This window comes from Schistocerca americana, chromosome 5 (genome assembly GCF_021461395.2).
Source record: "Schistocerca americana isolate TAMUIC-IGC-003095 chromosome 5, iqSchAmer2.1, whole genome shotgun sequence".
Taxonomy (NCBI): Eukaryota; Metazoa; Arthropoda; class Insecta; order Orthoptera; family Acrididae; genus Schistocerca; species Schistocerca americana.
In genome coordinates this window covers 202464692-202608870 of record NC_060123.1, presented here as the reverse complement: position 1 = coordinate 202608870, position 144179 = coordinate 202464692, and positions in this window count along the sequence as shown.

Sequence of the window (144179 nt, the reverse complement as noted above, 5' to 3'; positions counted from 1 at the left end):
TTCTTAGCTTATGCAAAAACATTGTGAATTAAAGAATTTCTCCACAAGTGTCATAGTGCTATAACTTCCTCCACTTTCTATTACTTAGAGCTAAAATCATTCTTATTCTTGGCTTCTCGTGTACTACATGCACATCGTACATCTTCAAAATTTTTCTTGGAATGTTAATTTACAGATAAATTTAGTTGATAAGCTCATGGCTATCTCCGTAAACATACTGATGCAATTATAACTGAATAAACACCAGACACTATGCTCACAGGTGTTGGTGTCATATCATTTTTTAAATAGTACAAATACTATTTGTGGAAGAAGTGGTAGTAGAAGGTTTAACATTAATAAAATATAATAGAATAGTCAAAGAAGCTAGAAATTGTCCTCAAGAAAACTAAGATAGGAATACCGAAACAATTTAACTCAAATGGCCAGTGGTTGTCAATCCACCAAATTCGCAAGGGGCGCGAACACTCCAGGGTCCTTAAATCTTTTAATCATATATGTATTGTTTAATCCTTTATCTTGCCCTGTATCAAGGTCCATCAGATATACAGCTTTTAAATGTGGTATATTCTGAACTTTAAAAGGCCCAGAGTAATGCTGAAAATTTAGCTTGTCATCTTCTTTAAATTCAAACGATGATGAAAATCACATACTAATATCAAATCATTAAAAGGTCTGACTTTTTTTCCAAAAATTAGGAGGGGTGAACTTCTTCATTCAGATTTTGGAAATTGCTTTGATAAATTCATGTTACTTCCCAGTTGTAACTCCTCTAATAAACTACCCGATAACCCACTGTTATATACATCTACCTTCTTGTGGATTTCCTGCTTAGTGCTCTCAATAGCCTCCCATAGCCTCATAATTGTTTTTTTGTGTTTTTCAGCACCTTCCATAGACAGAGAGTGTTAGTATTGAGTGATTCTACTTTTCTTGTAAGGTAGAATTTACAGATTTGTGTAATCATTCATCCAAATTAGATAACATTTCAGGTGTGTTAACTATTTCTCTAAATTCTTCACATTGTCATATAACAGTTACATGCTCGTTTTCCTCTGGGATTGGCTCTTTAAGCTGGTTGAAGTCACTAACAGCAAATTGATGTACTTTGCTAATTTTACCATCTAAGTCTTTGAACTGCTCTTTTACTTCCTAGTGAACTAAATCAAATGGATTGTTGATCTCATCTTTCAACTCCTGAGGCAACTGGGTCAAAGAATTTGCAGTCTTAGTTAATTTACTTTCTATTTCCTGTTTGACATGTTCTGTTATCTCTAATTTTTATCTTTTGTTTGTTTTTGTTACCATGACAGACAGCTCATTAGTTTTAGAGTATATTTTGTCAGATAAATCCTTCCTAGTGTCTGATAGTTTCTTATTTCTGAATCTGCTTTGTCAGTTAACTTCTTAAAAGTAGAATTCATTTCATCAAGACATTTGGTGTAATAAACTTTTAAACCATTCTGGAACCTCTGTAGCAATGCTTTTAGTAATTACTGGAATACAATGCAAAAATTCTCTATTATTCTAACAAATGGTTAGTGCATAGTTTTTTAAACCTGATAACACTGAAACACTGTGTTACTGTCTAGAGCAGGCTGTTCCAGCTTGTCGGCCCTGTTGTGAGCCGCGGAGCGCTCCCTGCTCCAGGGAGCTGTGTCGCTTGCTGTGGCCATTCAAGTGGGCCGGCACGACGGCACGTGGCATGGCAGGCTGAGACAGGCAGCAAGGCAGGCGTTTTGATGTGCCAGCTTCATCTTACAAGACGAACAACCTCATACTCTTAGCTGCGTGGTGATATGCTACACCAGAAAATACGGTGTTCAGGAAATAAATAAGAAACAACTGTTTCACAAGAAATTGCAAACGAAATTTATTGGATCTCTGTAGCTTGACATTTTCTTTCCACTACAAGATCGGAAATATCAGGCGTCAAAATGTTTGCAGTGTTAATCCCCAGGATGTCCTTCATCGTTGCATCCTGAAGAAACGATCATTCCTTACTTTTTATTCTTTTAATTGCTGAGAAAAGCTGCTCACAACAATACGTAGATCCAAACATGCACATGATCTGAGCGGCATTGTTAAGAAGCTTGGGAAATGTTTTTTGCTGTAATGAACGATACCATCATGACAAATCCAACATGTTGAAGTACCTCTCTTTCAACAAAATTGAATTTTGCAAATCAATAATCTCCAATTGAAGTGACGATGACAAGTCATCGGGGGAAACTGAAAAAGGAGTGTTGAACACCTGAAGTTCCATTTCCAAACTAATTAGGTCTCGGAATCGTGTTTCAAACGACGTGATGAGCTGCTTTAACTTTGCTTGGTAATTGGCAAAAGTAGTACCTTCAGGTAGTTTTAAAGAAGCAGGACAATTGAAGAACGTTAAATGCCCATTACTCATCTGCCTCTCAAATAAATGTAACTTTTCCATGAACGCTTTGATCTGGTCGTGCATGTCAATGATTAGCTGCCTTTTGCCCTGCAATGACAGATTTAAATTATTTAGATGCAGAGTTATGCCAGCTAGGAACGCCAGGTATGATATCTTTCAGACAACGCATTTCTTCCCCTTTCATTTTGAGAAAAAGGGATATTTCCCCACGAATGGCAAAGAAAACATCAAGAACTTTCCCCGACTCAGCCAATGAACTGTACTGTGGTAAGGTATATCCCCATACTCCGCTTCCATATCTTTCAGGAATCCTTCGAATTGGCGGTGAGTCAAACCGTGACGCCGCACAAAATTCACACACTTCACGACATCTTTCATTACGCCACCTAGCTCTACTGTTTCAGCACACAGTGCCTCTTGGTGAATAAAACAATAAAGAGTCAAAATGTCTTTGCCGAATTCGTCCCTGAGTTTATTTTTCAAACGAGAAGCAAAACCTTGGTGACGCCCAATCATTTGTGGTGCACCGTCCGTCGCTACAGAATGGAGCTTATCCCACGGCAAATTCATATTGTCCACTGATTCACAAACAGCTTCAGAAATGTCATGTCCTGTTGCGGTGTAATAGAGTGGTACCACATCCAAGAGTTCTTCAGTTACTTGCAGCTCCATGTTGACACCACGCACGAAGACTGCAAGCTGAGCACAGTCCGATATGTTGGTGCTTTCGTCAAGTGCTAGCGAAAATGCAACAAAGCTCTCCGCCTTTTTCCTGAGCTGTGCCTCTAAATCCACTGCAATGTTCAGGATTCGAAGAGACATTGTTTGCCTCGACAGGCAAACCCCTTCAATTGCCTGCACCTCCCTTGGAAACAAACATTCTGCAACTGCTACCATGCATGATTTTACAAGTGGTTCCACCGAAAACGGCTTGCCACTCATCGCAATGATGTGAGCGACCCTGTAGCTTGCTCGAATTGCAGATTCAGTAGTGTTTTTTCCGTTCTCATTCACCTGAAAATTATAAATGCATTACAGAACATGAACTACGTTGCATGTTTTGATACCCTCCGTATTACGAAACCATTTTTGAACTTACATCTCCTGGTATTTCGTTCTTAAGCCTGGCTACCAGTTCTCTGCGTGCAACGCCTTCTACCTGATCGTAGTGCGCTGCATGAAGACGTGTATAATGTCGTTGTATATTGTACCTCTTTGCAGAATTAAATACTTTATGACATACAAGACATTGTGGATGACCATCCCTCTCAATGAATAGAAAGCTATCATCCAATAGAGGTACAGGGCTCCCGCGGCTAGTCATAGCTGTCATTGTCATTGAACACGGATTATTGCACCAGTTGTGGCTGCATGCGGCCAGGTGGCAGTGAGTTCGCTTTCCCCCTCCACGCGGGCTCCGAGCTGCTGCAGTGAGCGCTCCAGCTCCCTGGCGCTTGGTTGGAGCAGCCTGGTCTAGAGGATAAAAAGTTTTTCACAGTAGATTTCTGTATTTTATAAACAGATCACCCTTTCCGATGAGCTCACCCTTTCCAATGAACTGCACTCTCTTGTCATGTAGCCAGTGCAACCATGTATATGTGATATACCATGATGATTTGCCCCACCTGGCACAGCCTGTGTCTTGAACACAACAAGAGGTGCACTACACTGTGTCATAAAGCAACGTTCCTCAGCTAGTACTGCATCCCTACCAATGTCAGGATACGAAACCTTGTTCTCCAATCCCACCAAAAAATTATTCCACATATTTAAACGTTCCTTAGTTCATGTGTCAAAGTTGTTTACTTGACACATAAATATAATTGTAGTTGCTGTAATACTTGTAACACAATTATATAAATATCGGTTGTCTTCAGGTTTCGTGAACTGTTTGAACTGTTTCAATATTTCCTTTAACTTTCTTCTTAATGAATCATTACTGAGTTTAGACAACACAGTTACTCCATTCACTTATAGTTTCTTTCTTTCTTTCTTTTTTAGCAATGCTATAATTTATCAGTCATTGAATTTCAAGATTACACAAATTTATAGTTCTTCACTTTCTTTCTTTTGCTCCAGTTCTCTGTGCACTGTCACGGTCGCCATATGAGGTATTTTTCTTGTTGGTTTAAGGTTTTATGTAGCTGTCGGCTTGCTCCTTGTAGTTGAAGGTGAGTCAGTACACTTCATGAGATCTGTCACCCGACAATATAGACATCTTGCTAATCACTGCACCTGAAATCCATTGCATAGCTGAGAAAAGGCTTGACTTCTTTATGTTCTGTAGCTGTTACTGGAGCAAAAGAATATAACTTTTACTCTTATCATGAAAAAGCACATCTACTACTTTCCCTTCATTCTTGGAGGATGTGGTTTCTCCTTGATGGTCAAGCCACCATTAAGGAGTGTGAAATGTCATTTACCTAAAAGGCATGTAACACTTAAAACTCATGTATTATCTGTGAACACAATTTCTCCCTAAACATATTAAACTACTCTGCAGCATTCTACTTCCTTGTTGTGACCTGGTTGTTGGAGAGAAAATGCTCCTCTAACTAGTAATATGTACTAGGGCTCTTGTAGATTCCAGTGCCAAATGTGAATCCTTCAGTTACTTTTTCATAAATTATAATTAAATCAGTGATTGCTCACTACCAAGAGCAAATCCTAATATGACAGTAAAGGTTTTCAGTTTTCCATGTTTCATGCTCTAAAACCCACAGTGTGTCATAGCATTGCACATCCACTCTCTCTCATAATCAACCAGTCTTTTATTAAACAGATCTTTTGCAGATCAACTAAAATTCACTGGTTTCCAGCCAGTTCATAAAAAAGGCAAACAAGATGGAATGGGAAACTATACATCTGAAATAACTGTGCGAGATCAGACAGAAAATTATGATTCAGTCAAACTTTTTAATTTATGCAATGAGTATAGTTTCAGGAAAAGCTGCAGCACAAGTCATGCAATAAATTAACTGATCACAAAAATTAGGAGGTGCCTTGATAATAAAATGTGTATGTCAGGTATCTTTGTGACCTCGTGAAAGATTTTAATACTGTTAATCATAATCTGCTTCTTCATAAACCAGCAAGCAATAGTTTGCAAGAGTTAGATGTCATTACAGTTAGTAAGCAGAAAACAAAGAGCACTTGTGTACAACAGTAGCAAGAAATTCTACTCTGCCAGTAAATAAAATTAGGTGTCCCACAGGGTTCAGTATTAGGGCTACCAACCTTTTTTATTATTATTATTATTATTATTATTTTTTATAGCAATGAACCCTCATGCCACAATCAGCAATCAGTAGCAACAAGGACTGAAGACTGAATCTGCTGTAGTGAGAAGACACTTGGGAAACTAGAGACACGAGATACACACACACACACACACACACACACACACACACACACACAGAGGGATTTTTCATTTCACCACAGAACAAAACAGACTGCACAATGTAATGATGAAATATATTCCACAAACCAAAACAAAATAGATGCTGCAAACTGTATCAGATAGATTCTTTGGTGTACTAGTAAATAAAAATATGTTTCGGAGAAATAAAGTAGACAACATATTGGGTTGACTGCAAAGTCTTCTATATGTCATGAATGTCTTATATAGTATCACAGATTCTGCTTTAAAGATGTATATTACACATAGTTTGTTTCAGAAATTAAGTATGGTATAAGTTTCTGGCGGTCTGAGAAACAAACTAAAAAAGATATGGAATGGAAATGAAGTCCCATCATTCTTGACAGAGCGCAGGGAAACTATGCGGGAGACCTGCACTGCCGTACTAGGCAAGGTCCTAATGGAGGAGGTTTGCTGTTGCCTCCCTCTGACCATAATGGGGATGAATGATGATGATGAAGACAACACAACAACACCCAGTCATCTCGGGGCAGGTGAAAATCCCTGACACCGTTGGGAATCGAACCCGGGACCCTGTACTCGGGAAGCGAGAACGCAACCATGAGATCATGAGTGGCGGACAAAAAAAAGATATACACTACACCAAAAAGTTATCAAATCCATGCTGGGAGCTAAAAAGAAACAACACCAAGAAGCTTTATTTCCAAAATCTACAAGTAAAGTCTGTTCCAAGCATACATATACAATATGTTGGTAAATTAGTTATACAAAAGTAACTGTTAATTGTGAAAGAAGTAAATCACTTACAGAAATATTTTATACAGCAGAGGATGCAGTATATCTTCAAGTTTTATTTATTAATGTTCAATGTGGCTACCTCATGTAACATGACAAATATCTCATCTGTCATCAGTTTCCTGCCAAATCTTACAAAGCAACTTTTGATGTATGGTGGCAACTGCTTGTGTTATCAATTATCAAGGCTCACTGATGCCTCCCACTCCATCTTTAATCTAACAACATATACAGAAGTCCATTTGGGTTCAAAGGAGTGCTTGTGGTGGTCAGAAAATTATCCCACCATGTTCAGTCCAAATAGGCAAATTCCTGCGAAGATACCTGACAACTTCCCAGTGATAATGTGGTGGCATGCAATGTTGCTGGAAAATAAATTCTGTGCCCAAATCCTGTTGTAGCTGAGAAATTAGATAATGCTCAAGGATGTCCAGATATGATATGCCAGTTACTGCTGACTTGGCACAAAAGAAAGGACAGTAAATCTTCTTATAGCTTACAGTGCAGCAAACATTTACCTTAGGTGAGTCCCCTATACGTGACATGATTTCTGTTCACCTCACATCTGCACATTATGCCAATTCACTTTACTGCAGGTATGGAAGGTGGCTTCATTACCAAATACAATTTTATTAAGGAAATAATCTACAGTCTCCATTTTATTAGACATTTCTACACAAAACTCAGCTCATTTTTCTTTGCCACTTTCTCTCAAAGCTTGCAACATTTACAATGTGTCAGGTCTGAATGACAGGCATTTCCATAATACTTTTCACACTCTATAACAGTAGGCATATTCAATTCTAAGCTAACTGATTTGCCCTGACTGTGAATGTAAGACTGCCGAACTTGTTCAAATGCTGCATCAGGGACTACTGGCCAACCCTGAAGCAGCATCCTTCATTATAGACAGCCAGTTTCAGTGAAATGGTTGTAACAGTCAACAAGAGTTTGTCTTTGAGGCAGTGGCTTGCACTATTTTGTCCTGCATTGTCTATGAACTGTAGTAGTAGATCCGGAGTCATAAAACCAGAAACAACACTGCACAATATCTGCAGCCTTATACGGCTCCATGGTGACTGTTGGAGTAACTCATTTATGCATGCCACTTAGCAGGAACATTGCAAACTAAGGTGGGAATAACCTGAAGATGTACTACATTCAGCACTGTATCAAAAATTTCTGTAAGGTATTTACCTTTCTCAAGATTAAAGGTTAGTTTTGTATAACTAATCTGTAAATACCCTATATATGAGACATAAAAAATTGGATTTGAGATAATGTAAAAAAAAAAAAAATCTATCTCTGAGTTTGAGTGAGTTATGACAGGTTGAATACTGGTGATGGAAAATAGATGTTTTGAGGTATTGCATTTTGAAGTTTCATTTCTTTCCACAGTTTAAACTGACATAGTTAAGAAACACATTTTTCATTAAGCTTAAAATGTCCTTTATCAAATGGAACAGGCTTTTTTAAATTAACAGTATGTATTAAGTGGTTAACCCCGTCAGACCTTTAGCACACTATGGCGTACAAAAATTTAAAACCAAACAAACTGGCCCAAATTGAGAAAAATTTGCCTTCCTCCTCCATCCTCCCCAAAATATTGATATTTTTCTCTGCATTATGGCATTTTTTGTACCAAATCTTGATTAGGTAGCCATTAATGGGCTCAAACCACATAAAATTTTGAATTCAGGCAATTCCCAAAAACGCATTACTATGATTCCATATTTTATAGTGGTCAAAGAATTTGATTTTCTACTTGTGTCTAAAGGGGTTCAAGAACATTCAGAAACAGCATTTTTGCCACTTATTTGGCTCAGGAATATTTGGCTGGACAGGTTTTTCCTCAAGTTCTTCATTGTGAAGAACAACATTTTTCCACCAGAATGTGTATATTTTTTTCCATTTTCACACTACCACTTTCAGGCATTACCCATTCTCAAGTGTGTCTCTAATAACATATGTGGCTACGTCATAATTTAAAACTCGCATGTCATGCATAATTGTGCAAAGCACATTTGTCAAACATCCTCATATTGCAGTGTTTGCTACAAAATGCACTGTATACACTCACTCAATGAGCTGTCACATTTCCCATGAAAACTACACTTGTCTCAGCTCATTGAGTGAGTGTGTACATTGTGTTTCATAGGAAATATTGTAAGATGAGAACCTTCAATGATTGGGCTTTGCCGAATTAACCATGGTACAAAATTTTTAAATTAATGATGACAATGTAACCACATGTTACTAGAGCCACACTTGAGAAAGGGCAATGCCTGAAACAAGGAGTAGTAGGGGGAAAATAAAACAAAAAGAAATAAAAAAAGAAAAAGGAAAAAAAAAACCGTCTGGTGGGAAAATGTTGTTCTTCAAATTAATTGAAACTGTGCTGCCCATACAGAAGAAAATGATTGATCCTCATTGTCAGTGACTTGAGGTTCTGGTACTACTACAGGGTACAGAATGTCTTTTTATACCTCTTTGCAGTAGATCATGATGCTTTTAAAAACATAAATTTTTCATTGTATTGTCATCCCTGCTGGAATTACTGCACCAGGAAACCCAGTGGATCCAGTTTCTCCAGGAAGGATGCTGTGCACAAATTCATTTCCATAAAAATCCATTTTGCAATGTGCACTAACTTTGTAGCTAACAATGAATTCAAAGTGAATGTACTTAGCTATGTGAGGAACTTTATAAGCATTATTATTCCACAAAATATTTAGCCCATCAAATCAATTCACAGCAACTACACCTTTTTCATTTCAAGCAGCAACAGAAGAGTTAACGTGTGTTCTAGTTGTAGGATTTTGTTGCTACAGTAAAGTCAGCTGGCATTTTAGGTGTGCCAGCTGCAAACTGGAACCATCTGTAGGCATTTATAACACTCATATAAAAAGGAGTCACTTGTGTTGTTTAACATTACTGTATTCACAAAACATTCTTCTTTTATACAACACTATGTGAGCTCCTTAAAATGCCTATAAAATTTAGGAGCTGCTATTTTGTGAAGCACTGCATACACAGTTGTGAGATTTAGAAAAGGGCTTGATGCTGGTCAATCCTATTTAGAAATAGAACAGAATTTAGAATTTCCTCTTAACAAGAGGTCCTCTTTCAGAGGACTGACATCGACTGCTTTAAATGATATTATTGACTCCTGCTGGATTCAAACAACTTTCAAATTGATGCAAGTGTGCAGAACAAAGGAAATTACAGAAGTATACAAAAGCTGAAAATGGATATTTTAGAACACTGAATAAATTTTCAACTGTCACGATCGCCAGTCAGTACCAAGACTAAGTTATCTGTGCACCGTTCGATCTTTCGACCACCTTTGTTGTATGGGAGCGAAAGCTGGGTGGATTCAGGTTACCTTATCAACAAGGTTGAGCTTACGGATATGAAAGTAGCTAGGATGATTGCAGGTACTAGTAGATGGGAACAATGGCAGGAGGGTGTCCACAATGAGGAAATCAAAGAAAAACTGGGAATGAACTCTATAGATGTAGCAGTCAGGGCGAACAGGCTTAGATGGTGGGGTCATGTTACACGCATGGGAGAAGCAAGGTTACCCAAGAGACTCATGGATTCAGCAGTAGAGGGTAGGAGGAGTCGGGGCAGACCGAGGAGAAGGTACCTGGATTCGGTTAAGAATGATTTTGAAGTAATAGGTTTAACATCAGAAGAGGCACCAATGTTAGCACTGAATAGGGGATCATGGAGGAACTGTATAAGGGGGGCTATGCTCCAGACTGAACGCTGAAAGGCATAATCAGTCTTAAATGATGATGATGATGATGATGATGATGATGATGACTGTCACGATCGCAAAAATCATTTATTCACGAACATTACCAGTTTCAGCAGTTCTCTATCGCTATCCTATGGGACCGAAAATGCTGGGATATAGCAGCTAATGCAACAGTACACAGCTATGTACCCACATCATTGTGCCAATTACTAGTTCTCTCATTCATCACCACTTTACAGCTGACAAATCCCTGCAAAAACATTCTTAGTGATACATAACTACACCAGATGGCTCAGCGATAGTGTGAATTGATATTGTCATCTCACATTGGTTTAAGGTGTGGATCTACTATTCCATACAATTAAACATACCTAAATTATTATCATAACATATAAGCCAAGTCAGTATTCTACAGTTTCAAATAAACTATCTGTAAAATCACATGCAACATTCATGAAACACAATTTATACATAAACCTTTTTATAGTATTTTAGAATTAAAAAAAAGTTATAAATATTCTTTACCAATTTTTCTGTATACAAAATCACAAACCATACAACAACTTACAACCACTTAGAAACTCTCTATGTACATCTTATGGTATCATATGTCAGTTTATTTTAATACACCCAGGAACAGCTCAATATCTACAGGCCCAAGGACCTATTTAATGTTTGTGCTTTTGTTATTTTTACAATGTTTATATGAACTCATCCATGACATGTTGTTCAAGGTCTAGGTGAAATCTTGTCAGCTGATGCTGTAGTGATTCAAGAATTTCTGTGTAAATTCTAGAACCACTCAGCCTTCTACTGTACGGATCACACGATATTATAGATACAAGTATGGGATGGTAAAATCCTACCTAATGTGTGTCACATTTCTGTGTATGCAGGTTTAAAATCAGTCGTGGGAAGGAAATAGATGAAGAACCATGCAGTTTTTATGCCATTCTGTGCTTATTGTGTCTCTGACTATTGTTATGTTACAAGAACAGTTGAAAAAGTACTATAGACTACTGATTCGGCCATATTAGAAGCAAGACGTTTTTTTCAGTCTCTTTTTCTGAAAGTCGTGGTGTCTAAGCAGACTTTCTTTCGAATGTAAATCAATTTGTTTCCAACATATGATGTACGAGAGACTTACTGACGTTACATATTATATTGAAAGAGAGAATTTTTATTGTGCTAGAAAGTCAAATACATCGTTGGTTGACAAAAACAAAGTTTGTAAGCTTACTTTCACACTTTAAGTCATCACAAAATGTTAGAATGTGGCGACTGGTGTGAGAGGACCAAAAAAACAGGATTTTCAGTCAAAAACGGGAAAAGAAGCTGTTGTGTGTTGCCACAGTAATCAAACATAATACGACAAGGGATTTACTCTGAGACATTGGAATATGTCCAAGTATCTTATGGAGCAAAATTTGAATGCAAATGGTGAAGACATGAATAATTCACAATCACACAACAGCAAAGAAGTATTCGAAGTATTTCTCTAAGAAGAAATACGCATACAACGCTTCAACCAAGAAGATCCAGTATGGGGAGTATACAGCTCTCACATACGTTGCGGGGGCACAGCCACAGAAACCAATGTATATTCGACACTGTCGGCACCAGCTGATGTTCACCGGTGCTGACCTGCCTCCACATCCACTCACCTACGCTACGAGAATTCTACACCAAAACTTTATTACTGTAGTACAAAGTGGTACAAGATACTGTTGAGTGAACTTTATTTGTGTAGTTATCATATTTAAATTTAGTTTTAAATGCCCACAAGAGCTAAGGCATATAAGAGTATTGAAAATACACAACAGGTTGGAGAAACTCAAGACCCAGCTATGGCCATGAGAGTTAGCAAAGAAGTATTTGACTGGGCTGAGTTGACAAATTTAATTAAAGCTCAGAGTCTGCAATTAAATGCTCAGTTCTTAAGTGCCAAGGTCGACTCTCAAAGTGAAGAATTTAGTAATCTGCATGAAGGCGTGGATGCTTTGAAGACTGAATTCTATGCTATAATTACTAAAGTAGAGAATTTAAAAGCAGATCTAAAGATCCCCCACGAACCATGGACCTTGCCGTTGGTGGGGAGGCTTGCGTGCCTCAGCGATACACATAGCTGTACCGTAGGTGCAATCACAACGGAGGGGTATCTGTTGAGAGACCAGACAAACGTGTGGTTCCTGAAGAGGGGCAGCAGCCTTTCAGTAGTTGCAGGGGCAACAGTCTGGATGATTGACTGATCTGGACTTGTAACACTAACCAAAACGGCCTTGCTGTGCTGGTACTGCGAATGGTTGAAAGCAAGGGGAAACTAGAGCCGTAATTTTTCCCGAGGGCATGCAGCTCTACTGTATGCTTAATGATGATGGCGTCCTCTTGAGTAAAATATTCCGGAGGTAAAATAGTCCCCCATTCAGATCTCCGGGTGGGGACTACTCAAGAGGACGTCATTATCAGGAGAAAGAAAACTGGCGTTCTACGGATCAGAGCATGGAATGTCAGATCCCTTAATCGGGCAGGTAGGTTAGAAAATTTAAAAAGGGAAATGGATAGTTTAAAGTTAGTTATAGTGGGAATTAGTGAAGTTCGGTGGCAGGAGGAACAAGACTTCTGGTCAGGTGAATACAGGGTTATAAATACAAAGTCATATAGGAGTAATGCAGGAGTGGGTTTAATAACGAATAAAAAAAAATAGACATGCGGGTAAGCTACTACAAACAGCATAGTGAACTCATTATTGTGGCCAAGATAGACACGAAGCCCACGAATACTACAGTAGTACAAGTTTATGTGCCAACTAGCTGCGTAGATGATGAAGAAATTGATGAAATGTATGATGAAATAAAAGAAATTATCCAGATAGTGAAGGGAGACGAAAATTTAATAGTTATGGGTGACTGGAATTCGGTAGTAGGAAAAGGGACAGAAGGAAACGTAGTAGGTGAATATGGATTGGGGATAAGAAATGAAAGAGGAAGCCGCCTGGTAGAATTTTGCACAGAGCAAAACTTAATCATAGCTAACACTTGGTTCAAGAATCATAAAAGAAGGTTGTATACATGGAAGAAGCCTGGAGATACTAAAAAGTTTCAGATAGATTATATAAAGGTAAGACAGAGATTTAGGAACCAGGTTTTAAATTGTAAGACATTTCCAGGGGCAGATGTGGACTCTGACCACAATCTATTGGTTATGAACTGTAGATTAAAACTGAAGAAACTGCAAAAAGGTGGGAATTTAAGGAGGTGGGATCTGGATAAACTGACTAAACCAGAGGTTGTACAGATTTTCAGGGACAGCATAAGGGAACAATTGACAGGAATGGGGGAAAGAAATACAGTAGAAGAAGAATGGGTAGCTTTGAGGGATGAAGTAGTGAAGGCAGCAGAGGATCAAGTAGGTAAAAAGACGAGGGCTAATAGAAATCCTTGGGTAACAGAAGAAATATTGAATTTAATTGATGAAAGGAGAAAATATAAAAATGCAGTAAATGAAGCACGCAAAAATGAATACAAACGTCTCAAAAATGTGATTGACAGAAAGTGCAAAACGGCTAAGCAGGGATGGCTAGAGTACAAATGTAAGGATGTAGAGGCTTATCTCACTAGGGGTAAGATAGATACTGGCTACAGGAAAATTAAAGAGACCTTTGGAGAAAAGAGAACAACTTGTATGAATATCAAGAGCTCAGATGGAAACCCAGTTCTAAGCAAAGAAGGGAAAGGAGAAAGGTGGAGTATATAGAGGGTCTATACAATGGCGATGTATTTGAGGACAATATTATGGAAATGGAAAAGGATGTGGATGAAGATGAAATGGGAGTGTACTACTGACAGCCTTGGAAGAGCCAGTCCTGACAAAGCTCTACCGTCTAGTGAGCAAGATGTATGAGACAGGCGAAATACCCTCAGACTTCAAGAAGAATATAATAATTCCAATCCCAAAGAAATCAGGTGTTGACAGATGTGAAAATTACCAAACTATCAGTTCAATAAGTCACGGCTGCAAAATTCTAACGAGAATTCTTTACAGACGAATGGTAATACTAGTAGAAGCCAACCTCGGGGAAGATCAGTTTGAATTTTGTAGAAATATTGGAACACGTGAGGCAATACTGACCCTACGACTTATCTTGGAAGCTAGATTGAGGAAAGGCAAACCTATGTTTCTAGCATTTGTAGCCTTAGAGAAAGCTTTTGACAATGTTGACTGGAATACTCTCTTTCAGATTCTGAAGGTGGTAGGGGTAAAATACAGGGAATGAAAGGCTATTTACAATTTGTACAGAAACCAAATGGCAGTTATAAGAGTTGAGGGGCATGAAAGGGAAGCAGTGGTTGGGAAGGGAGTGAGACAGGGTTGTAGCCTCTCCCCGATGTTATTCAATCTGTATATTGAGCAAGCAGTGAAGGAAACAAAAGAAAAATTCGGAGTAGGTATTAAAATCCATGGAGAAGAAATAAAAACCTTGAGGCTCCCCAATGATATTGTAATTCTGTCAGAGACAGCAAAGGACTTGGAAGAGCAGTGGAACGGAATGGATAGCGTCTTGAAAGGAAGATATAAGGTGAACATCAACAACAGCAAAACGAGGATAATGGAATGTAGTCGAATTAAGTCGGGAGATGCTGAGGGTATTAGATTAGGAAATGAGACACTTAAGTAGTAAAGGAGTTTTGCTATTTGGGGAGCAAAATAACTGAAGATGGTCGAAGTAGAGAGGATATAAAATGTAGACTGGCAATGGCAAGGAAAGTGTTTGTGAAGAAGAGAAATTTGTTAACATCAACTATAGATTTAAGTGTTAGGAAGTCATTTCTGAAAGTATTTGTATGGAGTGTAGCCATGTATGGAAGTGAAACATGGATGATAAATAGTTTGGACAAGAAGAGAATAGAAGCTTTCGAAATGTGGTGCTACAGAAGAATGCTGAAGATTAGATGGGTAGATCACATAACTAATGACGAGGTATTGAATAGAATTGGGGAGAAGAGAAGTTTGTGGCACAACTAAAAGAAGGGATCGATTGGTAGGACATGTTCTGAGGCATCAAGGGATCACGAATTTAGCATCGGAGGGCAGCGTGGAGGGTAAAAATCATAGAGGGAGACCAAGAGATGAATACACTAAACAGATTCAGAAGGATGTAGGTTGCAGTAGGTACTGGGAGATGAAGAAGCTTGCACAGGATGGAGAGCTGCATCAAACCAGTCTCAGGACTGAAGACCACAACAACAACAACAACATCTAAAGAATGAGTTGACAAACTCTTTGACTACTCATACAAATCATATGTTTACCGACCTTAGCCAGAAACAGACTGATACCTTTCAAGATCTGTTAGAACTTAACATTGAGAACAAATGTAATAATGTAGAATCCAAACTTATTGAAAAGCTACACTCATTTGAAAATATGAAGTATAATTATGTAAGACATGGGTTGTATGCTTTGCAAGAGAGTGTAGATAAGCAGAATGAGTTAATGCTGAACATTCAATTGCAAATTACAGGTGTTAGTACACGAGTAGACAATGTAGAAAGGAATTTCAAAGAGAAAATAGCTAATTCTGATATTATAAATGTAATTAGTTTGGAGGAACAATTTGAGGAAATTATAGATCGAAAAGTTGCCAAGAGAATAACATCCGGGAATGTATCGCCTATTCATTCATCTGAACTTAATGATACCAGGAAGGGTGTGGATGACCTGTGCAAAGACATTAAGCTTATCCAAGATAAAGTAGAAAAAAGGGTATTTGCACCTAACGTTGTATTAACTAGTGAAGCTGTGACTGACTTACAATGGGGAGCTAATTCAGGGTTACCTAGACAATTCCCTAAATTTAAGCCAAACAGAGATGTACATCTGACCCATTTCTTAAAAAGGATTAACCAAGCATTACCAAAAAATTGGGAAGATTCCAAGCAAATCGAATTTGGTATGGTGTACGTTCTAGGGAAAGCCTCAGAATGGTGTACAGTAAATACTGTGAATTTTTTCCCCCAGGAATGTTAACATTCTGAGTTAACAGGTGGAGTGATGACCGTCGAATCCCGAGTTGTTTTCGGCGTTTCTTCCAAAACAGTTTCCTGCACTGAATTCCTTTAAGATCTAGAACTATCCTGTAATCTTATTATGAGCACAATATAGAGACCAACTTAAGAGAACCACAGAAAAAAGTGATATCTAGACAAAATAAACTAAATGGAGTATTATATTTGTGGAAAATGTAATATGTTGTGAATAATTGAACAATCGAAGCTATACTGAAGTGTGTAGCTTTTCTATTTTGTATAAGGTATTTTATACCTTTTATGAGATGTGATATAGATAGGAGAGTTTGTATAAATTTAGAAGGGGGTGGGTATTGTAGCTAAAAACATGATTTACAAGAACAGATAAATCACACTAACACAAAACACACATCACACCTTTCAAACAACCCTCACAAACAAGTGTGAGTGATTCTTCTTCATTTGCTGTTTCCATAGAGATTTCCTTTGGTGACCTCAAAGGGTGAAGGTGGGACAAGTCCATTCTGTAGGAGATGATTTAACACCAAACATCCTCCAGCGTCTCACTCAAGTATCTGAGAGGTAGGGATCCTGGGGAATGGGGCTGGGAAGGGTTTCCTGTCTTTGGGGCTATCTTCTTCCTCTTCTTCGATCTTGGCAACGACATCTATTTTTTCCTTTCTCACTTCTCATCTTGAGGACCTGTTTATCTTTTCCCTCTTTCCACTTTCATGAACTTCTATCGCTGAAGTCGTCCGTCCCTGGTAACTGGGTGGTCAGCGTGACAGAATGTCAAACCTAAGGGCCCGGATTCGATTCCCAGCTGGGCCGAAGAGTTCCTCCGCTAAGGGGCTGGGTGTTGCGCTGTTCTAATCATCATTATTTCGTCCCCATCGACACGCAAGTCGCCGAAGTGGCATCAAATCGAAAGACTTGCACCTTTGAACGGTCCATCCAACAGGAGGCCCTAGTCACACGGCATTTATGGCTGGAGTCCTTGCTTATTTCCGTGGTTACTAATAACCTACATCTTATCTTTAGATAAGAAGGCCGAAGAATTGGACTACATGAACACACATCTACATATATACAAATATACACTTATACGCAAACATTAAATTAGATAAGACAAAGCCTGTCATGATGTGAGAACCGCCAGGCGTTGTAGGGGAAAAGTTGTGTACATAGAGAATTAAGTGCACATATATGGGAAGTTATGATGGTTCTACATCGAGTATGCATAAGGAGAGGTGCCCATACAAAACGAGCAACTATAAAATAGTAATGAGTAATGGATAAATAAGAAAAAGAAGTCAGCAATGTTAGTGCAATAAAAACTCTGATGAATTGAAGGATAGGGGGACATAAGTAGTATATATAGACATAATATCTATTGAAAGTATGGAAGTTGATAAGTAGAGGACTCTATGGAGTGATGATATATTAAAGAGTGAATGCAAAGTTTAAAATAGATTTACATCTTTATCAGAAGATACTTAATTACGGTATACATAGAAATGTATATCAGGGTAATTAACCGTGAGGCCTACTCAGAAAGAATAAGGGGGGGTGTTCCCGGCATTCTCTAAGTATAAAGGGCAGACATACCTACATGGAGATAGGGCGATCTGTGGCCTAAAATATAGAGATGTTTTGTAAGGGGCATACCTACCAGACTGGAAAGAGGAAGTGCTCTCATGAGGTCAACTCAAAAGCAAGGAATAGTTGCTGATCCTACGAGAAGGGGACAGTATCATGACAAAAGTCACAAATTTTGTAGGAATTATTCTGGAAAGTGTAAATTCTATGAACAACTAGCATTATTATGTTTTGTGGAGGTAAATGAGTGTCAAAAGAGCACTTTCATTTCGCCCAGAGTTCCTCCAAGCTACAACTAATGAAAATAGTACATACTAGGAAAAGGTTAGTACAAAAAGATAAGAATAGAAAATAGATTACTCATGTGTCATAAACACCTGAAAATTTCGATTGAAAAAAGGAAATAGAGAAAAGAAAACAGTCCTCACAATTCCTAAATATTACTAAAGCTGACTAAAGCCACGAGTAAATGCCCACATCTTAATAACAAAGTAAAATAAGAAAAGAATAGAGAGACAATAAGTGAAAGATTGTTCCAGAGAGGACAGAGAATTGATATGGGAAGGAGAGATATGTATATAAACATATGTAAAAAAATGCATACTGTTAAGATATGAAATGTTGTTATGAGTGATATTACTTGCATAATGATTAAATGATTATGTATAAAATATCAAGTGTTCGATCGGAGGGGGAGGGGGGGGAGGATATGTCGTGATTCGAGAATTTCTGTGTAAATTCTAGAACCACTCAGCCTTCTACCATCTCGAACAGACGATATTATAGATACAAGTGTGGGATGGTAAAATCCTACCTACTGCGCATCAGATGTTTGTGTGTGCAGGTTTAAAATCAGTCACGGGAAGAAAGTAGATGCAGCGATCAAGTACTTGTCGGGCAATCCATAGAGGTTTTAGTGCATGTGTAAGGAAGAAGCATAGAGTTTTTATGCCGCTCTGTGCCTATTGTGTCCTTGACTATTGTTATGTGAAACAAGAACAGTTGAAAAAGTACTCTTATAGACTCTTGACTCGGCCTTGTTAGAGGCAAGACATTTTTTCACTCTCTTTTTCTGAAAGTCATGGTGTCTAAACAGACCCCAATGTAAATCAATTTGTTTCTAACATACAACTGTACGAGACACTTACTGAAGTTGCATATTATGTTGAAAGTGAGAATTTTTATTGTGCTTGAAAGTCAAATACATCGTTGGCTGATGAAAAGTAAAGTACACGTGGCTACTTCTTTCACGAGTAGAAAGAGACTTGAAAGTTCCTGTACCTAGCATTATTCAGCGGAGAAGAAGCCAAGAGAGTTTCCAGCAGCCGGCTATCCAGTAGAGAAGAATGGCTGCAAACCCAAATAAAGTCATCTCGTAAAGAACTGGAATGTTGTTTGGGGAAATAAATCAGTATAACCCACACTCACACTTTAAGTCGTCAAAACATTAGAATGCCTATGTGCAATCTGATCACCTGACATCTAGGAGAACACTTTCCAACATTTAATATAACCAATGTCTGATTATTACACCATATAGTGTATTCCTGTATGTATTAAAATCAACATTCATATGATACTATTAGACACACATGGAGAGCTATCATATTGTTTGTGATTTTGTGTAAAGAAACGTTTGGTAAAGAATTTTTATAACATGATTTTTTTAATTAAATTTTTTTTTTTTTTTAAGCATTAAGTAGAAAGGTTTACAATATAAGCTTTTGGTCAACAATGCCTTAGTCGAAGATAGACAACACACACACACACACACACACACACACACACACACACACGAGTGCGCAAATGCAACGCACACACACATGACTGCAGCCTCTGGACAAGTGTGGCTTCAGCTGCCAGAAGCTGCAGTCATGTGTCAGTTGTGTTTGCATGTGTCTGTGTGAGAGTGTGTGTCTGTTGTCTATTTTTGACAAAGACCCTGTTGACCGAATATAATTGTGCCTATCTGTCACTCAGAATCTCTGCTATATGTTGAGTAGCCACTTTCCTTTTCATAATATTATTATGCTTATAATTAAGGCAAATGTAATTATGTGAAATAGCAGAGCCTTGACTTACCCTAATGTAATATGATAATTTCAATTCGTACTACCTCTGTGCCATCTGATGTACTCATCTATCACTAAGAATGTTTATGCTGTGATCCTTATGTGGTGATGAATGAGAGTAGTTGTAATTGCACAATAACTTGTGTACACACAGCTGTTATTTTAAAACTGACAAGCTGACTTCTAGTAAATCTCACAATACCAACATAGACATACATTGTATAGCATAACTTACTGTACTGAAGGAGATGATTGTCTCATAATGCCTACATGGATACGTTGTTACTACATGTATTGCAAATCCTGGATATAATTATGTGTGTTTATTTTAGTTGCAGTATCCTAGCATCCCATCTTTTGCAGATCTGAAGACAGCAATCGAAAATAACCAAAACTGGTAATCTTTATGAATAAATGATTTTAGAACTTGGCAGTTGAAAGTTTACTCAGTGACCATAATACTACAGATCACCCCCCACAATGATGACATCAGAAGTGTATAAAGATATTTTAGACATTATCGAATGGTTTTGCATGTATTGAAAATTTTACTTCTCTGACAAGATGTCCCTTTTCGCTTTCCATCTCATCTCACAAATATACTAACAATAAATCAGTAAAACTGTCATGTCTGTCTGTTTGAACACATTTCTCAAAACTACTTGACGAATTTTCACAGGGTTTCCACAGGTAATTTGAGCACAGACTGGGACACAGTACAGGAATTGTTTTATCAAAATAACATCACATAAAAAAAAATCATGTGTGTATTGTAACTGAAAGTTTTATCCATACTAATACTATAAATGTGAAAGTAACTTCGTTTGTGATCCAATAGAACACTGTTTCTTTAGAACTACTTTTTCTTTTTCAACCATGGTGGATTTACAAAATTCAGATTATGTTTTTATTCTATTCATGGCAATTGGTACATTGAACAATTAACAACCAACAGTTTCCAATGATCCTAAATATACATATTTCAGTTTGCTTTTGGACTAAGATTTTTCTACACATTTTGTTTGTTCCCTATTTTTAATTCTTCAATTTTTCTATCACATTTTCTCAATGCATTTTTAATAGAAAGTCCTTGATAATAAACACTATACATGACTTCACCATGCAAAAGATATCGAAAATGTGCATTATTTCATGTTATGTTCACATGTCTTACAGGTATATTTCTACAGCTACTTGCCCTCTTGTTTAATCAAGTACCTATCACACAAGAAAACTGTAAGAGGCTCAGTAAAAATGGTACAAATATGAAAACTAAGAACAGTATTACACAGATTTACACTTACCACTAAGAGGAACATGTAATTTTTCCTAAAAACCCAAACAAAACATAATTTCTGTTGATTTCACTGTGGGTACCAGTGTTCTTTTCATTCTAACAAAAGTTCCCATACCTTGAATTGTCACCTGAAGTAGTCATACTAGAAGTACAGATCATCTCTGTCTTCATCATATCTTCAGAGTCATTCTGATCATCTCGTGATGATTTTCCACTGTTACTAGATACTGCCGAAGCTCCAAAATTTGCTAGTGGAAGATTTTGGGCCTCTTCCATAGATGTTAACACATTTGAAATATTTGTGTCTTTTCTTCTGCTGTCCTCATCTGCTTGTACCACTGATACATTAAGAATTTCCTTTTCTGCTTTTAACAAAATGTCATAGCAATGCTGAATATCTAGTAGTCCTTCCTTTGGCAACATTGTAATATATTTGTGATAGGCCAGAACAAGATAAATAGTGACTTCCCTGAATAAATCTGTTTCCATGCGAATAAATCCTCTCTCTTTCTCTGGAAAAAGATCAGCAATGACACATTGTTAATTGCTTCATACAAAATTACTAATTAAATTAAAAATTTGGAAGTGGGCATAAATTAGTATGAAAAAGGCAAATCCAAACACTAAAGAAACTGAATGTATGAAAGCTAGTTTTAGAAGGAAGTTGTGGGCTACAAATTATTTTCAAAATAATTGGAGATACTGTCTTACATAACTTGACACTTTGCTCAAACAATCTTTACTTTTTACACATGGCTATGGAAAGGAGCAAGAAAATAATCAAAGAATTACAGAAAAAAATATTCAGTTTTATAAAACCACTAAACAACACAATTGTAGTAAACTCTACCCAGATAAATTACTCTAAACTAAAAAAATTCACCAATAGCCTGGTTTTTTTCTGTATACAATTACAATTCAATGAAATTGAAATTGCAATATGCATTCCATAGATCAATTTTTGCGTGGTAACGCATGGATATGGAAAGAGTCAAAACATTTAATTCATTATTAGTTGTTCCCATCAGGGCAATAAACAAAGATTAAGAATACAAATTGAAAATAATAACAAAGTAACACAATCAGTAAGTGCTAATTACACTCACAAACAGAGGTTAAGATATAATTTTCAGATTTTATCTGCACAATTTTTTACAGAGTAAAAGTGACCATCTTCTTGATCATCAATTAATCTAATTAAATCAGCAAGATATATTGAATCAGGAACACACAACAATATATGGTAAACAATCTTCACTCTCTCTGCTATAGAATTCTTCTAGAAAACAGAAACCTTTTTCAAGTAAGAACTCCTTTAGCTTACTTTTAAATAGTATATTATTACCTTATAGAAGCTTGGAAGTGCATTAACATTTTTGTGCTTGTGTATTTTACACCTTTTTGCACCAGAGACAAATTTTTCAGGCTGCAATGTTTGTCACATTTCCTTCTTGTTTTATGATGATGGTATGTTTCATTTGTTTTGTGCTGAGAAGGATTGTGAAGCATGAATGTCATGATTGAAAAGTGATATTGTAAAGTAGTGGTTAGTATTCCTATCTGCATAAAAATGTTCCGACATGAGGTTCTGTCCAATGGCCAACTTCACACGTCCATCCACATCAAACCCACCAACAAGCAACAGTACAACATCACTGGGTTTTATGATGATGGTATGTTTCATTTGTTTTGTGCTGAGAAGGATTGTGAAGCATGAATGTCATGATTGAAAAGTGATATTGTAAAGTAGTGGTTAGTATTCCTATCTGCATAAAAATGTTCCGACATGAGGTTCTTGGACAACATCACTGTTAAGTAGCATGAACACACAAATAGGAAAATTTAATGCTATAAATTAATATACATAGTGTTGCTACAAGAAAAGCTAAGCTTTCACATATAATGTTGATCATTTTTGCGCGCGTTACACTTTAAGATACATCACACACTCATGCCAGTAAAATTTTTAATAATGACATAAATGTCTGATCTTGTGGGCTTGAAATTCTTCTAACTGGCTCGTCTTCAAATAGTTGATTTTTAAATGAGAGTCAAACGCTCTTCGATTTAAGAAATTCATCATACATCTTCGCAAATAGATCACCTCGCATAAAAGGAAATCTACTTTGAAAGTACCAGTAACGCTTTTCAAACAACCATTCACAATATTTTCCTGCAACTTGTCAGAAATAGGTTCGCTTCAGACAATGCAGTAGGCCTCTGACTGATATTAAGCTTTTCAGTGTAGTTTTCGGGATGTAAATTTTCTTGGAGTACCACTACTGTATTATCTCATGTTAGGTTCTCTACTATGGCATAATGCCTTACATGCTGAAAGATGAAAATGTACACCTGAAATGCAGCAAATACATGAAACTAGCCATTAGTGTGGAATTAAACACTCAGTTTCAAATAACTTGATCACCTCTGCGAAGAAATTTAATAAAACACAAATTTCTTTAGGAAACCAACAAAAATAACTTCACTGTTCTGTGAGGTAAGTAATGCTTGACTATCAGAAAGGTGGAAATAAAATAAGATCTGAAATTAATAACATATTTTAGCCTTCTGTAATTATGCGAATGTATTTTAACTTGCCTGATAGCTCCCTGAAACAGAAATCCGTTTTGTTTTCATTTGACATGAGAGCAGTAAACAAAGAGAAGACAGCAAAATCATTTAACATAAACACGGATCACATGGAGACTACCCACCTCCCCGCTACAACTCTCAACAGATTGTTCTGTGCGTCAGACCCAGATCTATGGAATTTCCAAAGCAGACAATACTAGATAGTGGCATCCCCTCCCTCGTGTATATATATATATATATATATATATATATATATATATATATATATATATATATGTCTAAAAAGAAAGATGATGAAACTTACCAAACAAAAGCGCTGGCAGGTCGATAGACACACAAACAAACACAAACATACACACAAAATTCTAGCTTTCGCAACCAATGGTTGCCTCGTCAGGAAAGAGGGAAGGAGAAGGAAAGACAAAAGGATATGGGTTTTAAGGGAGAGGGTAAGGAGTCATTCCAATCCCGGGAGCGGAAAGACTTACCTTAGGGGGAAAAAAGGACAGGTATACACTCGCACACACACACATATCCATCCACACATACACAGACACAAGCAGACATTTGTAAAGGCAAAGAGTTTGGGCAGAGATGTCAGTCGGGGCAGATGTACAGAGGCAAAGATGAAGTTGAGAGACAGGTGAGGTATGAGCGGCGGCAAATTGAAATTAGAAATTAGCGGAGATTGAGGCCTGGCGGATAGCGAGAAGAAAGGATATGCTGAAGGGCAAGTTCCCATCTCCGGAGTTCTGACAGGTTGGTGTTAGTGGGAAGTATCCAGATAACCCGGACGGTGTAACACTGTGCCAAGATGTGCTGGCCGTGCACCAAGGCATGTTTAGCCACAGGGTGATCCTCATTACCAACAAACACTGTCTGCCTGTGTCCATTCATGCGAATGGACAGTTTGTTGCTGGTCATTCCCACATAGAACGCTTCACAGTGTAGGCAGGTCAGTTGGTAAATCACGTGGGTGCTTTCACACGTGGCTCTGCCTTTGATCGTGTACACCTTCCGGGTTACAGGACTGGAATAGGTGGTGGTGGGAGGGTGCATGGGACAGGTTTTACACCGGGGGCGGTTACAGGGGTAGGAGCCAGAGGGTAGGGAAGGTGGTTTGGGGATTTCATAGGGATGAACTAAGAGGTTGCGAAGGTTAGGTGGACGGCGGAAAGACACTCTTGGTGGAGTGGGGAGGATTTCATGAAGGATGGATCTCATTTCAGGGCAGGATTTGAGGAAGTCGTATCCCTGCTGGAGAGCCACATTCAGAATCTGATCCAGTCCCGGAAAGTATCCCGTCACAAGTGGGGCACTTTTGGGGTTCTTCTGTGGAAGGTTCCGGGTTTGAGGAGATGAGGATGTGGCTCTGGTTATTTGCTTCTGTACCAGGTCGGGAGGGTAGTTACGGGATGCAAAAGCTGTTTTCAGGTTGTTGGTGTAATGGTTCAAGGATTCCGGACTGGAGCAGATTCGTTTGCCACGAAGACCAAGGCTGTAGGGAAGGGACCGTTTGATGTGGAATGGGTGGCAGCTGTCATAATGGAGGTACTGTTGCTTGTTGGTGGGTTTAATGTGGACGGACGTGTGAAGCTGGCCATTGGACAGGTGGAGGTCAACGTCAAGGAAAGTGGCATGGGATTTGGAGTAGGACCAGGTGAATCTGATGGAACCAAAGGAGTTAAGGTTGGAGAGGAAATTCTGGAGTTCTTCTTCACTGTGAGTCCAGATCACGAAAATGTCATCAATAAATCTGTACCAAACTTCGGGTTGGCAGGCCTGGGTAACCAGGAAGGCTTCCTCTAAGCGACCCATGAATAGGTTGGCATACGAGGGGGCCATCCTGGTACCCATGGCTGTTCCCTTTAATTGTTGGTATGTCTGGCCTTCAAAAGTGAAGAAGTTGTGGGTCAGGATGAAGCTGGCTAAGGTAATGAGGAAAGAGGTTTTAGGTAGGGCGGCAGGTGATCGGCGTGAAAGGAAGTGCTCCATCGCAGCGAGGCCCTGGACATGCGGAATATTTGTGTATAAGGAAGTGGCATCAATGGTTACAAGGATGGTTTCCGGGGGTAACAGACTGGGTAGGGATTCCAGGCGTTTGAGAAAGTGGTTGGTGTCTTTGATGAAGGATGGGAGACTGCATGTAATGGGTTGAAGGTGTTGATCTACGTAGGCAGAGATGCGTTCGGTGGGGGCTTGGTAACCAGCTACAATGGGACGGCCGGGATGATTGGGTTTGTGAATTTTGGGAAGAAGGTAGAAGGTAGGGGTGCGGGGTGTTGGTGGGGTCAGGAGGTTGATGGAGTCGGGTGAAAGGTTTTGTAGGGGGCCTAAGGTTCTGAGGATTCCTTGAAGCTCCGCCTGGACATCAGGAATGGGATTGCCTTGGCAAACTTTGTAAGTAGTGTTGTCTGAAAGCTGACGCAGTCCCTCAGCCACATACTCCCGACGATCAAGTACCACAGTTGTGGAACCCTTGTCCGCCGGAAGAATGACGATGGATCGGTCAGCCTTCAGATCACGGATAGCCTGGGCTTCAGCAGTGGTGATGTTGGGAGTAGGATTAAGGTTTTTTAAGAAGGATTGAGAGGCAAGGCTGGAAGTCAGAAATTCCTGGAAGGTTAGGAGAGGGTGATTTTGAGGAAGAGGAGGTGGGTCCCGCTGTGACGGAGGACGGAACTGTTCCAGGCATGGTTCAATTTGGATAGTGTCTTGGGGAATTGGATCATTAGGAGTAGGATTAGGATCATTTTTCTTCGTGGCAAAGTGATATTTCCAGCAGAGAGTACGGGTGTAGGACAGTAAATCTTTGACGAGGGCTGTTTGGTTAAATCTGGGAGTGGGGCTGAAGGTGAGGCCTTTGGATAGGACAGAGGTTTCGGATTGGGAGAGAGGTTTGGAGGAAAGGTTAACTACTGAATTGGGGTGTTGTGGTTCCAGATTGCGTTGATTGGAATTTTGAGGTTTTGGAGGGAGTGGAGCTGGAAGTGGGAGATTGAGTAGATGGGAGAGACTGGGTTTGTGTGCAATGAGAGGAGGTTGAGGTTTGCTGGAAAGGTTGTGAAGGGTGAGTGAGTTGCCTTTCCGGAGGTGGGAAACCAGGAGATTGGATAGTTTTTTAAGGTGGAGGGTGGCATGCTGTTCTAATTTGCGGTTGGCCTGTAGGAGGATGCTCTGAACAACAGGTAAGGATGTGGGAGAGGAAAGATTGAGGATTTTTATAAAGGATAGGAGTTGATGGGCGTGTTGATTGGCTGAGTGGATGTGTAGGTGAAGGATTAGTTGGGTGAGGGCAATGGATTGTTTGGTTTGGAACTGGTATAGGGACTGATGGAAAGAAGGGTTGCAGCCAGAGATGGGAACTTTAAGTGTGAGGCCTTTGGGGGTGATGCCAAATGTCAGACAAGCCTGAGAAAATAAAATATGGGAGTGTAATCTGGCTAGGGCGAAGGCATGTTTGCGGAGGGAATGTAAATAAAACTTAATGGGGTCGTTGTGAAGGTGTTGTGAGGGTGACATGGTACTAGAAGGTGGAAAGTGGAACACGAGGCTGAAATGAAAATGAAAATAAATATGAAAAAATATATGGGGAGAGATAAAGGTAAAATTAGAAAGCAATCTAATTTTACCTTTATCTCTCCCCATATATTTTTTCATATTTATTTTCATTTTCATTTCAGCCTCGTGTTCCACTTTCCACCTTCTAGTACCATGTCACCCTCACAACACCTTCACAACGACCCCATTAAGTTTTATTTACATTCCCTCCGCAAACATGCCTTCGCCCTAGCCAGATTACACTCCCATATTTTATTTTCTCAGGCTTGTCTGACATTTGGCATCACCCCCAAAGGCCTCACACTTAAAGTTCCCATCTCTGGCTGCAACCCTTCTTTCCATCAGTCCCTATACCAGTTCCAAACCAAACAATCCATTGCCCTCACCCAACTAATCCTTCACCTACACATCCACTCAGCCAATCAACACGCCCATCAACTCCTATCCTTTATAAAAATCCTCAATCTTTCCTCTCCCACATCCTTACCTGTTGTTCAGAGCATCCTCCTACAGGCCAACCGCAAATTAGAACAGCATGCCACCCTCCACCTTAAAAAACTATCCAATCTCCTGGTTTCCCACCTCCGGAAAGGCAACTCACTCACCCTTCACAACCTTTCCAGCAAACCTCAACCTCCTCTCATTGCACACAAACCCAGTCTCTCCCATCTACTCAATCTCCCACTTCCAGCTCCACTCCCTCCAAAACCTCAAAATTCCAATCAACGCAATCTGGAACCACAACACCCCAATTCAGTAGTTAACCTTTCCTCCAAACCTCTCTCCCAATCCGAAACCTCTGTCCTATCCAAAGGCCTCACCTTCAGCCCCACTCCCAGATTTAACCAAACAGCCCTCGTCAAAGATTTACTGTCCTACACCCGTACTCTCTGCTGGAAATATCACTTTGCCACGAAGAAAAATGATCCTAATCCTACTCCTAATGATCCAATTCCCCAAGACACTATCCAAATTGAACCATGCCTGGAACAGTTCCGTCCTCCGTCACAGCGGGACCCACCTCCTCTTCCTCAAAATCACCCTCTCCTAACCTTCCAGGAATTTCTGACTTCCAGCCTTGCCTCTCAATCCTTCTTAAAAAACCTTAATCCTACTCCCAACATCACCACTGCTGAAGCCCAGGCTATCCGTGATCTGAAGGCTGACCGATCCATCGTCATTCTTCCGGCGGACAAGGGTTCCACAACTGTGGTACTTGATCGTCGGGAGTATGTGGCTGAGGGACTGCGTCAGCTTTCAGACAACACTACTTACAAAGTTTGCCAAGGCAATCCCATTCCTGATGTCCAGGCGGAGCTTCAAGGAATCCTCAGAACCTTAGGCCCCCTACAAAACCTTTCACCCGACTCCATCAACCTCCTGACCCCACCAACACCCCGCACCCCTACCTTCTACCTTCTTCCCAAAATTCACAAACCCAATCATCCCGGCCGTCCCATTGTAGCTGGTTACCAAGCCCCCACCGAACGCATCTCTGCCTACGTAGATCAACACCTTCAACCCATTACATGCAGTCTCCCATCCTTCATCAAAGACACCAACCACTTTCTCAAACGCCTGGAATCCCTACCCAGTCTGTTACCCCCGGAAACCATCCTTGTAACCATTGATGCCACTTCCTTATACACAAATATTCCGCATGTCCAGGGCCTCGCTGCGATGGAGCACTTCCTTTCACGCCGATCACCTGCCGCCCTACCTAAAACCTCTTTCCTCATTACCTTAGCCAGCTTCATCCTGACCCACAACTTCTTCACTTTTGAAGGCCAGACATACCAACAATTAAAGGGAACAGCCATGGGTACCAGGATGGCCCCCTCGTATGCCAACCTATTCATGGGTCGCTTAGAGGAAGCCTTCCTGGTTACCCAGGCCTGCCAACCCGAAGTTTGGTACAGATTTATTGATGACATTTTCGTGATCTGGACTCACAGTGAAGAAGAACTCCAGAATTTCCTCTCCAACCTTAACTCCTTTGGTTCCATCAGATTCACCTGGTCCTACTCCAAATCCCATGCCACTTTCCTTGACGTTGACCTCCACCTGTCCAATGGCCAGCTTCACACGTCCGTCCACATTAAACCCACCAACAAGCAACAGTACCTCCATTATGACAGCTGCCACCCATTCCACATCAAACGGTCCCTTCCCTACAGCCTTGGTCTTCGTGGCAAACGAATCTGCTCCAGTCCGGAATCCTTGAACCATTACACCAACAACCTGAAAACAGCTTTTGCATCCCGTAACTACCCTCCCGACCTGGTACAGAAGCAAATAACCAGAGCCACATCCTCATCTCCTCAAACCCGGAACCTTCCACAGAAGAACCCCAAAAGTGCCCCACTTGTGACGGGATACTTTCCGGGACTGGATCAGATTCTGAATGTGGCTCTCCAGCAGGGATACGACTTCCTCAAATCCTGCCCTGAAATGAGATCCATCCTTCATGAAATCCTCCCCACTCCACCAAGAGTGTCTTTCCGCCGTCCACCTAACCTTCGCAACCTCTTAGTTCATCCCTATGAAATCCCCAAACCACCTTCCCTACCCTCTGGCTCCTACCCCTGTAACCGCCCCCGGTGTAAAACCTGTCCCATGCACCCTCCCACCACCACCTATTCCAGTCCTGTAACCCGGAAGGTGTACACGATCAAAGGCAGAGCCACGTGTGAAAGCACCCACGTGATTTACCAACTGACCTGCCTACACTGTGAAGCGTTCTATGTGGGAATGACCAGCAACAAACTGTCCATTCGCATGAATGGACACAGGCAGACAGTGTTTGTTGGTAATGAGGATCACCCTGTGGCTAAACATGCCTTGGTGCACGGCCAGCACATCTTGGCACAGTGTTACACCGTCCGGGTTATCTGGATACTTCCCACTAACACCAACCTGTCAGAACTCCGGAGATGGGAACTTGCCCTTCAGCATATCCTTTCTTCTCGCTATCCGCCAGGCCTCAATCTCCGCTAATTTCTAATTTCAATTTGCCGCCGCTCATACCTCACCTGTCTCTCAACTTCATCTTTGCCTCTGTACATCTGCCCCGACTGACATCTCTGCCCAAACTCTTTGCCTTTACAAATGTCTGCTTGTGTCTGTGTATGTGTGGATGGATATGTGTGTGTGTGCGAGTGTATACCTGTCCTTTTTTCCCCCTAAGGTAAGTCTTTCCGCTCCCGGGATTGGAATGACTCCTTACCCTCTCCCTTAAAACCCATATCCTTTTGTCTTTCCTTCTCCTTCCCTCTTTCCTGACGAGGCAACCATTGGTTGCGAAAGCTAGAATTTTGTGTGTATGTTTGTGTTTGTTTGTGTGTCTATCGACCTGCCAGCGCTTTTGTTTGGTAAGTTTCATCATCTTTCTTTTTAGACATATTTTTCCCACGTGGAATGTTTCCCTCTATTATATTTATATTTATATATATATATATATATATATATATATATATATATATATATATATATATATATATATATATTAAAAAAGACTTTTCAACAATGTTTGTTTTGCAGTGCACATCTTTCAGAAGAATATGATACATAAAACATACATATTCGAGGAAATGTAAGACATGTTATTTGGTCATAAGCATGTCAAAGTGCAATGCCATGCCTTTTCACGCCACATTCTTCTGTCATGAGTCACCGTATTTCACTCTAAGGAATTGAAACATGTATATTTTGCATTGGATGCCATCAAACTATATTCAGGAGAACGGAAATTAAAATGTCCTACGGTGCCTCTCCTGCTCCCAGCTGGCCGGTTTGACATCCTGCCCCTCACATCTCCCAATTAATACTTGGTTCAAATGGCTCTGAGCACTATAGGACTTAACATCTGAGATCATCAGTACCCTAGAACTTAGAACTGCTTAAATATAACTAACCAAAGGACATCACACACATCCATGCCCGAGGCAGAATTCGAACCTGCGACCGTAGCAGACGCGCGGTTCCAGACTGAAGCACCTAGAACCGCTCGGCCACTGCGGCCGGCGCAGTTAATACAGGATGGGATTATTTGTAACCAGGAGAACAAGAATACTTGCACTCTTTACTGCCAGTTTTGTGTGGCATCAAATTAAATATCGGATATGTAAGGCCAGTAAAGGCAAGAGACAAGCAAGACAGTACACATTTCTTCAATACATAGGTCATAGCATTTTTTTTCTCTCTCTAATATTGCTGCGGCTTAATATCACGTCCTTTCCTTTCTGCGAAAGAATCTATTACCTCATCCAAGTCCGTCAAACACTTTGCTACAAGAAAAATCAAAGTGTTGCTGTCTAAAACTGAAAAAGCTGTTAATACAAATAGAACCCAAGACTGGTACGATTTCTTGATCTGATTAAATCAATTTTGTCACTGTCTGCTAGATGAAACAAAATAGTCCTGTCTAATAATGCAGCAATTGTAAAACACACCAAACAAACAAGACTGTTTTGGTACAAAGCACGAATAGCAAATGCCTATTACGCCTACTAAAAGCAAAAAGCTTTATTCATACGCTCCAGCTTCTCAAGCATGAGATCGAAAAGTAGTAGCACAAAATTTTCATATAAATTTGGAATTGTCACATTCTTCCATACTTCGTGCAATGTCCCCGTTTCTTCTCTTTCTTCTTTCTAACAAACAATCTTGTCATAACTAATTTTGTAACTATTCCTGCCAGTGGCAGAACTTATTCTCTGTTTAACTTCACTATCCCTGCCACAATCACCAGTTTAGTTATCCCCCATTTATTCACTGGCTAGCCGTGGACTCCACAACTGGCCCTTACTAGTGTAGCAATCTGCCCAAAAATTTTCTGCCAGAATATAATTTTCTTGGATACACTGAGAAGGTAATATGTAATCTTTCTTATCTGTTATTCCTGTTTGTTGTTTATTTCCACTCTGGTAGTATGAATCTATGGATTTCGCTAGTAATTATAACAAAGCTGATCATTCGCAAACCCAGTCAATCAAATAAACGAACAGTGATTGGCATTCACTCATTCGGCTTTGTTCTTGTTCTGCTCAGCTTCTGTGCCCTGTCCCCTTTTGTCTGCAGGAAGAAAGTTTATTTCTAGACGCGACCAGGATCCTCCTGGCAGTGAGATCATGTACACCATACATGCATTCAAAAATCAACTTATGATTCATTCCGAAATCAACTTAGAATGTATTCAAAAACCAACAGGAATCCATTTCAAAATAATATGAATAATAAATAGGCCTATGTGCGCTGGATGCTAGGCTCTTTGTGAAATAATGGATTTGCCCCCCCCCCCCCCCTCCCCCCGAAATTGCTACTGGGACAGATACCACAGTTTGCCACCACCACCTCCCCTCCAGCCAACATATCTGGGCCTGCTGCGCATGAGTGAACCTAGCAGCTTGGGCGCACGAATAAAATTTTCCTTGGTAGCATCCGGCTGCTTGCTGCAACTGCTTACACAACTAACAGCCACACTTTTGCAGTCATAAGTGGGAGAAGGTACTACTCATACGCAACTCAACTGTGCATACAATAAGCCCGCTCACAACTGCTCGAACAAATCTAATGTCAACAGTTGTGAAGTCATGCTCTTCGGAGGCAATTTGTCATTATGAAGCATTGTATACTCTTCCTAAAGCCTTTGACACACTTTGCTGTTGGCAACCGCTTGTATGAGCACTGTTTTGTTGTTATATGTGGCGCATTTCCTTTGAAACTTAAGTTTTATTTTCGTTTCTTTCTCTTGTTCACGTTTTATTGCTGCAGTATTATTCTGTAGTAGCGGAATACAGTAATATCCTTAGAGTATCAGTTCTTACCTGCCAAAATTACAAAAATTTGACTGGAAACTAAAAAAATAACAAATTCCCAGAATTCTAAAAAAATTCCCGAGTTTTTCCTGGTTTTCTCCCAGATGAAAAACATCTCGGTTTTTTCCCGAACTCCCCCGGTGTCCTGGGCCGTATACACCCTGTTTAAGTAGCCAGAAGCAGGAGAATGTACTCTTCATTTGTGAGTCAACTGCACATGTGCATGAACATGCTGGCATCTGCTCAAATGGACCTAATGGAAACAGTAGAGTCGTCATGCTCATCAGAAGCAGTTCATTGATATGAAATATTGCATAGTCTTTGTCCTAAAGCCTCTAACATGTTTTGCTGTTGTCAGATGCTGCTGTGTACACTGTGCTTTGTTGCTGTTGTTGTAAATGGTGCATTTCCTCTGCAACTTAAACTTTATTTTGTTTTCTTCTCTTGTTTATGTTTTATTGTTGAAGTATTATTTTGCAGTAGCAGGATACAGTAAAAATTAGAGTATCAGTTCTTATCAGTCAAAATTACAAAAATTTTACTGAAAACTAAAACAGTAAAAAATTCCTAGAATTGTAAACAATTCCTTCCCAGATTTCCTGGTTGTTGCAATACTTATACACTCTGTTTAAGTGTCCTGGGAAAGAACGAAAAGGGTTTCAGTCTCAAAAGTGTGTAGGTCAAGGGTATACCTGGGAACAGTTGGTATTATGGTAATCAATTGTCATAGCTATGTCGGGAAAGAACCAGAGCTCCACTGAAGCACAAATCATTACAGCTACTGAAATCCCATATTAAGTTAAGCCAATATTTTTCTTTAGCAGCCTTTTTTAACCATGTGATGACACTTTTGGATGCATCCATCATTGTGACCACAGAAATGACACTTTGACTGGCTTAAAGCTTTGAGTGGGTTCCTGAATTAATTATTAAAATAATTTTCTGAGAAAGCATTTAGTGTGATTTTGGATTATGTTTTATGCCTACCACTGACTGTAAACATGTATTTTTGGCAACATATTAAGGATAAATTGAAGTCACCACCAAGTATAATTGTTTGAGTTGGCTACCTATTTCGAATGAGATCAGATCTTCTTTGAACTGATCAGCAACTGTATCATCTGAGTTGGGAGGTTGGTAAAAGGAACCAATTACACTGCTTTACAATTGCTAAGGAACAGCTGGCACTCGCTAAGGAACAACTGACACTTGCTAATGAACAGCTGCCAATTGCTGTGTATCAACAGCAATTCTTCGGAATACCAAGTCAATGATAGTAAAAGGAAATGCAGAGGGCAGGAGTGTTAACTGCAGCAAAGACTTTGCACGAATACCCTGAATACATTTGGAGTTCATGCAGTACAGTGTTTGACAAAGATGGTTGTGGAACCAATTAGTGTAACATGGCTTGTGATACTGTCACATGGCTGCAAGACAAATTTTGAGTGCTTGTAATTGTGGATGAGCAGTTGAAAGGCTTTAAGCCAGTCAAAGTGTCACTACTGTGGTCACAATGATGGGTGCATCCAAAAGTGTCATCACATGGTTAAAAAAGGCTGCTAAAGCAAGAAGTGCTATAAAAAAGCATGCCACTTGCCATATAGACCACCACACCACTGGAAGGTTGATACTTAGGCCTAGTTTCAAAAAAGAGCAGGCATTTTATTCCTTGGCAGATCGATGTAGACCTTGCAACCATGGCATGTGTCTCTTCCAGAACAATTTTGTGGCCATGAAGTCAGGGTGGTTTGTATGCACGGAAGCCTGTTAAATGCATTCCATGTCAACCACACCACCATTGAGAAACAGTTCATTGGTGTAGGGAGCATCTTGGTTGGGTTAATCAGCAGTAGTCCAGAGTGATGTTCTCCAAAGAATCCTGCTTCACTGTTGCAACTGATTATGGCCACCAATTTAGTGTGGATAGAGGGGAACATGCTACACACCACAGCATATTCATGAATGTCTTTGGTATGGTTTAGGTGTTATGGTGTGGCCAGGCATCATGCACAATGGTCAAACACTGCTGCACATCTTTGCGCTAGGTTACATTACAGCACAGCAGCTTTGCAGGGAGATTATTATGGATCATGTCAGTCTGTTTAGGGGTGCCACTGGTCCTGATTTTCTGTTCACAGATAACAGTGCCCGCCCACACAGGATGTATGTGTTGTCAGATACACTGGGAATTGAAGATACTGATTGTATGAAGTGGCATGCATACTATCCAGACCTAAACCCTAAAGAGAATGCCCAATATGCTCTTGGCAGACAAGTTTCTAAATGGACACCCTCTCTCCGAACCGTGCAAGAACTGAAAACTGCCTTGAGAGAGGAGTGTGAGTGGAACAATATCCCCCAAGGAATTCTCAACAGTTTGGTAGGCAGCAGGCATAACAGATGCAAAATGTGCATTAGTGTCCAAGGAGAGCATATTATTGACTTATAGTCTGATATCAACCTTTATGTTGGAAGTCTGACTTGTGTCAAACATGAACACTATTTATGTCTGTTACCTGCTTTCCCATGTCGCAAAATATGTACCATTTTTTGTTGTAAACTCGCCACACTACCTCTATTATGTATGGACTGTGTTTCGTGTTGTCCCATTGCCTGTGATTATTCCTATCCAACAACGTCTCTGTTCCTTAGCTTTTTTTAAGCAGTGTATTAATTCAATCTGGTTGTCAAGTGTAGCCTTTACCCATAGTAACTCACAGGAAATGTCTACTACAATTATAAGGTAGACTGCTACCAGCAGCAATAAACATGCCATCACCAAATGTATTTAACCCCTCCTCTCTGATGTCAAATTGCAGAAGGATTTTTGACACCATTCCTCACAAGCAGCTTTTAATCAAATTGCACGCCTATGGAATATCGCCTGAGTTGTGCAACTGGATTCGTGAATTCTTGTCAGAAAGTTCACAGTTTGCAGTAATTGATGAAAAGTCATTGAGTAACACAGAAGTGATATCTGGCGTTTCTCAAAGAAATGATATAGGTCCTCTGCTGATTCTAATCTATATAAATTTGGGAGACAATCTGAGCAATCATCTTACATTGTTTTCAGATGAAGCTGTCGTTTACAATCTATTAAAGTCATCAGAAGATCAAAACTAATTGCAAAATCATTTTTATGTGCAGACTGAAGTGACAAATGAAAATTTATACCAATGCCACAATTTAAACCGATGTCTCCTGCTCTCTGGGAGAAGCACTAACAACTGTGTCACCCTTGCACAGTCGTCTTGCACAAATGCACAGACTACCCTACCTAGCATCACAAATATTAAGATTTGCAAGGGTCTCTGGTACCAAAAAGTTTCATTTGATTGAGGTAAGAAATCTGTACAATGTGAAAAGTGGCAATTGGTCGTAAATAGTTAAAAGTGTGAGGTCATCCAATGGGCAGTAAAAGGAATCAGTTAAATTTCAGTTACATGATAAATCACACAAATTTAAAGGCTGTCCATTAAGCTAAATACCAATGAATAATAATTACAAAAAGCTTAAATTGGAACTATCATACAGGCAACGTGATGTGAAAGGCGAACTAAAGGCTGCATTTTATTGATATATCAAAGTGCAACAAATGCCCTAAAGAGAATTTCTACTTTATGCTCATCTGTCTTCAGCTAGAGTATTGGAGTGCAATATTAATCCTTACTAGATAGGATTTATGGATGACATCGAAAAAGTTCAAACAAGGGCAGCTAATTTTATATTATAGTAAAATATTGGAGAGAGCATCACATACACGATACATGAGTTGGGCCTTTTTCGCAGCAGTGACATCTTTCATGAAACTTTCCCCTCCAAATGTGAAAATTTGTCAACACTAACCTCCAAAGTGAGGTATGATCACTGTAACAAAATAAGAGAGATCAGAGTTTAAACAGACAGATTTAAGCTTTGGTTTTTCCCATGCACTATTCAAGAGTGGAAAGTAAATACAACAGAGTGAAAAAGGTTTGATGAACCCTCTGCCAGGTACTTACGTATAAATGGCACAGTAGTCATGCTGTTTTAGTACACGTAGATGAAGAAGAAATTAGATTAGGTAATCATTCACTAAAAGTAGGAGATAAGTTATGCTACTTGGGCAGTAAAATAACCAACAATGACCAAATTAGAGAGGATGTAAAATGAAGACTGGCAATAGCACGGAAAGCATTACTGAATAAGGTAAGTTTGTTAAGATCAAAAATAAATTTAAGTGTTAGGAAGACTTTCCTGAAAGTACTTTTCCGGAGTATAGCATTGTAACAGAAGTGAAAAATGGATGATAAGAAGTTCAGACAAGAGAATAGAAGCTTTTGAAATGAGGTGCTGAAGATTAGATGGGTAGATCATGTAACTAATGAGGAAGTATTGAATAGAACTGAAGAAAAATTAAATTTGTGGCATAACTAGACTAGAAGAATGGATCAGTTGATAAGACATATTCTGAGAAATAATGGAATTATCCAGCGCTAGCTGAGTGCCCGGCATGTATTTATTTCGAACCATTTACTCAGTCTCCTCCTTCAACTCTCCCTGTCTATCTCCTCTGCTTGTCCCCCTCTTTGTCCATCTCCTTCTCCCCATTTCCCATATCCTCCATCCCCTCTTCCTGTCCATCTCCTCCTTCCCCTCTCTCTGTGCTGCACAATGATATAAATTTGTACGTGCATTCAGCGGAATATGTGGTTACTGTCTGCTAAACGTGTTGCAAATAGAGTTAGTACAGAGGAAGTAATAAATTCATATGTCAGGAAGTTTTTCATGCATCTCAGTATTTATGACATCACATCTCCTGAACTATGTTATGTACTATGATATAATTTTGTACTTGTATTCAGTGCTATATATGAACACTGCCTGAAAAATGTGTCGTGACTATTTAGTAGTAAAGAAGTAATACATTAAAATGTCATGCCTGATGTGACAGTTTTACTCCAAGAGTAGGGAAAATAGAGTAAGTGATAAACTTTTTTATTTGCATTATTTTGTGGAAGTTATAAGGGAGAAATATTTTCAGAATGGTTTGAAATTATGTGTAAAGTTTCTTGCAAGTCAAAAAGAGCTCTCATTCTCAATTACCAAATAGTATGCATTGTAGCCACACCCCATTGTGTATATTATCCAACAATAGCATGGAAGTATGGATTAAACACACTGAAGATTGTATAAGCATTGTATTCATTACTTTCAATCACATCATGTAACATGTATCAACCAAGAAAAGCATTTTCACAGATATGATAAAGTTCAGAAGTCACAGAGCAAACAGCTTTTTCAAAGAGTAATTTTTTTCTCCTAATTCACGTCATATTCTTCAAATCAAAAAGTATCTTGTACTGCACATTCTAAGGCAGCCTATGTTCTTCCTCAAGGCTCAAGCTATCTCCTTACCAAATTTCTCTGAAATTGGTACTGCAGGTTAGTAATAATAAATTTAAACATTATCCATGATGTGCAGTTTTTTGCACATCATGTGCAGTTTTTTGCACATCTCAGTGCTTATGACATCATACATCCTGAACAATGTGTCAAACAGTGATATAATTTCACAGGTACAGTCAGCAGTATATGTGAACACTGTCTGAAAACTGCGTCATGAATACATTTGTAGTAACAAAGTAATAAATTAAAGTGTTATGTCTGATGCAAAAATGTGGTAAGTGATAAACTTTTTTCCTTTCATCGTTATGTTCATCCTTATGATGGGGCTGACAGCAAGATAAAGTTTCACAAAGATTTCAAATTATGTGTAATGTTTGTTGCAAGTCACTAAGTACTCAAGTTCTCAATTACCGGATGAAAAAAAATTGGGTATTCACACGTCTTTGCTTATGCTTCTCTTTCACTCCCACCTCCCTTACCACTTTAATAGGATTTTCACCACAGCGATTCTTTCCAGACAGCAAGTAACATGTGCACCAAGTTTGGCTGATATTGATCCAGTGATTTTGGAGGAGATGTGGAACATATGTACCTAACTTTTATAATATATCTAAAAACAAAGACGATGTGACTTACCAAATGAAAGTGCTGGCAGGTCGACAGACACACAAACAAACACAAACATACACACAAAATTCAAGCTTTCGCAACAAACTGTTGCCTCATCAGGAAAGAGGGAAGGAGAGGGAAAGATGAAAGGATGTGGGTTTTAAGGGAGAGGGTAAGGAGTCATTCCAATCCCGGGAGCGGAAAGACTTACCTTAGGGGGAAAAAAGGACGGGTATACATTCGCACACACACACACACACATATCCATCCACACATATACAGACACAAGCAGACATATTTAAAGCACGTTCAAATGGACGTAGGCTGCAGCAGTTATTCAAAAATGAAGAGGTTTACACAGAACAGAGTTGTGTGAAGAGCCACATCAAATCAGTATTTGGACTAAAGATCACAATAACAAAAACACTATTATTCAAAGTTACTTGTGTAAGAAGTCACTTACCACTGCTATGTATCATGATTGGCTGGAATGTGCTCAAGTTATAGTTCTGCTGAAGAAAGGGGATAATGAAACGAACACAATTTCAATTTTTCACATACAGTCATACAGTTACAAGTTAAAGAACACTGCCCTGTAAATGGATTTTATGATCACTGTTATATTTAACCTACCTGTTAAATGTTGAGCTAAATTAATTGGAATTTCACCTCTTGGATGCATCTCTACTTCTTTATCAGGCTTCCAAACAAAAGGACACTGTAAACTTTTCAGACAAGACAAAATGTTTTCAACATTAAGTCCATTATCCATATCCATATCTCTGAGATTTTGAAAGTTTCTTACTGCAGTCTCATCTTCAACATGGGCATCATGTTTGGCTGATACTTCACTATTCCCCAAAACATTATAAGAGCAGTTGTTTCTACTTTCTGCATCTGAAACCATAAGAGTTTAAACATTTTACAATATAGAAATGAGATTGCTGTTACTTCAGAACACTCCCTGAAGTATCCTAGGATGAGTTCACACAATTGAAGTGAAAAGGATTGTACTAAAATTTCTTTCCTTATACAAATTAATTATGCATTGGTGGACTGTCTAGTGTAATGCATCAGAAACACAAGTTATACGTCAATTAGAGTATATGAGAAATGCAGAAGTCTTAACCAGCCTCAATTGCCAAGAAGCTAGCACAAGTATCACTAATCACAAACAGAAGAGGTCCATGACTGATCCAGCAAGACTTCAATATCTGTATGACTCTTATCTGTAAATGATCAGTTTGCCAAGATGTCAGTAAATTCGTGAAAAGGATTGTACTAAAATTTCTTTCCTTATACAAATTAATTATGCATTGGTGGACTGTCTAGTGTAATGCATCAGAAACACAAGTTATATGTCAATTAGAGTATATGAGAAATGCAGAAGTCTTAACCGGCCTCAATTGCCAAGAAGCTAGCGCAAGTATCACTAATCACAAACAGAAGAGGTCCATGACTGATCCAGCAAGACTTCAATATCTGTATGACCCTTATCTGTAAATGATCAGTTTGCCAAGATGTCGGTAAAGTTTTTAAATTAAATTATACACATTCCACACTTTATTAATGACAGGGAACAGTATAAATTTAAATGTAAGGAAAACTTGTATTTATTAACACAGTACTTCTACTGAGAATGCTACCTAAAACTAAACCCTTCATGTTTGAACTGTCAAATGTTTTATTTTGTAATAGTCAATGTCTGTATGAGAAAGAAACACAATGTAACACACCTATCGTGTAGTGGCATAGTCTGTCTGATCCCAGACTGTCACAACTACATCCTTCCATGACCTCTTGACCTCTGAATATTTACACAGCTAATGCCACTACAAGTGGATAGTCAAAAGCTGACTATGACCCAGGAGACATAAATACAAGAAGACAGTCTTAAACACAATAGTGCATTTCAAATTTCTTTTACAAGCACCGAAAATGTGTTGACCTATTGGTTGTGCTACTGTTATTTATTGTAACTAATAGCTGAACGAAGTTTTAGACATGTTGTTGAGTTTCCTAAAGCAAACTGCATTACAACAGCTTGATTTTTATTTATTTTTTTGTCCTTAGTCAACACATGTTGAAAAGCACATTGAAGATTTTACAATTTTTTGGTTTTAGATCACATTTAATAGTTTTTCATCTTATAAATAGAATCTGTCTTTCTTTTTCATCCCATCCAGTAAGCCTCTCTTGACCCACAGTTCGGGATGACTTTCCCAAAATCTACCCCTCTTCCTAAACTTCTCCAGTCCATTTACTTCATCCCTCTTCCTTCCACTTCACCTCTTCTGCTGGAAGAAGGAGCCACTGGCTTGCATAAGTGTAGCCTTCTTTTATGTGTGTGATCTCTTGCCACCACTTGGTGAGTAGGTTTTTAAAAAAAAAAAAATCTATCCAATCACATTATAACTGATTATTATCATTGTTATATGTCAAACTGATATGATGCACCTGGTACTCAAAAAAATGTGTGTGAAATTTTATGGGACTTAACTGCTAAGGTCATCAGTCCCTAAGCTTACACACTACTTAACCTAAATTATCCTAAGGACAAATACACACACCCATGCCCAAGGGAGGACTCTAACCTCTGCCGGGATCAGCCGCACAGTCCATGACTGCAGCACCTTAGACCACTCGGCTAATCCCCCACGGCGCACCTGGTACTAATAAACATGTTTAACTATACACAGTCTATATATCTAAAAACAAAGATGATGTGACTTACCAAATGAAAGTGCTTGCAGGTCGACAGACACACAAACAAACACAAACATACACACAAAATTCAAGCTTTCGCAGCCAACTGTTGCCTCATCACGAAAGAGGGAAGGAGAGGGAAAGACGAAAGGATGTGGGTTTTAACGGAGAGGGTAAGGAGTCATTCCAATCCTGGGAGCAGAAAGACTTACCTTAGGGGGGAAAAAAGGAAAAAAGGACGGGTATACACTCGCACACACACACATATGGATGGGTATACACTCGCACACACACACATATGGATATGTGTGTGTGTGCGAGTGTATACCCGTCCTTTTTTCCTTTTTCCCCCCCTAAGGTAAGTCTTTCCGCTCCCGGGATTGGAATGACTCCTTACCCTCTCCCTTAAAACCCACATCCTTTCGTCTTTCCCTCTCCTTCCCTCTTTCCTGATGAGGCAACAGTTTGTTGTGAAAGCTTGAATTTTGTGTGTATGTTTGTGTTTGTTTGTGTGTCTGTCGACCTGCCAGCACTTTCATTTGGTAAGTCACATCATCTTTGTTTTTAGATACATTTTTCCTACGTGGAATGTTTCCCTTTATTGTAACTATACACAGTCTATATTATACAACACTTAGGTTTTTTTGCTTACACTTTAACAGTTCGAGAAATATACAGAAATGAGGTTTTATGTCTTTCTTATCTTATTTTTTTCCCTAGTTAATAAAGGGTTTGAATAACACATGGTAATGAAGAGAAATTTAGAATTTACTATGTACATTTGAAATCCTTAACATTATAAACATACTGATCAATTCACAGTTTATGAAGAGTTTTACGGCAACATGAGTGGGTAACTCTCTCACTGCTGGTGGTAGTTTCTTATATAATTTCATCCCTGTGTGTTTAAAACAACTTTGAATCATGCACAGTATTGCAAATTCTATGTCAAAGTTACTTTCATGTCTAGATTCATGTCCTTGGGTGGCCTGCCTACCCTAAATCCGAAGGGGGGGAGGCAGGCATGGAAGACAGCTGAAAAGCACATTGACTCAGATGGACAGCTCGCTTACTGGACAGTGGAGGTTCAGCAGTCTCAGCATAAAGGCTTTCCACGGGGCTGATATAAAAAGCTCCAGACGCTAAACGAAATCCAAAAAACTACGCTTCCATAGTCCAATTTCAAGTGCACTAAGGGGCGATACAGGCGGAGAAGGACCACTTGGTTCACTCCCCACCAGGAGGTACGACTCAGAAAACAGAGTGTGTTGAGTGATCGAAGACAGCGAGCCGAAAGATATGAAATGTGGGAAGCCCAGCACAGTTCTCTGTCAAACATAAGTCCCAAGAATTTGGCGATGTCTGCAAATGGAAGGTCAACAGGGCTTTGATGTAGGGAAGGCAGAGGAAACTCCATACAATGCCAAAAATTTACACAGACGGTCTTACTGGGAGAAAAGCAGAAGCTGGTTTCAATGTTCCATGAGTGGAGGCGATCGAGACAACCTTGAAGACGTCGTTCAAGAAGGCTGGTCCATTGAGAGCTGTAGTAGTAGATTACAAAATCATCAACAAAGAGGGAGCCTGAGACAACAGGAAGGAGACAAGCCATAATTGGATATAAGGCAATGGCAAACAGTACAACACTTAGCATGGAGCCCTGGGGCACTCCGTTTTCTTGGGAGAAAGTACGGGAAAGAGTAGTGTTCACCCGCACCTTAAATGTACGCTCTGTCATAAATTCATGAAGAAAATGGGGTAGCCGACCTCGAAAGCCCCAAGAGACCAGTGTGCAGAGCATGCCTGCCCTCCAATAGGTATTGTATGCTCTCTCCAGATCAAAAAATACTGCTCCCATTTGGCGTATCCCGAGAAAATTGTTCATGATGTAAGTGGAAAGAGCAACCTTCTTGGTCAACTGCAGAACGGTGCTTTTGGAAACCGCACTGGGCAGGTGTTAAAAGATTTCAGGACTCCACCCACCAGCCTAAATGGCAATTCACCATATGCTCCAGAACGTTACATACACTACTCGTGAGAGATATGGGGTGATAGAGGGAAGATGTTTATCCTTTCCAGGTTTCGGAACAGGAATGGCAATAGCTTCCTGCCTTCTTTTGCGAAAGGTACTGTTGGTCCAAATTCGATTATAAAGGCAAAGGAGGTAACGCAGATTACGGTATGATAAATGCAGCAACATTTGTATGTGGATGCCATACAGTCCTGGGCAGAAGAGCGAGAGGAAGAGAGTGCATGCTGGAGTTCTCGCATAGAGAAATCAGTATTATGACTTTCACTATTTTCAGAGGAGAAAACATGAGGTTGCACTTTCGCTGCTCGTTTCTTCAGGAGAAAGGCTGGCAGGTAATTTGAAGAGCTCAAAATCTCAGCAAAGTGTTGACCTAATGAGTTAGAAATTGCAATTGGGTCCACTAAGACATCAAGTGCGACAGTGAGCCCAGAGATCAGGGAGAAACTAGACTTGCCAGATAACCATCGAATTCAACTCCAAACTACAGATAAGGGAGTGAAGGTGTTAAAGGAGATGGTAAAGAAGTCCCAGCTTGCCTTCTTGCTATTGCGGATGATGTGACAGCATCGCGCACATAACTGCTTATAGAGGATGCAGTCGGCCAATGTAGGATGGTGGCAGAAAACGCGAAGAGCACATCTCTGCTCACGTATCGCATCACGGCACACCTCGTTCCACTAAGGAACTTGGGGACACTGGGGCAAAGGGGAGGTATGAGGTATTGAACATTCTGCAGTTGTAAGAATAACTTCTGTGACAAGAGTGACCTGATCATGGATGCTAGGAAATTGATGGTCCCGAATGTCGCTGGAAAGGAGAAAAGTGTCCAATCGGCTTGGGAAAACTTCCAGCATCTTGGGCACATAGATGGCAGTCGTGGCGGATATCGAAGGACACATAGAAAATGGTCACTCAAGTGTGTATCAGCAAGAGCAAAACATTCAAAGTGCCGAGCTAGCTGAACAGTACAAGGTCAAAATGAGACAAGTTGGATGTGGAGGCAGACAAAAATGGAGGTTCCCCATTGTTGAGGCAAACAATATCCGCTTGGTGGAAGAGGTCAATCAATAGAGAGCCTTGCGGACAAGGACGCAGAGATCCCCATAGCAGGTAGGGGGCACTGAAGTCCCCAACCAGCAACTAGGCGGGTGGAGGTTGATCAAGGAGATGAAGGAGATCGGCTCTTGCCACTGGTGTGGACGATGGAATGTACATGGTATGAAGAGAAAAGGTGTACCCAGAAAGGTAAAGATGGACAGTGAGAGCTTGGAAGGAACTGTTTAAGGGGATTGGGTGATAATGGACAGTATCATGGAGAAGAATCATAAGTCCCCCGGGTGCAGGAGTGCCATCAACAGAGGGGAGATCAAACCAGACAGATTGGAAAAGAGGGAAAAACAAAGCGATAGTTGGGACGTAGCTTTGTTTCCTGAAGAGAGAAGATGACCAGGGAGTAGGATGGTATGAGGATCAACAATTCATCCCAATTGGCTCGAATTCCACAGAAAAGGGAAGGATCTCACCACGGTTTCAATCAACTCAATGATCGCTGACAGACACCGGCCAACGGCGTGGAACAGCATTCAGCCAAAGGCAGAAGATTCTGATCCATAGGTTGTTCAGGGGCAGCTCCTGCAGCCAGTGACTGGCCAGTTGATCAGTCACCAGCAGTGAGTCTCGGTGACATGGAAGACAGCTGAGGTCGGTTACTGCTGGGTGGCACTGTAGATGAGACATGCCGTGGTGGAGAACGAGAGGAACTTTGTTTCTTATGAGCCTTCGTGGAAGCAGGATGTTGAAATGAGGGAGGAATCAACGGGTGTGAAATCGAAAGTTTCTGGGAATGCAGACTGACCAACAGTTAAACTGGAATGAACATGGTGTGTATCTTACTCAGAAACTAGGTACATGGCCCAGAATGTATTAGAGCTGTGTATTTTGGTTACTTCCAGCCAGTTGCAAGCTACGGCGTAAGTTAAGATTAAAAGAAATTTTTTGTTTTACAGAAAAGAGCTATTCATATAATGATTCATAGCCCACTGCAAACACACTGTAGACCCTTATTTAAACAGCTAAAGATAATAACAATACTAACTATATATATTTTAAAATGCCTGAAAATGATCAGCAAAATCCACTGTCACCTTCAAACCAACTGTAGCTACCAAAATCATAGCACAAGGCATTGTAAGACCTCCACATTCCATATGTATCAAAAACCAGAAACTGGAGCATGAAGCAAAAAATTACCAGATGGATGAATGCTTCTACAGTTTCAATGATCTGTCTCAGACAATAAATTGAAATCTTTATTTGCTTTTAATAATTTAAATAAATTTAAATTTATTTTAAAACTATGAAGTACATAAATAAATTCTGTTAAATGCCCCAATACATCTTGTATATAAGGTGCAGTTAATGCCTTATGTATGTTTGTTATGAGTATGCATTTTTTGTGTACTATGTTTTGTTCTTTATTTGTGTACTGTGCATATCTAATCTGCTTTGCTTGTTTATTATGCTATGCAATGTTATCGTGTGTTACATGTAAACAGTCTAATGAGAAATCCTATATCACATTTGTGATCTTCTGGATGATAAATAAATACAAATATATGCAGAGTATAGATGTAGATGTAGGCTTCCTATGGTGCAGTTACTCCCTTGTTGCTAGGCAGAAGTGGTACCAGAAGCTCCACACACGTGCTACAGTTTCCACCAAATTTGTAAAAAGGAATATCAACTCAACTGTGTCAGTCAAATAAACACAGCCCTCCATTCTATAACCATATTTCGCCACAGTATGATATCTGAAGAATTTACTACTGAGGTCAACAGTCAATAGTGTAGAGCACTAGATCTTAGTTGAGCATGTGTAGAGAAAGACTTTGAAATCACCGGGCTCATATGTGATATAATGAAACTTATCATAGTATGTATCTTTCATTCCCATGACTCAGATGATAAAACTTTTTTAGATAATTTAGACAGTGTACTCTGCTACATAACGAAGTGGAAACAATACGTAACTGTAATTGGGGGAGACTTTAATTCAAGCTTTGATGTAACATGTAACAAACCCAGTGTAAATAAGTTACTGAATATGCTAAGGCAGCACAGCTTCCATCACGTAAATTCAGAACCAACAAGACTAAAAGTGTGCTTGGATAATGCTTTTGTCAATGTGCTCATGATATGTACTCCACCAAGGTAAAGGAATTTGTTTTCTCAGAACACTCCATGTTAACAGTAGATTAAGACATTTTATAAAAGGGGATGAGAGCAAGGCTGCACAAAAGTGAACTAAATCTAATTCCTTAATATTAACAAAACACAATCTCAGAAAACTAACACACCACCTGACCATAGCTAACTGGGACAACTTATTTCAAAACTGTGATTCCAGTGCTGCACGAGATTAGCCGAGCGGTCTAAGGCGCTTGAGTCATAGACTGTGTGGCTGATCCTGGTGGAGGTTCGAGTCCTCCCTCGGGCAAGGGTGTGTGTGTTCGTCCTTAGGGTGATTTAGGTTAAGTAGTGTGTAAGCTTAGGGACTGATGACCTTAGCAGTTAAGTGCCATAAGATTTCACACACTTTTTTTTTTTGTGATTCCAGTGCCCAAACAGTTTACGAAACATTCCACAATTACTTAATATGTACTTTAAAAGCCTTTCTTGTTCAAAAGAAATATCATAAAACAAGAAAGGGTAAATTGTGGTACACCAAATAACTGGAGAACCTAAAAAAATAAGCTACTGCTGTTGAAGCGCCTTGTCAAAGTAAATAATTCTAATGAAATTAAGGATCTTGAAAAAACCACTAAGAAACTGTATAAGAAAGAGTTACAATTGGCGAAACAAATATACAACACAAATCTTATAAAAAAAATAGTAAAAATCAATGCAAAACAGCTTGGTCAGTAATTAATACTGTTAAAGGTGAAGTCAGAAAATTTGACAAGACAGTCCTAATACCAGCAGATACATTCAACAAATACTTTTTAAGCTGTGCTGATGATATCAAAAAGTTGATCAGCACACCCAAAGTAACATATATAGATTATCTTAAGAGTGCAAACCTAAATCATAAAAGGGCCAGATTATCATTGAAACACTCTAAACAGGTATGCCAACATGAAGTTCTTAAAATAATCAAAGAAATGAAAAGTTCATACAGTACAGATATTTTTGATATGTCAAACTATTTATTGAAAGAAATCATACATTACATTGCAGCACCATTAACATACTCTATAAACCTGTGTCTCATAGAAGGGGTTTTTCCTGATACTCTCAAACTATCCAAGCTGACTTCAGTCTTTAAGAAGGGTATCGAATTAGATCCTGCAAACTACAGACCAATTTCACTAATTCCAGTACCAGGAAAGTCTTTGAAGTCGTAATATATCAGTAGATGTATGAGTACCTAGAACTAAATGATATGTTAAGTGCATCACAGTTTGATTACAGAAAAGGAAGGTCAGCTATACATGCCATAGAGTTCTTACTCAAAGACATTTTAGCAGCATTCGAGGACCCTGCTCACACGCAGGTAACCTTATGTGATCTGAGCAAAGTCTTTGACTGTGTTGATCACTCACTTTTGCTCTCTAAACTTGAGCACTATGGAATATGTGATACAAGTTTAAAACTCATCAAATCATACCTCAATAAAAGGAAACAGGTGGTGAGTTCAGAAAGTCATCTGTCAAACACACTGGAGGTTCAACATGGAGTGCCGTAAGGATCTAAATTGGGACCACTTCTCTGCCTTGTACACATTAATGACTTACCAGGAAATATAGATGTAAAGACATATATGTATGCATATGATACAACTTTTCTATCTGTAAACCATGTATTTGATAACCTTGTAAGTTGTATGAAATTGGCAAAAGAAAATGCAACATCACGGTTTAAGACCCACAATATGCGGTTCAGTTTATCAAAGACTACAAAAATTGAAAAGCAAAAGGCAAAGTTTTTAGGCATCATACTTGACAACAGTTTAAGAACTCCCTTGTTCATCACATAGTGGTTAGGTTGTCAAGAGTTATATATTTGTTGAAGAGACTGAAGTGTTGTGTGACATTTGAGTACACAACGACAGCATACTTTGCCTTTTTTCAATCTGATTTAAGGTATGGGTTAATACTCTGGGGAAACAACAGAAAAATAAATGAAATTATGGTGATCCAGAAGAAAGCAATCAGAGTAATGGCTGAGGTAGATAATAGGACATGTAAACCATTGTTCATTAAACATAGAATTTTAAGTTATTAATTTATATATTCTTGACAGCAATAACTACATATTTGCTGAATTACCTAATTTAAGTGTAACAAATCATAGGCATGACTACTATACAAGAACCTGTACTTCTCTGCTGTTGCCACAAAATAGATTAGCTAAAACTAACAATAGTCATAAGTATATGGCCATTAAAATATATAACAAATTGTCTAAGAGTGTGTCAATCAAGTCTGACAAATTATTTAAAGAAAAAGTACCTAATTTCTTGTTAACTACTCCTTTCTACTCATTAGAAGAATTTTTAGAAATTCCCAATATCAACTTAAATATGAAAAAATTTATTTTGTAAAATTAATAGGTTAAGTGAACTGACAAAGAATATTGTATGTAATAATGCTGAATGACCAATAAAGCATCTGAATCTGAAAACCTCTCTATTGAAGTTGTTCACGACAGCACATGTGACATTAGGGCATGTGTTTGCTTGTGGAAAAATAATATCGCTGAAGCCTCCTGAAGGTAAATGTTCATCAGCTGAAGTGTCTCCTTGCAAACATAACAATTTTCCGAGTAATATGTCCTTCTGTTCACAGTATTCTATGCTCAGTCAACAAGTGCAGTAAAATATTGGCTTAGGTTCCTAACTCCAATATTTCATACTGATATCTTATTTGTACACACTTACCTGTTTCCTGGAGATTTGTAAATTTGCTCTCTCTGGAACATGACTTGTTATCCTCTGAGTAATGTGATGGGTTTTCCTCTAACTGTTTCTCTGCTGGCTCAGCATTATTTATGTAATCATCACCTCCATCATTTGCAATTCTATGCCCGAGTTGCTGCACCACTTCATCCACATCTTAAAAGAATAAAAAACTACAGCAATATTAAATTTGATAAAACGTTGACGACATTTTCAGTGATTATACATTGGCAAAAAAGGAGCCATAAAAAATAAGATAACAAATAAATTCTGGACTAGCTGACACACACACACACACACACACACACACACACACACACACACACTTACACACACACTTCCAGTTAGGAAAACAAAATTATGTTATATAGTCACTTACATACTGTCAAAAAGGCACAGACATAATTTTTATGGCACAACTCTCTTTCCTGTACACTAATAACCCACTTGAATTTCAAAAATGTGTTATCCCCTGTGCAGGAATGTGGCACAGCCAGGATAGGGCAGCTTGTATTAATTACATTCCCAAGTCAATAACTTCAAAATGCTGTTTAAAAGGGAACAGACCATAGACTGTGTGAACATACTTAATGAGACAAGTCTAAATATGATGAGGACCACCAAATGTTACCAATTCCTTTGGGTAAATGATAGGATTACAATGCTCACTGACCTTCAAAGTCTCTTGGTAAAAGCTTTAACTCAGCTCAGAACTACAGAGCTACAACAATTTTGGCAAAATGCTGCAGTTTGTGAAGTTCAATTAAATTATGCAAGTTAGATCTGCTTCCCCATATGCTCTGTTAGTCTTTGGAAAGATCCAAGAATGACATACATGGCTAGACAGTATGCATTTTTCCAGTCTACACCACAAACTGCAACTGAATTGACGATGATTCACAGACCACCTACTCTTTTGTGCATGCTCCTCTATGAAATAGGACACACGTACTCTTCCCAACAATGTGACACATTGGCCCAGTTTCATTTTCAATGGTGGACAGCCCCTCATTGATAGGATGATTCTGTGCAGCCCTCTCTGGACCCAGCTTTCCTTGCACAATACTACCTGACCTACCTGTGACTAAACAATGACAGACAACACTAATTGCCTTAGTCTGCAGTTACACTTTAATTTTGTCTGCAGGTTTTGGTACTAATACCACCATCAGGCTATTACCCAGAAACAGTCACTTACCCAAATACATGTCTCATAACCAATAGTGAAGGCAATGAGCAGTGGCAGCTTGTGTATCACGTGGAGAGAGGTCAGTTTCCATTGAAGAGAATAATACTTGAGGAACCTTAGATACTTCTGGTATGTGACTCTGGGTAGTTTACAAACACACTCATTCCCAATCATTTGACAATATTCAGAGTGATTTTCAGCTGCATATCAACAGCAAAAAGCTCCTTCTGCAAGCTGTATTTTTTCTGGTAAAATGTTTTTCAGAAGAGTAAACAAATAACTTTAAATTAACCTCATTAATTCTCTTTTAATTTTGGGATCTATTATGCCAAAGGTAAAGCACAATCACCTTAAGAACTGGAGTTAAGTGGTCAAAAAATGATGATATGTTAAAGAGAGGAAAAAATCCAGTACAAAGGTTACTGTTTTACTGAAGTTAACTTTGTGCTTTTAATCTTCATTTTCTTGAGGCAAACTCTAAAATGGACATGGACAGCAATAAGCAATGATTTTAATGGACAAAGGTAAATGGAACATGATATGATAGCTATAACACTCGCAACACATGGTATTACATCACAGCAGGTGATTTTGGAAGAGTGCAGTCACACCCACAGATGAATGTGCACACAACCTGCAGCTGCAGTTTCCATTTATACACAGAATTTAGCTGACCTTTTTTTGACTCAGATGCTTTTTTGAAGAAGTGACATTTGTTTTGTATTCTAATGTGTTGAGGAGTGTATACTAACTCACCCTAAATTTTTTTTGCAAAAATTTTTGTGCATCTGCATTGTTTGCACATAATTAGCAGTGTAGGGGGGGAAAAAAAGAGCAAATAATGTAACTTAGCACCTTAGATTGCACCTAGCAACTCCTTGCGTTAGTGTTATACTGCTTGTGGTGTAAATGAAAATGGATTAAAGAAGGAAGATGACACCCTTATTTTTAGATGCTCCTTGAGAAAAAGTTTTGTAACATATTGTCTAATCAAAAATACAAACTTATACTGACAGAACGTATCTGCTTAGAAAGTTAACATTACACCTGTTCTATACTTAGATCATATATTCTTGTCTACATTTTGATAGAACAAGGGGTGGTAAAATAAACAAAATGTAATTGTTTACATTAATTATTATGTCTACTGCTTTTTTGTTTACTTAGCCTGTCATCTGTGGAACCATTAATATGAACAATCATCATCATCACCCTAACAGGACAGCTGTGAAAATTATTTTAAACCATCATTGTCTTCCTCCTCAAAGGACTGTTGTCAAACTATATCTTTGTTGTCACAAATATTTGGCAAATTCTTCTGAATATATTGTGATTTCAGAGGTTGTGGTTATGGAGGGACCTGAGAACACGCATAACAGATTTTGCTTCTATGCCATTGTGAGAATGTTACAAAGTCTGTTGTTTCCAAATATATCACCTGCTTGCTGCACACTCCTTGGTCGTGCAGAACCAGCAACAGACATGTTCCCTATTGTTTCCATCATAACTCATGGTGATCATCAACATTACTGCATGAACTACAGAAGTATACCCCTGGCCTCAATATAGACTCCTGCAGAATTGTATACTATTGTTGAGCATTTGTGAAATTTTAAAGTTATTTTGATTCTGAGTAAACACAGATTTAGGCAAATTGTAGATTAAACATAGTAGATGTTCATAAAAAGAAAAAATACACAGTATAGATTCCCATGGTTAGCAACACCACAAAATTTACTGCCCGCTCACCGGTCCCCACCCTGCTGTATTATAGTCCTCAGCCAAACTTGTGTCAATGCCGCCCCCCCCCCCCTTTTCCAACCTCGCTGTAGTGCTGTGCTTGAGCAATAGTGAAGCACAGAGAGCAGTATCTTCTAGAATACAGGCCATATGTAACTACAGCAATTAATACATAAATAAATGATTGCAATTATGATTCAATGCAATTCTGGAACTTTCATTCGTCCTGTGATCTAGTGACATCTGTTGGTACCATCTCCACAATGGATCTTTCCACTGCAATTTATTCTTGCGATAAAAGCTGCAGTCAGTTTAATGTGATTTATTTTGTTTACTTGGTAAACCATTACAGTTTCTCATAAACAAACAGAATATACACTTAAGTTCAAAATCAAGTAATGGTTTTTGAAGGACAAGATTTTCACCTTCGGTTGTTGCCTTTACTTCTGCATCTAGTGATGCCTAAGGGCTGAAGATGACACGGCAGCCTGTTGGTGCCACTGGACTCTCAAGACCTGTTCGGAGGGTTTTTTTTGCCTTTACTTAAAAAGCAGCATAAATGTACAATATGTATATGGTTTCCATACATCTATGAGAACTTTTATTATGAACCTGTTAAAATACAAAAAATGTTTTAAGTTGATGTAATTTAATGTTATTTCCTCCTGTGTTTCACAAATCCATCAATTTTTTAAGCAGAGCCTTAGATTGTTGTAGCAGCTATTTCATAATTTCTCATGTATCCCTTCCACACTGCACTACCACCGTGAGTCAAATGTTACATGATTTTTCAAGCGAGGTTGGTACTTTATTAAACACTTCAGAATATCAGGAAATCTCGAACATATTCAGATGAAAGTATTGTTTGCTAAGCCATACCTTGGGAAAAAGTTGCAAGTTGAAAGTAGGTATTGGCCACACAGCTGTCCCTCTATATCTTAAAGATGATGTCTCTTCTTCACGAACAGTCCGAACAAGTGCTGCGGGTGGGGCTGCTCATTGCTGGAAGCTCCAGCATTAGATGGGTGACAGAGCCTTTTAGGAAAAAAGTGGCAGCTTATGGAGAAGAAGGCCTGTGTCCACTATGCCTGCATGGAGAAGAGGAGAGGGGGGGAGGGGGGGGGAGTTTACGTCGAAAGATGTGGTGGCAACTGAGCACACTGGTACCATACATCCAAGTGAGCAGTAATATAAAATAGACAGCTAGCTAATTGTGAAAATATTTTTGAACTGTGGAAGAAACTGTCCTAGATTATGAGCTGGTAGCATAAATCCACAGAGAGGTAGTTGTCTACAAGATAATTAGTAATTACATGATTGGTTAGGTAGGATCTCAGGCAACTGCGCTGTTTACTGCTTGGAGTGGATCATTGCAGTGGGCTATCGCTTTTACATGGCAACAATCAAACAGTGGAAAATCCAGGATTGAATGTAACAATATTACAAAAAGGAAAGTTCCTACTCACCATATAGCAGATATTCTGAGTTGCACATAGTCACAACAAAAAGGCTAACACAAATAAAGCTTTAGGCCAGTCAGGCCTTTGCCAAAATAGACATCACACACACACACACACACACACACACACACACACACACACACACGAGTGCAGTCTCACGCAGCTGAAGCCACACTGTGAGCAGCAGCACCAGTGCATGATGGGAGTGGCGACTTGGTGGGTGTCAGCAATGTGCAGTCGATAGGTTAGACGGAGGGCAGTCTAGAGGTTAGATGGAGGGCAGGGAAGAGATGGGGGGTGGGGGAGAGTAGGGACGTTATCAGAAAAGAAGAGAAGTAAAAAGACTGGGTGCAATGGTGGAATGAGGACTGTGTAGTGCTGGAATGGGAACAGCGGACGGGCTGGATGTGTGAGGACAATGACTAACCTCTTGTGCTACTGTATTCCTTTCCCCTGTTCTTATAAGTTGTTACCTAATGCTATCAGCGAAACTCTCAACAACCTCTGGTTCTTTCAGTTTACCCAGGTCCCATTTCCTTAAATTCCCGCCTTTTTGCAGGTTCTTCAGTTTTAAACTGTAGTTAATAACCAATAAATTGTGTTCAGAGTCCACATCTGTCCCTGGAAATGACTTACAATTTAATATCTGGCTCCAAAGTCCCTGTCTTACTTTCCGGTTTCTTCACGTCTCTTTCACGTATACAGCCTTCTTTCATGATTCTTAAACCAATTGTTAGTAATCAATAAATTATGCTCTGTGTACGAGTCTACCAGACAGCTTCCGTTTCATTCCTTTCCCCCAGTCCATATTCACCTACTACTTTTTCCTCTCTTCATTTTCCTACTACCTAATTCCAGTCCCCTATGACTATTAAATTTTCATTTCCTTTAACTGTTTGTTATTGCACAAAAAATTACAAAAATGTACAATCAAGGAATAGTTAGTATTTTTAATTCCTTAAATAATTGGAAAAACAAGACTTGTTTTTATGGGCAACAAATGTTTCTAATGATTTTCTTCTGAAAAATTAATAGCCTTGTGCTGTTTGTAGAATTTCCCCAGAAAATTATCCCCTAATGAATAACTGATTCGAAAAAACTACGACAGATGGTCTTTCCTGTGTCCATATCAGTGGGACCAGGTAAAATAAACATTGCAAAAGCCAGGGCATTAAATTCATTTGTCAAGAGGTCTATATGTGTCTTCCATTTAAGACTTTTGTCAAGGTTTAGGCCCAAGGATTTGACACAGCCTTCTTCTGTCATCTATTGACTATTACGAGCAGTTTTTGCAGGGCCTATTGCTGATTACTTAGAGACAAACTGCATTATCTGGGTCTTTGTGACATTCAGTTTTAGCCCTTTTTATGGAACCAGGATTCAAGTTTTCCTAAACTTTTTGCATGCTATCTGGAATTTTTTCAGTGTCTTGCAGTCCTCTACTAGTTTCTTTGTTAGCACAGCATTATTAACATCACAACCACCCTCATTATCTGCAATCCACAGATTGATTACACAATTATGAACCACTTCACCCATATCATAAAGGACCAGCAATATAAAATTTATTTGACTAAATACATACTTCAGTTACAGTGATTATATACAAGCAAAAAAGGATCCTCCAAAAAACAAGATAATAAATTATGGAGTAAATCTTTTGAATTTTAAATGTGTGTCAACAGCTATGTACAAATGTGGACAAGACAGGAGATGACTGTGTATTAGTTTAACTCCCACATCAGAAAGCTCAAAATGCTGCTCTGAAGAATACAGACCACAAACCGTGTGAATAAACTTGATGTGCAACGTGCAAAGCTGATGAGAACCGCCAAATGTTACGAATTTCATTGGGATAATGATAGGATCACAATACACTCCAATGTCAAATTCTCTGGGTGAATTATTACATTCAACTTAGAATCAGTTGGCCACATTGCATAATGGAAACTTCAATGAAATTTGTTGAGATAGGTGTTTCTCCCCCACAAACTCTGACATTCTCTGAAATGACAAGAATGACTATGGAGCCCAGTTGACAGTCATCTTTCCAACACCAATCAGAAATTGCAGCAGCTTGTGCACACTATTCCCTAAACCTTTGAACCCTTCAATTATTTACATGCATACTCTTCCACATGGAACTGACTTACGTTTTAGTTGGCTACAGCACCTCACTGTTAGGAAGATTCGTTGTAGTACTCCGAAATCTCCTGGTCCCTAGTCCCTGCTTCCCGTTGACAGTACCAACTCACCTACCAATGACTTACCACTATCAAAAAATACTTTTTTTGCTATAGTCTACGGGAGACTTTTAAGGGAGATTGTGAACAGAACAAAATATGTCAGCTATAATATGCACAACACACATTATTATACCACAACAAAGTGTTATGTTCAACTTGTAATCATACACTTTCAAACATTGACATAAACAAGTCAATGAAATTGAACTAATCACATACAGTAATGAGGCAGAATGTTATAACAACTGCCTATTGGGCTGAGGCTGAATATTGCCTGGTGGTGCTTCAGGCTCATGATATAGCCAGGAGAGCACATAAGCAGAGCAGAGATGAATAAGGAATCAGTTTAGGACCAATACGGACTGGAGAAATTCCCTTGACATCAACAACTCTGAAACAGGGAATATTGGAATCACTCATAAAATGGGAATTAACATCTCAGAAACTACAAAGCTGATAGGCTGTTGCCTGCAACTTCATGTGTGTCTTGGGAAGTGGTTGAAGGATGGTAAAACCATGAATAAGTGACATGGTGTTTGAAGTTCATGATTCTTTGCAGATATTGGAAGTTGGAGGCTTGCCTGTTCTGTAAAATAGGAAGATTTTGTTTTGTTTGCTGATGATACAAACATAGCAGTGAACAGCAAATCAAGTGTAGTCTTAGAAATATCAGCTAATAAAATATCTGTGGACATTAATCCCTGGTTCCTAAACAATTCTTTGTCACTAAACTTTGAATAAAAAAAGCACACTACATGCAGTTCACAACTTACAAGGAGTCTCCCGTGAGTATATGCCTAACTTATGATAACAAGCAGATAGACGAAGTGGACAGTGTTAAATTCTTGGGATAACAGGTTGATAAAAAATTCAACTGGGAGGAGCACACCACATGTTTGCTGAAACATTGAAACGAATCTCTATTTGCAATACGAGTTCTGTCAGACATAGGAGATATAAAAATGAAAACTCTGGCATACTATGCTTATGTCCACTCCGTAAAGTCATGTGGGATTATTTTTTGGAGTAAATCATCAAGCCATGCTAAAGTTTTCTAAGCTCAAAAACATGCAATAAGAGTTATAAGTGTTTCTATCTGAAGAACGTCCTGCAGAGACCTGTTTAGGGAACTAGGGATACTAACTACTGCTTCCCAATATATAATAGATATAAGAATAATCGTCACAAGGATTTAAAGTCACTTACCCCTGTACAAAAAGGTGTGCACTATTCAGGAACACACATCTTCAATAATTCTCCAGCAGTCATAAAAAGCTTAACAACCAATGAAATTCAGTTTAAGAGAAGCCTAAAGGATTTATTTGTGCTCTCTCTCTCTCTCTCTCTCTCTCTTTAGACACATGCCGCGCGGGATTAGCCAAGCGGTCTAAGGCGCTGCAGTCGTGGACTGTGCGGCTGGTCCCGGCGGGGGTCACAGACACACACAGACAGACTGCACCATTTCAGTGCAGTAATTCTATTATATGATTACTACCTTGTAAAGGAAAAGACATTTTTTTAAATTTTAAATTCTGTGCATTAATAAAATGATACTTTCGTATGGTGGGGGAGGGGAAGATCATTGCACTTGGGACCTTTGGAAGGTGCATTAGCTTATTTCCTTTAGTTGTAAATATTTGTCATAAATTATTGTTTTTCTGACCTCCTGGAGGACCTCCTCACTATGGATCAATTGGAATGAAAGTAAATCTAATCTAATCTAAATTGCATGTGATAAAGTTGGGAGGGGGTTGGCAAGAAGTAGACAAATCAGAAAATGAAAAATATAGAAAACTAAAAAGAAGTGAAGGATGGAACAGTTACTGTGAAGAAATTTCCAAGATCGAAGAGATTAATGTAAATTAAGGCCAGATGGAGGGTGAGAATCAAGGGCATGTTGCAGCTCCAGTCCATCTGGATTCTTCTCTCGGACACCAGTTTCTCAGAACTCCACTGGAGGGAACTAACACTTTTCAGTATTTCTGCACAGTAATTACTCCTTCCTTCATTCACTTTTAGTTTTCCACACCTTTCATTTTATGACCTGTATATTCTTTGACGTCCCCTTTCCACCTCTATGACGTGCAATTTCAGATATTCGCTCATGATGCTTTGGTAGTAATCTCTGTCTTGTGTATACCCTATCTTCCACCTTTAAGTACCGAATCAGTCTTTCCTTCCTATAACTATAACTATCCTGTCTGGTAAGTCTCCCCCGACCCAGGATTCTGCATCAATTTTCTGAACTCTACCATTTTCCTAAGCCTCATCAGTCCTTTTCCTTCATCCCTCTTCCTTCCCTTTCACCCCTTCTGCCAGAAGAAGGAGTCACTAGTTTCAAAAGTTTCAGACTTTAATACCTTTTATATGTGTATTCCCCCATTGCCATTTGGTGAGTAGTTTAAATTTTCAAAAATTGAATATCTTTGTTGATACTTCTCCTAGATTTCATATTGATTTCTTATATGTACATGCTCACCTGTTTTCTGAAGATATGTAAATTCACTCGTTTCACAATCTGACTTTTTGTCCTCTGAATAATGTGATTGATCTTCCTCTATTTGTTTCTCTTCTAACACAGCACTATTAACACTGTCACTGCCATCATCATTAGCAATACTTTGCCTAATTTCACAGTTTTGAACCATGTCTAAAAAGTACAAAAAAGTTCAGCATTATAAAATTTATCTGATTAAATGCTGAATACCATTTCAATGATTATATATGGGAAAAAAGGGACACACCAGAAACTGAGATAATAGATTCTAGAGTAGCTGACAAAAATTATTGTTGTTATATGCAGGTTCATGTAATATTCATGAACTCCTAGCTAGGATAAGGAAAATTATGTAATATAATCATTCTCATCCTACACATAGACATAGACATAGTTTTCATTGAACAAGTCATTTGCTTGCACACTATTAACCCATTTGGATGCCAAAAGAGTGTTATTAACTAAGAAGGAATGAGGCTGACCCAGGAAAGGGCAGAGTGTATTAATTCAACTGCCAAATGAACAAGTTCAAAAAGCAGTTCAAACACATATGAATGACAGGCTATGTAACACACTAGGCTGAGTCTAAATATGTTGAAGGCAACCAAATGTTGTCAGTCCCTTTAGGAAACTGATAGGGTTGCAATGCACACTAACCTGCAGAGCCACATGGTGAAACCTCCTACACAAATCACAATCACAGGGCACAAACAGTTCTGGGGACAATGCTGCAGATGGGAACTTCATTGAAATTCCATGAGTTATGGTTGTCTTCCCCACATTCTCTGTCATTTCTCTCGACTGATCCAAGAATGACCTTGGCATCCAGGTGACAGTTGTTTTTCCAACATGCACAACAAATCACAGTTTTTACGTCCTGTTCCCTCAACATCTAAACAGACCAGATTCACAGACCCCTACCTCTATGTGTATCCTCCCTTCTGGCGCCGGACACACACAGTCTTTCCAACAAGTCAAGTGTGTGGCACTGGCTGAGCATCAGATTCAATGGCAGTGAGCACCTCATCAATACAAAGATTCGGTATACTACTCCAAGTTCTCCCTTGCCCCCACTACCCCTGCATAGGATTACTTAAGATATCAGAGACTCATCACTGATAGAAACTATTATTTGCTTTAGTCTATAGACACACCTTTATTTTGTCTACTAACTATTGGTTTTCGAACCAAATACCATCATCAGACCATTCTCCTAGCAAGCAGTCATCAAGATTGCTTACTTGAAGTATGTGTGTCATCACCAAGAGCCAAGTCAATAAATAGTGAAAGGTTGCATATTACTCCCAGGGAGTCCGCGGCTCGTGGTCTTGCGGTAGCGTTCTCGCTTCCCGCGCATGGGGTCCCGGGTTTGATTCCCGGCAGGGTCAGGGATTTTCTCTGCCTCGAGATGACTGGGTGTTGTGTGTCTTTCATCATCATTTCATCCTCATTCACCCACAAGTCGCCATAGTGGCGTTACAGAACTTTTGGAGCGGCGGCCGAACTGCCCCACGAGGGGTCTCCTGGCCACCATAAGCTCATCGTCACTCCCAGGGAGGTCAGTATCCACTGAAGAGGATAGTGTAAGAAGAATCCTTAGGTATCTGTGGTACATGACTCATCGGAAGTTTGCTCAACACACTCGTTCTCAACAGCTTCCAATCACTAGACAGCATAGAGAGTGATTTCCAGCTTTTTATGAACAGCTCTCTGTGGAGCTGCATTTCATTATGTGACAGGTGTTCAGTCCTAGACAACCACAGTCATAAGGAGAGAGCCAGGCAGAATGTGCTTGAGAGCATCAAGAAAACATTACTGTGGGGCCATCAACTCATGGACACCACTGGCCTCCTGTTCTGTGTATCGATCACCAAAGTGTATCACTGACGGTGAAGATTTGCACTCAGGAGACATGCATCGAAGTCCACCTGGAGTATTCGCTGTTACACAGGAGTCAGCCATCAGCTCTCATTTACATGATAGGAGCCAGCAGCATCGATGTCTGCCTCAGCAATGGGATAAGTAGCAGCAGTGGCCCTCCCTCTCAGAGGCTGATCGGGAACAGAGGCCTGGTCAAGCACATCAAGCCTCCAGCAGGCATGCAGTGTGATGGCAGTCTATGAGTATCATCAGCATTACCTCAGAAATTGGCACTGCAGCTGGCAGGGGCAGAATCCTTCCAGCAGGGCTTTAGGCTCCACAGATGATTGAAGATTACTATGTGTGATGAAGGTCGACTCCCACAGGCTTCCCTCTCACCAGATAGCTGTAACTGTGACAAAGGCTGAGACTACGCACTGGGCAGTTAGCAATCAGCAAATGAAACATATGTTCAGAAGAGTGGGGTATTTATGTTGGTGCATTCTGTGCACTCTAATGTGATGGGGATGGCAATAATGTGTCCTGGTTTTCCCTCGTTGTCAGCTCTCCTGGTGGCTGCAGACTTTCACAACTTCACCCTGCAGAAGTTCTTTCCTGCTGGTTCAGAGTCTGAATATTTATTGTTGCATTCTGCCTAGGCATTCATTGTGTCACTCTGCTTTACCACTACTATCACAGTGTGTCTCAACTACCATGACAAGTTTATGCTTCACTTGCAGACATGAGCGCTTGGTCATTCCATGGAGCTGTATGAGCCTTGCCGCAACTTGCTTACATCACTTCCCCATAACTGCCAGTCTGTTGATCATTGTCACAGATGGTTCACCTTTGGAGAACTGCCACCTTGGACAAACTTTTAGTGTCTGCTAGGAATATTATCCTGGGGTGTGACAGATGTTTTTCAGAAGAGTAAACAAATTAATGTAACCACACTGATTGATGATCAGTAATAAACTCGTTCAGGGATAAGTATAAAGGCCACAATGGCAGGAAAGGTAGAGAAGAAGGGCTTCAGTATGGTGGAGCTTGCAGAAGTGGCAACTTAGACTCTGTACATCTGGAAAGACAACCAGTGTAAGAGAAGAACACTCCAACAGCAAATCATCTAGTTTTCCAGGTTGGGAGTTGAGGCAATGGGTTTGTAGCAAACACTCGTAAAAAACCACAAAACACAAAATTTCTCAACAAAGCCTCAGAAACAGACTGTCAAAAATGTAAACAAAAATTGGAAGGAATATCAACTAAAAACGAGAGGAGTATTTAAATAATTAGAATCCTATGATATGGACATAATATCTCTCACAGAGACCAAAAAAAGAGTGCAAATGTGCGTATGTATAGCAGTGTAGCAGCCTGAGGTGGAATAGTCCTAGCAGTTAAAAAGAAGTACAAACATGTATAAAATCATGGGACCAAATCAATTACAGTCTTTTGCAAATGGATATCAGTGTGAGAACCATTCCTTGGTACACAGCAGCATATGCCCCAATGTATGATGCTGCTACTACTGAAAAAGACAATTTGTTTTTTGATTTGACAAGAAGTTTCAAAAAGGTTGGAAATCTGAATGTGTTTCTAACTGGTGACCTAAATAATAAATTAAATGACCCATTATTTGGAAAATATGGATAATCTATTTGAATAATAACGGCAAAAGACTGATTCATTTATGGGAACAAGAGAAAATAAAAATTTGCTCTGGATGGTTCTTATCCACAAATGTACATGGACACAATCCATACATAACCTAACATTCATCACTTATTATACTATCATCAGACAAAACATTTCACTGAAAAGCCCGACAGTAGAGTCATATGTAGCGAAGGAAGTAGCTCAGTCATTTCTTAGTTGTAGCAAAAATCTATTTTCACTAAACACAAGTTTTACCTTGTAAAACAACAACTGATGAAAATGGGACTTCAACGAATAAGATCAAGTATAATATAGAGAATTTGAGAAATAAATCAAATCAACTAAGGTCTTCTACCAAATGATGAGAAAAAGGAGTCCCTGAAAGTTATGGGGAAGATACCCCATGGTGGACTGAAGAGATAGGAAAGGTTGTAGTTGGGAAGAAAACTGCTGATGATAAATGGTTATCTACACAAAACACTCAAGATAGACAAATTACAATGACAAATGGAGAAGGGTACAGAGAGAAATAGCACAGATTAAGAATAAGTACTGCAGATGGACATGCCAAGATATCAAACTAGAAGCTGGGAACATATAAGTAAATAAAGCATTGTAAAATGGGGTAGAATTCACAGCTGATTATGAAAACCATCCTGCTAACTCAACACCAACCAAACAACAAATACTAGTAGACTTAGCAGATGTAAGAAAGTCTCTCCAAGAAATGAAAAACAGGAAATCTACAGGGCTGGGAGGTGCACCTATGCAACTCCCAATGACAACCCATCATCAATTTCACAAAGCCTGGAAGAAATATTTAATACATCAATTATTGCATCAAGAAGTCCCTGAAAAGAGGCTGCTAGAGGGGAACGACACTTCATTTAACATTTGTTGATCTACAGAAGGCATATGATACACTGCCATAAGTAAGTTACAGATAGCAACGCAAAATTTTGGTACCAGCAATAAGCATATCCAGGCAACAAGGAATATACATGAGAGTTGTAACAATACAGTTACAGTAGATAAAAAATTTTGCAAGAATTCTTCACAAATAAGGGTCTCATATAAGTATGTTCATTAGCATCAATTTTATTTTAAGTATACTTAGAAGAAGTTTTGGAAATTTTTGAAGTATCATGGAATGGGTGTCCTTGTAGGGCAAGAAATGCTGTATAATATTCTCTTCACTGATGACCAGGGCCTATTAAATGTTTAGGAAACTCCACGAAGAATAATCAAAATGGTACCTGACAATAATACACAGAATACATGTATTAGGTGAAAAGCACTGAGAAAGTTTAGATATAGGATTCTGCAAAATTAAAAATGTTTATACAACTAAATACATGGGCATCATTGCTTCAACAAAAGCAAGCACAGAACACAAGATATCACAAAGAAAATTGGGCTAAGAGTAATTGGCGAACTTAACTTCTTGATATGAAGTGACAAAATTACAAATACAATATAGGTCTTTCTGTACATGCAAATAGTAGAAAGCATCACCACATAAGACACTGAAATAAGGGAGATAACGAAAAAGGGGTAAAATAAATTAATGCCCCATGCGACAGATTTTAGCTGGTGCAAAATGTTAAAAGAAATGATGAATTCAGGGGCTTTCAAAAAGAAGACTGGGCAAGTGGGAACATGTGGAAGTTGAGAAGCGGAAAACGATGATGGTTGTAAAAAAACAAAAAGCTGGTTGCATATGACGAATATAATTTTAAATAGTTAAAAAATTTAAAATAAGTTCAAAATAATTTTTAAGAAACATTTTAAATAATTTATACATTATGTGTCTTATCTTCTTTCTTTTTGATGACTGTAGAGGCCGATTTCCCTGCACCAGGCAGCACACAGTGTCACACTGAAGTTTCCTTTGCCGTGTCAAATTTGCCACTACCAGTTCACTGAGGGCTGCTTCCGCTATTACTTGGTAGAGCATCCTAAGGAAGGCTACAGAACATCTTTAAAAATTTCATAAGTCCTGTGCATAAAATCACTTTAATCATTAAGCAATTTTTCTGGGGCTTTCATCTGGCTGGTGTAAATTTCCATTTCCCTAGCACATTCAGATAAAAGCTTTTTGGAGCTCTGTGTTGCACCTCCATTTGTTCACTTATTGTGCAAACCTCATGTTTTATATCTTTTATGTGGATGCCAAAATGCTGTCTGATCACTGCAACAACAATGGTCACTGTATTGGATCTCAAAATTTAGTGCAGTCTGCCCTATTTAATACTTACAAAAGTGAAGGCATTTAATTTTGTGTCCCTGGAGTTACTGTATTAGTTTTTCTTTGTCAAGGCTGATCAATGCCTTACTTGCCTTTAGTTTTGAAATACTACAGTATCATTTTTTGGAAACAATTTAGCAATTCTCTCTGATAGATGCCCTCTGTATGCCAAAATGACATATTTTTTTGTAACTTCAATCTTTTTACTCTCGTCACTTACAGCAGTAAATCTGTTGAAACATACACATGACATCTTCCATCTTATATCCATTAGCTCTAGCTATTTGTTTAATAATGCCTATTCCCTCTGTAATTCGTCTTCCTTGAGTGGCAGCCTAAGGGCTCAGCTAGACATTGTGTAAAAGCATGCTCTTTTATGCTGTGCTGGATGGCATGAGGTCAGTTCCGTAATGCTATCTGAGAATGTTTCCTTCCTAATGATACCAGCCATGGCAAAGTAAAACAAATACAATAAAGTAAAACAAATACAATAAATCGAGGGTGCATAAGATTATATGCTGGGATGCGATAAGTATTAAACATGGAAAATTGGATGAAAGTTTGGAATCTGATACAAGGAATATTGGAGTCGCAGTGATCGGACAGACTTTCGAGCACACGTAAAAGACAGCAAATCTGAAGTCAGTACAAGAGTTAACAAATGGAAGGGCTACACAAGGCGCTGAAAAGTTTTCCTCTGAATGTACAGAAAGAACTGGAAACTTATGCCTACCGGTAGAGAAATCCACAAAACACTTATTAATGAACAGAGTGGTTTTATATACAGGAATTATTACAAAATTTTTAAAGATGTGCTTTAGCCTTACTTTGGGAGGGGATTGGACACACTGTCAAGAACCAAGTGCAGTGGCCCTCAGTATACTGGTGGTCACGAATTGGACTTGACAGAAAAGCTTGAGCATTGTGCTTTGTGCTGCTTGGAACAGATAAAGCTCTCTTTATCATCATTAAATAGAAAGAAGGAAGGCACATTTTTAAAAATATTCCTTAAAAATTTTTTTCATGTTTTACAATTTTTTAACTATAATAAATTATTTCATCTTGAATGCCAATCCATTTTCTGGAGATAGAAGGTACTTCCCAGGACTACAAGAGATGTTCTTATTAGGTTTCTTAAAAATAGTAATATACAGTCTTAGCAAGGTGGTATATGTTTAATTATGATAGGGAATGAGAAGTTTGTATTGACACGTTACTCCATAACCGTAAAAAGTGGTATGTTTGGCGCTGTAACTTATTTATTAGAATTCTGATGTTTTGTAAACATAAGTCTTGAATAAAACTTACTTAATTTTTGTTAAACAGATCTGATGATGGGAAGCTGGCCTGAAACTAGTTATTTGAAGATAAAGAAAAGTGATCTGCAGAATAAAATTGGACATATTTGTGCAAATAAAAGTCACAAACACTCCCTAATGATGAACAAATGTAGCTTTGATTTTGTAAGAGTTATGTTTAATTTGCAATCATAAACTATCAAACACTGACATGAAACCAAGGTCACAAAAAGTAGTGAGCCAGGCCATTATGACCCCTGCCTACTGCGAGATTGAATGCTGCCTGGTGGCGTTGCAGGAACATAATGTGGTGAGGAAAGTACATAAGCAGACAGGAGAAGAATAGGGAATCATTCATGACATACAGGCACACTGGGAAAATCCACTGACATAAGCAACTTTGACATAGGATCAATTGATATGGTGCAGCACCTGGGAATGAGCGTCATGGAAGCTGATCAGCTGACAACATTGAACTATCTGAAGTGTTGAAGAATGGTGAAACCATGAACATGTGACAAGTCATTTGAAATCTACTCCTCATTACAGAATGTGGAGGTTGAAGGTTTGCCTGCCCTGTAAAATGGGACAGGCAGCATTTTACGGAACATTTGACAACAGAGAGCAGGACGTCGTAGTTTTAAAAATGTCCCTTAAAATTGTTTTCAAGGGCTCCATTTTCTAAATTATTTTAAACTATTTCATCATTCCTTATATATGATACTTAAGAACATTTTTTTTGGTGTTTATCCTAGGTTTATTCCCCTCAAACCATCTATTTAGCTATTCTGTACTATTATTAACAGCTGTTTGAAGTTGACTTGTGGTACTTCCTGCAATTAGGAATTGTGTCATCTGCAAAAAAAGGCTTTGTCTGTGACTCAATGTTCAGGTCTAGATAATTTATATACAGGAGAAAGAGTATTGGCCCAAGAATGGATCCCTGAGGGACGCCTTTATTTAGAACTTCTGCATCTGAGAAGCATGTCCTGGTGTTTTCCTTTAGTTCATGTTTTATTTGTATTTTTTGTTTCCCGTTCATCAGGTTTTAAGTGAACCATGTTAGAGCAGTGTCTCCAATGCCATATACTTGGAGACCCTCCAACAGCATGCTGTGGTACAGGATGTCAAAGGCTTTGTTGTTGTTATGGCCTTCAGTCCAGAGATGGTTTGATGCAGCTCTCCATGCTACTCTATCCTGTGCAAGCTTCTTTGTCTCCCAGTACCTGCTGCAACCTACATCCTTCTGAATCTGCTTAGTGTATTCATCTATTGGTCTCCCTCTACGATTTTTTCCCTCCACATTGCCTTCCAATACTTAACTGGTGATCCCTTGACGACTCAGAACATGTCCTAAAAACCGATCCCTTCTTCTAGACACATTGTGCCACAAATTTCTCTTCTCCCCGATTCTATTCAATACCTCCTCATTAGTTATGTGATCTACCTATCTAATCTTCATCATTCTTCTGTAGCACCACATTTTGAAAGTTTCTATTCTCTTCTTCTCTAAACTATTTAGTATCCATGATTCACTTCCATACATGGCTACACTCCATACAAATACTTTCAGAAAAGACTTCATGACACTTAAATCTGTACTCATTGTTAACAAATTTCTCTTCCTCAGAAATGCTTTCCTTGCCATTGCCAGTCTACATTTCATATCCTCTCCACTTCAACCATCATCAGTTATTTTGCTCCTGAAATAGCAAAACTCATTTACTACTGGAAGTGTCTCATTTCCTAATTCAACTCCTTCAGCATCACCTGATTTAATTCGACTACATTCCATTATCCTCGTTTTGCTTTTGTTGATGTTCATCTTATATCTGCCTTTCAATACACTGTCCATTCCGTTCAACTGCTCTTCCAGGTCCTTTGCCATCTCTGACACAATTATAATGTCATCAGCGAACCTCAAAGTTTTTATTTCTTCATCATGGATTTTAATTCCTATTCCAAATTTTTCTTAAGTTTCCTTTACTGCTTGCTCAATATACAGATTGAATAACATCAGGGATACGCTGCAACCCTGTTTCACTCCCTTCCCAACCACTGCTTCCCTTTCACACCCCTCAACTCTAATTCTGCCATCAAGTTTCTTTACAAATTGCAAATAGCCTTTTGCTCCCTGTATTTTACCTCTGCCACCTTCAGAGTTTGAAAGAGAGTATTCCAGTCAACATTGTTACCTCTGGACTATTTTACCCAAGAGGTTGCCATTCATTTAACCGTACTGTACAGCTGCATGGCCTCGGAAAAATTACAACTGTAGTTCCCCCTTGCTTTCAGCCGTTTGCAGTACCAGCGCAACAAGGCCATTTTGGTTAGTGTTACAAGGCCAGAACAGTCATTCATCCTGACTGTTGCCCCTGCAACTACTGAAAAGGCTGCTGCCCCTCTTCGCAAACCACAAGTTTGTCTGGCTTCTCAACAGATAGCCCTCCACACCTACAATACAGCTATCTGTATCGCTGAGGCACGCAAGCCTCCCCACCAATGGACAGGGCCATGGCTCATGGGGGGAGGATCAAAGGCTTCACTTAAGTCTAAAAAAAATGCCTGTGGCTCTTTGTTTTTTGTCTTTTGCTTGTAGGTCATTTTCTATAAAATCATAGATTGCACTAGTAGCTGATTTATTTTTCCTAAATCCATGCTGAGAATCAGTGATAATTTTGTTTTTCTATAAGAATTTCATTAATCTATTATATTTTACTTTTTGTATGATTTTACTAAAGCCTGATAATAACAAAACTGGTCAATAGTTTTCTATATTTGTTTTGTCTTCTTTCTTATGGACAGTGACCACTTAAGCAATTTTTAAACTGCCTCGAAATATGCTCGTCGGAAAAGATTAATTTAATATATCTGCAAGAGGAAGTGAAATGTTTTTAATACGTTAATAAGGAATACCATCAATCCCTGATGACATTTTGCTAAGAGCTGACACAGCAATGATTTCATATGAGGTTGTTCCATCAATGTAGATTGAAGAGGAACAGGAATGCACTTTGTTTTTCTGTTTCTTTCTAGTATCTGTTTTGTCACTGACTATTAAATTATTTGTGACCTCTGCAGAGTAACATTAAAAAAGATTTGCAGTGTTTTGGGGATCAGATATACTCTTGTGAATTTATGCTTTCCCGGCATATACAGCTGGCGAAGAGTTCTCGGGCTTCCAGCCGGGTGGCGGTGTCTTTACACTGCAACGTTTCGACGAGTGACATCTTCTGGCGAAGATGATGAGTATGTCACTCGTCGAAACGTCGCAGTTTGAAGACACCGCCACCCGGCTGGAAGCCCGAGGACTCTTCGCCAGTTATACTCTTGTTCTCATAGTTAATAATGATATTTTCCATTTTATGGGACACTTTATTTGCTTCCTTCTTTATGACTTTCCATACTGCTTTGTTTGCTGATTCTATAATGAACTAATCATTGGCCATTTCTTTTGCCTGTCATATCATTCTTCTGTAGATTTGAATGTATTCCTGTATGTAACTGTTTACAAGAGAAGGTATGTTATTGTTTTTCCTGTATTTGAGTAATTCTCTTTTCCTCACACTTGATATTTTGATCCCTGTTGTTATCCATAGCTTTGCTTTTTTAGTTGTGCCTCTTATTTCTTGTGTTTTGAGAGGGAATGCAATTTCAAGTACTCAACGAAGATGCTAGAGAATTTCTCAAATTTTGTGTTGGTGTCATCTATTTGCAATGCTTCTTCCCACCTTTCTCCTGATAATATGGAGTTGAATGATTCTATATTGTGTGTATTAAACTATCTTTCCGTTATAGTTCTTTTATAGTTCTGGTTGGGCAGTAAGTGGCTTTGGATGGTGACAACCTGAGCTTTGTGATCACTAAGGCTTGTACTTATACATTTTGCAGTACAATTTATATTCACAAATATCTGATCCAAGGCAGTAGCAGTAGTTTTTGTGATTCTTGTTGGGATTGTTATAGTCTGTTTTAAGTTGAAAATATCTGGGAGGTTGAGAAATATATCTTTCTTTTGCTGGTTCCAAGAAAATCAGTGTTGAAGTTCCCAAAAAGCACTACTGATTTTTTGCCTAGATGAAGCCTGATTAGTACATATTGAAGCTTATTTAGAAAAGAGTCAAAATTTCCATTTGGGGAGTGACAAATATATGCTACAACTGTATTTGCCTCACTGACTTCAATGTCTGCCACCTCAATGTCTCTTTCTGCACTGAGATGTTGAAACTTATTGATTGCTTTACGTTTAATATTGACTTTTTTATACATACTCACATGTTTCCTGAAGATCAGTTAATTTTCTCTCTTTGGAGCTTGAACTGTTGTCCTTTGAATAATGTAATGAGTCCTTTTCTGTTTGTTTCTCTGCTACCACAGTATTACTAATGTCATTTGCAATGCTCTGCTTGACTTCACAGCTATAAACCATTCCATTCACATCTACAGAGAATCAAGAAGTTCAGCAGTATTATATTTATTTAATTAAATACAGAATAATAATTCAGTGGTTAAATATAAGGAACGAAAGGAATCATCAAAAACCAAGATAATGAATTCTGGAGCAGCTGAGAAAAATACATCATTATACATAGTGACATGTTTTTCAAGTGAACGGTATATGTGCTTGGGTAAACATTTATGAGCATGTTACTTTTGTATGCTATGCTTTATTTCTCGATCTAACTGTGCAAAGGAACCGTGTCTTCTCTTCATATTCAAAGTGCATCTCCTATGTAACTTCTTCTGTCCTGGAAACTGGGAAATGTTTGCAAATCCAAATTTCTATAAAATGATCAACAAATTTCTGCAGAAGCCCTCTAATATTGATTTTTCATTTACAGTCAGGAAAAACTTCATAACAATATATGCTACTACATCATGCTCTCTGTATGACGTGAATGACAGATCTCTAGAGGGGACTGATGACCTTCGCTGTTTAGTCTCCCTTAAATATCCCAATAACCACCACCACCACCACAGATCTCTAGAACCTTAATGACAGTTCCGCTTCCTCTCTTGTTGATATGATAGATTTCTACTCATCATGTAGAGGAGATGTTTATTTGCAAACAGGCACAACAAAAACGCTGTTATATACTTAAACTGTCAGCTGAAAGGCCTTCTTCTGAAACAGATAACATACACACATTCACACAAAAACAACTCACACACAATGGTCACTGTCTCTGACTGCTCTGGTCGCTTAAATATACAGCAGTCTTTTTGTTGTGCCAGGGTGCGTCTCAACATATCCTCAATATGGTTCTTAGCAGTCTATCTTTTTCATAATGTTCTGTTATTTCACCCTCGACTATCCATTCTTTGATTCCTCTTTTGTTCCTGCAACGCAATACAGATTCTCACAGTACTCGCTGCTCTATGGCATGCAGTGCACCTCGAAACTGGGATGAGACTGTGTGGAATAAACTGCCAAACCAGCAGGTATCACAAAGTGTGATGAAGCTTCTTTCATCATCCCATCTTTCAGAAATGCTGTGTTCTTTGCACCAGATTACATGCAGATGAAACTCCCAAACTGTGTAAAGTCTAAGCTCACAATCAAACTAAAAAATATTTTAATGGTAGCAACCATAATTTATAAGTGTTATAGACACTGTGCAGCAATTTACTCTGGCAAAGTGATGTGTTACACCACATAGCCCTCACCCTAGATGAATGGTGTCATAATTATTGGGCATAAACAAATTAACAATTTTGGTAGTGCTGAATACTCTTTTGGAACTCCCACCTTTTAAAAATTATCAACAATCAGTCCTAATGATCCAACCATCATTTCAACCTTTGGAAACTGTAACTATTCATGCATTACTTTTGGGGTAACCATTATTCTACATAATTTCATTACGAGAAAAGCTTTCATCATATTTCTGACCTTGAATAACTTTATGCAAAGTTTTCAAATCATTTGTACAGAATGACCACATCTTTTAATAAGAACTGAAGTTCTAGAAGTAAGCCATAATTCTCAAATGTTCTGAGCATAGATTTTCTTCATTACTCAATGAACATGGGAGCAACCACCAAGAGATCTGACAATACAGTTACACCTCTATTTTAACTAATGTCTCTTCTGTTACAGCAAATGAATATTCAGCACCCCAATGTGCCCACTGGACATGCTGTGATTATTAATTTTTGTTATACATTTGACATAACTTTTACATTGTCAGGAATTCACTGGTTTGTGCACTACACCTCTGGCAGTCTTTTGAAAACAGGTTCTAACTCATAGACAAGAAAAGGCTTTCAATGATGGAAACTAGATACTATGGAGAGAGGGGAGATAGATGCATTATTCTTGGTGGAGCAGAAAAAAAGGATAAGAAATACTAGGAATGTTAGAACAGAATAAAAAATACAGACCCCCCATCCCAAGGATCCCTCCCCAGGAGGCACTTCATTGGTGGACTGGAGGATGAAGATGTTTACCAATCCTACAGAATGGTCATCACCAGTTTCACTTTCACAGAACCTAAAACCTGCTTCTAACACCCAACTATTGACAGCCTACAGAGAGAGAATCAACACCAACAGTAGCTTTTGTCAGTTAAGAAACTGGCTTGTGTATCATACCTCTTATTTGCCTTATGTTGCATTCTAGTAAGACAGGTAACTAAGCAGATTTAATACCAAATCAAAGCTAACCCAACTTTCTCCTCAAATTCCTGTATTAACCAACAACAAATGTTAAAAAATTACAGAAAAGTCCTAGTTTGATTCTCTTAAACAACCAGGTTTCTACTAATCAATAGCAAAGTATAACAAGCTTGGCAACTTTTGTAAACTTCATCGGAATAATAGCAATCTATGTGAAATAATTTGTTTAAAAATTAAAACAAGTCTTGACAGCATAAAACATTTATTAAAATGGTGACCAGTTTCAGTCTATTTTTAAGATCATCTTCATACTATTCTCCAGCGCTGACAGACCAAGGTGATATAGGGAGCATGTCTGCTGAGACATGAACATCTGAGCAGTTGACAATCATGCCTCAACAGATGCTACGTACTCCACTCACCATCTCCAACTGCCACCACTGGAGAATGGTCTGAGGATGGTCTTAAAAACAGACTGAAATTGGTTGCCATATTAATAAGGTTTTTTCTCTAGTCAAGACTGTTTCAATTTTTTCAAGAATATGTGTATATACTTCGAATTATGCCTACATTCAGTGTCATAGGAAATACACGACAGTATAGTAGATATGTAACATTTTTAACAATATAAGGAACAGATAGACTGCTACTTACCTTAGAGACAACACATTAATTTGCAGACAGGCACAACAAAAAGTTGCTTACATATTATATTTTGGCCAAAGACTTCACCAGAAGAGGAAACACACACACATTTTTCCATACAAGCATGGACACTTGTAGTGCCTCGAGAATTTCATTGTAAATGCTAGAGACACTCGGCCTTCCACCATCTCGAACACCCGATATTTTAAGGATGAGTGTGGACAACGGGAAGCATATCTAAAGCGTCACCTATTTCTGTGTGCAGGTCAGAAGTTTGTTATGAGAAGGCTGTAAGTGTGGCAGTTCAATGACGCTGACAAGTGTTTGCAGCCAGTGCCACAGAAGCTGTGATAAAAAGCACAAGGAATAATTATGTAGTATTCTTTGATGTGTTAGTGAAAGTGATTACTCTAGAAAAATAGAAGCGAACAATTGACTATAGACTTTTAACTTACTTCATGTCCTAGCTCTGAATGAGGCTGGGCGCATTTGACATCTATAAATTATTTGGTTGTTAAAACCAGGCAATTGTGATTACATTTAATAGAATCTAATGGTTAATGACGGACTGACTTTCAAGAGTTTGAGTGTTGATAATTAATTGGAACTCTCAGCTGCCGACAGGTGTTGTTGATATAGCTCGATGGGGACAGCTGAAAATGTGTGCCCCAACCGGGACTTGAACCTGGGATCTCCTGCTTACATGGCAGACGCTCTATCTATCTGGGCCACTGAGGAAACAGATAAATAGCGCGACTGCAGGGACTTGCACGATTCCCATGAGACCCTCATTCCCAACTGTACACAATCTACATACGCAATGTTCCTAATAGATATTTGCCCATCCACTCATTACTCGTGCCAACTAATGTGAGGATTCCCATAAGAGTTCGGGCAACCTGTGCGCATTTGCACAGATGAAGGTCAGTGGCCGGACAGCCTTTAACTACATATGAAGATAGTAACTGTTCTCAAAAGAACAGACGTGCAAGGGGATAAGTCCCTACAGTTGCACTATTCATCTGTGTCCTCGGTGGCCCAAATGGATAGAGCATCTGCCATGCAAGCAGGAGGTCCTGGGTTCGAGACCTGGTTGGGGCACACATTTTCAGCTGTCCCCATCAAGGTATATAAACAACACCTGTCTCCAGCTGATGGTTTCAATTAATTATCATTTATTCTTCAGAAGCTGCACAGTCATCAATGGTATCTGTTCTTTCGAGAACAGTTACTATCTTCATATACAGTTTGAATGTTTATGTGAAACTCGTGGAAATGAAAATATACCAGAACCGAACCCAAAGTACTATGTGAGTACCAAATTATTTCAAGAGAGAGAGAGTGTCTTTTTTAATTCCTCTAACCAGCAATATTTCTTCAGAGAAGATGTTGTGGAGATCAATGCAGCCATGTATACAGAGAACAGGATTGGCTAAATGCTTCAAGTAAGTCAACCGAAGTGAGAAATGTGTGAAGTTCGCAATCTAGTTTGCACTGCTTCTTCTGTTGCCAAAACCATTAGAATGTGGTGACCATGACAGGACACGAAGAAAGAGGAGTTTTGAAGTGAAATCAAGATAAGAAGATATTGTGAGTTGCCATAACAACCAATAGTAACAAGACAGGAAATTGTTTCATGAAGTTAGATTCTGCATGATACTATTCAGACAGAATGATATCTAGACGACATGAAGTGAACATAATCTTTTATGTGTGTATAAAATACAGTATAAACTAAATGACTAAACAACTATTTTATCATAGTGTATAATTTTCTATTTAGTATAGAATATTTTATACTTTTTATGAAATATGATGTAGATGGGAGGGTTTTTATTATTTTTGGAATGGGTGGGTATTATAGATTAAGGCATGATTTACACTAACAAATAAATCATGGCTAACACAGAACAGACACCACATCTTTCAAACAACCATCACAAACAAGTGCAACTGATTCTTCACCATTCGCCGTTCCATAGGGGTTGCTAAGATGTTAAGATTTTCTTCAGGGACTTCAAAGGTGAATGTCCATTCTGTAGGAGACGTTTAACACAATACCTGCTCCGGCTTCTCACTCAAGTACCAGCGAAGTAGGATTCCTAAGGAAGGGAGGTGAGAAGGGTTTCCAGTCTTTGGGGCTATCTTCTTTCATTTCTTCGATCTTAGCAACTGTTTCTACTTTTTCCTTTCTTACTTCTATCTATCTTTCCCTCTTTCCGTATGCATATACTGCTATCACAGAAGTCCTCCTTATTTTCCGTGTTTTATAATAACCTACAACTTACTGTATGGCAAAGAATCAGGATATACAGACACCCTTACACATACACACAAGGGAACATGAAGACACAAACAATGAACGAATGTGTACATCAGGAAAGGATACACACATTCTCGTTACTGTGATAATTCTACATCACACACATGGTTATATAAGGATACTTTAGGGAAACATAATGTATAATGATAAAAATGTAAATTAGCGTGATATGAGATATTTAAGTACATAATGAATATGTATAAGTATCGCGTGTTCAAGCTAAGGGGAGGGATATGTAGTGCCTCAATAATTTTACTGTAAATTCTAGAGATACTTGGTCTTCCACGATCTTGAACACCTGATATTTTAAGTGTGAGTGTGGACGAGGGGAAGCGTGTCTACTGTGCCACCTGTTTCTGTGTGCAGGTCGGAAGTTTATTATGAAAAGGCTGTAAGCTTAGCGGTTCAATGACACCGACAAGTGTTTGCCACCAGCGCCACACAAGCCATGATGAAAAGCACAAGAAATAATTATGTAGTATTCTTTGATGTGTTAGTGAAAGTGATTATCGTAGAAAAAGAGAAGTGAACAATTAACTATAGACTTTTAACTTATTTCATGTCTTAGCTCTGAATGAGGCAAGACGCATGTGACATCTATAAATTATTTGGTTGTTAAAACCAAGCAATTGTGAATACATTTAAACTAATCAAATGGTCAATGATGCAGTTGACTTGCAAGAGTCTTAATGTTTATGTGAAACTCGTAGAAATGAAAATATACCAGAACTGAACCCAAAGTACTATGCAATTACCAAATTATTTCAAGAGAGAGAGTGTCTTTTCAAATTCCTCTAACCAGCATTATTTCTTCAATGAAGAAGTTATGGAGATCGACACAGCCACGTATCTGGAGAAGAGGATCAGCTACACGCTTCAAGTAAGTCAACTGAAGTGGGAGAAGTGTGAAGTTCGTAATCCAGTTTTGCAAGATTTCTCCTGTTGCCAAAACCGTTAGATGCTTCAAGCACACACGACCACTATCTCTGGCAGCATGGACCAGAATGTATGTGTGGATGAATGTGTATGTGTTTCCTTTTTTTGATGAAGCCTTTGCCTGAAAGCTAATGTGTATTTTTTTAGCATGCCTGTTTGCACTTAATGTGTCATCTTTACGGTAAGCAGCAATTATATTGTGAGTATTCCAACCTGGAGTTACCATTATGCAATTTTTTTTTCTCTGTGGCAGTGTCGTACTACTCTGTTGCAGTTATTTTTGAATACGAACAGCAACTTTCTGATGTCTTTCCTACTATAACAACTTACTTTTTACTAGCTACGTTGTGAACAGCACACATAGCTCAGATACTTGTGTCCTTATCATTCATTGATTAAATCAGTATATGAATTAGACTACTACAGCTCAGATAGATTGCTTTTCTTGCAACTTTGGAGTAAGGTAAAACAAAGAGTATTCTAACTCTGTAGAAATCAAACACATAAACACAAACAGTTGAAAGTACAGGATATTAGAAACAAAAAAGCCACAGCAAACATTTTTGAAATTATTGCAGCTTTGTGGTTCCAGCCACCACTAACTTGATTCTGTGTGAACTTCATTCCACTTAGAAAGAAGTACCAAATTTGTATAAAGGAATTTCAACTTAACTGTGTCAGTCAAATAAACCTAGCCCCCCACACTAACCATATTTAGCCACAGTATGATTCTGAAGAATTTACTGCTGAGGTCAACAGTCAAACTCCTCTCTACTGAAGTTGTTCAGGACAGCACATGTGACATCTGGTCATGTGTTTGCATATGGAAAAATAATATTGCTGAAGCTTCCTGAAGGTAAATGTTCATCTGAAGTGTTTCCTTGCAAATTTAACAATTCTCTGAGTAATATGTTCTTCTGTTCGCAGTATTCTATGCTCAGCCAACAAGTGCAATAAAATATTGCCTTAGGTTCCTATCTCCAACATTTAATCTTGCTATCATATTTGTAAATGCTCACCTGTTTCCTGAAGATTTGTAAATTTGCTCTCTTTGGAGCATGACTCGTTATCCTCTGAGTAAAGTGATGGATCTTCCTCTAACTGTATCTCTGCTAGCACAGCGTTATTTATGTCATAATCATCTTCATTTGCAATCCTTTGCCTGAGTTTCTCCACCACTTCATCCATATCTTAAAAGAATAAAAAAGTTCAGCAGCAAAAAAGGAGCCATCAAAAAATAAGATAACAAATAAATTCTAGACTAGCTGACACACACACACACACACACACACACACACACACACACACACACACACACACACACACTTCCAGTTAGGAAAACAAAATTACGTTATATAGTCACTTACATACTGTCAAAAAGGCACAGACATAATTTTTATGGCACAACTCTCTTGCCTGTACACTAATAACCCACTTGAATTTCAAAAATGTGTTATCCCCTGTGCAGGAATGTGGCACAGCCAGGGTAGGACAGCTTGTATTAATTACATTCCCAAGTCAATAACTTCAAAATGCTGTTCAAAAGGGAACATACCACAGACTGTGTGAACATACTTAATGAGACAAGTCCAAATATGATGAGGACCACCAAATGTTACCAATTTCTTTGGATAAATGATAGGATTACAATGCTCACTGACCTTCAAAGTCTCTGGGTGAAAGCTTTTACTCAGCTCAGAACTACAGAGCCACAACCATTCTGGCAAAATGCTGGAGTTTGTGAACTTCAGTGAAATTATGCGAGTTAGATCTGCTTACCCATATGCTAAGTTAGTCTTTGGAAAGATACACGAATGACATACATTCCTAGATGGTATGTATTTTTCCAATCTACACCACAAACTGCAACTTGTGCATGATACTCCCTCAAACTCTGAGCTGACGATGATTCACAGGCCTCCTTCTCTTTTGTGCATTTTCCTCTATGAAATGGAACACACGTACTCTTCCTGGCAATGTGTCACATTAGCCCAGTTTCATTTTCAATGGTGGAAAGCACCTCATTGATAGGAGGATTCTGTGCAGCCCTCCCTGGACCCAGCTTTCCCTGCACATTACTACCTGACCTTCTAGTGACGAAACAATGACAGAAAACATTTGCTTTAGTCTACAGTTACACTTTAATTTCATCTACTGATTTTGGTACAAATACCACCATCAGGCTATTACCCAGCAAATAGTCATTAAGCTCACTTACCCAAATACACGTATCATTGAGAAGGCTATCTACACTTACCGTGAAAATGTGCTTAATTCATTAGACAAACAATTGCAGGCAACTAGTATATTTTGTGATCTGTCAAAGGCATTTGACTGTGTAAATCACAATATCCTTTTAAGTAAACTAGAATATTATAGTGTAACAGGAAATGCTGCAAAATGGTTCAAATCTTATATCTCTGGCAGAAAACAAAGGGTGTTATTAGGAAAGAGACATGTATCAAGCTATCAGGCATCATCCAACTGGGAACTAATTACATGTGGGGCCCCACAAGGTTCCATTTTGGGGCCCTCACTTTTTCTTGTGTATATCAATGACCTTTTATCAGTAACATTACCAGATGCCAAGTTTGTTTTGCTTGCCAATGATACAAATAGCAAATAGCAAATAAAGTGTAGTCTTTGAAAGATCAGCCAATAAAATATTTGTGGACATTAATCACTGGTTCCTAGCCAATTCTTTATCACTAAACTTTGAAAAAACACACTACATGCAGTTCAGAACTTGTAAGGGGTGTCCCAAAAGTATATGTCTAACATACGATGACAAGAAGATAGAAGTGGACAGTGTTAAATTCTTGGGATTACAGCTTGATAATAAATTCAACTGGGAGGAGCACACCGCAGAACTGCTGAAGCGTCTTAACAAATCTCTGTTTGCAATGGGAATTTTGTCAGACATAGGGGATATAAAAATGAAAAAGCTGGCATACTATGCTTACTTTCATTCCATAATGTCATATGGGATTATTTTTTGGGGTAATTCATCAAGCCAAGCTAAAGTTTTCCGGGCACAAAAATGTGCAGTAAGAGTTATATGTGGTGTGAACTCAAGAACATCCTGCAGAAGCCTGTTTAGGGAACTAGGGATACTAACTACTGCTTCCCAATATATATATTCCTTAATGAAATTTGTCATTAAAAATATATCACTTTTTCAAACCAACAGCTCAATTCATGGAATCAATACTAGAAATAAGAATAATCTTCACAAGGATTTAAAGTCACTTAGTCTTGTACAAAAAGGTGTGCATTATACAGGAACACACATTTTCAATAACTTGCCAGCAGCCATAAAAAGCTTAACAACCAATGAAATTCAGTTTCAGAGAAGCCTAAAGGATTTATTGGTGGCCAACTCCTTCTACTCCATTGATGAATTTCTTAGTAAAACCAACTGATTTGTATATAAGTACAACATAACTTCTGCACAATTTCAGTGCAGTAATGTGTTCATTGAAAATTTGTGTGTCTCTGTGTGCGTGTGTGTGTGTGTGTGTGTGTGTAAGTATAATCTAACTTCTGCACCATTTCAGTGCAGTAATGTGTTCATTGTAAATAAGTATTACAGTAGTTGTATTACGTGTTTATTACCTTATAAATAAATAAAAAACTTTTTTATTTTAAATTCAGTGCATTAGTATTTGTAAAATGAATCTTAGTGTTCATTAAAAAATGACGATCATTCCACTTGGGACCTGTGGAATGGTACATTAGCTTATTTGTTTTAGTTGTAAATATTTGTCATGTATTGTTGTTTTTCTGACATGTTCCACATCCTGGAGGACCTCCTCACTACGGATCAATTGGAATGAAAGTAAATCTAATCTAATCTAATCATTACCAACAGAGAAGTCAATGAGCAGTGACACCTGTGTATCACCTGGAGAGAGGTCAGTTTCCATTTAAGAGAATGAAATTTGAGGAACCTTAGGTATCTCTGGTATGTGATTCTGGGTAGTTTAGCAAACACACTCATTCCCAGTCATTTGACAATATTCAGAGTAAAAAAAATGTAAATGAGCATATGACATTGGTGGCGGGAGACCCCTTACTGGGCAGTTCGACTGCCTATCCACAAGTTCTTTAACGCCAATACGGCGACTTGCGAGTCAATGAGGATGAAATCATGATGAAAGACACACAACACTCAGTCATCTCGAGGCAGAGAAAATCCCTGACCCCGCCGGAAATCGAACCTGGGACTCCGTGTGCGGGAAGTGAGAATGCTACCTCAAGATCACGAGCTGCGGACAATATTCAGAGTGATTTTCAGCTGCTTATCAACAGCAAAAAACTCCTTCTGTGGAGCTGCATTTTGTCTGGTAAAACATTTTTCAGAAGAGTAAACAAATAACTTTAAATTAAGTTCACTAATACTCTTTTAATTTTGGGATCCATTATGCTAAAGCCAAAGTACAATCCCTTTAATAACTGGAGTTAAGTGTTTGAGGCAAACTCAAAAAATGACATGGACAGCAATAAGCAATGACTTTAATGGACAGGGTTGTAGCCTCTCCCCGATGTTGTTCAATCTGTATATTGAGCAAGCAGTAAAGGAAACTAAAGAAAAATTCGGAGTAGGTATTAAAATTCATGGAGAAGAAATAAAAACTTTGAGGTTCGCCGATGACATTGTAATTCTGTCAGAGACAGCAAAGGACTTGGAAGAGCAGTTGAATGGAATGGACAGTGTCTTGAAAGGAGGATATAAGATAAACATCAACAAAAGCAAAACAAGGATAATGGAATGTAGTCTAATTAAGTCGGGTGATGCTGAGGGAATTAGATTAGGAAATGAGGCACTTAAAGTAGTAAAGGAGTTTTGCTATTTGGGGAGCAAAATAACTGATGATGGTCGAAGTAGAGAGGATATAAAATGTAGGCTGGCAATGGCAAGGAAAGCGTTTCTGAAGAAGAGAAATTTGTTGTTGTTGTGGTCTTCAGTCCTGAGACTGGTTTGATGCAGCTCTCCATGCTACTCTATCCTGTGCAAGCTTTTTCATCTCCCAGTACCTACTGCAACCTACATCCTTCTGAATCTGCTTAGTGTATTCATCTCTTGGTCTCCCTCTACGATTTTTACCCTCCACGCTGCCCTCCAATACTAAATTGGTGATCCCTTGATGCCTCAGAACATGTCCTACCAACCGATCCCTTCTTCTGGTCAAGTTGTGCCACAAACTTCTCTTCTCCCCAATCCTATTCAATACTTCCTCATTAGTTATGTGATCTACCCATCTAATCTTCAGCATTCTTCTGTAGCACCACATTTCGAAAGCTTCTATTCTCTTCTTGTCCAAACTATTTATCGTCCATGTTTCACTTCCATACATGGCTACACTCCATACGAATACTTTCAGAAATGACTTCCTGACACTTAAATCAATACTGGATGTTAACAAATTTCTCTTCTTCAGAAACGCTTTCCTTGCCATTGCCAGCCTACATTTTATATCCTCTCTACTTCGACCATCATCAGTTATTTTGCTCCCCAAATAGCAAAACTCCTTTACTACTTTAAGTGCCTCATTTCCTAATCTAATTCCCTCAGCATCACCCGACTTAATTAGAGTACATTCCATTATCCTTGTTTTGCTTTTGTTGATGTTCATCTTATATCCTCCTTTCAAGACACTGTCCATTCCATTCAACTGCTCTTCCAAGTCCTTTGCTGTCTCTGACAGAATTACAATGTCATCGGCGAACCTCAAAGTTTTTATTTCTTCTCCATGAATTTTAATACCTACTCCGAATTTTTCTTTTGTTTCCTTTACTGCTTGCTCAATATACAGATTGAACAACATCGGGGAGAGGCTACAACCCTGTCTTACTCCCTTCCCAACCACTGCTTCCCTTTCATGTCCCTCGACTCTTATAACTGCCATCTGGTTTCTGTACAAATTGTAAATAGCCTTTCGCTCCCTGTATTTTACCCCTGCCACCTTTAGAATTTGAAAGAGACTATTCCAGTCAACATTGTCAAAAGCTTTCTCTAAGTCTACAAATGCTAGAAACGTAGGTTTGCCTTTCCTTAATCTTTCTTCTAAGATAAGTCGTAAGGTCAGTATTGCCTCACGTGTTCCAGTGTTTCTACGGAATCCAAACTGATCTTCCCCGAGGTTGGCTTCTACTAGTTTTTCCATTCGTCTGTAAAGAATTCGTGTTAGTATTTTGCAGCTGTGACTTATTAAGCTGATAGTTCGGTAATTTTCACATCTGTCAACACCTGCTTTCTTTGGGATTGGAATTATTATATTCTTCTTGAAGTCTGAGGGTATTTCGCCTGTTTCATACATCTTGCTCACCAGATGGTAGAGTTTTGTCAGGACTGGCTCTCCCACGGCCGTCAGTAGTTCCAATGGAATATTGTCTACTCCGGGGGCCTTGTTTCGACTCAGGTCTTTCAGTGCTCTGTCAAACTCTTCACGCAATATCATATCTCCCATTTCATCTTCATCTACATCCTCTTCCATATCCATAATATTGTCCTCAAGTACATCGCCCATGTATAGACCCTCTATATACTCCTTCCACCTTTCTGCTTTCCCTTCTTTGCTTAGAATTGGGTTTCCATCTGAGCTCTTGATATTCATACAAGTCGTTCTCTTATCTCCAAAGGTCTCTTTAATTTTCCTGTAGGCGGTATCTATCTTACCCCTAGTGAGATAGGCCTCTACATCCTTACATTTGTCCTCTAGCCATCCCTGCTTAGCCATTTTGCACTTCCTGTCGATCTCATTTTTGAGACGTTTGTATTCCTTTTTGCCTGTTTCACTTACTGCATTTTGAAGTAGAGAGGATATAAAATGTAGGCTGGCAATGGCAAGGAAAGCGTTTCTGAAGAAGAGAAATTTGTTAACATCCAGTATTGATTTAAGTGTCAGGAAGTCATTTCTGAAAGTATTCGTATGGAGTGTAGCCATGTATGGAAGTGAAACATGGACAATAAATAGTTTGGACAAGAAGAGAATAGAAGCTTTCGAAATGTGGTGCTACAGAAGAATGCTGAAGATTAGATGGGTAGATCACATAACTAATGAGGAAGTATTGAATAGGATTGGTGAGAAGAGAAGTTTGTGGCACAACTTGACCAGAAGAAGGGATCGGTTGGTAGGACATGTTCTGAGGCATCAAGGGATCACCAATTTAGTATTGGAGGGCAGCGTGGAGGGTAAAAATCGTAGAGGGAGACCAAGAGATGAATACACTAAGCAGATTCAGAAGGATGTAGGTTGCAGTAGGTACTGGGAGATGAAAAAGCTTGCACAGGATAGAGTAGCATGGAGAGCTGCATCAAACCAGTCTCAGGACTGAAGACCACAACAACAACAACATATTATGATTTCAGAGGTTGTGGTTATGGTGGGACATGAGAACATGCATAACAGATTTTGCTTCTATGTTATCACGAGAATGTTACGAAGTCTGTTGTTTCCAAACATATGACCTGCTTGCTGCTCTCACATTGGCTATGTAGAACAAGCAACTGACACGTTCCCTATTGTTTCCATCATAACCCATGGTGATCACCAAAAACATTGCTGCATGAACTACGGAAGTATGCCACTGGCCTCAATCTACACTCCTCCACGATTGTAGGCTATTGTTGAGTATTTGTGAAATATTAAAATTATTTCGATTCTGAGTAAACACAGATTTAGGCAAATTGCAGTTTAAACATAGTAGATGTTTCCAGCTAAGCCATGTCTCCGCAATATCCTTTCTTTCAGGAGTGCTAGTTCTGCAAGGTTCGCAAGAGAGCTTTTGTAAAGTTTGGAAGGTAGGAGACGAGATACTGGCAGAAGTAAAGCTGTGAGTACCGGACATGAGTCGTGCTTCGGTAGCTCAGTTGGTAGAGCACTTGCCCGCGAAAGGCAAAGGTCCCGAGTTCGAGTCTCGGTCGGGCACACAGTTTTAATCTGCCAGGAAGTTTCAAGTTTCATAGTAGATGTTCATAAAAGGCAAACGTACGCAGTATAGATTCCCATGGGTAGCAACATCACAAAATTTACTGCCCACTCACCACTCCTCACCATGCTGTATCGTAGTCCTCAGCCAAACCTGTGTCACCCCCCACCCCTCCGCCTTTCCAACCTCTCAGTAGTGCTGTGCTTGAGCAATAGTGAAGCACAAACAGCAGTATCTTCTAGAATACAGGCCATAGTAACTACAGCAATTAACACATAAATAAATTATTGCAATTATGATTCAGTGCAATTCTGGAACTTTCACTCATCCTGTGATCTAGTGACATCTGTTGGTACCATCTCCATAATGGATCTTTCCACTGTGATTTATTCTTGCGATAACAGCTGCAGTCAGTTTAATGTGATTTATTTTGTCTGTTAGAGATTTAATTCTCTGTTAATTTTCTGTCTTGTTCCATCTTCATGCCACTATCTTTCTTTATGGCTAACCAAACTCTGCTGCAATTTTTCCCCGTTACTCTAATATGCGAACAGCAACAGATTTTTCGTTTTCTACCCAATTGGTAAATCATTATAGTACCTCATAAATAAACAGAATACTGACTTAAGTTCAAAATCATGTAATGGTTTTTGAAGGACACTAGTTGTTACCTTTACTTCTGCATCTGGTGATGCCTAAGGGCTGAGGATGACATTGGACACACAAGACCTGTTCAGATGGTGTTTTTTGTCTTTACTTAAAAAGCAGTATAAATGTACAATATGTATACAGTTTCCATACATGTATGAGAACTTTTATTGCAAACCTGTTCAAATACAACAAAAGTTTTAAGTTGATACAATTTAATGTTATTTCCTCCTGTGATACACAAATCCATCAATTTTTAAGCTGAGCATTAGGTTGCTGATGTGGACAGTTTGTAATTTCTATTGTATCCCTTCCAAACTGCACTACTGCCACGAGTCAAATGTCACATGACTTTTCATCGAGTTTGATACTTTATTGAACACTTCAGCATATAGGGAAATCACAAGCACAGTCAGCTGAAAGTATATTTTGCTAAGCCCTACCCTTCAGAAGTCTTCAAAATAAATTTGTACAAAATGTCAACAGCCAAAGTTTCATCTATAAATGTTAAGACAACCCTGATATTTATCTAGTCAAGAACATAAAAGCAGACGCCTGCTTGTGTCATTCCAATCCCGGGAGCAGAAAGACATACCTTAGGGGGAAAAAAGGACAGGTATACACTTGCACACACACACACACACACACACACACACACACACACACACACACATCCATCCGCACGTACACAGACACAAGCAGACGCCTGCTTGTGTCTGTGTACGTGCGGATGGATATGTGTGTGTGTGTGTGTGTGTGTGTGTGTGTGTGTGTGTGTGTGTGTGTGTGTGTGTGTGTGCGTGTGCGAGTGTATACCTGTCCTTTTTTTCCCCCTAAGGTGAGTCTTTCCGCTCCCGGGATTGGAATGACTCCTTACCCTCTCCCTTAAAACCCACATCCTTTCGTCTTTTCCTTTCCTTCCCTCTTTCCTGATGAAGCAACCGTTGGCTGCGAAAGCTTGAATTTTGTGTGTATGTTTGTTTGTGTGTCTATCAACGTGCCAGCGCTTTTGTTTGGTGAGTTGCAAGAACATAAAAATGTTGACACGAGCAGCAACAGTCTAATCTGTGAATATAAGATGACACTTTTTTTTAATGACAAATTTGGGAAAAACCTTGTCTTATAATTGGGTAAATAGGGTAGCAAATCTCTGGCTAGAAAATTGAAAGTAGGTATTGGCCACATGGCTGTCCCTCTTTATCTTAAAGACGTCTCTTCTTCTGGGACTGGTGCAGTCTTCATGAATGGTCGAACAAGCGGTGTGGGTGAGACTGGTCATCACTGGAAGCTCCAGTGTTAGATGGGTCACAGGGCTCTTTAGGAAAATAGTGGCAGCTCAGGGAGAAGAAGTTCTGTGTCCACTATGCTTGCAGTGGGGTGGTGGTGGTGGTGGTGGGGGGAGGGGGGGGGGGGGGGGGGGGGGGGGGGGGGGGGGAGCTCACGTCCCAAGATGTGGCAGCAACTGAGCACACTGTGGTGCCATACATCCAAGTGAGCAGTAATATAAAATAGACAGCTAGCTAAGTGTGAAAAAATGTATGAACTTTGGAAGAAAATGTCCTACGTTACAAGCTAGCAGCACAATTCCTCAAAGAGGTAGTTGTCTACAAGATAATTAGTAATCACATGAGTGGTTGGCTGGGATCTCATGCAGCTGTGCTGTTTAATGCTTGAGTGGGTCATTACAGTGGGATAATGCTTTTACATGGCAACAATCAAACAATGGATAATCAGAATGGAATGTAACAATATTATGAAAAGAAAAGCTGCTACTCACCATATAGCAGAGGTGCAGATAGTCACAACAAAAAGACTGGCTCAAATAAAGCTTTAGGCCAGCCAGGCCTTTGTCAAAAATAGACATCAAACACACACGCGCACACACACACACACACACACACACACACACACACACACACACGACTGCAGTCTCACGCAACTGAAGCCACACTGCGAGCAGCAGCACCAGTGCATGATGAGACTGGCGACTGGGTGGGCATAAGGAGAAGGCTGGGGCGAAAAGGGGGAGAGATAGTATGGTACAGGTGGTGGACAGTGAACTGCTAGGTGGCATGCAGGGACAAGGTGGGGAGAGGGCAGGGCAGCAATGTACAGATGAGAGGTTAGACGGAGGGCAGGGGAGAGGTTGGGGGGAGGAGCAGGGAGGTTATCAGAAAAGGAGAGAAGTAAATAGACTAGGTGAGATGGTGAAATGAGCACTGTGTAGTGCTGGAATGGGAACAGGGAACTGGCTGGATCGATGAGTGCAATGACTAACCTCTTTTGCTACTGTATTCCTTTTCCCTGTTCTTGTAAATTGTTACCTAAAGCTCCCTCTGAAACTGTCTAGAATATCTGGTTCTTTCAGTTTATCCAGGTCTCATTTCCTTGAATTCCCACCTTCTTGCAGTTTCTTCGGTTTTAATCTGCAGTTCATAACCAATAAATTGTGGTCAGAGTCCACATCTGCCCCTGGAAATGTCTTACAATTATACAATCAATCTGAAACCTTCCAGTTTCTTCAGGTCTCTTCCACATCTTTCATGATTCTTAAACCAAGTCTTAGCAATGATCAAATTATGCTCTGTGTAAGATTCTACCAGACAGCTTCCTCTTTCATTCCTTTCCCCCAATCAATTTTCACCTACTACTTTTTCCTCTCTTCTTTTTCCTACTATCTAATTCCAGTTCCGTATGACTACTAAATTTTCATATCCCTTAACTATTGGTTATTGTGTAGAAAAATAAAAGTTTCAAAAATGTACAAGAAGTAATAGTCAGTATTTTTAATTTCTTAAATAATTGTCAACATGACTTGTTTTTATTGGCAGCACATGTTTCTAATGATCTTCTTCTGAAAAATTAATAGCCTTGTGCTGTTTGTAGAATTTCTCCAGAAAATTATCCCATAATGAATAACTTATTTGAAATAACTACAACAGATGGTATTTCCTGTGTCTATACCAGTGACACCAGATAAAATAAACATTGCAAAAGCTAGGGTATTTAATTTACTTGTCAAGAGGTTTATGTGTGTCTTCCAGTTAAGAATTTTGTCAGGTGCAGACCCAAGGTTTTCACACAGCCTTCTTCTGTCATCAATTGATTATTACGAGCTGTTTTTACAGCTTTTTTTGCTGATGATTTAGAGACAAACTGAATTATCTGGATCTTTGTGACATTCAGTTGCAGCCCTTTTTATGGACCCAGGTACCAAGTCTTCTTAAACATTTTTATGCTATCTGGAATTTTTTCATTGTCTTACACTCCTCTACAAGCTCTTTGCTAACACAACATTATTACCATCACAACCACCATCATTATCTGCAATCCTCAGACTGAATATACAGCTATGAGCCACTTCACCCATATCTTAAAGGATCAGCAATATAAAATTTATTTGACTAAACACACACTTCAGTTTCAGTGATTGTAATAGGCGAAAAGGGAGTCATCAAAAATCAAGATAATAAATTATGGATTATATCATTTGAATTTTAAATGTGAGTCAACAGCAATGTACAAATGCGGCCAAGACAGGAGAGAACAGAGTGTATTAATTCAACTCCCACATCAGAAAGCTCAAAATGCTGCTCTGAAGAATTCAGACCATAGACCGTGTGAATAAACTCGATGTGCGAAGTGCAAAGATGATGAGAACCACCAAATGTTACCAAATTCATTGGATAATTTTAGGATCACAATACACTCCAATCTCAAATTCTCTGGGTGAAATATCCCAGTCATCTTAGAGTCAGGTGGCCACACTGCATTATGAGAACATCAATGAAATTTGTTGAGATAGTGAATTTCTCCCCCACAAACTCTGAGATTCTCTGAAATGACAAGAATGACTATGGAGCCCAGTTAACAGTCATCTTTCCAACAACAATCAGAAACTGCAGCAGCTTGTGCTCTAAACCTTTGAATCCTCCAATAATTTACAGGCATCCTCTTACCAATGGGACACATACAGTCTTCCTAACAATGTGTCACACTGACTCAGTTTCAGTCGGCTACAGCATCTCACTGTTAGGAAGATTTGTTGTAGTACTCTGAAATCTCCCTAGTCCCTGCTTCCCTTTGACAGTACCAACTCACCTACCAATGACTTATCACTATCAGAAAACATTTTTGCTTGAATCTATAGTCATGCTATAATTCTTTCAACTGACTGCAGATTATTGTGCCAAGTACCATCTCCAGGCCATTCCCTATCAAGCAGTTGTCAAGCTGACTTACCAAAGTGTATGTGTCAGCACCAACAGCCAAGTCAATGAGTAGTGATAGCTTGAGTATTACCTAGAGAGAGGAAAGGATGGCATTTGAGAACCATAGGACCTCTGGTATGTGAGTCTTCATTGTTTGCCCAACACTCTAGTTCTCAACATCTTCCAGTCTTTGGTAATAGTCTGGGTGATTTACAGCTGCTTATGAACAGCAACAAATTCATTCTGTGGGAGCTATATTTTGGTAGGTAGTACGTTTTTAGAAGATAAAACGAATAACTATAAACTGACCTCATAGATTCTCTTTTAATTTTGGGTAGTGTTAAGCAAAAAGCACAGCACAATCCCTTTACATGATATGCCAGCTATAATCTAATCACATACAGTAATGAGGAGCAATGTTATAACAACTGCCTATTGGGCTGAGACTGAATACTGCCTGGTGGTGCTGCAGGCTCATGATATGGCCAGGAGAGCACATAAGCAGAGCAGAGATGAATAAGGAGTCAGTTTAGCAACAATAAGGGCTGCATATGGGGAAATTCTCTGACTTAAACAACTCTGAAACAGGGAACACTGAAATACTCTCATAAAATGGTAATTAGCATCTCCGAAACTACAAAGCTGATAGGCTGTTGCCTGCAACTTCCTGCATGTCTCGAGAAGTAGTTGAAGGATGGTAAAACCATGAATGAGTGACATGGTGTTTGAAGTCCATGATTCTTTGCAGATATTGGAAGTTGGAGCCTTGCCTGTTCTGTAAAATAGGAAGATGGTGATCTGTGACAGATCTGAATACAAAGTACAATGCTCATGTAGGCACAAGTGTTACAGAGCACACCGTTCAGCACACGTTGTTGAATATGAGGTGGTGCATTATTGATCCTACTTGTTCCCATCTTGACACAATGACATTTCTGTTACAATAGCAGTAGGCACAAGATAATCAAGACTGAACTGGAGATCATTAGAAATGTATCATCTGGTGGATGAAACCTGTTATTTGTTACACCAGGTCAATGATATTGTCTATAGGGAGGACAGTGACAGGTTACATATTATTAAGTATAAAAATTATGTCATGGAGGCCTAGTCAAAATACATATTGGTCAGTCAAAGTATATATCCACTAAAAGTTTTGCTTAAGGTCCCCATATCTAACATTTATATGAAATTGGGTACATAAAAAGTCTACTCACCAAGCAGAGGCCGTCACCCAAAACCCAGGGAAGAGAAAATTTTCTGGATAGGGTGAGAAGGAAAGACTGATCGTTGGGGCTGTGCCTGATGAGGTCTGAAAGCCTGAGGGCCTAAAGGTGAAAGGTAGGGTAATAAGCAAGACAGAGATTACTGCCAAAATATCGTGAGCAAAAAGCTGTTTTGTTTGCTGATGATACAAATATAGCAGTGAATAGTAAATTAAGGTGAAGTCTTAGAAAGACCGGCTAATAAAACATCTGTGGTCATTAATCACTGGTTCCTAAACAATTCATTGTCGCTAAACTTTGAAAAAACACACTACATGCACTTCACAACTTATAAGGAGTCCCCATGAGTATATGCTTAACATATGATGACAAGCAGATAGAAGATTCTTGGGATTACAGGTTGATAATAAATTCAACTTGGAGGAGCACACCACATAATTGCTGAAGCACCTGAACAAGTCTCTATCTGCTATGCGAATTCTGTCAGACATAGGGGATATAAAACTGAAAAAGCTGGCATACTATGATTACTTTCACTCCATAGTGTCATACGGGATTTTTTTTTTGGGGGGGGGGGGGGGGGTAATTCATCAAGCCAAGCTAAAGTTTTCTGGGTTCAAAAACATGTAATAAGAGTTATATGTGGTGTGAACCGAAGAACATCCTGCAGAGGCCTCTTTAGGGAACTAGGGATGCTAACTACTGCTTCCCACTAAATTTTTTGCTTAATGAAATTTATCATTAAAAATATATCACTTTTTCAAACCAAAGCTCAGTTTATGGACTCAATATGAGGTATAAGAATAATCTTCACAAGGATTTAAAGTCACTTACCATTGCACAAAAAGATGTGCACTATTCGGGAACACACCTCTTCAGTAACTTGCTAGCAGCCATAAAAAGCTTAACAATCAATGAAATTCAGTTTGAAACAAGCCTGAAGGATTTATTGGTGGCCAACTCCTTCTACTCCATTGATGAATTTCTCAGTAGAACCAACTGATTGTGTGTGTGTGTGTGTGTGTGTGTGTGTTGTGTGTGTGTGTGTGTGTGTGTGCGTGTGTGTGTGTGTGTGTGTGGGCGCGCGTGCGCCTGCACCATTTCAGTGCAGTAATGTGTTCATTGTAAATAAGTATTGTAGTAGTTCTATTATACGTTTATTACCTTATAAATAAAAAAAAATTAAATTCAGTGCACTAATAAAATGATCCTTTCACATAGTGTCATTAACAAAAAGACAATTATTGCAGTTGGACCTGTGGAAGCTACATTAGCTTATTTGTTTTAGGTGTAAATGTGTGTCATGTACTATTGTTTTTCTGACATGTTTTACATCTGGATAACCTCCTCACTATGGATCAATTGGAATAAAAGTAAATCTAATCTAATCTAAACTGCATGCAATAGAGTTGGCAGGAGAATGGCAAAAAGTAGACAAGTCAGAAAATGAAAGGTGTAGAAAACTAAAAATAAGTGAAGTATGTAATAGTTACTGTGAAGGAATGCAGAGATCAAAGAAATTAATGTAAATTAAGGCCAGGTGGGTGGTGAGAATCAAGGACACATTGTATCTCCAGTCCATCTGGATTCGTCTCTCAGACACCAGTTTCTCAGAACTCCACTGGAGGGAACTAGAGCTATAACATGTCCTCGGTTCTCGTCACCCACCTGTCCTTAATTTATGTTAATTTCATAAGTTTCAACATATCTTCACAATAATTATTTCTTTCTTCCTTTATTTTTAGTTTTCTCTATCCTTCATTTTCTGACCTGCATATTTTTTGCCATCCCCTTTCCACCTCTACCACATGCAATTTCAGATATTCGCTCACAATGCTTTGGCAGTAATCTCTGTCTTCCACCTGTAAGTCTCAAGTTTTCAAATCCCATCCAGTGCAGTCCCCAATCAATCCGTCCTTCCTATAACTATAACTATCCTGTCTGGCAAATCTCCCACAACCCAGAATTCTGCACCAATTTTATGAACTCTATCCTTTTCCTAAGCCTCACCAGTCTTTTACCTTCATCCCTCTTCCTTCCCCTTCAACCTTTCTACCAGAAGGAGCAGCCCCAGGTTCAAAAGCTTGCAGACTTTACCATTTATATGGACATTCTCCTGCTGCCACTTGGTGAGTAGCTTTTTATCTATCCAATTACATTAAATTTTCAAAATCTGAATATCTCTGTTGATACTTCTCCTAGATTTCATATTGATTTCTTACACGTACATGCTCACCTGTTTTCTGAAGACATGTAAATTCACTCTTTTCAGAATCTGACTTCTTGTCCTCTGAATAATGTGATTGGTCTTCCTCTATTTGATTCTCTTCTAACACGGCATTATTAACAGTGTCATCACCATCATCATTAGCAATACTTTGACTAATTTCACAGTTTTGAACCACGTCTGAAAAGTATAAAAAAGTTCAGCATTATAAAATTTATTTCATTAAGTGCGGAATACCATTTCAATGATTATATATGAGAAAAAAGGGACACACCAGAAACTGAGATAACAGATTCTAGAGTAGCTGACAAAATTATTGATGTTATATACAGGTTCATGTAATGTTGATGAACTCCAAGCTGTTGTTGTTATGGTCATCAGTCCTGAGACTGGTTTGATACAGCTCTCCATGCCACTCTATCCTGTGCAAGCTTCTTCATCTCCCAGTACCTACTGCAGCCTACATCCTTCTGAATCTGCTTAGCGTATTCATCTCTTGGTCTCCCTCTACGACTTTTACCCTCCACGCTGCCCTCCAGTACTAAATTGGTGATCCCTTGATGCCTCAGAACATGTCCTACCAGCCGATCCCTTCTAGTCAAGTTGTGCCACAAACTCCTCTTCTCCCCAATTCTATTCAATACCTCCTCATTAGTTATGTGATCTACCCATCTAATCTTCAGCATTCTTCTGTACCACCACATTTCGAAAGCTTCTATTCTCTTCTTGTCTAAACTATTTATCATCCATGTTTCACTTCGATACATGGCTACACTCCATACAAATACTTTCAGAAACGACTTCCTGACACTTAAATCAATATTCAAAGTTAACAAATTTCTCTTCTTTAGAAACGCTTTCCTTGCCATTGCCAGTCTACATTTTATATCCTCTCTACTTCAACCATCATCAGTTATTTTGCTCCCCAAATAGCAAAACTCCTTTACTACTTTAAGTGTCTCATTTCCTAATCTAATTCCTGCAGCATCACCCGACTTAATGCGACTACATTCCATTATCCTCGTTTTGCTTTTGTTGATGTTCATCTTATACATTCCTTTCAAGACACTGCCCATTCCGTTCCACTGCTCTTCTAAGTCCTTTGCTGTCTCGGACAGAATTACAATGTCATCGGCGAACCTCAACGTTTTTATTTCTTCTCCATGGATTTTAATACCGACTCTGAACTTTTCTTTTGTTTCCTTTACTGCTTGCTCAATATACAGATTGAATAGCATCGGGGAGAGGCTACAACTCCCTTCCCAACCACTGCTTCTCTTCATGTCCCTCGACTCTTTATAACTGCATCTGCTTTCTGAACAAATTGTAAATAGCCTTTTGCTCCTTGTATTTTACCCCTGCCACCTTCAGAATTTGAAAGAGAGTATTCCAGTCAACATTGTCAAAAGCTTTCTCTAAGTCTACAAATGCTAGAAACGTAGGTTTGCCTTTCCCTAATCTTCCTTCTAAGATAAGTCGTAGGGTCAGTATTGCCTCATGTGTTCCAACATTTCTACGGAATCCAAACTGATCTTCCCCGAGATTGGCTTCTACCAGTTTTGCCATTCGTCTGTAAAGAATTCGCGTACGTATTTTGCAGCTGTGACTTATTAAACTGATAGTTCGGTAATTTTCACATCTGTCAACACCTGCTTTCTTTGGGATTGGAATTATTATATTCTTCTTGAAGTCTGAGGGAATTTCGCCTGGCTCATACATCTTGCTCACCAGATGGTAGAGTTTTGTCAGGACTGGCTCTCCCAAGGCTGTCAGTAGTTCTAATGGAATGTTGTCTACTCCCTGGGCCTTGTCTTTCAGTGCTCTGTCAAACTCTTCACGCAGTATCATATCTCCCATTTCATCTTCATCTACATCCTCTTCCATTCCATAATATTGTCCTCAAGAACATCGCCTCTGTATAGACCCTCTATATACTCCTTCCACCTTTCTGATTTCCCTTCTTTGCTTAGAACTGGGTTTCCATCTGAGCTCTTGATATTCATGCAAGTGGTTCTCTTTTCTCCAAAGGTCTCTTTAATTTTCCTGTAGGCAGGATCTATCTTACTCCTCATGAGATAAGCCTCTACATCCTTACATTTGTCCTCTAGCCATCCCTGCTTAGCCATTTTGCACTTCCTGTCGATCTCATTTTTGAGACATTTGTATTCCTTTTTGCCTTCTTCACTTGCTGCATTTTTATAGTTTCTCCTTTCATCAATTAAATTCAGTATCTCTTCTGTTACCCAAGGATTTCTACTAGCCCTCGTCCTTTTACCTACTTGATCCTCTGCTGCCTTCGCTATTTCATTCCTCAAAGCTACCCATTCTTCTTCTACTGTATTTCTTTCCCCCATTCCTGTCAATTGTTCCCTTATGCTCTCCCTGAAACTCTGTAAAACCTATGGTTCTTTCAGTTTATCCAGGTCCCAATTCCTTAAATTCCCACCTTTTTGCAGTTTCTTCAGTTTTAATCTACAGTTCATAACCAATGGATTGTGGTCAGAGTCCACATCTGCCCCTGGAAATGTCATACAATTTAAAATCTGGTTCCTAAATCTCTGTCTTACCATTATATAATCTATCTGAAACCAAGCTAGGATAAAGAAAATTATGTAATATAATCATTCTCATCCTAACACATAAGCATAGACACAGTTTTCATTGTACAAGTTATTTGCTTGCACACTATTAACCCATTTGGATGTCAAAAGAGTATTATTAACTAAGAAGGAATGAGGCTGACTCACGAAAAAGCAGAGTGTACCTATTCAACTGCCAAATTAACAAGTTCAAAAACTGTTCAAACATGTATGAATGACAGGCTATGTAACACTCTAGGCTGAGTCTAAATACAATGAAGACCACCAAATGTTGCCAGTCCCTTTAGGAAAATGCACACTGACCTGCGGAGCCACATGGTGAAACCTCCTACACAAATCACAATCACAGGGCACAAACATTTCTGGGGAAAATGCTGCAGATGGGAACCTCATTGAAATTCCACGAGTTAGAGTTGTCTTCCACACATTCTCTCTCAATCTCTTGACTGATTCAAGAATGACCTTGACATCCAGTTAACAAGCATTTTTCCAACATGCACCACAAATTGCAGCATGTACATCCTGTTCCCTCAACATCTGAACATCCTTTTATTCACAGTTACCTACCACTGTGTGTATCCTCCCTTCTGGCATCGGACACACACAGTCTCCCCAAAAAGTCAAGTGGGTGGCACTGGCAGAGTTTCAGATTCAGTGGGACAGAGCATCTCATTGATGCAAACATTTGGTATGGTACTCTGAGTTCTCCCTTGCCCCCACTTCCCCTGCACAGCATTACTTGAGGTACCAGAGACTCATCACTGATAGAAACTATTATTTGATTAGTCTATAGACACACTTTTATTTTGCCTACTAGCTAATCGTTTTCGAGCAAAGTACCATCATCAGACCGTTCCCCAGCAAGCAGTCATCAAGCTTGCTTACTTGAAGTATGTGTCTCATCACCAAGAGCCATGTCAATAAATAGTGAAAAGTTGTGTATTACTCCGAGGGAGGTCAGTATCCACTTAAGAGGATAGTGTTAGAGGATCCTTAGGTATCTATGGTATGTGACTCATAGGACGTTAGCTCAACACACTTATTCTCAACAGCTTCCAATCATTTGACAGCATATAGAGTGATTTCCAGCTTTTTATGAAGAATAAAAATCTCTCTCTCTGGAGGTGCATTTCGTCTGATAAAATGTACAGGTATTCAGTTCTAGAAACTCACAGTCATAAGAAGAGAGCCAGGCAGAATGTGCCTGAGAGCATCAAGAAAACATAACTGACACGTTTGCTAAGCAGTAACATGAGATTGTGAGACGCCGCACCACAGTTGGGGCAGCAGAGCAGCAGCCTTGTCAGCAAAGGATACTGGCATGTGTTTGGCATGCAGTCCCATCAGCGCAGTGAGACAGGGAGATGCCCATTACATCACTGGGTGGCCATCGACTCACGGAAGCCACTGGCCTCCTGCTCTATGTATCGATCACCAAAGAAGATCACTGACAGTGAAGATTTGCACTCAGGAGACACACACCCAAGTCCACCTGTAGTATTCGCAGTCACACAAAGGTCAGCCCTCATTTAGCTGATAGGAGCCAGCAGCATCAACGTCTGCCTCAGCAATGGGATAAGAAGCAGCAGTGGCCCTCCCTCTCGGAGGCTGATGGCGAACAGAGTCTGGGTCAAGCAGATCAAGCCTCCAGCAGGCCTGCAATGTGATGGCAGTCTCTGTGTACCATCAGCATTACCTCAGAAATTTACACTGCAGCTGGCAGGGGCAGAATCCTTCCAGCAAGGCTTTAGGCTCCACAGATGATTGAAGATTACTATGTGTGATGAAGGTCGACTCCCAAAGGCTTCCCTCTCACAGGATGAGCAGTTGTTAGCATTCCACTTAGTAAATGAACTGACTTCATTTACTTCTGGTGCGATGGACATGGAAGAATTCTGTGCAAATTTTAAACACATTGTAAATCACGCATTGGACAAGTATGTCCCGAAAAAGTGGGTTACGGATGGAAAAGACCCACCGTGGTTTAACAGCGCAATCTGGAGAATGCTCAGGAAGCAAAGGCAGTTGCACTCTCCGTACAAGAGAGATCGGGAGAATGAGGACAGGCAAAAGTCAGTAGAGATTCGCGCTGCTGTAGAAAGAGTGATGCCCAAAGCATTCAACCACTACCACCGTCATACCTTAGCAAAAGATCTTGCTGAAAACCCAAGGAAATTCTGGTCTTACTTAAAATCGGTAAATGGGACAAAGGCTTCCATCCAGTCACTCACTGATCAGTCTGGCCTGGCGATCGAAGAGAGCGAAACGAAAGCTGAAATTTTAAATTTAGCATTTGAGAAATCTTTCACACAGGAGGATCGTACAAACATACTGCCGTTTGAGTCTCATACACATTCCCGTATGGAGGACATAGTTATAGACATCACTGGGGTTGTGAAGCAGCTGAATAAGATGAAAATAAATAAATCACCAGGTCCTGATGGGATGCCAATTCGGTTTTACAGAGAGTACTCTACTGCATTGGCTCCTTACTTAGCTTGCATTTATCACGAATCTCTTGCCCAATGTGAAGTCCCAAGTGACTGGAAAAAAGCGCGGGTGACGCCTGTATATAAGAAGGGTAGAAGGACGGATCCTCAAAATTACAGACCAATATCCTTAACATCGGTTTGTTGCAGGATTCTCGAACATGTTCTCAGTTCAAATATAATGAATTTCGTTGAGACAGAGAAGTTGCTTTCCATGCATCAGCACGGCTTTAGAAAGAATCGCTCCTGCGAAACGCAACTCGCTCTTTTTTCTCATGATATCTTGTGAACCATGGATGAAAGGTATCAGACGGATGCCATATTCCTTGACTTCCGGAAAACGTTTGACTCGGTGCCCCACTGCAGACTCTTAACTAAGGTACGAGCATATGGGATTGGTTCCCAAGTATGTGAGTGGCTTGAAGACTTCTTAAGTAATAGAACCCAGTATGCTGTCCTCGATGGTGAGTGTTCTAATCGGAGGTGAGGGTATCATCTGGAGTGCCCCAGGTAAGTGTGGTAGGTCCACTGTTGTTTTCTGTACACATAAATGATCTTTTAGATAGGGTGGATAGCAATGTGCGGCTGTTTGCTGATGATGCTGATGTGTATGGGAAGGTGTCGTTGTTGAGTGACTGTAGGAGGATACAAGATGACTTGGACAAGATTTGTGATTGGTGTAAAGAATGGCAGCTAACTCTAAATATAAAAAATGTAAATTAATGCAGATGAATAGGAAAAAGAATCCTGTAATGTTTGAATACTCCATTAGTAGTGTAGCGCTTGACACAGTCACGTTGATTAAATATTTGGGCGCAACATTGCAAAGCGATATGAAGTGGCACAAGCATGTAATGGCAGTAGTGGGGAAGGCAGATAGTTGTCTTCGGTTCATTGGTAGAATTTTGGGAAAATGCGGTTCATCTGTAAACGAGACCACTTATAAAACACTAATACAACCTATTCTTGAGTAGTGTTTGAGCGTTTGGGATCCCTATCAGGTTGGACTGAGGGAGGACATAGAAGCAATTCAGAGGCAGGCTGCTAGATTTGTTACTGGTAGGTTTGATCATCACACGAGTGTTACGGAAATGCTTCAGGAACTCGGGTAGGAGTCTCTAGAGGAAAGGAGGCATTCTTTTCGCGAAGGGTTACTGAGGAAATTTAGAGAACCAGCATTTGAGGCTGACTGCAGTACAATTTTACTGCCGCCAACTTACATTTCGCGGAAAGACCACAAAGATAAGATAAGAGAGGTTACGGCTCGTACAGAGGCATATAGACAGTCATTTTTCCCTCGTTCTGTTTGGGAGTGGAACAGGAAGAGAAGATGTTAGTTGTGATACGAGGTACCCTCTGCCACACACCGTATGGTGGACTGCGGAGTGTGTATGTAGATGTAGGTGTAGATGGTGACTACCTGAGCTTCGTGATCACTAAGGCTTGTACTTATAGATTTTGCAGTACAATTTATATTCACAAATACCTGGTCCCAGGCAGTAGCAGTAGTTTTTGTGATTCTTGTTGGGATTGTTATAGTCTGTTTTAATTTGACAGTATCTTTGAGGTTGAGCAATAGTTCTTTCTTTTGCTGGTTCCAAGAAAATCAGTGCTGAAGTTCCCACAAAGCACTATTGACTTTTTGTCTAGATGAAGACTGATTAGTACATACCGTATTTACTTGAATCTAGGCCTCAGTCGAATCTAAGCCGCACCTGAAAAATGAGACTCGAAATAAAGGAAAAAAAAAAGTTTCCCGAATCTAAGCCACACCTGAAATTTGAGACTCGAAATTCAAGGGGAGAGGAAAGTTTTAGGGCGCACCTCCAAATCGATATACACTTGGTCCATTGTAATATGAGACACAATTTAGGTCGAATGAATGACGATACAGCTACAGTAGTTTGGTTCGACTCGTAAGCTTAGCAGTTAAGCTTTACCAGGTAGCCATTGCTATGCGTCAGGTGCTCCGTCCATATTGATACGGGTACCCTTCCTTTTTAATGTGCTTCGTCTGCTTTGAATCGATTGGTTGTTTTGCTTTGATCTGATAAGTGCCGTTTTTTTTGTTATAGGTGTTTATGTCACTCAAAGCTGAAAATGCATTACTGTACAGTGTCATGCATTGTTTGTCGCATTCTGATAGTGCGTGTTTATGGCCTGTCGCCGCTCGCGGCATGGCTTGCTTTTGTGCGCGCTACCGCAGCTTACAATTAAAAAAAAAAAAGAGAGAGGAATCGTCTCATTAGCAAAACAGTGGCAAGAGGCTGCTATTTGTTATCACTTAGACTGCTGCTTTCTTTGATAATGAACAACAAGAACCAAATAAGGCTGCGTATGATAGAACATGTTCTGAACGAGAGTTAGGTGAACATTTTTCTCCGTTTGAAAATCTTTGTGGCCACTTCTTTAGTACATCAAATTCTGCACAGAAATGAGAGTCATCTTAGATTTAAAAATCTAGTCAGTTGCCGTGCTTCATTTCTGACTGTATCACTATTAGGCATAAGAATAATACGAATATAAACATGACACGATACGTATATTCTTCCATGTTTGCTGTTGTCTCACTCTAGTTTTGTAGTTTATTAGGCAGACATGATTTAAATGAGATAGCAGCAAACATGAAAGAATACATCGCAAAATGTTTATATTCGTATTATTCTTATGGTGAAGAGAATACTGCATGTGATTCACATTTCATCAGGTTCCTATTAGCAAACATCTCTTCTCACAGGTAGGAAAAAATTCAGAACGTAGAGTTGGCCATATTGACAAACATCCCAAACAGTCTTGCCAGTCAGATTTTCGTAGTACATCAAAATTCTGCTACATTCGAAGATGAACAACACGGTATTTGTATTTACTTTGTTGGATAATGTATGAAAATGTAGTGGCTGAAACTCAGGGTGGAGAAAAAAGCTCGTCTTCCACCTATTTTTAAATTTATTTACTGACGCAGAGGTTTTGGCGCCAGTATTTATCTTTGTGCCTACAAAGCATGCCTGTGTAGCGATACATGTATTCGACGGGAGAAGTTAGTTGTGGCGGCACCTACCAACATTTTTCAGAACTTCCGCTTGCTTTGCAGTCAATTCTAAGGCGCAGGCGGTTTTTTGGATTACAAAAAAACAGAAAAAAAAGTGTGACTTAGATTCAAGTAAATACGGTATTCACTTATTTAGAAATGAGTCAAAATTTCCACTTGGGTAGTGATAAATACATGCTACAACTGTATTTGCCTCACTGACTTCAATGAGTGCCACCTCAAAGTCTCTTTCTGCACTGAGATGTTGAAACTTATTGATTGATTTGTATTTTAACCCAAGCTTGAAGAATATTGGGGTACCTCCATTTTTATAGCTGTTTCTGGTATGGAAAAAAAAGAGTCAATTTGGCCATTAGTTAGCTGGTGTTCTGTAACGCACCGCAGTTAAGTTCTGTACTTAGTAAGATCTCAACATCTAAAACTTTCTTTGTTATTAACTGAATATTTTGATGGCAAATAGAAAGATATTTGTTGCTGTAATATAGTTGCTTACCAGTACCAGGATTTACGTTAACATTTGAGATGTGCTATATGTAGATAGAAAACTGTGGTCCTTAAGTTATCTTGTAGAGAAGTAATGCCACAGTGGCTTCCTAAAGGTAAAAAAGTGGACATCCACTGATTTCCTTGTGGATTTAAGAGCGCTCTTCTGTTCACAGTATCTTACACTTAAAAACTAGTGGGCTAATTTTTTGGTTTAATGGCCTATCTTCAACATTTAATATTGATTTTTTTATACATACTCACCTGTTTCCTGAAGATCTGTTAATTTTCTCTGTTTGGAGCTTGAACTGTTGTCCTTTGAATAATGTGATGGGTCCTCTTCTATTTGCTTCTCTGCTACCACAGTATTACTAACGTCAGCACCACCATAATCATTTGCAATGCTCTGCTTGACTTCACAGTTATAAACCATTTCGTTCACATCTAAAGAGAATCAAAAAGTTCAGCAGTATTACATTTATTTAATTAAATACAAAATAATAATTCAGTGGTTAAATATAAGGAAAGAAAGGAGTCATCAAAAACCAAGATAATGAATTCTGGAGTAGCTGAGAAAAAAATACATCATTATACATAGAGACATGTTCTTTCAAGTGAAAGGTATATGTGCTTGAGTAAACATTTATAACCACGTTACTTTTGTATGCTATGCTTTATTTCTTGATGTAACTGTGCAACGAAACTGTGTCTTCTCTTCATATTCGAAATGCATCTCCTGTGTAACTTCTTCTGTCCTGGAAACTGGGAAATGTTTGCAAATCCAAATTTCTATAAAATGATCAACAAATTTCTGCAGAAACCCTCTGATATTGATTTTTCATTTACAGTCAGGAAACAATTCATAACAATATATGCTACTACATCATGCTCTCTGTATGACGTGAATGACAGATCTCTAGAACCTTAATGACAGTTCCTCTTCCCCTCTTGTTCAACAATATTATGAAAATGATAAGATTTCTACTCATCATATAGAGGAGATGTTTATTTGCAAACAGGTACAATGAAAACACAGCTATACATTTAAGCTGTCATCTAAAAGGCCTTCTTCTCAAACAGAGAACACACACACATTCACAAAAACAACTCACACACAAAGGTCACTGTCTCTTACAGCTGTGGTCACTTAAATATACAGCAGTCTTTTCGTTGTGCCAGGCTGCGGCACAACATATCCTCTATATGGTTCTTAGCAATCTTTTTCATAATGTTCTGTTATTTCGTCCTGGACTATACATTCTTTGATTCCTCTTTTGTTCCTGCGATGCAATACAGATTTTAACATTACTCGTCGCTCTATGGCATGCAGTGCACTTCCAAACTGGGGTGACACTGTGTGGAATAAACTGCCAAACCAGCAGGTACCACAAAGTGTGATGAAGCTTCTTTCATCTTCCTGTCTTGCAGAAATGCTATGTTCTTCTGCACCAGATTACATCCACATGAAACTCCCAAACTGTGCAACAGTCTAAGCTCACTATCAAACAAAAATATTTTAATGGTAGCAACCATAATTTGTCAGTGTTATAGACATTGTGCAAGAATTTGCTCTGCCAAAGTGATGTGTTACACCACTTAGCACAACCCTAGATGAATGATGTCATAATTATTGAACAGAAACAAATTAACAATTTTGGTAGTGCTGAAGACTCTTTTGGAACTCTCACCATTTAAAAATTATCAAGAACCAGTCCTTACAATCTAACCATCATTTCAACCTTTAGAAACTGAAACTATTCATGCATTACTTTTGGAGTAACCATTATTCTACATAATTCCATCACAAGAAAAGCTTTCATCATGTTTCTGACCTTGAATAACTTTATGCAAAGTTTTCAAATCATTTGTACAGAATGACCACATCTTTTAATAAGAACTGAAGTCCAAGAAGTAAGCCTTAATTCTCAAAGACTCTGAACATAGATTTTCTTCATTACTCAATGAACATGGGAGCAACCACCAAGAAAACTGACAATACAGTTACACCTCTATTTTAACTAATGTCTCTTCTGTTACCCCAAATGAATATTCAGCACTCCAATGCGCCCACTGGACATGCCGTGATTACGAATTTCTGTTACACATTTGACATAACTTTTAAATTGTCAGGAATTCACTGACTTGTGTACTACACCTCTGGTAGTCTTGTGAAAACAGGATCTAACTCATAGATAAGAAAAGGCTTTCAATGATGGAAACTAGATACTATGGAGAGAGGGAAGATAGATGCACTATTCTTGGTGGAGCAGAAAAAAAGGATAAGAAATACTAGAAATGTTAGAACAGAATAAAAAATACAGACCCCCCATCCCAAGGATCCCTCCCCAGGAGGCACTTCATTGGTGGACTGGAAGATGAAGATGTTTACCAATCCTACAGAATGGTCATCACCAGTTTCACTTTCACAGAACCTAAAACCTGCTTCTAACATCCAACTATTGACAGCCTACAGAGAGAGAATCAACACCAACAGTAGCTTTTGTCAGTTAAGCAACTGGCTTGTGTATCATACCTCTTATTTGCCTTATGTTGCATTCTAGTAAGACAGGTAACTAAGCAGATTTAATACCAAATCAAAGCTAACCCAACTTTCTCCTCAAATTCCTGTACTAACCAACAACAAATGTTAAAAAATTACAGAAAAGTCCTAGTTTGATTCTCTTAAAAAACCAGGTTTATACTAATCAATAGCAAAGTATAACAAGCTGGGCAACTTTTGTAAACATCATCGGAATAATAGCAATCTATGTTAAATTTTTTTTTTAATTAAAACAAGTCTTGACAGCATAAAACATTTATTAAAATGGTGACCAGTTTCAGTCTATTTTTAAGATCATCTTCATACTATTCGCCAGTGCTGACAGACCGAGGTGATATATGGAGCATGTCTGCTGAGACATGAACATCTAAGCAGTTGACAATCATGCCTGAACAGATGCTACCTACTCCACTCACCATCTCCAACTGCCACCATTGGAGAATGGTCCGAGGACGGTCTTGAAAACAGACTGAAGTTGGTTGTCATATTAATAAATGTTTTTATGCAGTCAAGACCGTTTTAATTTTTTTAAATATGAATATATACTTCCAGCTATGTCTACATTAGGTGTCATAGGAAATACAAGACAGTATATGTAGATATGTAACATTTTTAACAATATAAGGAACAGATAGACTGTTACTTATCGTCAAGACGACACGTTAATTTGCAGACAGGCACAACAAAAAGGCACTTACATATTATATTTTGGCCAAAGACTTCACCAGAAGAGGAAACACACACACATTTGTCCACACAAGCAAGGCCACTTGTAGTGCCTCGAGAAGTGATATAAAATGGAATGATCATATAAAGTTGATTGTCGGTAAAGCAGATGCCAGACTGAGACTCATCGGAAGAATCCTAAGGAAATGCAATCCGAAAACAAAGGAAGTAGGTAACAGCATGCTTGTTCACCCACTGCTTGAATACTGCTCGGCAGTGTGGGATCTGTACCAGATAGGGTTGATAGAAGAGATAGAGAGGAATCAACGGAGAGCAGCGCGCTTTGTTACAGGATCATTTAGTAATCACGAAAGCGTTACGGAGATGATAGATAAACTCCAGTGGAAGACTCTGCAGGAGAGACGCTCAGTAGCTCGGTACGGGCTTTTTTAAAGTTTCGAGAACATACCTTCACCGAAGAGTCAAGCAGTATATTGCTCCCTCCTACGTATATCTCGCGAAGAGACCACGAGGGTAAAATCAGAGAGATTAAGAGCCCACACCGAGGCATACCGACAATCCTTCTTTCCACGAACAATACAAGACTGGAATAGAAGGGAGAACCGATAGAGGTACTCAGGGTACCCTCCGCCACACACCGTCAGGTGGCTTGCGGAGTATGGATGTAGATGTAGATGTAGATGTAGAATTTCAGTGTAAATTCTAGAGACACTCGGAATTCCACCATCTCGAACAAACGATATTTTAAGTATGAGCATGGACAATGGGAAGCGTATCTACTGCACCACCCATTTCTGTGTGCAGGTCAGAAGTTTGTGATGAGAAGACTGTAAGCGTGGCAGTTCAATGACGCCGACAAGTGTTTGCCACCAGTCCCACAGAAGCCATGATGAAAAGCACAAGGAATAATTATGTAGTATTCTTTGATGTGTTAGTGGAAATGATTACTGTAGAAAAAGAGAAGCAAACAACTGACTATAGACTTTTAACTTACTTCATGTCTTAGCTCTGAACGAGGCAAGACGCATGTGACGTCTATAAAATATTTGTTTGTTGAAACCAGGCAATTGTGACTACATTTAATAGAATGCAATGGTTAATGATGAAGCTGACTTGCAAGAGTTTGAATGTTGATAGTTAATTGAAACTCTCTGCTGCTGACAGGTGTTGTTGATATACCTCGATGGGGACAGCTGAAAATGTGTGTCCCCACTGGGACTTGAACCCGGGATCTCCTGCTAACATGGCAGACTTTCTATCTATCTGAGTCACCGAGGACACAGATGAATAGCACGACTGCAGGGACTTATCCCTTACACGACTCCTACTGTCCTCATACATATAATTAAAGGCTACCCAGCCATTGACCTTCGTCTGTGCGAATGCACACAGGTTGCCCGAACTCTTACAGGAATCGTCACCTTAGATGGTGTGAGTAATGAGTGGATGGGCAAATATCTATTAGGAACATTACGTATGTAGATTGTGGACAGTTGGAAATGTGGGTCTCACGGGAGGCGTGCAAGGGATAAGGCCCTGCAGTCGCGCTATTCATCTGTGTCCTCGGTGGCTCAGACGGATAGAGAGACTGCCGTGTAAGCAGGAGATCAGGGTTCGAGTCCCAGTCAGGACACATATTTTCAGCTGTCCCCAACAAGGAATATCAACAACACCTGTCGGCAGCTGAGGGTTTCAATTAATTATCATTTATTCTACAGAAGCTGCATGGTCATCAAAGCTATCTGTTCTTTTGAGAACAGTTACTATCTACATATATAGTTTGAATGTTAATGTGAAACTCGTGAAAATGAAAATATACCAGAACTGAACCCAAAGTATTATGTGAGTAACAAATTATTTCAAGAGATAGTGTGTCTTTTTTAATTCCTCTAACCAGCAATATTTCTTCTTCAGAGAAGATGTTGTGAAGATTGACGCAGCTGCGTATCCAGAGAAGAGGATTGGTTAAATGCTTCAAGTAAGTCAACTGAAGTGAAAGATGTGTGAAGTTTGCTATCCAGTTTTGCACCGCTTCTCCTGTTGCCAAAACCATTAGAATGTGGCGTCCGTGACAGGACTCAAAGAAAGCGAAATTTTCAGATTAAATCAAGGTAAGAAGATATTGTGAGTTGCCATAGCAACCAATAGTAACAAGACAGGGAAATTGTTTCATGAATTTGGATTCTGCGTAAAAGGTAAAAAGGGATGAAAATTAATAAATACCATACAAGAGAAGATGTAAGGAAAATCTCAACAGTTTAGACCAAGACGAGTTACGACAAGCTCTAATTTGATGACGATGATCCAGTGTGGAGAGTAAGCAGCCCTCACACACTTCGCATGGGTGTGGACATCATAACCAGCACCAGCTAATTTTCCCAGAGTACACCAATGTAATAGGAGTAATGGCAATGGTAATTACCAAAAGAAGCATCCAACTTTAAATACTGGCCCAGTGACGTCGCAAGAATTTGTACCAAGCAGTAATAGAGTACAAAGTGGTAACGTAACACCCCGATTCAGTAACCAACCTGTGATTACCGATAATGAGGAAAATGTAGTGCGATCTGGATCCAGGGCCGGGGCCCAGGTCATAGAAATACATTAGGCCTAGTCCAATATTAAGTATGTTAATTTCACGCATAAAATACCAACCAAAGAACTGTTGTTACTGGAATAACTGAGCTTAACTACCACTAATCCACAACCAATAATAATAGGAAAAGTAGAGGATTTTAAAGTTAACATATTTATAGATTTTGGGAGTGAAGTGTCACTTATTTCTAGCGCTTTATTTAGCACATTATGAGCTAAACATCACTTACCACTATTACCAGTAATGGGGGTGTACATAGTTGGTATTACTGGACCGATGAGCAAAGTTGTAAAACACGAGACCCAGGTGAACTGCAATACTCGGAATATCCCATATTGACAGTCATTGTTAGTAGTAGAAAATATCAATAGGGATGTGTTGTTTGGCCTAGATTGTCTATCAGAATTTAACGTCATATTCAATTTTGTGGAGACTCTTCTTTATTTTGGTAAAGGTGACTACAAATATTGTGTACCATTTGCGGTGGACAGCTATATTGGTAAACAAACAACTGAGGTTCAATGTTTACGATTAACAACTATGCCACAATTGTCACCAGACTCTGAGAAGGTAAGTTACATGTCACATCATGTTGACAGTGCAAAGTAAATGAATTGCCAATATTAACCAGTAAACAAAAACTAGATTTATATAAAATTCTGATGCAATATGAAGAAGTATTTTCCAATTGTCCCAGCAGTATTAGCGAATATGTATGTAAATTTAAAATCAAAGATAGTACTCCATTTTTCTGTAAGCTATATCCTATACTGGTAAGTCTAAAAGAAGCAGTTAAGGAAGAAATTGACAAGATGATTGATAATAACATAATAGAATGTAGCTCTAGCGTCATGAATAACCCCTTGGTAGTAGTAAAAAAGGCTACAGGTGGCGTGCGGTTAGTACTAGACACATGTACTTTGAGTAAGCATATAGAGACGGAATGAGACAGACCCATTAACAATGATCAATTATTGTCCAAATTTGAGAAAGCAAAGTATTTTAGCATGATGGACCTGACTGATAGATATTGGCACATTTGGTTACATCCTGAATCAAAAAAATATACAGTGTTTCTATCTGATGGGAAATCGTATCATTTTAATGTGTTACCATTCTGGCTAAATATCTCAGTATCCATGTTAATATGTGTACTGGATGAGGCATTAGCAAGGGAATTGTTAAAGGATTTAATAATATAAGTAAATTATATACTAGTAATCTCATCTACCTGGGAAGAGCATTGCTTGACCTTGAGTAAAACCCTGAAAAGGTTTAAAGAAAAAGGTACTACAGTAAAATTGTCCAAATTGCACTTTGTGAGGTAACAGCTTAAGTTTTTAGGGCATATTGTAAGAGTACAGGGAATGAAACCAGATCTGGAATGTATAAAGACCATTAAGGAGTGTTCACCCCTAGAAACATAAGACAACTGAAGGGATTTATTGGAATGGCTGGGTACTATAGACGATATATACAAAGTCAATCCACATAATATCCACATAACAGGGTACAAGGTATGGCTCAAAGAATAACCGAAAACATCCATCATGATGCCTACTTTACAGAAATATATGCCATGTGTAACAAGAATTCTTTACCTCTTAATCAACGTTGGCACATACGTATTCCGAAGTTGAAGGAGGATGAGATGGTGTGGTATGTTCATACGGGATATCGACACTTCGGAATAAAGAAATGTATAGCTCATATTAATAAGTTCTATTATTTTAAGAAGCTAGGATGGATGGTAGCATCCTTAATTAGGACTTGTAAAATCTGTTGGAAGGTAAAGGAGAGTAATACTCATGTTAAATACAAAATGTATCCCATCAATCCTAAGGCATTACACGATCTTACAGCAGCAGATTTTTTTAAAGAAAGCGAATACACCAACAGTGATTAACTGTCAGCAACAATACTTTCTGGAGGTAGGAAAAACCAAAACGGTTTCTCACCGATAATGAACCTCAGTTTGTTAGTAACAATTTTAAAGAATTTCTAGTCTTCTAACCCATGTGAAAGAGTTATGAAAGAAATTGGGAAATATGCTGCAACTACTGCCATGAAAAACATATGTCATGGGCAACAAAAGGTAAAGACTTTGAGCTTGTTTTAAATGAAATACCACATTTATCAACTGGATTAACACCTTTGGAAGTAATAGGTAAACCCTTTGTTGGGGAACCCCTTATTAAATGTTTTACTTGGCCAAAACAACCTACTGTTGGTTACCAACTTAATCAAACATAGTTTCTAAGAACTTTGTTGAAAGCCCACAACAACGAGTAAGTAGACATAATGAGGAAACTATCGAAGCTCAATACAAGGTCAATGACCTGGTTCTAGTAAAACAGCATCTTCCAAGCTCTGCACTAAAGAATGAAACATACAAATTTTTCCAGAAAATTGAGGGACCAGACGGTAATTCATCCCAAGACATTGTTTTTAGTGGATCCAACAATGGGATCAGAAAAACGAAAATACAGCGTTAAGGATATAAAGTTGTATATCCCCCAGGGAATTTAACATTCTCAGTTAATGGGCGGAGTGATGACTGTTGGGTCCCTAGTTGTTTTCAGTGTTTCTTCAATACTATTTTTCCTGAATTGAATTCCCTTCAAATTTTAATTCTTGAATTCTTAAACTATCCTATAATGTTAGTAACTAGGAAAATAAATATGATTAAAAGATAACAGACTTAAGAGAATCACAGATAAACAGTGATCTCTAAACATGAAAGGCAATTAATAGTTTATAGTATTAGTGGAAAACATAATATGACAATACTATTCAAACAGAATGATATCTAGGCCACATGAGCTGAACATAATCTTTTGTGTATGTATAAAAATACAGTATAAACTAAATGACTAAACAACTATTTTATCGTAGTGTATAATTTTCTATTTAGTATAGAATAATTTATACCTTTCATGAAATGTGATGTAGATGGAAGGGTTTGTATTGGTTTTGGAATGGGTGGGTATTATAGATTAAAGCATGATTTACACTAACAAATAAATCATGGCTAACACAGAACACACACCACACCTTTCAAATGACCTTCACAAACAAGTGTGACTTGATTCTTCACCATTTGCCGTTCCATAGGGGTTGCTAAGATTTTCATCGGGGACTTCAAAGGAGAAGGTGAGAATGTCCGTTCTGTTGGAGACGTTTAACACCATACCTCCTCCGGCTTCTCACTCAAGCACCGACGAAGAAAGTATCCTGGGGAAGGGAGATGGGAAGGGTTTCCAGTCTTTGGGACTATCTTCTTTCACTTCTTCAATCTTAGCAACTGTTTCTACTTTTTCCTTTTTTGCTTCTCATTTGAGTACCTATCTATTTTTCCCTCTTTCCATATGCATATACTGCTATCGCAGAAGTCCTTATTTTCTGTGTTTTGTAATAACCTACAACTTGTATTGAATTGTATTTTGTATTTATTTATTTATCCTGTGGATCACATATTGTACAAAGTACACATGATATAGGACAAGGCATTTTTCTTAACAAATATGTAGTTTGGAGAGAAAAAAAAAAAAAATAGGCAATGGACTGCCATTTAAAAAATGTACACAAAATTGTTCATTGATGAATATAGTAACTTCACATACAGAGAATACAAACAATTTACATGGGGAACTAAGAAACATGTAGGCAATGTAATGCTACTTTAAATTTACACAAATAATCACTGAGATTACAGAATAGTGAAAATGTCAACTGGAAACATAACAGAAGGACAATGTCATTTAAAAACTACATTAAACATGAAATTAACATTAAGATTTCACAGACAATTAAGTTTTAATACTAATAGAATGTGTACTTGTACATTCAAAAAGCGAGTTAAAAAATTTTGGGAAATGAAACTGAAACATAGTTGTGTATAGTAGAAATTAGGCTATTATTTTGCCTACAGAATGTTTTACTCTAATCACAGTATTTTACAAAGGAACTTTATAATTTTTCATTTCCAGGAATTCTTGTACTGATGTAGATGGAAGGGTTTGTATTGGTTTTAGAATGGGTGGGTATTATAGATTAAAGCATGATTTACACTAACAAATAAATCATGGCTAACACAGAACACACACCACACCTTACTGCACATAAGTAGGCCGAAGTATAAGGATACACAGACACAATTAAGCATACACATAACGGAACACGAAGACACAAACAACAAAGGAATGTGTACATCAGGAAAGGATGCACACATTGTAGTTACTGTGATGGTTCTACATCACACACATGGCTATACAGGGATACTTTAGGGAAATATGCACACATTGTCGTTTATAATGACGGTTCTACATTGCTTAGTTACGTGAAAAAAACTTCCATATCTCTAACAGAACAATGACGATTCTATATCACATATGTACATAAGGATATAAAAACTATGATAATTCTACATCAGGAATACATAAGAAGGAAGTGTGAGTAATTAAGGAGAGCATAAGCCAATGAGGAACTAATGAGCATAAGTCAGGTAGGAACTAACTGTGATAATAATTCAGGAATGGCAGTTGAACATTTGTTCCGATGACTTGTAGGATAGTGGAACAAGTATTGCATAAGTAAATGTATGATATATTGAATAGTGTATAGAAATGCGGTGTCTACTAGAAGTATAGAAATGGAAGAGTAATGGAGGACTCTAGGGGATTAATTGACACATTAGGAAGTGAGGGTTAAGTGTGAAATAGATTTTATTTTCCAGAGGATATTGAATTACATTGTACATAAAGATGTATACTTGGGAATGAACCATGAGTCCCACTCAGGAAGGATAGGGGAGGGGGGCGCACCCAGCATTTGTTGGATCTAAAGGGCAGATATGCAGACCTAAGAAAGGATGGCCTATACAGTGCGGGTAGGGACACCAAGAAGGAGAGTCACCTGTACGATAGGAAAATAGGAATTAAGAGGGGCGTACCTACCAAAACAGAAGGAGGAAGTGCACTCATAGGGTCAACACGTATGTAAGGTATAGGTACTATTCCTAAAGAGAAATTTTATAGGAATTATTTTGGTAAATTTGAATTTAATATTCAATAACGTTATTATGTTTCACGTTTATGAGTGTTGGAAAGAACAATTTCATTCACCCAGAGTTCCTCCAGACTACAACCTACTGTAGATAATTAAACTATTACATACTAAAGAAAAAAGAGTACAGAGAGTTAGAATGAAGAATGAAAAAATTACACGTCTATGACACCTGGAGTTTGTGACTGGAAATCGAGAAAGTTGTCTGCATGATTCCTAGATATAAAAGTACTAACTACAACATTAGGTGAAATGCTTACATAGTTATTATCAAATCAAAAAAAGAAGAGCTAGATAGTAAGTACACAATTACTAAAGGAAATATAATGTATAATGATAAAAATGTAAAGTAGCCTTATGTGGGATATTAAAGTACATAATGAATATGTGTAATATATCGCGTGTTCGAGCTAAGGGGAGGGATATGTAGTGAGTCGAGAATTTTGGTGTAAATTCTAGAGACACTCGGCCTTCCACCATCTTGAACACCCAATATTTTAAGTACGAGTGTGGACGAGGGGAAGCATATCTACTGTGCCAACCATTTCTGTGTGCAGGTCGGAAGTTTATTATGAGAAGGCTGTAAGCATGGCGGTTCAATGACACTGACAAACGATTGCCGCCAGCACCACAGAAGCCATGATGAAAAGCACGAGGAATAATTATGTAGCATTCTTTGATGTGTTAGTGAAAGTGATTATTGTAGAAAAAGATAAGTGAACAATTGACTATAGACATTTAAGTTACTTCATGTCTTAGCTCTGAACGGAGCAAGACACATGTGACGTCTATAAATTATTTGGTTGTTAAAATCAGGTAATTGCGATTATATTTAAAAGAATCTAAGGGTTAATGATGCAGTTGACTTGCAAGACTCTGAATGTTTATGTGAAACTCGTGGATATGAAAATATACCAGAACTGAACCCAAAGTATTATGCGAATACCAAATTATTTCAAGAGAGAGAGTGTCTCTTTTAATTCCTCTAACCAGCATTATTTCATCAGAGAAGAAGTTGTGGAGATCGACACAGCCACGTATCTAGAGAAGTGTATCAGCTAAATGCATCAAGTAAGTCAACTGAAGTGAGAGAGGTGCAAAGTTCGTAATCCAGTTTTGCGAAGCTTCTCCTGTTGCCACAACCGTTGGACGCTTCAAGCACACATGTCCGCTATCTCTGGCAGCTCGGACGAGAATACATGTGTGGATGAATGTGTATGTGTTTCCTTTTCTGATGAAGACTTTGCCTGAAAGCTAATGTGTGTTATGTTTAGCATGCCTGTCTACAATTTAATGTGTCATCTTTACAGTAAGCAGCAATTATATTGTGAGTATTCCAACCTGGAGTTACCATTATGCAATTTTTTTCTTTGTGGCAGTGTCGTAAAAGCAGTGGAGTAACAGTTTTTTTTAATATGAACAGCAACTTTCTGATGTATTGCCTACTATAACAATTAACTTTTCATTAGCTACATTATGAACAGCACACATAGCTCAGATACTTGTGTCCTTATCATTCATTGATTAAATCAGAATATGAATTAGACTACTACAACTCAAATAGATAGCTTTTCTTGCAACTCTGGAGTAAGGTCTTAAAACAAAGAGTATTCTAACTCTGTAGAAATCAAACACACAAACACAAACAGTTGAAAGTACAGGATATTAGAAACAAAAAAGCCACAGCAAACATTTTTGAAATTATTGCAGCTTTGTGGTTCCAGCCACCACTAACTTGATTCTGTGTGAACTTCATTCCACTTAGAAAGATACCAAATTTGTATAAAGGAATTTCAACTTAACTGTGTCAGTCAAATAAATCCAGCCCCCCACTCTTTAACCATATTTCGCCACAGTATGATTCTGAAGAATTTACTACTGAGGTCAACAGTCAAACTGCTCTCTACTGAAGTTGTTCAGAACAGCACATGTGACATTAGGTCATGTGTTTGCTTGTGGAAAAATAATATCGCTGAAGCCTCCTGAAGGTAAATGTTCATCTGAAGCATCTCCTCGCGAATCTCACAATTTTCTGAATAATATGTTCTTCTGTTCACAGTATTCTACGCCCAGCCAACAAGTGCAGTGAAATATTAACTTAGGTTCCTATCTCCAACATTTAATCTTGATATTTTATTTGTACATGCTCACCTGTTTCCTGAAGATTTGTAAATTTGCTCTCTTTTGAGCATGACTTGTCATCCACTGAGTAATGTGATGGATCTTCCTCTAACTGTATCTCTGCTAGCACAGCGTTATTTATGTCATAATCACCTTCATTTGCAATCCTTTGCCTGACTTTCTCCACCACTTCATCCATATCTTAAAAGAGTAAAAAAGAGTTCAGGAGCAAAAAAGGAGCCATCAAAAACTAAGATAACAAATAAATAAATAAATTCTAGACTAGCTTACACACACACACACACACACACACACACACACACACACACACACACACACACACACCCGCGCGCGCGCGCACTTCTAGTTAGGAAAACAAAATTATGTTATACAGTCACTTACATACTGTCACAAAGGCACAGACATAATTTTTATGGCACAACTCTCTTGCCTGCACACTAATAACCCATTTGAATTTCAAAAACATGTTATCCCCTGTGCAGGAATGTGGCACAGCCAGGGTAGGGCAGCATGTATTAATTACAATTCGAAGTTAATAACTTCAAAATGTTGTTCAAATAGAACAGACCACAGACTGTGTGAACATACTTAATGAGACAAGTCTAAATATGATGAGGACCACCAAATGTTACCAACTCCTTTGAGTAAATGATAGGATTACAATGCTCACTAACCTTCAAAGTCTCTGGGTGAAAGCTTTTACTCATCTCAGAACTACAGAGCCACACCCATTCTGGCAGAATGCTGCAGTTTGTGAAGTTCAGTGAAATTATGTGAGTTAGATCTGCTTCCCCATATGCTCTGTTAGTCTTTGGAAAGATACAAGAATGACATACATGCCTAGACGGTATGCATTTTTCCAAGCTACACTACAAACTGCAACTTGTTCATGATACTCCCTCAAACTCTGAACTGACGATGATTCACAGACCTCCTTCTGTTTTGTGGATGCTCCTTTATGAAATGGGACACACATAATCTTCCTGGCAATGTGTCACATTGACCCAGTTTCATTTTCAATGGTGGACAGCATCTCATTGATAGGAGGATTCTGTGCAGCACTCCCTGGACACAGCTTCCCTTGCGCAATACTACCTGACCTACTAGTGACTAAACAATGACAGAAAACATTATTTGCCTTAGTCTACAGTTACACTTTAATTTCATCTACTAGTTTTGGTACAAATACCACCATCAGGCTATTACCCAGAAACAGTCACTTACCCAAATACATGTCTCATAACCAACAGTCAAGTTAGTGAGCAGTGAAAGCTTGTGTATAACCCGGAGAGAGGTCAGTTTCCATTTAAGAGAATAAAATTTAATGAACCTTAGGTACCTCTGGTATGTGACTCTGGGTAGTTTAGCAAACACACGCATTCCCAATCATTTGACAATATTCAGAGTGATTTTCAGCTGCTTATCAACAGCAAACAACTCCTTCTGTGGAGCAGCATTTTGTCTGGTAAAACGTTTTTCAGAAGAGTAAACAAATAACTTTAAATTAACCTCACTAATATTCTTTTAATTTTGGAATCCACTATGTTAAAGGCAAAGTATAATCCCTTTAATAACTGGAGTTAAGTGTTTGTGGTGAACTCAAAAGTAACATGGACAACAATAATCATTTATTTTAATGGGCAAAGATAAATTGAACATGATACGATTGCTATAACATGCGCAACACACATTAAATCACAGCAGGTGAGATAGGAAGACTGCAGTCACAGCCGCAGATGAGTGTACACACAACTTTAGCCGCAGTCCCATTTATGCACAGAATTTAGCTTACCTTTTTTCTCTCCGATGCTTTTGCATGAAGTGACTTGTGTCTTTGTTCGCAAATATTTTAGTGCGTTTGCATTGATAGCACCTAATTCGCACTGTAGAAAAAAAAAAAAAAGAAAGATAGAGCAAGTAATATAACTTAAGACCTTAGACTGTACCTAGTGACTCCTTGTGTTAGTGTTATACTGCTTGTGATGTAAACAATGAACCATGGAAGATGACACCCTTTTTTTGAGATGCTCCTTGAGAAAAAAAAATTTTAACATATTGTCTAACCCAAATTACAAACTGATACTGACAAAAGGTATCTGCTTAGAAAGTCAACATTAGACCTGTTCTATACTTGGACCATCTATTCTTGTCTACATTTTGATCGTACAAGGGGTAATAAAATAAACAAAATCAAATTGTTTACATTAATTATTATGTTTACTGCCTTTTTTGTTTACTTGGAACTGTCACATGTGGTATCACTAATTTGAACAATAATCATCACCACCCTAACAGGATAGCTGTGAATTATTTTTAATCATCATTGTCTTCATCCTCAAAGGACTGCTGTGAAACTATATCTTTGTTGTCACAAATATTTGACAATTTCTTCTGAATATATTATGATTTCAGAGGTTGTGATTATGGAGGGACCTGAGAACACGCAAAACAGATTTTGCTTCTATGCTATCATGAGAATGTTACAAAGTCTGTTGTTTCCAAACATATCACCTGCTTGCTGCTCTCTCATTGGTTATGTAGAACTAGCAACTGACACGTTCCCTATTGTTTCCATCATCTCATGGTGATCATCAACAACATTGCTGCATGAACTACAGAAGTATGCCACTGCCCTCAATCTAGATTCCTGCAAGATTGTAAGCTATTGTTAAGTATTTGTGAAATTTTAAAGCTATTTCAATTCTGAGTTACACAGATTTAGTAAAATTGCAGTTTCAACATTGCAGATGTTCATAAAAGGCAAATGTATGCAGTATAGAACCCCATTGTTAGCAACACCACAAAATTTACTGCCCACTCACCAATCTCCACCCTGCTCTATAGTGCTGTGCTTCAGCAATGGTGAAGCACAGGCAGCAGTATCTTCTAGAATACAGGCCATATGTAACTACAGCAATTAATACATAAATAAATGATCGCAATTATGATTCAGTGCAATTCTGCAAGTTTCACTCATCCTGTGATCTAGTAACATCTGTTGGTACCGTCTCCACAATGGGTCTTTCCACTGTAATTTATATTTGAAATAACAGTAGCAGTCAGTTTAATGTGATTTATTTTGTTTGTTAGACATTTAATTCTGGATTAATTTTCTTTCCTGTTCTTTGTCTTATAATCAGGTAAATAGAGTTACAAATCACTGGCGGGAAAACTCAAAGTAGGTATTGCTTACATGGCTGTCCCTCTTTATCTCAAGAATGACGTCTCTTCTTCTGGGACTGGTGCAGTCTTCATGAATGGTCCGAACAAGTGGTGTGGGTGGGACTGCTCATCATTGGAAGCTTCAGTGTTCAGATGGGTGAAAGAGCTCTTTAGGAAAATAGTGGCAGCTCAGGGAGAAGAAGTTCTGTGTCCACTATGCTTGCAGCGGGGTGGTGGTGGGGGTGGAGGGGGGGGAGGGGAGTCAGGGGGAGCAGGGAGCTCACGTCCCAAGATGTGGCAGCAACTGAGCACACTGTGGTGTCATACATCCAAGTGAGCAGTGATATAAAATAGACACCTAGCTAATTGTGAAAAAATTTACGAACAGTGGAAGAAAATGTCCTAAATTTTGAGCTAGCAGTACAATTCCACAGAGAGGTAGTTGTCTACAAGATAATTAGTAATCACATGAGTAGTCGGATGGAATCTCATGCAGCTGTGCTGTTTAATGCTTGGAGTGGGTCATTACAGTGGGATAACGCTTTTACATGGCAACAATCAAACAATGGAAAACTCAGGATGGAACATAACAAAATTGTGAAAAGGAAAAGTTGCTACTCACCATATAGCAGAGGTAATGAGTTGCAGATAGTCACAACAAAAAGACTGGCTCAAATAAAGCTTTAGGCCAGCCAGGCCTTTGTCAAAAATAGACATCAAACACACACACACACACACACACACACACACACACATGCAAACAACTCACACACACATGACTGCAGTCTCACGCAACTGAAGCCACACTGCGAGCAGCAGCACCAGTGCATGATGGAAGTGGCGACTGGGTGGGCATAAGGAGAAGGCTGGAGCAAGAAGGGGGAGGGATAGCATGGTACAGGTGGCGGACAGAGAACTGCTAGGTAGCATGCAGGGATGAGGTGGGGAGAGGGTAGGGCAGCAATGTGCAGCCAAGAGGTTAGACAGAGGGCAGGGGAGAGGTTGGGGGGAAGAGCAGGGAAGATATCAGAAAAGAAGAGAAATAGACTGGGTTTGATGGTGGAATGAGGGGTGTGTAGTGCTGGAATGGGAACAGGGAACTGGCTGAATGGGTGAGGACAAGGACTAACCTCTTCTGTACTGTATTCCTTTTCCCTGTTCTTATAATTTGTTACTTAATGCTCCCTCTGAAACACTCTACAATCTCTGGTTCTTCCAGTTTATTCAGCTCCCATTTCCTTGAATTCCCACCTTTTTGCAGTTTCTTCAGTTTTAATCTGCAGTTCATAACCAATAAATTGTGGTCAGAGTCCACATCTGCCCCTGGAAATGTCTTACAATTATACAATCAATCTGAAACCTTCCAGTTTCTTCAGGTCTCTTCCACATCTTTCATGATTCTTAAACCAAGTCTTAGCAATGATCAAATTATGCTCTGTGTAAGATTCTACCAGACAGCTTCCTCTTTCATTCCTTTCCCCCAGTCCATATTCACCTACCACTTTTTCCTCTCTTCCTTTATCTAATTCCAGTCCCATATCACTATTAAATTTTCATATCCCTTAACTATTGGTTGTTGTATAAAAAACCAAAATTTCAAAAATGTGCAAGAAGGAATAGTTCGTAGTTTTAATTTCTTAAATAAGTGTCAACAAGACTTGTTTTTATGGGCAGCACATGTTTCTAATGATCTTCTTCTGAAAAATTAATAGCCTTGTGCTGTTTGTAGAATTTCCTCAGAAAATTATCCCATAATAAATAACTCATTCGAAATAACTACAACAGACGGTCTATCCTGCATCCATATCAGTAGCACCAGATAAAATAAACATTGCAAAAGCTAGAGTATTTAATTTATTTGTCAAGAGGTCTATGTGTGTCTTCCAGTTAAGAATTTTGTCAGGGTGTAGACCCAATGCTTTCACACAGCCTTCTTCTGTCATCAATTGATTATTACATGTTATTTTTACAGGGCCCACTGCTGATGATTTAGAGACAAACTGCATTATCTGGATCCTTGTAACATTCAGTTGCAGCCCTTTTTATGGAACCAAGACTTAAGTTTTCCTAAACTCTTTTATGCTATCTGGAATTTTTTCATTGTCTCTTTGCTAACACAGCATTATTAACGTTACAACCATGATCAGTATCTGCAATCCTCAGATTGAATACACAGTTATGAACCACTTCACCCATATCTTAAAGGATCAGCAATATAATATTTATTTGACTAAACATACACTTCAGTTTCAGTGATTATAATAGGCAAAAAGGGAGTCATCAAAAAATAAGATAACAAATTATGGAGTAAATCATTTGAATTTTAAATGTGAGTCAACAGCAATGTGCGAATGTGGCCAAGATGGGATAGAACGGAGTGTATTAATTCAAATCACACATCAGAAAGCTCAAAATGCTGCTCTGAAAAACACAGACCATAGACTGTGTGAATAAACTTGATGTGTGAAGTGCAAAGATGATGAGAACCACCAAATGTTACCAATTTCATAGGATCACAATACACTCTAATTTCAAATTCTCTGGATGAAATATTCCATTCAACTTAGAATCTGGTGGCCATACTGTATTATGAGAACTTTAATGAAATTTGTTGAGATAGGTGTTTCTCCCCCACAAACTGTGAGATTCTCTGAAATGACAAGAATGACTATGGAGCCCAGCTGACAGTCACCTTTCCAACAACAATCAGAAACTGCAACAGCTTGTGCTCTAAACCTTTAAACCCTCCAATAATTTACAGGCATTCTCTTCCCAATGGGACACATACAGTCTTCCTAACAATGTGTCACACTGACTCAGTTTCAGTCGGCTACAGCGCCTCACTGTTAGGAAGATTTGTTGTAGTACTCTGAAATCTCCCTAGTCCCTGCTTCCCTTCGACAGTACCAACTCACCTACCAATGACTTATCACTATCAGAAAACATTTTTTGCTTTAATCTATAGTCATGCTTTTATTCTGTCAATTGACTGCAGATTATTGTGCCAAGTACCATCTCCAGGCCATTCCCTATCAAGCAGTTGTCAAGCTGACTTACCAAAGTGTATGTGTCAGCACCAACAGCCAAGTCAATGAGTAGTGATAGCTTGAGTATTACCTAGAGAGAGGAAAGGATGGCATTTGAGAACCATAGGACCTCTGGTATGTGAGTCTTCATTGTTTGCCCAACACTCTAGTTCTCAAAATCTTCCAGTCTTTGGTAATAGTCTGGGTGATTTACAGCTGCTTATGAACAGCAACAAATTCATTCTGTGGGAGCTATATTTTGGTAAGTAGTATGTTTTTAGAAGATAAAACGAATAACTATAAATTGACCTTTTGGGTAGTGTTAAGCAAAGCAAAAGGCACAGCACAATCCCTTTACATGATATGCCATCTATAATATACACAACCCACATCATTATACTGAGGCAGTTGATTTTCTAAGTGTTATGTTTAACTAGCAATCATATACTTACAAGCATTGACATAAACAATTCAAGGAAATTGAACTAATCACATACAGTAATGAGGCAGAATGTTATAACAACTGCCTATTGGGCTGAGACTGAATACTGCCTAGTGGTGCTGCAGGCTCATGATATGGCCGGGACAGCCATAAGCAGGGCAGAGATGAATAAGGAATCAGTTTAGCAACAATATGGGCTGCAGCTGGGGAAATTCTCTGATATAAACAACCTGAAACACTTTTTCGCCACCCACCCGACCGATCAGACTCGACCAAAGACCAACACTGAACCTTGCCTAACTCAGTTCACTCCTCCATCCAACCGCGATCCACCCCCACTGCCTCCAATCCACCCCCTGTTAACTTCCCAGAATTTCTTATCCTCGAACCTTGCCTCATCATCATTCCCCAAATCACTCAACATGCATACTAACCATACTACCGCAGAAAGAACTGCAGTCCACCATCTAAAAACTGATCCTGATATTATAATCCTACCTGCAGACAAAGGCTCCAACACTGTAGTTTTGAACCGCAAGGATTACGTGGCAGAAGGACTGCGTCAGCTGTCAGATACTTCCACCTACAAACCGTGCCATCCCATTCCAGCAATCCAGCAGGATCTCCAGTCACTACTCAAATCCTTAGGCCCATCCCAGAACCTCTCCCCAGAGTCCATCTCTCTACTTACCCCTACCACTCTCCGCACTCCCACCTTCTACATGCTTCCAAAAGTCCATAAACCCAACCACCAAGGATGCCCCTTTGTGGCCGATTACTGTGCCCCCACTGAGAGAATCTCTGCTCTCTCTGCCTTCAACCTATTACCCAGAACCTAATCTCATATATAAAAGATACCAACCATTTCCTCGACCGACTCTCCACCCTTCCTGCCCCTTTACCACACGGTGCCCTGCTCATCACTATTGATGCCACCTCCCTGTACACTAACATTCCTAATGCCCATGGCCTTACTGCTATCAAACACTACCTTTCCAGATGCCCTATGGATTCCAAACCAACAACCTCCTTCCTAGTCTCCATGACCAACTTTATCCTCACTCATAATTACTTCTTTGAAGGCATTACCTACAAACAAATCCACAGTACGGCTATGGGCACCAGCATGACAACATCCTATGCTAACCTATTCATGGCCCATCTAGAGGATTCCTTCCTAAAAACCCGGAATCACCTGGTTCAGATTCATTGATGACATCTTTGCTATCTGGATTGAAGGTGAGGACACCTTATTCACATTCCTCCAGAACCTCAACAACTTCTCCCCCATTTGCTTCACCTGGTCCTACTCAACACAACAAGCCACCTTCCTAGATGTTGACCTCCGCCTCAGAGATGGCTACATCAATTCATCCAGCCCTATCAAACCTGCTAACCACCAGTAATACCTCCACTTCGACAGCTGCCACCCGTTTCATACCAAGAAGTCCCTTCCATACAGCCTAGCCACCCGTAGTCGTCGCATCTGCAGTGACAAGCAGTCCCTCTCTAAGTATACTGAGGGTCTCACTGAAGCCTTCACTGACCGTAATTATCCTCCCATCCTTGTGCAAAAACAAATCTCCCTTGCCTTATCTTTCCAGTCTCCCACCACCTCCCAAAGTCCCACAGTCCGGCCACAGAGGAGCATTCCCCTCGTAACTCAGTACCATCTGGGACAGGAGCAATTGAATTACATTCTCCACCAGGGTTTCGATTACCACTCGTCATGCCCCTAAATGAGAAATGTCCTACCCACTATCCTTTCTACCCCTCCTACTGTGGTATTCCGCCGTCCACCGAACCTACACAACATACTCGTCCATCCTTACACAACCCCTGCTCCCAATCCCTTACCTCATGGCTCATACCCCTGTAATAGACCTAGATGCAAGAACTGTCCCATACATCTTCCTACCACCACCTACTCCAGTCTGGTCACTAACATTAACTATCACATCAAAGGCAGGGCTACCTGTGAAACGAGTCATGTGATCTACAAGCTAAGCTGCAATCACTGTGCTGCATTCTATGTAGGCATGACAACCAACAAGCTGTCTGTCCGCATGAACGGCCACCGACAAACTGTGGCCAAAAAACAAGTGGACCCTCTGTAGCCGAACACGCTGCCAAACATGATACCCCACATCTCAACAACTGCTTCACAGCCTGTGCCATATGGATCCTTCCCACCAACACCAGCTTTTCTGAATTGCGCAGGTGGGAACTTTCCCTGTAATACATCCTATGTTCCCATAACCCTCCTGGCCTCAACCTTCGTTAGTCACTGTCCTCACCCATCCATGCCCCTCCCTGTTCCCATTCCAGCACTACACAGCCGTCATTTCACCGCCACACCCAGTCTTTTAATTTCTTTTATTTTTATTTCTCTCCTTTCTGCTACTTACCCCCTCCCCCTCCGCACCTTCTCTCCGACCCTCCATCTAAACTGAAACTCATCACTGTCCGCCACTCCCACCATACTATCCTTCCCCCTCCCCGCCCCAGCATCCTCCTTACGCCCACCAAGTCACCACTAACACATGCACTGGTGCTGCTGCTCACAGTGTAGTTTCAGCTCTCTGAGACTGCAGATGTGTGTGCAAGTTGCGCTTGTGTGTGTGTGTGTGTGTGTGTGTGTGTGTGTGTGTGTGTGTGCGTGTGTGTATGTGTGTCTACTTCTGACAAAGGCCTTAATAGCCAGAAGCTATGATTGTGTGAATCTTTTTATTGTGCCTATCGCAGCTCAGCATCTCCGCTACATGGTGAGTAGCAACTTTCCTTCTCTCATATTGTTACATTCCATCCTGGATTTTCCATTGTCTGAAACAGGGAAGATTGAAATAATCTCATAAAATTGGAATTAGCAACTCCAAAACTACAAAGCTGGTAGGCTGCTGCCTGCAACTTCCTGCGTGTCTCGGGAAGTAGTTGAAGGATGGTAAAACCATGAATGAGTGACATGGTGTTTGAAGTCCATGATTCTTCGCAGATATTGGAAGTTGGAACCTTGCCTGTTCTGTAAAATAGGAAGATGGTGATATGTGACACATTTTAATACCAAGTACAATGCTCATGTAGACACAAGTGTTAAAGACCACACTGTTCAGCACACATTGTTGAATATGAGGTGCTGCATTCCTGATCCTACTTGTTCCCCTCTTGACCCAGTGACATTTCTATTACAATAGCAGTGATCACAAGATAATCAAGACTGCAGTGGAGATCAATAGAAATGCATCATCTGGTGGATGAACCCCTTTATTTATTACAGCATGTCAATGATATTGTTTATATGGACGACAGTGACAGGTCACATTTTACCAAGTATAAAAATTATGTCATGGAGGCCTATTCAAAATACATATTGGTCAGTCAAAGTTTATGCTTGTGAATTTAATAGTTTTCTGAATAAAATGTTCTTCTATTAATAGCATTCTACACTCGACAAGTCCACTAAAATTTTGCTTAAGGTCCCCATATCTAACATTTATAATGAAATTGGATACATAAAAAGTCTACTCATCAAGCATAGCCAAAGTCGCAAAAAACACGGGGAAGAGAAAATTTTCTAGATATGACGAGAAGGAAAGACTGATCGTTGGGGATGTGTCAGACGAGGTTTAAAAGCCTGAGAGCCTAAAGGTGAAAGATAGGGTAATATGCAAGATAGAGATTACTGCCAAAACATCTTGAGCAAAAGGCTAAGTGCACTGTTTGTTCTGTTTGCTGATGATACAAACATAGCAGTGAATAGCAAATCAAGTGTAGTCTTAGGAAGACTGGCTAATAAAACATCTGTGGACATTAATCACTGGTCGCTAAACAATTCTTTGTCACTAAATTTTGAAAAAACACACTACATGCACTTCACAACTTACAAGGAGTCTTCCATGAGTATATGCCTAACATATGATTACAAGCAGATAGAAGAAGTGGACAGTGTTAAATCCTTGGGATTACAGGTTGATAATAAATTCAACTGGGAGGAGCACACCACAGAACTGCTGAAGCATCTAAACAAGTCTCTATTTGCTATGCAAATTCTGTCAGACATAAGGTATAAGAAAATGAAAAAGCTGGCATACTATGCTTTCTTTCACTCCATAGTGTCATATGGGATTTCTTTTTGGGGGTAATTTATCAAGCCAAGCTAAAGTTTTCTGGGCTCAAAAACATGCAATAAGAGTTATATGTGGTGTGAACTGAAGAACATCCTGCAGAGGCCTGGGGATACTAACTACTGATTCCCACTATATTTATTGCTAAGTAAAATTTGTCATTAAAAATATATCACTTTTTCAAACCTAAGCTAAGTTCATGGACTCAATACTAGATATAAGAATAATCTTCACAAGGATTTAAAGTCACTTACTATTGCACAAAAAGATGTTCACTATTCAGGAACACAAATTTTCAGTAACTTGCTAGCAGCCATAAAAAGCTTAACAACCAATGAAATTCAGTTTAAAACAAGCCTGAAGGATTTATTGGTGGCCAACTCCTACTCCATTGATGAATTTCTCAGAAGAACCAACTGATTTTGTGTGTGCATGTGTGTGTGTGTGAGTGTGTGTGTGTGTGTGGGTGTGTGTGTGTGTGTGTGTGTGTGTGTGTGTGTGTGTTGTGTGTGTGTCTGCACCATTTCAGTGGTGTAATGTGTTCATTGTAAATTGAGTAATTGTAGTAGTTCTATTATACTTTTATTACCTTATAAATAAAAAATTTAAGTTTCAGCATTTCTTCACAGTAACTATTTCTTTCTTCAGTTATTTTTAGTTTTCTACATCCTTCATTTGCTGACCTGCATATTTTTTGTCGTTCCGTTTCCACCTCTACCATGTGGAATATGAGATATTCACTCACAATGCTTTGGCAGTAATCTCTGACTTGCGTATACCCTCTCTTCCACCTTTAAGCTCTCAAGTTTTCAATTCCCATCCAGTGCAGTCACCAATCAGTCTTTCCTTCCTATAGGTACAACTATCCTCTCTGGTAAGTCTTCCCTGACCCAGGATTCTGCATCAATTTTCTGAACTCTACCCTTTTCCTAAGCCTCACCAGTCCTTTTCCTTCATCCCTCTTCCTTCCCCTTCAACCCTTCCGCCAGGAGAAGCAGCCACTCGTTCAAAAGCTTGCAGACATTAATACCTTTTATGTGTGCACTCTCCTGCTGCCACTTGGTGAGTAGTTTAAATTTTCAAAAATTGAATATCTTTGTTGATACATCTCCAAGATTTCGTATTGATTTCTTATAAGCACATGCTCACCTGTTTTCTGAAGATACGCAAATTCACTCTTATCAGAATCCGACTTGTCCTCTGAGTAGTGTGATTGGTCTTCCTCTATTTGTTTCTCTTCTAACATAGCATCATTAACACTGTCACCACCATCTTCATCATTAGCAATACTTTGCCTAATTTCACTGTTATGAACCACATCGTCCACATCTAAAAAGTATAAAAAAGGTCAGCATTATAAAATTTATGTGATTAAATGCTGAATACAATTTCAATGATTATGCGAGGGAAAAAAGGGACACACCAGAAAGTGAGATAATACATTCAAGAGTAGCTGACAAGAATTTTTGTTATTATATACAGGTTCATGTAATATTGATGAACTCCTAGTTAAAATAAGGAAAATTACGTAATATAATCATTCTCATCCTAATACACAGGCATAGCTATAGTTTGCATTGTACAAGTCATTTGCTTGTACACTATTAAACCATTTGGATGTCAAAAGAGTGTTATTAACTATGCAGGAATGTGTCTGACCCAGGAAAGAGCAGACTGTATTAATTCAACTGTCAAACTAACAAGTCCAAAAGGCTGTTCAAACACGTAAGAACGACAGGTTATGTAACACACTGGCTGAGTCTAAATATGTTGAAGGCAACCAAACGTTGTCAGTCCCTTTAGGAAACTGATAGGGTTGCAACGCACACTAACCTGCAGAGCCACAGGGTCAAACCTCCTACACAAATCACAATCAGAGGGCACAGACAGTTCTGGGGACAATGCTGCAGATGGGAACCTCATTGAAATTCCATGATTTAGGGTTGTCTTCCCCACATTCTCTGTCAGTCTCTTGACTGATCCAAGAATGATCTTGACATCCAGTTGACAAGTGTTTTTCCAACATGCACCACAAATTTCAGCTTGTACATCCTGTTCCCTCAACATCTGAACATCCTATGATTCACAGACCCCACCACTATGTGTATCCTCCCTTCTGGCATCAGACACACACACAGTCTCCCCAACAAATCAAGTGCATGGCACTGGCTGTGTTTCGGATTCAGTAGGAGAGAGCACCTCATTGATACAAAGACTCGGTATAGTACTCTGAGTTCTCCCTCACCCCCACTTCCCCTCAAAAGCATTACTTAAGATACCAGAGACTCATCACTTATAGAAACTATTATTTGCTTTAGTCTAAAGACACACTTTTATACTGTCTACTAACTACCGGTTTTCGAACCAAGTACCATCATCAGACCATTCCCAGGCAAGCAGTCATCAAGCTTGCTTACCGTATCTACTCGAATCTAAGCCACACTCGAATCTAAGCCGCACCTGAAAAATGAGACTCAAAATAAAGGAAAAAAAAATTTCCCGAATCTAAGCCGCACCTGAAATTTGAGACTCAAAATTCAAGGAGAGAGAAAAGTTTTAGACCGCACCTCCAAATTGAAACAAAGTTGGTCCATTGTAATATGAGACACAATTTAGGTCGAATGAATGACGCTACACCTACAGTAGTTTGGTTTGAGTCGTAAGCTTAGCAGTTAAGCTTTACCAGGTAGCCCTTGCTATGCGTCAGGCGCTCCGTCCGTATTTATACGGGTACCCTTCCTTTTTTCTTTGCAGCCGCTTCTTTAGTAGATCAAATTCTGCAAAGAAATTAGAGTCATCTTAGATTTAAAAATCGAGTCAGTTGCCGTGCTTCATTTCTGACTGTATCACTATTAGGCATAAGAATAATACGAATATAAACATGAAACGATAAGTACATTCTTCTGCGTTTGCTGTTGTCTCACTCCAGTTTCGTAGTTTATTAGGCAGACAGGATTTAAATGAGATAGCGGCAAACATGAAAGAATACATCGCAAAATGTTTATATTCGTATTATTCTTATGGTGAAGAGAATACTGCATGTGATTCACATTTCATCAGGTTCCTATTAGCAAACATCTCTTCTCACAGATAGGAAAAAATTCAGAACATAGAGCTGGCCATATTGACAAACATCCCAAACAGTCCTTCCAGTCAGATTTTCGTAGTACATTGAAATTCTGCTACATTCGAAGATGAACAATGCGGTATTTGTATTTACTTCATTGGATAATGTATGAAAATGTAGTGGTTGAAACTCAGGGCAGAGAAAAAAAGCTCATCTTCCACCTTTTTTTAAATTTATTTACTGACACAGAGGTTTTGGCGCCAGTATTTATCTTTGTGCCTACAAAGCATGCCTGTGTAGCACTACATATATTCGACGGCAGAAGTTAGTTGTGGCAGCACCTACCAACATTTTTCAGAACTTCCGCTTGCTTTGCACTTGATTCTAAGCCGCAGGCGGTTTTTTGGATTACAATAACCGGAAAAAAAGTGCGGCTTAGATTCAAGTAAATACGGTACTTGAAGTATGTGTGTCATCACCAAGAGCCAAGTCAATAGTGAAATGTTGTGTATTACTCCGAGGGAGGTCAGTATCCACTGAAGAGGATACTGTTAGAGGATCCTTAGGTATCTATGGTATGTGACTCATCAGAAGTTTGCCCAATACTCTCATTCTGAGCAGCTTCCAATCACTTGAAAGCATATAGAGTGATTTCCAACTTTTTATGAACAGGAAAAACTTTTCTCTATGGAGCTGCATTTTGTCTGATAAAATGTACATGCGTTCAGTCCCAGACACCCACAGTCATAAGGAGAGAGCCAGGCATATTTGGTGGTGACGACTTAGCTATGTTCGAGAGCATCAAGAAAACATTACTGACACGTTTATTAAGCAGTAATACCACTAGAATGACAGTATGTCTCAACTACGATGATGACATTATGCTACACTTGCAGACATGGGTGCTTGGTCATTCCCTGGTGCTGTATGAGCCTTGCCGCAACTTGCTCACAGTGCTTCTGCTTCACTGCCAGTCTGTTGATCATTGTCACAGATGGTTCACCTTCAGGGAATTGCCAACTTGGACAAACTTTAGTGTCCGCCAGGAATATTACGCTGGGGTGTGACAGATATTCTTCAGAAGAGTAAACAAATTAATGTACCCACACTGATTCATAATCAATAATAAACTAAGCAGTTTGTCCCTTGCTCAGGGATAAGGATGAAGGCCATAATGTCAGGAAAGGTAGAGAAGAAGGACTTCCGTACGGTGGAGCTTGCAGAAGTGGCAACTTTTAAAGGGGAAAACTAGACTCTTTACAGCTGGAAAGACAACCAGTCTAAGAAAAGAAAACTCCAACGGCTAATCATCTGGTCTTCCAGGTTGGGAGTTGAGGCAATGGGTTTGTAGCAATCACTTGTAAAAAAATCACAAAACACAAAATTTCTCAACAAAGCCTCAGAAACAGACTGTCAAAAATGTAAACAAAAATTGGAAGGAACATCAACTAAAAAAGAGAGGAGTTTTTAAAGAATTAGAATCCTATGATATGGACATAATATCTCTCACAGAGACCAAAAACAGAGTGCAAATGTGCATATGTATAACAGTGCACCAAAAGAAAAATGAGCCTGAGGTGGAATAGCCCTATGAGCTAAAAAGTACAAAAATGTATAAAATCATGGGACCAAATCAATCACAGTCTTTTGCAAATGGATACCAGTGTGAGAACCATTCCTTGGTACACAGCGGCATATGTCCCAATGGATGATGCTGCCAATACTGAAAAAGACAATTTGTTTGTTGATTTGACAAGAATTTTCAAAAAGGTTGGAAATCTGAATGTGTTTCTAACTGGTGACCTAAATAATAAATTAAATGACCCAGTATTTGGACACTATGGATAATCTATTTGAATAATAATGGCAAAAGACTGATTCATTTGTGGGAACAAGAGAAAATAAAAATTTGCACTGGATGGTTCTCCTCAAAGATATCCACAAATATACATGGTCACAATCCATAAATAATCTAAAATTCATCACTTATTATACTATCATCAGACAAAACATTACACTGAAAAGCTCGAATTTAGAGTCATATGTGGCCCAGGAAGTGGCTCAGTCATTTCTTAGTTGTAGCAAAAATCTATTTTCACTACACAAGTTTTACCTTGTAAAACAACAACTGATGAAAATGGGACTTCAATGAATAAGATCAAATATAATATAGAGAATTTGAGAAATAAACCAACTAAGGTCTTGTACCAGATGAGGATAGTATGAAGTTGAAGAGAAGAAAAGAAGCATCTCAAATGAAATGTATGAAAATCTGAAAACATGCATACATGAAGATGAAAAGGAAGCCCTTGGAGAAAAAAGAGTCCCTGAAAGGTATGGGAAAGATGCATCATGGTGGACTGAAGAGATAGGAAAGGTTGTAGTTGGGAAGAAAACTGCTTATGATAAATGGTTATCTACACAAATCACTCAAGACAGATAAATTATAACGATAAATGGAGAAGTGTACAGAGAGAGGTGGCAAAGGCTAAGAATAAGTACTAGAGACGGCCATGCCAAGATATCAGACTAGAAGCTGGGAACATATAAGTAAATAATGCATGGATAGTAATCAAAGGAAAGTGAATGCAACTTAGAGATGTAGAAAGAATGAGTTTAATCTCTACAGAAAAGAGGAAAAGTCAATTACAAATATCTCTCATTGTAAAATAGGGTAGAATACACAGCTGATTATGAAAACCATCCTGCTAACTCAACACCAACCAAACAACAAATACTAGTAGACTCAGCAGATGTAAGAAAATCTCTCCTAGAAATGAAAAACAGGAAATCTAGAGGGCTGGGAAATGTGCCTATGAAACTCCTAATGGCAGTCCATCAACAATTTCACCAAGTCTGGAAGAAATATTTAATACATGTTTAAACAGAGAGGAACTGCCAAATTAGTAGAAAAAAGCAATTATTTCACCCTTATTTAAAAAGGGAAACTGAAGAAATTGTGCTAATTCCACACACAAATAAAGAAGTTGGAGGAGCACAAAGGGTTTAGGGTGAGATGCTCATGCACAGATTGGATTTTCACTCTTAAACACCTCACTGAAAAGAGGCTGCTAGAGGGGAACGACACTTCACTTTAACATTTATTGATCTATGGAAGGCTTATGATACACTGCCATAAGTAAGTTATCAGTAGCAATTCAAAATTCTGGTACTGGCAATAAGCATATCCAGGCAATAAGGAATATACACGAGAGGTGTAACAATATGGTTAAAGTAAACAGAAAAATTTCCTAAGAATTCTTCACAAAAAAGGGTCTCACATAAGTATGTTCATTAGCACCAATTTTATTTGAAGTATACTTAGAAGTTTTGCAAAACTGGAAGAGAAAGTATCATGGAATTTGAATCCTTGTAGGGCAAGGATGCTGTATAATTTTCTCTTCACTGATGACCAGTGCCTGTTATATGTTTAGGAAACTGCATGCAGAATACTCAAAATGGTGCCTGACAATACATACAGAAATACAGAATACACAGTGTTGCATGGAGAGCACTGAGAATGTTTGGATACAGGATTCTGCAAAATTAAAAATGTTTGTACAATTAAATACATGGGTGTCATTGCTTCAACAAATGGAAGCACAGCACACAAGATATCACAAACAAAAGTGGGCAAAGGGTAATTGGCGAAGTTAACTGTTGATATGGGGGACAAAATTACGAGGACCACCTAGGTCTTGCTGTACAGCCTAAAAGTAGAAAGCATCACCACATACAACACTGAAATATGGGAGATAATGAGAAAAAGAGTCAAATAAATTAATGTCTCATGAGACAGATTTTAGCATTGTGCAAGGTGTTAAAAGAAATTATGAAGTCAGGGGCTCTCATTAAGAAGACCGAGCAGATGGGAACATATGCCTGTGTCTGTATATGTGCATATGGATGTGTGTGTGTGTGTGTGTGTGTGTGTGTGTGTGTGTGTGTGCGCGCGCGCGCGAATGGATACCTGTCTTTTTCCCCCAAAGATAAGTCTTTCTGCTCCCGGGATTGGGATGACTCCTTACCCTCTCCCTTAAAACCCACATCCTTTCGTCTTTCCCTCTTTCCTGATGAAGCAACCTTGGGTTGTGAAAGCTTGAAATTTGTGTGTGTGTTGTGTGTTTTTTATTGTGTCTATCTACCAGCACTTTCTCGTTTGGTAAGTCACAGCATCTTTGTTTTTTATATAGATTTTCCCACGTGGAATGTTTCCCTCTATAGACGGGGAAAAATATATCTAAAAACAAAGATTTTTCCCACGTGGAATGCTTCCCTCTATAGACGGGGAAAAGTATATCTAAAAACAAAGATTCTGTAACTTAACAAATGAAAGCGTTGGTACATTGATAGAAACAATAACAAACACAAACACACACACAAATTTCAAGCTTTCGCAAACCATGGTTGCTTCATCAGGAAAGAGGGAAGGAGAGGGAAAGACGGAAGGATGTGGGTTTTAATGGAGAGGGTAAGGAGCCATTCCAATCCCGGGAGCGGAAAGACATACCTTGCAGGGAAATAGCAACAGGTATACACTAGCAGACACACACATATCCATCCGCACATAACAGACACAAGCAGACATATGTAAAGGCAAACAGTTTGGGTAGAGATGTCAGTCGAGGCGGAAGTACAGAGGCAAAGATGTTATTGAATGACAGGTGAGGTATGAGTGGCGGCAACTTGAAATTAGTGGAGGTTGAGGCCTGGTGGGTAAAAGGGAAGAGAGCATATATTGAAGGGCAAGTTCCCATCTCCGGAGTTCTGATAGGTTGGTGTCAATGGGAAGTATCTGGATGGTGTAACACTGTGCCAAGATGTGCTGGCCGTGCACCAAGGCATGTTTAACCACAGGGTGCACTCATTACCAACAAACACTGTCTGCCTGTGTCCGTTCATGCGAATGGACAGTTTGTTGCTGGTAATTCCCACATAGAAAGCTTCGCAGTGTAGGTAGGTCAGTTGGTGAATCATGTGGGTGCTGTCACACGTGGCTCAGCCTTTGATTGTGTACACCTTCCAGGTTACAGGACTGGAGTAGGTGGTGGTGGGAGGGTGCATGGGACAGGTTTTACACCAGGGGCGGTTACAAGGGTGTGGAAGGTGGTTTGGCGATTTCATAGGGATGAACCAAGAGGTAATGAAGGTTAGGTGGATGGCGGAAAGACACTCTAGGTGGAGTGGGGAGGATTTCGTGAAGGATGGATCTCATTTCAGGGCAGGATTTGAGGAAGTCATATCCCTGCTGTAGAGCCACATTCAGAGTCTGATCCAGTCCTGGAAAGTATCCTGTCACAAGTGGGGCACTTTTGAGATTCTTCTGTGGGAGGTTCTGGGTTTGGGGGGATGAGGAAGTGGTTCTGGTTATTTGCTTCTGTACCACGTCGGGAGGGTAGTTCCGGGATAAGAAAGCTGTTTTCAGATTGTTGGTGTAATGGCTCAGGGATTCAGGACTGGAGCAGATTTGTTTGCCACGAAGATCTAAGCTGTAGGGAAGGGACCGTTTGGTATGGAATGGGTGGCAGCTGTCATATTGGAGGTACTGTTGCTTGATGGTGGGTTTGATGTGGATGGATGTGTGAAGCTGGCCATTGGACGGAACCAAATTAGTTGAGGTTGGAGAGGAAATTCTGGAGTTCTTCTTCACTGTGAGTCCAAATCATGAAGATGTCATCAATAAATCTGTACCAAACTTTGGGTTGGCAGGCCTGGGTAACCACAAAGGCTCTCTCTAAGCGACCCATAAATAGGTTGGCGTACGAGGGGGCCATTCTGGTACCCATGGCTGTTCCCTTCAATTGTTGGTATGTCTGGCCTTCGAAAGTGAAGAAGTTGTGAGTTAGGATGAAGCTTGCTCAGGTAATGAGGAAAGTGGTTTTAGGTAGGGTGGCAGGTGATCGGCGTGAAAGGAAGTGCTCCATCGCAGTGAGGCCCTGGACGTGCGGGATATTTGGGTATAAGAAAGTGGCATTAATGGTTACAAGGATGGTTTCCGGGGGTAACAGATTGGGTAAGGATTCCAGGCGTTTGAGAAAGTGGTTGGTGTCTTTGATGAAGGATGGGAAACTGCATGTCATGGGTTGAAGGTGTTGATCTACGTAGGCAGAGATACGTTCTGTGGGGGCTTGGTAACCAGCTACAATTGGGCGGCTGGGATGATTGGGTTTGTGAATTTTAGGAAGTAGGTAGAAGTTAGGGGTGCGGGGTGTCGGTGGGGTCAGGAGGTTGATGGAGTCAGGTGAAAGGTTTTTTAGGGGGCCTAAGATTCTGAGGATTCCTTGAAGCTCTGCTTGGACATCAGGCATGGGATTACCTTGGCAAACTTTGTATGTAGTGTTGTCTGAAAGCTGACACAGTCCCTCAGCCACATACTCCCGATGATCAAGTACCACGGTCGTTGAACCTTTGTCCGCCGGAAGAATGACGATGGATCGGTCAGTGTTCAGATCACGGATAGCTTGGGCTTCAGCTGTGGTGATGTTGGGAATAGGATCCTACCCATCAAACCCACCAACAAGCAACAGTACCTCCATTATGACAGCTGCCACCCATTCCATATCAAACAGTCCCTTCCCTACAGCTTAGGTCTTCGTGGCAAACAAATCTACTCCAGTCCTGAATCCCATAACCATTACACCAACAACCTGAAAACAGCTTTTGCATCCCGCAACTACCCTCCTGACGTGTTACAGAAGCAAATAACCAGAGCCACTTCCTCATCCCCCCCAAACCCAGAATGTCCCACAGAAGAATCCCAAAAGTGCCCCACTTGTGACAGGATACTTTCCGGGACTGGATCAGACTCTGAATGTGGCTCTCCTGCCCTGAAATGAGATCCATCCTTCACGAAATCCTCCCCACTCCACCTAGAGTGTCTTTCTGCCGTCCACCTAACCTTCATTACCTCTTGGCTCATCCCTATGAAATCCTCAAACCACCTTCCCTACCCTCTGGCTCCTACCCTTGTAACCACCCCGGTGTAAAACCTGTCCCATGCATATATATGTGCATGTGCATATATATATATATATAAAAAACAAAGATTCTGTAACTTACCAAACGAAAGCATTGGTACGTTGATAGAAACAATAACAAACACAAACACACACACAAATTTCAAGCTTTCGCAAACCACAGTTGCTTCATCAGGAAAGAGGGAAGGAGAGGGAAAGATGATAGGATGTGGGTTTTAATAATATATATAAAAATAGAAGGAAACACTCCACGTGGGAAAAATTATATATAAAAAAAAAACAAAGATGAGGTGACTTACCGAATGAAAGCGCTGGCAGGTCGATAGACACACAAACAAACACAAACATACACACAAAATTCAAGCGTGTGTCTATCGACCTGCCAGCGCTTTCGTTCGGTAAGTCACCTCTTATATATATATATATATATATATATATATATATATATATATATATATATATATATATATATATATATATATATATATATATATATATATATATATATATATATATATATATATATATATATATATATATTTTTCCACGTGGGAAAAGTATATTTAAAAACAAAGATTCTGTAACTTACCAAACAAAAGCGTTGGTACGTTGATAAAAACAATAACAAACACAAACACACGCACAAATTTCGAGCTTTCGCAACCCAAGGTCGCTTCATCAGGAAAGAGGGAAGGAGAGGGAAAGACGAAAGGATGTGGGTTTTAAGGGAGAGGGTAACAAGTCATTCCAATTCCCGGGAGCGAAAAGACTTACCTTGGGGAGGAAAAAGGGACAGGTATACACTCGCACGCACACACACACATATCCATTCACACATATACAGACACAGGCAGACATTCCTAATCCAAATTTTTCTTATATTTCCTTTGCTGCTTGCTCAATATACAGACTGAATAACATCAGGGATAGGCTACAATCCTGTCTCACTCCCTTCCCAACCACTGCTTCTCTTTCATTCCCCTCGACTCTTATAACTGTCATCTGGTTTCTGTACAAATTGTAAATAGCCTTACGCTCCCTGTATTTTACCCCTGCCACCTTCAGAATTTGAAAGAGAGTATTCTAGTCAACATTGTTATCCCCAGAATATATTACCCAAGAGGACACGACCATCATTTAACCATACAGTAAAGCTGCATGGCCTCGGGATAAATTACAGCTATAGTTTCCCCTTGGTTTCAGCCGTTCGCAGTTCAGCACAGTAACGCCGTTTTAGTTAATGTTACAAGGCCAGATCAGTCAATCATCCAGACTGTTGCCCCTGCAACTACTGAAAAGGCTGCTGCCCCTCTTCACGAACCATTTGTTTGTCTGGCCTCTCAACACATACCCCTCCATTGTGGTTGCACCTACGGTATGGCTATCTGTATCGCTGAGGCACACAAGCCTCCCCACCAAAGGCAAAGTCCATGGATCATGGGGGGAGGGTCAAAGGGTTTATTTAAGTCTAAAAAAAATGCCTGTGGCTCTTTGTTTTTTTTTTGTCTTTTGCTTGCAGGGCATTTTCTATAAAATCATATATTGCACTGGTTGTTGATTTACTTTTCCTGAATCCATGCTGAGAATCAGTGAGATTTCTGTTTTTCTTTAAGAATTTCATTAACCTATTATACATTACTGCTTCTATTATTTTACTAAAGCCTGATAATAATGAAACTGGTCAATAATTTTCTATATTTGTTTTGTCTCCTTTCTTATGGATAGGGACCACTTTAGCAATTTTTAAACTGTCTGGAAACGTGCCTGACTGAAAAGGTGAATTTACTATGTCTGCAAGAGGAAGTGTAATGTTTTTAATACATTGCTTTATTATATAATCAGGAATAACATCAATCCCTGATGACATTTTCCTAAGAGCTGACGCAGCACTGATGACTTCATCTGGGGTTGTTCCATCAGTGTAGATTGAAGAGGAACATGAATGCACATTGGTTTTCTGTTTCTTTCTAGTATCTGTTTTGTTACTGACTTTTAAATTATTTGTGATCTCTGCAGATTAACATTTAAAAAGATTTGTGGTGTGTTGAGGATTAGCTATACTCTTGTTCTCATGGTTAATAGTGATATTTTACATTTTATGGGACACTTTATTTGCATCCTTCTTTATTACTTTCAATACTGCTTGGCTTTTAATTGCTGATTCTGTTATGAACTAATCATTGGCCTTTTTTTTGCCATATCACTCTTCTGTAGATTTGAATGTATTCCTGTATGTAACTGTTTAGAAGAGGAGGTATGTTACTGTTTTTCCTGTATTTGAGTAATTCTCATTTCCTCACACTTGAAATTTTGATCACTGTTGTTATCCATAGCTTTGCTTTTTAAGTTGTGCCTCTTATTTCTTGTGTTTTGAGAGGGAATGCAATTTCAAGTAATCAATGAAGATACAAGAGAATTTCTCAAACTTTGTGTTGGTGTCATCTATTTGCAATACTTCTTCCCACCTTTCTCCTGATAACAGGGAGTTGAATGCTTCTATATTGTGTATATTAAACTGTCTTCCTGTTATAGTTGGGTGCCACCTCAAAGTCTCTTTCTGCACTGAGATGTTGAAACTTATTTATATTTTAACCCGTGCTTGATGAAAATTGCGGTTCCTCCATTTTTATAGCTGTTTCTACAGAAATAATTTGCTAGTGTGTATCCTGATATAGAAAAAGAGTCTGTTTGGTCATCAGCTAGCCGGTGTTTAGTAATGTACAGAAGTTATGTATTTAGTGAGATCTCTACATCTAAAACTTTGTTTGTTATTGACTGAATATTTTCATGGCAAACAGAAAGATGTTTGTTGCTGTAATATATTTGATTACCAATACTGGGATTTACATTAACATTTGAGATTGCGCTATATGTAGATAGAAAACTGGGGTCCTTAAGTTATCTTGTAGAGAAGTAATGCTACAGTGGCTTCCTAAAGGTAAAAAAGTGGACATCCATGATGTCCTTGAGAATTTACGAACGCTCTTCTGTTCACGGCATCTTACACTTAAAAACTAGTGCACAAATTTTTTGGTTTAATGACCTATCTTCAACATTTGATACTGATTTTCTTAAATACATACTCACCTGTTTCCTGAAGATCTGTTGATTTTCTCTGTTTGGAGCTTGAACTGTTGTCCTTTGAACAATGTGATGCGTCCTCTTCTATTTGTTTCTCTGCTACCACAGTATTACTAACGTCAGCACCACCATTATCATTCGCAATGCTCTGCTTGACTTCACAGTTATGAACCATTTCATTCACATCTAAATAGAATAAAAAAGTGCAGCAGTATTAAATTTATTTAATTAAATACAGAATAATAATTCAATGGTTAAATATAGGGAAAGAAAGTAGTCATCAAAAACCAAGATAATGAATTCTGGAGTAGCTGAGAAAAAAATACATCATTATACATAGTGACATGTTCTTTCAAGTGAAAGGTATATGTGCTTGGGTAAAAATTTTTGACTGTGTTATTTTTGAATGCTATGCTTTATTTCTTGATCTAACTGTGCAACGGAATCGTGTCTTCTCTTCATATTCAAAGTGCATCACCTGTGTAACTTCTTCTGTCCTGGAAACTGGGAAATGTTTGCAAATCCAAATTTCTATAAAATGATAAACAAATTTCTGCAGAAGCCCTCTGATATTGATTTTTCATTTACAGTCAGGAAACACTTCATAACAATATATGCTACTACATCATGCTCTCTGTATGACGTGAATGACAGATCTCTAGAACCTTAATGACAGTTCCTCTTCCTCTTTAAGCTGTCATCTAAAAGGCCTTCTTCTCAAACAGAGAACACACACACACATTCACAAAAACAACTCACACACAAAGGTCACTGTCTCTTACAGCTGTGGTCACTTAAATATACAGCAGTCTTTTCGTTGTGCCAGGCTGCAACTCAATGTATCCTCTATATGGTTCTTGGCATTATTATCTTGTTATTTTGTCCTGGACTATCCATTCTTTGATTCCTCTTTTGTTTCTGTGATGCAATACAGATTATCACGGTACTCATTGCTCTATGGCATGCAGTGCACCTCCAAACTTGGATGAGACTGTATGGAATAAACTGCCAAACCAGCAGGTACTACAAAGCATGATGAAGCTTCTTTGATCATCCTGTCATGCAGAAATGCTGTGTTCTTCTGCACCAAATTTCATGCAGAAGAAATTCCCAAACTGTGTAAAAGTCTAAGCTAACTATCAAACTAAAAAATATTTTAATGGTAGCAACCATAATTTGTCAGTGTTATAGACATTGTGCAACAATTTACTCTGCCAAAGTGATGTGTTACACCACACATCCCTCACCCTAGATAAATGATGTCATAATTATTAAACATAAACAAATTAACGATTTTGCTAGTGCTGAATACTCTTTTGGAACTCTCACCATTTAAAAACTATCAACTTACAATCTAACCATCATTTCAAACTTTGGAAACTGAAACTATTCATGCATTACTTTTCGAGTAACCATTATTCTACATAATTTCATTAGAAGAAAAGTTTTCATCATGTTTCTGACCTTGAATCACTTTATGCAAAGTTTTTTAATCGTTTGTACAAAATGATCACATCTTATAATAAGAACTGAAGTCCAAGAAGTAAGCCATAATTATCAAAGGTTCTGAACATAGATTTTCTTCAGTACTCAATGAACATGGGAGTAACCACCAAGAAAACTGACAATACAGTTACACCTCTATTTTAACTAATGTCTCTTCTGTTACCCCAAATGAATATTCAGCGCTCCAATGTGCCCATTGGACATGCCGTAATTACGAATTTTTGTTACCCATTTGACATAATTTCTACATTGCCAGGAAGTCACTGGTTTGTGTACTACACCTCTGGTAGTCTTGTGAAAGCAGGTTCTAACTCATGGGTAAGAAAAGGCACTCAATAATGGAAACTAGTGACTGTGGAGAGAGGGAAGATAGATGCGTTATTCCTGGTGGAGCAGAAAAAAAGGAAAAGAAATACTAGGAATGTTGGAAAAGAATAAAAAAATACAGACACCCCCCCCCCCCCCCCCCCCCCCCAGGAGGTACTTCATTCGTGGGAGTGGAAGATGTTTACCAATCCTACAGAATGGTCATTACTAGTTTCACTTTCACAGAACCCAAAAACTGCTTCTGACACCAACAGTAGCTTTCATCGGTTAAACAACTGGCTTGTGCGTCATACCTCTTACTTGCATTGCATTCTAGTAAGACAGGTAAGTAAGCAGACTTAATACCCAATCAAAGCTAACCCAACGTTCTCCACAAATTCTGTATTAACTGACAACAAACATTAAAAAATATCAGAAAGTCCTAGTTTGAATCTCTTAAACAATCAGGTTTCTACTAATCAACAGAAAAGTATACCAAGCTTGGCAAATTTTGTAAACATCAGCAGCATAACAGCAATCTATGTGAAATATTTTTTTTAAGTTAAAACAAGTCTTAATAGCATAAAACATTTATTAAAATGGTGACCATTTTCAGTCTATTTTTAAGATCATCTTCGTACTATTCTCCAGTGCTGACAGACAGAGGTGGTGTATGGAGCAGGTACTGTCTGCTGAGGCATGAACATTTGAGCAGTTGACAATCATGCCTCAACAGATGCTACCTACTCCACTCACCATCTCTAACTGCCACCACTGGACAATGGTCCTAGGATGGTCTTTGAAACCGATTACCATGTTAATAAATTTTTTATGTAATCAAGACTGTTTTAATTTTTTTTAAATATGCAAATATACTTGCCAACTATTCCTACATTAGGTGCCATGGGAAATGCACTACAGCATATGTAGGTATGTAACATTTTTAACAATATAAATAACAGATAGATTGCTACTTACTGTAAAGACAACACATTAATTTGCAGAGAGTCACAATAAAAAGACACTTACATACTAGATTTTGGCCAAAGCCTTCAGCAGGAAAGAAAGCACACATTCATCCACACAAGCAAGGACACTTCAAGCACACATGACCACTATCTCTGGCAGCTTGGGCCAGAATGCATGTGTGGATGAGCGTGTATGTGTTTCCTTTTCTGATGAAGACTTTGCCTGAAAGCTAATGTGTGTTTTTTTATCATGCCTGTCTGAAACTTAACGTGTCATATTTACGGTAAGCAGCAATTATATTGTGAGTATTCCAACCTGGAGTTTCCATTATGCAGTTTATTTTTCTTTGTAGCAGTGTCATAAAACCAGTGGAGCTACTTTTTTTTTTTAAATACGAATAGCAACTTTTTGATGTCTTGCTTACTATAAGCCTTAGCTACATTATGAACAGCACACAGCTTAGATACTTGTGTCCTTATCATTCATTGGTTGAATCAGTATATGAATTAGACTACTAAAACTCAGATAGGTTGATTTTCTTGCAACTTTGGAGTAAGGTCTCAAAACAAAGAGTATTCTAACTCTGTAGAAATCAAACACATAAACAAATACAGTTGAAAGTACATGATATTAGAAGCAAAAAAGTCACAGTAAACATTTGCAAAATTATTGCAACTTTTTGGTTCTAGCCACCACTAACTTGATTTCATGTGAACTTCATTCCATTTAGAAAAAAGTAACAAAACATACAACATTAGGAAAAGTTATTAGAGATACTTTGATAAAAGTGCTGATGTTTTGAATGAATATGACAACAATTAAAGACTGTACTCATAGTTAAAAGAAGTGTTCAAAGTGTCATCCTTGTACCCAAATGTAGGCCTGTATCTGTTGCCACAATGAGTTTTGAATACTTTTAAGTACGCCTGGATCATTTTGAAATTCTTGACAAACAATGACTAGTCTCTGCTCCTGTTGTTCAACCATGTTAACCAGAGCAGTTTATACTACACCTTCAAATTTGCCCCAAATAAAGAAAACCAAGTTCAGAACAGGTGATCTTGGAGGCTATGGTATAGGGGCTCCTTGCCCAATCCACCTTTGGTCATATTGACATGTTTGATGTAGTCTCACCATAGCAGCAAAATGTGCTGGTGCTCCATCATGCATGTACCACATCCTGTCATTGTTATAAGGGTACATCCTCAAGCAATCCTACAAGATTACGCCACAGAAATTAATGGGGATTGTGTCCATTGAGTTTGTTTGGTAACATGTACATGCCAATAAGTACCCTTAAACACATATTCAATGAGAAATGTCGCAGGCATAGAGACTCGTGCACAGCATGAGGCCTGGAGACTAGATGACTCCAAACATGAGAATTGTGATAATTAAAGACACCACCGAAAGTGAATCCTGCTCCATCTATCAACAAAATGATATTGTCAAATGCACAGTTGCCTACAGCTTGTTGTTGCATCCACTCACACAGAGCATTAGCCTGACTAAAGTCCACCTCACTAAGACACTGAACTCACTGGAGGTGGTAAGGGTACATTTCATCGTGATTCATTGTTTTCCACAACATAATCATAACTAACACTTGGTTTAAGAATCATGAAAGAAGGTTGTATACATGGAAGAACCCTGGAGATACTAAAAGGTATCAGATAGATTATATAATGGTAAGACAGAGATTTAGGAACCAGGTTTTAAATTGTAAGACATTTCCAGGGGCAGATGTGGACTCTGACCACAATCTATTGGTTATGACCTGTAGATTAAAACTGAAGAAACTGCAAAAAGGTGGGAATTTAAGGAGATGGGACCTGGATAAACTAAAAGAACCAGAGGGTGTACAGAGATTCAGGGGGAGCATAAGGGAGCAATTGACAGGAATGGGGGAAATAAATACAGTAGAAGAAGAATGGGTAGCTTTGAGGGATGAAGTAGTGAAGGCAGCAGAGGATCAAGTAGGTAAAAAGACGAGGGCTAGTAGAAATCCTTGGGTAACAGAAGAAATATTGAATTTAATTGATGAAAGGAGAAAATATAAAAATGCAGTAAGTGAAACAGGCAAAAAGGAATGCAAACGTCTCAAAAATGAGATCGACAGGAAGTGCAAAATGGCTAAGCAGGGATGGCTAGAGGACAAATGTAAGGATGTAGAGGCCTATCTCACTAGGGGTAAGATAGATACGGCCTACAGGAAAATTAAAGAGACCTTTGGAGATAAGAGAACGACTTGTATGAATATCAAGAGCTCAGATGGAAACCCAGTTCTAAGCAAAGAAGGGAAAGCAGAAAGGTGGAAGGAGTATATAGAGGGTCTATACAAGGACGATGTACTTGAGGACAATATTATGGAAATGGAAGAGGATGTAGATGAAGATGAAATGGGAGATATGATACTGCGTGAAGAGTTTGACAGAGCACTGAAAGACCTGAGTCGAAACAAGGCCCCCGGAGTAGACAACATTCCATTGGAACTGCTGACGGCCGTGGGAGAGCCAGTCCTGACAAAACTCTACCATCTGGTGAGCAAGATGTATGAAACAGGCGAAATACCCTCAGACTTCAAGAAGAATATAATAATTCCAATCCCAAAGAAAGCAGGTGTTGACAGATGTGAAAATTACCGAACTATCAGTTTAATAAGTCACAGCTGCAAAATACTAACACGAATTCTGTACAGACGAATGGAAAAACTAGTAGAAGCCAACCTCGGGGAAGATCAGTTTGGATTCCGTAGAAACACTGGAACACGTGAGGCAATACTGACCTTATGACTTATCTTAGAAGAAAGATTAAGGAAAGGCAAACCTACGTTTCTAGCATTTGTAGACTTAGAGAAAGCTTTTGACAATGTTGACTGGAATAGTCTCTTTCAAATTCTA